We start from the raw sequence: 122,007 nt of genomic DNA on the forward strand, positions 1-122,007 counted from the left end.
TGTGACAGTAGTTTTAGGGCTACAACTAGTGACTTGACAATTCTGTGCCTTAGCTCCCCCCACGAGAAGTGGCGTCACCGTCTGTCCCCGTACAAAGTTGTCACAACAGTACTGACTCTATTCCCTAGGCTGTACTTTCTAAATTTCTGTGACTTGTTTATTTGAGAACCAGACGCTTATAGCTGTTACTATTGTTCATCTATGTTGCCCATGTCCTACCCACGGCCCCTCTGTCCATCAGTCAGCAGGATCCATCACATTAACCAGAGAAAGGACATGGGGCAGCCCAGGTGGTTCAGCAGTTTAGCGCCTGCCTTCGGCCCTGGGCGTGATCCTGGAGTCCTGGGATCGAGTCCCACGTCGGGTTCCCTACATGGAGCCGCCTTCTCCCTCTGCCTGTGTCTCTGCCTCTCTCTCTCTCTCTGCCTCTCAAGGATATGTAAATAAAATCTTTTTTTAAAAGAAACACAAGAGAAAGGACAAAAAGCATACGATCCTCTCAAGAGTTGCAGAAAAAGCATTTGACAAAATACAACATCAAAAGCATAGTGGGTTTTGAGGAAATGTCTATCAACAGAATAAAGGCCGCTAGGAAGGCCCGCAGCTGACGTCATCCTCAAGGGTGAAAACCTGAAATCGTCTCCCCTGAGCAGGAACAAGCCAAGGAGGTCCCCTCTCAGCGCTGGAAGTCCTAATGTAGTCAACAGACAGGAAACAGCAAAGGTTCCACACCTGGAAGGGGGACGTCACACTGTCCCTATTTGCTGAAGAAGCGGTACTAGAAACAGGAAACCCGAGAGCCTCCACCAAAACCTGTTAGAACTAAGGAGTGAGTTCAGTAAAGTCACGGAACACAAACTGACCCTACAGAGCTCAGTAGCCTTGCTGTGTCCCGACAATGAGCACTCAGGAAGGAAATGAAGGACGTGACTCCCTTCTCAGGAGCATCACAGAGAATAAATAATGAGATGGAACCAAAGGAGCACAAGACTTGTGCACTGAGCCATACCAGGCTCTGAGAGGCCGTCCTGGGCTCGTGGGGTGGGAGCCTCATCTTGTGAAAATGTCCGCAGTTCCTGAAGCCACCCTCAGTTTCAATGTCATTCCTATCAAAATCATGGTGGCAGATCTTAGAAATAGGGAAAAAAACTCATAACATCCATCCGCCCCCACAAATGACCCCGGACAGCAAATCAGTATTGGAGAAGCAAGACAGAGCGGGACGTAGCACTTTCCTATTTCAAACGATGTCACAGAGACACAGAATAAAGCAGCGTGGTTCTCAGGCCCACGGCTGGCTCTGTCGGTTAAGCATCCGACTCCTGACCTCACCTCCAGTCCTGATCTCGGGGTCGTGAGTTCTAGCCTTGGGCTGGGCCATGGACGAGACGTGGCGCCTAGTTAAACAAACCAGACCCACGGGGGGTGGTCCTGGCATAAGCTGAAGGAGCAGAACAGAGAGTCCAGAAGGAAATATGCTCTGATACAACTGATTTTTTTTAACTTAATTTAATTTAAACCCAATTAATTAACATATAGTGTATTATAGTTTCAGAGGAAGAATTCAGGGATTCACCAGTTGGAGATAACAGCAGTGCTCGTGACATCACGTGCCCTCCTTCATGCCAGTCCCCTGTTATCCCCTCTCCCACCCCTCCCCTCCAGCGACCCTCAGTTTGTTTCCTATGATTAAGAGTCTGTATTTCCTGCATCTGTTTTCATCTTATTTGTTTTTCCTTCCCTTCACAGATGTTCATCTGCTTTGCTTCTTTAATTCCACCTATGAATGACACCACACGGTCATTCTCTTTCCCGACTGACTTATTACACTTAACATGATCCCTCTGGTTCTATCCACGTCACTGCAAATGGCAAGATTTCCTTCTCTTTGAGAGCTGAGTAACATTCCTCTCTCGATGACCATCATCTATCTCCCATCCTCTTTATCCATCATCTGCCCGAGGGCACCGAGGATCCTCCCACAGTGTGGCTACCGTGGACCCGGCTGCTGTGGACATTGGGTTGCATGTGTCCCGAGTCTCACTGCATCTGTATCTTCGGAGTGAGCTCCAGGCCGTGCACCTGCCGGTCGCAGGGCGGCTCTATTTGTAACTTCCTGAGGAGCCTCCACACTATTTCCAGGGCGGCTGCACCAGCCCGCGGTCCCGCCCACAGTGGAAGAGGGTTGAGTGAGTTTTGCAGGACGTGGTAAAAGTCTGGTCCACATTTCATTTCGCGTCCTGTGGGCTCCAATTCCTTGTCTTTAAGAATTTCTGGGGAAGCCAGGTGTTGGGCTCCGTTTCAGTGAGACGTTTCTGAAGCTCACAGGCCTCAGCTGGAGCCTGGAAGGAGGCAGGTGCGGCCCAGGGCTCGGGGACTCTGCCTCCTGCAAGGCCTCCTGCAGCGTCTGAGCAACCCGCAGGGGGCGCCCGAGCCCAGGCCCCGCCCAGGGGGCGCGCATGCGCAGTAGGCCACGTCCGCCTGCACTAACAGGAGCCCGTCTGTGCTGGGGAGGCCTGAGGAGGACGTGGGGCCGTGTCCACGCTGACAGGAGCCCCGGTCTCCTCAGGACCCGCAGTGAGGCTTCAGGAAGATGTGGGCCCTCATCCACACTGACAGGAGCCCCTGGGCCGCCTCAGGACCCGCGGGGAGGCTTCAGGAAGATGTGGCGCCGCGTCCACTCTGGCAGGAGCTCCCGGGCCCCTCAGGACATAAGTTGAGGCTTCTGGAAGCTGGAGGCCACATCCACGGTGACAGGAGCCCCGGCCTCCTCAGAACCCGTGGTGACGCTTCGGGAGGATGTGGGACCATGTCCACACAACAGGACGCTGACCTCCTCAGGAACCCCGGTGTAGACTTCAGGAAATATGTGGATGCATCCATGCGGACAGAAGACCCCAGCCTTGTCAGAGCCTGTGGTGAGCCTAAGAAAGATGTGGGAACCGCATCCACACTGACAGGAGTCTCCGGCCTCCTCAGGACCCACTGTGAAGGTTTGGGAATATTTGGGGCCACGTCCATGCTGACAGGAGCCCCCAGCTTCCTCAGGTCTTATGGTGAGGCTTGAGGAAAATGTGGGGCCATGTCAACACTGACAGGACCCCCGTCCTCCTCAGGATCTGCACTTTGGCTTCAGGACATATGGGGCTGCGTCTATGCTGACAGGAGCCCACAGCTTCCTCAGGACCCGCGGTGAGTTTTTGGGGGGACGTGGGGCCATGTCCAGGCTGACAGGAGCCCCCGGCCTCCTGAGGACCTGCTAGAGGCTTCCAGAGGATGTGAGGCATAGTCCACAGTGACAGGAGCCCCCGTCGTACTCAGGACCTGCTGACTATGACTCAGGAACGCATGGGGCCACGTCCGCACTCACAGGAGCCCGGCTTCCTCAGGACCCCCTGGAGGACTCTGGAGGCGCCGTTGGGGGCCACATCCACATCAGAAGGGACTACTCAGAACCAAAGGGTAAGTGAATGGGTAGAATGAATGGTAGGGTCAGGGGAAGGGAGGCAGTTGGTGGTTAGGGTTAGGTTAGATGTTAGGGGTTTGTGATGATGCTTATGGTTACAGATTAGAGGTTAGGGTGAAGGATAAGGGTAAGGGTCAGTGGTTAGGAGTTAGTATGGGGGTTAGGGATTAGGGTTAAGGACAGGATATAGAGTTAGGGTTAGGATTTAGGCTTTAGGGATTAGGGCTGGAGGTTAGGAGTTGGGGTTAGGGTTATGGTTAGAGTAAGGTTTGGGCTTAGGTTTGCAGTTAGGGTTAGGGGTTAGGGTATGAATTAGGGTTAGGGGTTAGGGTTAGGGTTAAAGTTAGGGCTAGGTTTAGGGTTAGGGCGAGGGTTAGGGTTAGGATTGGGGTTAGGGCTAGGGTTATGGTTAGTGTTTGGTTAGGGGTTAGGGTTAGGGTCAGGTCAGGGTCAGGATATGGTTTTGGAAAAGGGTAAGAGATAGGGTTAGGGAGTGGGTTAGGGGTTAGTTTTAGGGTACGGGTTAGGGTACACTTTGGGGTATGAGATAGGGTTAGTATTAGAGGGTTAGGGTTAGGGTACAGGTTAAGGTTAGGAATAGGATTTGAGTACATTTAGTTAAGGTTAGGGTTAGGGTTAGGATTAGATTTAAGGTAGTGGTCAGGGTTAAGGGTTTAGGTTTAGGAGTTAGGGTGAGGGTTGGCAGGAAGGTTCAGTGAATGTGTTTCGGTCTTGGGGTTTGTGTTTGGTTTTCGATTAGTGATAGGTCTTGTTTAAGGGTTAGGTTAACATTAAGCTTAAGTGTAGGGTTAGGGTTATGTCTGTGTATGGTTAGAGTTTGGGTCTTGGCATGTGCCTGCACTGGGACTCCTAGCATCTTGGGCCGTTTAGTTTTATGCACTCTATTAAGGTTTTGGGTTGAAAGATAGCCTGACTCCACCAAGTCAGTGGCCTCCCCAGATAATCAAAATCCAGGTTTCTGCTGGGGTGAGAATAGACATGGCAGCCTTCTCCTGAGCCGAGCTAAGGAGGGGATTTGTGGCTCTAAATACTCTTTATTTGGATTTTCAGTTGCCTTTCTGATTTTATCTCTTGTGCACACGTTTCATCAATACTACCAATTATTATTTTAAAGTTTCACTTGAATTCCTGTTTGTAAACAGAGTATGATATAGTTTCAGGTTTACCACATAGTGATTCTACCCTTGGATACAACGCCTGGTACTGGTCACAGGTGCCCTCCACTATCCCCATCCCCTGATTCCCCGTCCTCCCCACCTTCCTCTGGTATTTATTAGTTTATTCTCTGTGGTTAAGAGTGTGTTTCTTGGTTTGCTTCTCTCATCCCCCCCCCTCCGCCCCTTTGCCAGTTTGTTTGGTTTCTTAAAATTCACATGTGAATGCAATTGTATGGTATTTGGTATCTGTCTTTCTCTGACTGACTGAGTTCATTGAGCATAAGTCCTTTCCACTTCTCCCACGTCATTGTAAATTGCTTCATTTCATCCCCTCTGATGACCAAGGATGTCGCAGTGTGTATATTTACCACATCGTCTCTGCCCATTCATCTGTCGATGGACATCTGGGCTGTATCCACAGTTTGGCTGTTGTTGATAACGCCGCTACAAACACTGGGCTGCGTGTCCCTCTTTGAATCTACTAAATGACTTTTGTATCCTTGGGGTAAATACCTAGCTGTGAAATTTTGGAATCGTAGTGTAGCTCTATTTTTAACTTCTTTTTAAAAAAAAAATTTATGATAGAGAGAGAGAGAGGCAGAGAGAGAAGCAGGTTCCACGCACCAGGAGCCCAACGTGGGATTCGATCCTGGGTCTCCAGGATCGCGCCCTGGGCCAAAGGCAGGCGCCAAACCGCTGTGCCACCCAGGGGTCCCCTATTTTTAACTTCTCGAGTACCCTCTACACTGTTTTACACAGTGGCTGCACCTGTTTGCATGCGCACCAGGAGTGTAAGGGGGCTCCCCCTTCTCCATAGCATCACCAACACCTGTTGTTTCTTGTGTTGTTAATTTTAGCCATTCTGACGACTGTCAGGTGACATCTCATTGTGGTTTTGGTTTGCATTGCCCTTATGATGGGTGACGCTGAGTGTCTTTCCGTGTGTCTGGTGGCCATCTGAATGTCTTGTAAGAGACAAAGTCCATTCATGTCTTCTGCCCATCTGCAGTTGGATAATTTGTGTTTAGGATGCTGAGATTTATATTTGCTTTATGTATTTTGGATACTACCTCTTTATTGGTTGTGTTGCTTACAAATATCTCCTCTCATTTTGTATGTTGCCTTTGAGCTTTGGTTGTTTCCTTCACTTTGCGGAAGCTTTTTAATTTGATGAAGTCCCAAGAGTATTTTTGCTTTTGTTTCCCTCACCTCAGAGGCATATCTAGAAAGAAGACCCAATGGCCAATGTCAAAGACGTTGCTGCCTATCTTTTCTTCTTTTTATGGTTTCAGGTCTCACATTTAGGTCTTTCATCCATTTTGAATTTATTTTTTATATATATGGTGTAAGAAAGTGGTCCAGTTTCATTCTGCTGCATGTGGCTGCCTGGTTTTCCCAACACCATTTGTTCTTATCCTGGGGTCAGCGTGAGGGTTTGTTGAAGAGACTGTCTTTGTGCCATTGGATATTCCTTCCTGCCTTGTTGTCGATTAATGGATCATAGAGTTACAGGTTTGTATCTTGTTTCGGCTTTCCATTCTGTTCTATTGATCTAAGTGTCTCCTGTTGGGAGATTTTTGATTGCTGATTCAATTTCTTTGCTAGTTATCTGTCTATTCAAGTTTATTATTTCTTCCTTTTTCATTTTTGCTATGTTATATATTTCTAGGAATTGATCTATTTCTACCAGGTTCTAGGTTGCTGGCATATAATTTTTCATAATGTTCTCTTATAAATGTTTGTATTTCTCTACTGTTGGTTGTTATTTCTCTTTTCTCATTTGTGATTTTATTTGGGTCCTTTCTCATCTTTTCATCTTTTCTGTTTTTTAAAGATTTTATTTAAGTATTCATGAAAGATACAGAGAGGCAGAGGTATCGGCAGAGGGAGAAAGAGGCTCCATGCGGGGAGCCTGAGTGGGACTTGATCCCCCAGGACCCTGGGATCATAACCTGAGCCAAAGCAGATGCTCAACCACTGAGGCACACAGGTGCCTTGCTGATACAATTCCTTTGCTAGTTATGGGTCTGCACACATTTTCTATTTCTTCCTATTTCAGTTTTGCTCGTTTGCACATTTCTAGGGATTTGTCCATTTCTTCGAGGTGTCCCAGCTTGTTAGTGTATAATCTTTCATAGTATTCCCTTATAACTCAATAAGAATAGAAAAGAATAAAATAGAAGAGAAAAGAATAGAATAGAAGAGAAGAGAAAAGAATAGAATAGAAGAGAAAAGAATAGAAGAGAATATAAAAATAGAATAGAATAGAAAAGAGAAGAATAGAACAGAATAGAAAAGAATAGATTAGAGGGATCCCTGGGAGGCACAGCGGTTTAGCCCCTGCCTTTGGCCCGGGGCCCAATCCTGGAGACCTGGGATCGAATCCCACATTGGGCTCCCGGAGCGTGGAGCCTGCTTCTCCCTCTGCCTGTGTCTCTGCCTTTCTCTCTCTCTCTCTCTCTATGTGACTATCATAAATAAATAAAAAAATTAAAAAAAAGAAAAGATGAGATTAGAAGAATAGAATAGAAAAGCATAGAATATAATAGAATAGAATACAATAGAATAGAAAAGAATAGAACAGAAGAGAAAAGAATAGAATAGAAAAGAATAGAATAGAATATAAAAGAATAGAATAGAATAGAGAAGAATAGAACAGAATATAAAAGAATAGAATAGAGAAGAATAGAATAGAATAGAATAGAACAGAATAGAAGAATAGAACAGAAAAGCATAGAATACAATAGAATAGAACAGAAAAGAATACAATAGAATAGAATAGAACAGAATAGAAAAGAATAGATTAGAATGAAAAGAAAAGAATAGAATAGAAAAGCATAGAATAGAATAGAATAGAATAGAATAGAATAGAATAGAATAGAAATAGTTAGAACAAATTATTTTAAGATTTGTGTGGAATCAGAAAAGACCCCGAATAGCCAGGGGAATTTTAAAAAAGAAAACCATAGCTGGGGGCATCACAATGCCAGATTTCAGGTAGTACTACAAAGCTGTTGGCAACAAGACAGTGTGGTACTGGCACAAAAACAGACACATAGATCAATGGAACAGAATAGAGAACCCAGAAGTGGACCCTGAACTTTATGGTCAACTAATATTCGATAAAGGAGGAAAGACTATCCATTGGTAGAAAGACAGTCCCTTCAATAAATGGTGCTGGGAAAATAGGACATCCACATGCAGAAGAATGAAACTAGACCACTCTGTTTCACCATACACAAAGATAAATTCAAAATGGATGAAAGATCTAAATGTGAGACAAGATTCCATCAAAATCCTAGAGGAGAACACAGGCAACACCCTTTTTGAACTTGGGCACAGTAACTTCTTGCAAGATACATCCACGAAGGCAAAAGAAAAAAAAAAGCCAAAATGAACTATTGGGACTTCATCAAGATAAGAAGCTTTTCCACAGCAAAGGATACAGTCAACAAAACTAAAAGACAACCTACAGAGTGGGAGAATATATTTGCAAATGACGTTATCAGATAAAGGGCTAGTTTCCACGATCTATAAAGAACTTCTTAAAGTCAACACCAAAGAAACAAACAATCCAATCATGAAATGGGCAAAACACATGAAGAGCAATCTCACAGAGGAAGACATAGACATGGCCAACACACACATGAGAAAATGCTCTGCATCACTTGCCATCAGGGAAATACAAATCAAAACCACGATGAGATATCACCTCACACCAGTGAGAATGGGGAAAATTAACAAGGCAGGAAACCACTAATGTTGGAGAGGATGCGGAGAAAAAGGAACCCTCTTACACTGTTGGTGGGAATGTGAACTGGTGCAGCCACTCTGGAAAACTGTGTGGAGGTTCCTCAAAGAGTTAAAAATAGACCTGCCCTACGACCCAGCAAGTGCACTGTTGGGGATTTACCCGAAAGATTCAGATGCAATGAAAAATTGTTATTGATATGGAGGGAAGTCCTGCTGCCCAAAATAAAATATTGGCATAAAAGGTACACAGACTACAGGTGATGTTGAGAAGAAGGCCTAGGAGTGGGATATAAGTGGGGTAGATAACAATGAAACCAAAGGGCTAACAGGAGTGACTGTTTTAACAGAAACATCTTGCATGGGGAAGTTTCTGTTTATAAGATGCCAGGAAGTCCAATGATCAAGACAAAGCAAGGGGTCTTAAGTGTGAGAAGCTGAGTATAACTAAGGCTGCTGGTGGCAGTGTCAGTGAGCAGACCATGTACTGTTCTGTATTTTAGCAAGGTTTCTTTAAGGAAGCCTCCACTGTTTCTCTCTAGGGCCTGCAGCCTGAGGCTGCTAGAAGGGGTGGGGAGGAGGTGGTGGGGAGTTTTCAAGAGCCCAGCATTCTGTACTTTGAGAAGTGAAGTAAGTGCCTTGGCTGCTATCAGTAATGTCTAGAACTCTGAAGGGGGTAAGTGTCTTGTTGCTGCCTGGTGTTATGTCTACAATGCTAACGTGCCTAGAAGGATAGATAAGTAATATTCCCTTCTAAGTGTCCCAGCTACTGGCTGCCCGAAACTCATTGAAGTGGCTGATGGGCGCAACCTGCTTGTATGAGAAGCCTGCGGCCACAGAAGTTGCTGCCAGTGCTCGTGCTCGGGGCGAGGAATGCAAGGGTGCCGGGGGCCAAATCAGTGGGGGGTCAGGGGCTTCCTTGCTCCCGACCAAGGCGGCCTGGAGAGAGGAAGCGCGAATCTGCTCGGGGTTGCATTGTGGATGCCAATCTCAGTGTTCTCAATTTGGTTATTGTGAAAAAATGGGAGAAGGATACTCCTGGACTCACTGATACTACTGTGCCTCGTCGCCTGGGGCCCAAAAGAGCCAGCAGAATCCCAAAGCTTTCTAATCTGTCAAAAGAAGACGATGCCCACCAGTATGCTGCTGGAAAGCCCCTAAACAAAGAAGGTAAGAAACCTAGAACCAAAGCACCCAAGATTCAGCGTCTTGTTACTCCACGTGTCCTCCAACACAAACGTCGGCGTATTGCTTTGAAGAAACAGCGTACTAAGAAAAATAAGGAAGAGGCTGCAGAATATGCTAAACTTTTGGCCAAGAGAATGAAGGAGGCCAAAGAAAAACGCCAGGAACAGATTGCCAAGAGACAGAGGCTGTCCTCCCTGAGAGCTTCTACCTCTAAGTCTGAGTCCAGTCAAAAATGAGATTTTCTAAGAGTGACAAAATAAATAAGATCAGACACCCCTCCCAAAAAAAAAAAAAAAAGAAAATGAGAGACTCCTAACTCTGGGAAACGAACTAGGCAGGGTGGAAGGGGAAGTGGGCGGGGGGGGGGGGAGTGACTGGGTGACGGACACTGAGGTGGGCACTTGATGGGATGAGCACTGGGTGTTATTCTACATGTTGGCAAATTGAACACCAATAAAAACTAAATTTATAAAAAAATCCAGATTTTAATCATGTGCCTCAGATGTATATATTTTTGTCATGTCCTACTATTGATTTTATAGCTAAAAAATTCCACCATGATTTTGTTTTATTTTTACAGAGTTTATTTATTTATTTATTTATTTATTTATTTATTTATTTGAGAGAGACACAGAGAGAGCATGAGCAAGGGGAAGAGCAGAGTGAGAGAAGCAAGCAGATTCCCTGCTTATCAGGGAGCCAGATGCAGGACTTGATCATGACTTAACCAACTGAGCTACCATGATTTTAGTTTTAACTTTTTCTTTCTTTCTCTTTCTTTCTTTCTTTCTTTCTTTCTTTCTTTCTTTCTTTCTTTCTTTCTTTCTTTCTTTCTTTCTATATAGAGTGCACAAGCCAGCACGAGTGGGAGGAGGGCTGAAGAAGAGAGAAACTGACTCCTCACAGCAGGGAGCCCTACGTGGGGCTTGATCCCAGGACCCCAGGATCAAGACCTGAGTCAAAGGCATGCACTTAACTGACTGAGTCACCCAGGCACCCTTTAACTCTTTCTTAATAGGTCTACCAATTTTTATTTTGTTAATTTTTGAGGCCCACTTAGTTGTTAGGTGCACAAAAATTATTAAAGTCTATAGTTACTTATTATATTTACCCTCCTCTCAGTCGAGAGAGGACTCGACTTACCCTTTACCTCCCAGTAAAGGGAATGTAGAGTTTCATATTTCTTGATTAGTAGAACATTTTTGTTTTATATTTTCATGCTCTATGTTCTGTTAAAACCCCATAGTATATGACTATTACTGATTTTGCAGATGTTCCATTAAATATGTAAATAATTTTAAAATTAATTAACACACACATACATTGGTAATACTCCCTCAACTTTATTTAAAAATTTTCACTGAAAAAAAATAAAATAAAAATTTTCACTGATGAGATATATAATAAAGTTTGGAAAATTCTTTCCTAGGGACCTACTGCATATCTCCCCTCCCATAGCAAGCCAGTGTTTGCAAAGAGGCCTATTTTCTTCTCGGGGAGGAGTATCCTTTAGCTTCATTTTTAAAATGTGTTTCTGAGCCTGTTTTCTCAGAATAAGTGCAAGGAAGGTCCTAAGAGCAATAATTTGGCTACTGATTCAGAAACATTGGTCTTGGGTCATTTCTGAGCCCTGGCAAAGGAAGGTATCATCTGCAGCTCCCTCATTTCTTTCTTTTTTTTTTTTTTTAGCTCCCTCATTTCTATACACTGACTGGTTATCTGAGAAGCGGCCTCAGGAACCCACCAGCCCAAGGAAAATACAAGCTTATCAGGTCTCTTAGAATCCCCTAAAAAGAGAGAGCAGGGAGTGTATGGTCTGGAAAGTCCTATGTGGTTACATGAAAAGAGCTCAGACTTGCAGCAAAATATGGTGGCAGCTCTGTAGAAATAGTCACAGGATTACATTTCCAGAGAAAACTATTCTTGACTCATTCTTTTCTCTCTGTCCTCCAACAATCCTAAAACATAGCTATCCAAGGACAAAATTCTGTTGCATAGTCAACATGTAAATCACGTAGCAGAAGGCTTAGGGAGAGTTGAGGCTGGAAGCTTCCCTCTTGTGCTATGGTTCATGTTTCCCCTCTGGGATCTAAGGTTCTGAAGCTTTAGGTCATGTAAGAGGCTTCTGAGCTCTCTATTCAATGAAAAGGGATATTTTCTTTAAAGACCCTTCTATGACAGACTCAGGGGATCAATTCTGGGAAAAAAACAAGTAACCCTCAGGGAAATTTGTAATCAGAATTCACTAATTTGATCAGGATATAGTTGTCTTGGCCACAAATTGTAGGCAGGAAAATTTGTCAAAAATCTCCAGAGAAAATGACAGAACACTTACCCAAGACCTTGCTCCTTTTTTTAAAATAATACATTTATTTTTTATTGGTGTTCAATTTGCCAACATACAAAATAACACCCAGTGCTCATCCCGTCAAGTGCCCCCCTCAGTGCCCGTCACCCATTCACACCCACCCACCGCCCTCCTCCCCTTCCACCACCCCTACCTAGTTCGTTTCCCAGAGTTAGGAGTCTTTATGTTCTGTCTCCCTTTCTGATATTTCCCACACATTTCTTCTCCCTTCCCTTATATTCCCTTTCACTATTATTTATATTCCCCAAATGAATGAGAACATATACTGTTTGTCCTTCTCCGATTGACTTACTTCACTCAGCATAATACCCTCCAGTTCCAACCACATTGAAGCAAATGGTGGGTATTTGTCGTTTCTAATGGCTGAGTAATATTCCATTGTATACATAAACCACATCTTCTTTATCTATTCATCTTTCGATGGACACCGGGGCTCCTTCCACAGTTTGGCTATTGTGGACATTGCTGCTAGAAACATCAGGGTGCAGGTGTCCCGGCGTTTCACTGCATCTGTATCTTTGGGGTAAATCCCCAACAGTGCAATTGCTGGGTCGTAGGTCAGCTCTATTTTTAACTCTTTGAGGAACCTCCACACGGTTTTCCAGAGTGGCTGTTCACATTCCCACCAACAGTGTAAGAGGGTTCCCTTTTCTCCGCATCCTCTCCAACATTTGTGGTTTCCTGCCTTGTTAATTTTCCCCATTTTCACTGGTGTGAGGTGGTATCTCATTGTGGTTTTGATTTGTATTTCCCTGTTGGCAAGTGATGCAGAGCATTGTCCCTTGAGAGACTCCTAATTCTGGTAAACAAACAAGGGGTAGTGGAAGGGAAGTGGGCATGGGGGATGGGGTGACTGGGTGATGGGCACTGAGGGGGGCACTTGATGGGATGAGTACTGGGTGTTATATTATATGTTAGCAAATTGAACTTCAATTAAAAATAGTTTTTAAATAATAAAAATAAAATAAAATAGTGCTTATGTCAGTGAAGAGTTGGTTACTTACTGATCAGATACGGGTCATCCCTGGGCTGACAAGTAAATTCACTGAAGTAGCAGCGCCAGAAATTTCCAGAAGTTTCACTGAGGTAGCAGTGCCTTGAATTTTGCAGGATGCAATGGCCTACACCTGGTTGGACAGTTTGGATTTCCTTGCAGGAAGATGTTATCAATATGATGTCAATATGGTTTGGAATAAGTGGGACATGGTTAAGATCTATAAAGGTATGGGCATTGTCAACGCTCCCCAAATACCCCATGGAAAGGTGAGTGACTATGTATCATCATTCCCTCAAAGGTGAAGAACTATTCACAGAGTAGAATATATGAGCCACATCTATAACAGTAAAGTATTTTCAGTTGCTGACTCCTATTAATTTCAGTAAAATTAGGTATACAGATCTTAATGGAGGCTATTAACATTATGGTAATTCACTGTGAAGTGAGCACCAGCCAAACTAGATTATTAAAGGGAGAGATAATAGGAGCAATCAGTAGGCCAGGCATACCAATCCTCAGGGATCTTGCGCCATTGCTTTCAGCTTCATAAACCTCATGTCTGTGACAGGTTCTCTCATGGAACCTGTTATTATGGTCTCTCTGGACCTTCTCTCCTCAGCCATATGTTTACAACTTGTTCTCAAAGTTGTCAACAACTTCGTGTGAAGGTTTTAAACTGAAGTCCACAGGGCATGTTTAGCTTCTTCAGGAAATTGATCCCCATGTGTCTGTTCTCAAAAGAGCAGATAAAACCCGTGTCACTCTGCCTAACACAGAAGCTACAGAGAAGCCCAAACCCTACCTCCTAAGAACTTCAAAATTATCTCCCCCAGAACAAAAAGATCAAGGAATTTTCCATCTATCAAAGTCTACTTTTCTAGTTCTATCATTGCTGGGGTGAGGGTTAGTAGTTCCTTTGTTTCTTTTTTATTATATATGTAAAGGATGGGCCTCTCAGGAACTATGATTTATTTGTTTATTTGTTTTTTTTTAAATTATATATGGGAAGGATGGGCCTCTCTGAAACTATGATTTGATTCTGATTTGGATTCATAGAATGGAAGGTAACATGCTTCCTAGGTAAGACCCACTGACTTGGGTACTTTCATCAAGAGTACAATGTTTATATGTGGAATCTAAGAAACACACAAAACAAAAGAGAAACAGACTCAATGATACAAGAATGAGCTGATGGCTACCAGTGAGGGGAGACATTCGGAGGAATGAAGCAAAATAGGTGAAGGGGATTAATAGGTACAAATTTCAGTTGCAAAATAAGTCACAGAGATATAGTTAATGTACAGCACAGGTGACAATCAATAACGCTGATTTACTTTTATGGTGGCAGATAGTAACTAGACCTAGTGTGGTGAACATTTCATAATGCATAAAAATATAAAACCATTAAGTTGCACACCTGAAACTAATGTAATACTGTATGTCAATTATAATTCAATTGCTTAAAGTAAATAAATAAATAGCCGCTATGGCTAGTGACTCCAGGAACATAAAAGAAGAGAGAAGGTTAGAATGTGGATGGGAAGCCAATAACACGTTAAATTTTAAATAAATAAATAGCCGCTATGGCTAGTGACTCCAGGAACATAAAAGAAGAGAGAAGGTTAGAATGTGGATGGGAAGCCAATAACACATTAAATTTTATACTACTTAGGGACTATCATGTCACACCTCACCTTTGATTTACCTCTTAGGAACAACAAGGGAAATATCCCACTGCAGTCATTCAGATTGTTGAGGGTGCAAGCATAGCATGTTTCTAAAGTCACTGATGTTATTATTCTATAAATGTGGATCATGAAGTCAATCAATCATGAAAATCGGGATGAAAATGCAGTACTTGCCAAAGACCTCAGGTTAGTACAAACAAGAAGGGGAGGGCTATCGGCAAATCCAAGTCAAAGCTTAATATCACCTAGTGCCTCCAACAGCTGTATGGAATAATGGGGAGATTGACAAGAACAAATCTGAAAACATTATTTTTTCTAACCTATATGCATGCGATTTAGAAGGGCTTTTTATATTGTCTTTGCCTCTGAATCAGAAAAATAAAAATGCATGTAGGATACCACCAGCAAATTTTTCGTCCTTGGGGATTACCAATTTATCTTCAAAGGATTCTTCTTGTCAGAAACATGAATGTTCCTCTTCCTGGTTTCTATACATGACGAATAGAAAACAGGAAAGTTTGAGGCATGATAAACTGTCATCCTTAGTTTGCCATCGAGAACTATTTAAGACTTTGAGCAAAATCCACTCCAAGGTGCTGCCTGTGGATAGCTCAGGATCTCTATTCTCAGAGATATATCCCAAATCTACCCACAGGAATTCGAACATGGCAGAGAAACATATAAGAAAATGCCAATTAATACAATTTATTGACACCAGAGCTTTGTGGGTGTAGTCAAAAATTCTCACAATATAATACGAGGTAGTACTGACCCAAAGATCTTAAAGGCTTATTACAAATTTATGCTTCTAAAGAAATAGAGGCTGCGGGAAAAAAATCACTTATACATCAAAACCTTCAACCATATCCTTGTTAGGAATATCTTATCGGTTGTTGAAACAAGGAAGTCAGAGACTTGGGCAATAACGGAGATGAGGATCTCTGTCAGACAGCCAGAGAAACGTCAAATAGTACAGGGAAGGGGGAAGGGCATAGGGAGAGGAGAGGAAAGTATGGAAAACCCAATCTGATATAAATAGTTCTACCAAGAGCACAAGTATGATATATTAATAGAGTCAGAGCAAAGTGACTTAAATGTGGGGATTTAATAAACATTTTGGGAGTAAAGGATAGGTTCAAAATGTTATTCTTCTGGAAAAAAATTGAGTAATTATTCTGTAATAGTCTGTTAGGTGTCTAGGAATATATCAACTTGAGGATTAAAAAGACTTTAGAAATTAGGTCATTCACATAGAAGATATTGGGCTTCCATGGAGCCAAGTCCAATGCAATGTGATGCTGGTTTGGGTCAACTGAAGAGAGAGTAAGATATGATGTGACTCATTAGAATCAGCTTTGTCTCTCCTACCCTGAGAAACTTGAGTTTTCATCACTCACCTCTTTCCTTTAGATCTCCTACACATCAACAATGAAAAACAGGACGTTTACTGAGTTTATTCTGTTGGGCTTCACAAATCAACCTGAGGTCCAAGTCGTGATATGCATCTTTTTGTTCCTCATCTATGTGATAAGTGTCCTGGGAAATTTGACGATTATCATTCTCACTCTAGTAGATCCTCACCTCCAGACCCCCATGTATTTCTTCCTCCGGAATTTCTCCTTCTTAGAAGTTTCCTTCACATCCATTTTTATTCCCAGATTTCTGACCAGTGTGACAACAGGAAATAAAGTCATCAGTTTTGCTGGATGCTTTATTCAATATTTTTTTGCTATATTTCTTGGGGCAACAGAATTTTACCTCTTGGCTTCTATGTCCTATGACCGCTATGTTGCCATATGCAAACCCTTGCATTACCTGACCATTATGAGCAATAGGGTCTGCATACAACTCGTGTTCTGCTCGTGGCTGGGAGGATTCCTAGCTATCTTACCCCCAATCATCCTGATGAGCCAGGTGGATTTCTGTGCCTCCAATATTCTGAATCACTATTTCTGTGACTATGGGCCTCTATTGGAGATTGCCTGCTCAGACACAAGCCTCCTAGAAATGATTATCCTTTTTGTGGCATCTGTGACTCTAGTGGTTACACTGCTGCTGGTGACATTTTCTTATACATACATTATCAGGACCATTTTGAGGATCCCTTCTGCCCAGCAAAGGAAAAAGGCTTTTTCCACTTGTTCCTCCCACATGATTGTTGTCTCCCTCTCTTATTGCAGCTGCATGTTTATGTACATTAATCCCTCTGCAAAAGAAGAAGGTACTTTCAACAAAGGAATGGCTGTACTCATTACCTCAATTACTCCCTTGTTAAACCCCTTCATTTATACTCTAAGAAATCAGCAAGTGAAGCAAGCATTCAAGGACACCATCAAAAAGATTGTGAAGCTTTAAAAGACAGAATACATTTCCATGAAAAATATATTTCACTTACTAAATGTGTATTGAGTGCCTACTATGTTTCAAATGGTGAACTGACCTTTGATGATAAATATAAGGATGACATATGTACTAATTTCAAGGAATCTGCATGATAGAAGAGTGCATAAACTGTAAATTTATGTAATAAGTTTACAAAAAATAAAATGACATGGTAAGTGCTATTAGAGTGGAAAATGAGAATTCATAAAAAAGAACAGTTGGAGAGAATTAACTATTTTCCAGAAATTACTTGAAATTCAGAAAGCAAGACATATTGCTTATTTAGAAGAGTGGAATGATAAGAATTTAGAGTGAGAAAGAGAGGCCATCATGAAGGTATTATTTAATTACAAACTACAGAGTTAGTTGATACTGGTGAGTCAAGAGAAGTTTTTAAGAAAGAAAGTTATATTATCAGCATTATTTTGAAGGAAATCGAGCAATGACATAGTTCTTCCTCATAGAGTCCTGAAGACTATGACTCCATCAAAGTGTCACTAATTTTGATCTCATCCCCTTTGTCATTCTTCATCTTTCAACTGTAGCCATTAAAACTTCCAACCTTCCCTAAAGGGAAAAAAAGGATATATATTTGTTCCACTTTTCTCTGAATGAGGTGAAAACCCCCAAGATTTTGTCAACTTACACGTCCATTTTCCAGAAGTTTTGGTTGGAAAAGACTTCAAGAGTCAAGGTTAAAAGCCTCTCACTTCTAGACAGGATCTATTGTTTCTTTTCCTGGCTGATATGTTTTTAAGTTAATGGCTGAGATCTCCCACTCTCTCTTCTCTAGTAGTTTCTAGCGTTTTTTTCCCTATTGTAATTTTATTTTCACCTGCTTCCTTACTTTTGTTAGATATTAGAAAGGAAAAATTCTGTGATATGATTCCATTCTCTTAACTCTTCCCCCAATTTTTGGTTTCAGTTATGACATAAGCCATGGATGTCTATTTCATAAATGATAATGAACATAAAGTAGTAATATGGTTTATATTTAGAATGTATGACTCTTAGCAATCAAAGAAGAATAGACTACCCTAACCAAGAACTCTACACATGGATTTGAGGTAACAACTACTTGAATATAACTGATGGTGATAGGACCTCAACTTCAAAGGAGCTAAGAATATATTTGGAAATCTGAGGACTTCCACATAGTTTAGTAATATCTTAATGCATTGTAGAATTCTGGTTACTGTTTGAAGTACAAGTGGAACATCACCTAGTGTGTACACATGCTTTCTATGTGGTAATATTGTTGAGTGTAATGATGCTTCTTGGGCGTTAAAAAACAAGCTGTAATGGATTGGTTATAAGAGAAAACTTCCAGAAGCATGGAAAATATTGAAGGGTACCTGGTATCTTGAATAAAAGCTGAGTCTTTGGAATATTGAATTTCTAGGGATCCCTGGGTGGTGCAGCGGTTTGGCGCCTGCCTTTGGCCCAGGGCGCGATCCTGGAGACCCGGGATCGAATCCCACGTCAGGCTCCCTTTGCATGGAGCCTGCTTCTCCCTCTGCCTGTGTCTCTACCTCTCTCTCTCTCTGTGTGACTATCATAAATAAATAAATAAATAAATAAATAAATAAATAAATAAATAAATAGAAAATAAGGTGGAATATTGAATTTCTAAATGTATAAATTGGTAGGCTTTATTCCTCCTGTCACCAGTAGACAAGCTTTCATGTAAAGCTGTTGCTATTTTGAATAACTGGTTTCCTTGGTGTCTAGAGATTAGTGACAACTATTAATTTATTACAAATTGTTGGGGAGCATCATCAAAAGACATAATCCCACTGATTGACCTGTGAGCTGGACCCAATGATCACAGGCTCCTCATTCCTTTCCCTATCCTAGTAATGTAGGTTCCACTTGTCTTTCCCAGTCCCAGCGGTACTCCAAGGACATAGCCTCGAGATAAAGGTGTGTTGACAACACCTGCACAGTATATGTGACCAAACCCGGTTAGGGTCTCTATAAACTTTAAGATGCACCAGGTGTGTGCAGGGATCCACTTGTCTTGCTGCCACCCAAGACAAGCCTCACATGTAATTGCTTACTAAACCTGCTACCTCCCAACCTGGAGTGGCTTGCCTCTCTTTCTTCAGGTTCTCCCTACCCTCTGAGTGTGGGGTTCAGTTTCAGATTTCACCCGAGAAGCTCCCAAGAGGGTTATGAATGAACACACACTCACTGAGCTATCGCCTGATACAGAAATGTTTTAAAGAGCCACATTTCCATCATCAGGTTCACTCAAATCCACATTTCTACCAAAGTCTATGATGAAGTGGAACACAATGCCATATAGTAGTCAAAAATATAGGCTTTAGTTTCAATCCTAGATTCTCAATCTTCTTCATGAGTTGCCTTGGGATTGTTACTTGACCTCTCTAAGGCTTACTTTTCTGAAACTCTAACATGTGGATAATAATTTTGTCTATCACATATGATAGTTTTGAGCATTAGATGAGATCATAGTGTAAAGCATTTTTAAAAGCCAATACTTAAGTGCTTAATGAGTGATACACATTATAACAGTATTATATGGTGAACAATATCCTTCTCAAAAAACTGGGGCTTAGTACCACCCGGCAATTGCACTGCTGGGGATTGACCTCAAAGATACAGATGAAATGAAACACTGGGACACCTGAACCCCAATGTTTATAGCAGCAATGTTCACAATAGCCAAACTGTGGAAAGAGCCTCGGTGCCCATCGACAGACGAATGGATAAAGCAGCCGTGGTCTATGTATACAATGGAATATTCCTCAGCCATTAGAAACGACAATACCCACCATTTGCTTCGACATGGATGGAACTGGAGGGTATTATGCTGAGTGAAGTAAGTCAATCGGAGAAGGACAAACAGTGTATGTTCTCATTTATTTGGGGAATATAAATAATTGTGAAAGGGAATATAAGGGAAGGGAGAAGAAATGTGTGGGAAATATCAGAAAGGGAGACAGAACATAGAGACTCCTAACTCTGGGAAATGAACTAGGGGTGGTGGAAGGGGAGGAGGGTGGGGGGTGGGAGTGAATGGGTGATGGGCACTGAGGGGGGCACTTGAGGGGATGAGCACTGGGGGTTATTTTGTATGTTGGCAAATTGAACACCAATAAAAATAAACTTATTATATATAAAAAAAGAAACGACAAATACCCACCACTTGTTTCGACATGGATGGAACTGGAGGGTATTATGCTGAGTGAAGTAAGTCACTTGGAGAAGGACAAACATTATATGGTCTCATTCATTTGGGGAATATAAAAAATAGTAAAAGGGAATAAAGGGGAAAGGAGAGAAAAATGAGTGGGAAATATCAGTGAGGGAGACAGAATATGATAGAATCCTAACTCTGGGAAAAGAACAAGGGGTAGTGGAAGCGGAGGTGGGAGGGGGTTTGGGGTGACTGGGTGACGGGCACTGAGGGGGCACTTGGCGAGATGAGCACAGGGTATTATGCTATATGTTGGCAAATTGAAATCCAACAAAAAATATACAAAAAAGGAAAAAAGAAACTGGGGCTTAACTAGTAAGAATAGATATTAAAGTGGTTGGTTTAATATAATAGGAGTATAAACATATTGGCCATTCTACATGGAATCCCTCTGCAGCAAGGCCAGCTTATTTACATCTCTCTTCTGTCCAGTTGCCTCCATCAATAGCCACAAGGAAGAAGGTCTTATCCCCACTTCAGACAAAGCCAATCAGAACATTTGTCAGGAGATTATTAGAACTGACTACATCAACTCCATGTGCCCTGGATATCTCTAAGTATGCTGCGATAAGGGAGGAAGGTACTTGGGGTAAGTCAAAGTTTAAGAACACTAAGTAGGGCTTCACTCAGCCTTCATAATATAAGCATTTAGAAATTAATTTTTTTGGGGGGGGCACCTGGGTGGCTCAGTTGGTTAAGTGTCTGCCTTTGGCTCAGATCATGATCCCAGGGTCCTGGATCGAGGGCCACATCAGGCTCCTTGCTCAGCGAGGAGTCTGCTTCTCCCTCTGACCCTCCTCCTGATCATGCTCTCTTTCTCACTCAAATAAATAATAAATAGTTTGATCAGCAGCAGCAGCTCCTCCTCCCCAGTGACCCCCACCCCGTGGGTCCCTCCCTGGCTGTGGGAGAGACCGAGGTAGAGGGAGGGGAGGACACAGCACCACGCCGGCCGCACTGGGACCTTCGCCTCGTCCTGCTGGCTCCTCACCCTCCAGGAGAAACATGGCAGATACTCTCAGTGATACCTTGAAGAAGTTGAAGATAACAGCTGTTGACAGAACTGAAGATAGTTTAGAAGGATGCTTGGATTGTCTGCTTCAAGCCCTGGCTCAAAATAATATGGAAACGAGTGAAAAAAATCCAAGGAAGTGGAATACTTCAGCTGTTTGTAAGTCTGTTGATTCCACAGTCTTCCTGCACAGCCAAAGTAGCTAACGTCATAGCAGAAGTAGCCAAAAATGAATGTATGTGTATTCCATGTATGGATACTGGATTGACTTCACCATTGGTGCAGCTGCTAAATAGCAAAGACCAGGAAGTGCTACTTCAAATGGGCAGGGCTCTGGGAAGCATATGTTACGATAGCCATGAGGGCAGAAGTGCAGTTGATCAAGCAGGTGGTGCACAGATTGTAATTGACCATTTAAGGTCACTGTGCAGTATAACAGATCCCACCAATGAAAAGCTCTTGACTGTCTTTTGTGGTATGCTGATGAACTACAGCAATGAGAATGATTCCCTTCAAGCTCAGCTTATCAATATGGGTGTTATACCTACCCCAGTGAAATTACTGGGCATCCATTGCCAAAATGCAGCTCGTACAGAAATGTGTCTTGTTGCATTTGGTAACTTAGCAGAACTTGAGTCAAGTAAAGAACAGTTTGCCAGTACGAACATTGCTGAAGAGCTAGTAAAACTCTTTAAGAAACAAATAGAACATGATAAAAGGGAAATGATTTTGGAAGTTCTTGCTCCACTGGCAGAAAAATGATGCTATTAAACTACAGCTGGTTGAAGCAGGCCTGGTAGAGTGTCTACTAGAGATTGTTCAGCAGAAAGTGGATAGTGACAAAGGGCATGATATTGCTGAGCTCAAAACCGCTTCAGATCTAATGGTTTTTCTACTTCTTGGAGATGAATCCATGCAGAAATTATTTGAAGTAGGAAAAGGTTTTAGTTTTGTTGACTGTATCCTTTGCTGTGCAAAACCTTCTTATTTGATGAAGTCCCAATAGTTCATTTTGGCTTTTGTTTCTTTTGCCTTCGTGAATGTATCTTGCGAGAAGTTACTGTGGCTTAGTTCAAAAAAGGTGTTGCCTGTGTTCTCCTTTAGGATTTTGATGGAATCTTGTCTCACATTTAGATCTCTCATCCATTTTGAGTTTATCTTTGTGTATGGTGTAAGAGAGTGGTCTAGTTTCATTCTTCTGCATGTGGATGTCCAATTTTCCCAGCACCATTTATTGAAGAGACTGTCTTTCTTCCAATGGATAGTCTTTCCTCCTTTATCGAATATTAGTTGACCATACAGTCAGGGTCCACTTCTGGGTTCTCTATTCTGTTCCATTGACCTATGTGTCTGTTTTTGTGCCAGTACCACACTGTCTTGATGACCACAGCTTTGTAGTACAACCTGAAATCTGGCATTGTGATGCCCCCAGCTATGGTTTTCTTTTTTAAAATTCCCCTGGCTATTCGGGGTCTTTTCTGATTCCACACAAATCTTAAAATAATTTGTTCTAACTCTCTGAAGAAAGTCCATGGTATTTTGATAAGGATTGCATTAAACGTGTATATTGCCCTGGGTAACATTGACATTTTCACAATATTAATTCTGCCAATCCATGAGCATGGAATATTTTTCCATCTCTTTGTGTCTTCCTCAATTTCTTTCAGAAGTGTTCTATAGTTTTTAGGGTATAGATCCTTTACCTCTTTGGTGAGGTTTATTCCTAGGTATCTTATGCTTTTGGGTGCAATTGTAAAGGGGATTGACTCCTTAATTTCTCTTTCTTCAGTCTCCTTGTTAGTGTATAGAAATGCCACTGATTTCCGGGCATTGATTTTGTATCCTGCCACGCTACCAAATTGCTGTATGAGTTCTAGCAATCTTGGGGTGGAGACTTTTGGGTTTTCTAGGTAGAGTATCATGTCATCGGCGAAGAGGGAAAGTTTGACTTCTTCTTTGTCAATTTGAATGCCTTTAATGTCTTTTTGTTGTCTGATTGCTGAGGCTAGGACTTCCAGTACTATGTTGAATAGCAGTAGTGAGAGTGGACATCCCTGTCTTGTTCCTGATCTTAGGGGAAAGGCTCCCAGTGCTTCCCCATTGAGAATGATATTTGCTGTGGGCTTTTCGTAGGTGGCTTTTAAGATGTCGAGGAAAGTTCCCTCTATCCCTACACTCTGAAGAGTTTTGATCAGGGATGGCTGCTGTATTTTGTCAAATGCTTTCTCTGCATCTAATGAGAGGATCCTATGGTTCTTGGTTTTTCTCTTGCTGATATGATGAATCACATTGATTGTTTTACGAGTGTTGAACCAGCGTTGTGTCCCGGGGATAAATCCTACTTGGTCATGGTGAATAATTTTCTTAATGTGCTGTTGGATCCTATTGGCTAGTATCTTGTTGAGAATTTTTGCATCCATGTTCATCAGGGATATTGGTCTGTAATTCTCCTTTTTGCTGGGGTCTTTGTCTGGTTTTGGAATTAAGGTGATGCTGGCCTCATAGAACAAATTTGGAAGTACTCCATCTCTTTCTATCTTTCCAAACAGCTTTAGGAGAATAGGTATGGTTTCTTCTTTAAACGTTTGATAGAATTCCCCTGGGAAGCCATCTGGCCCTGGACTCTTGTGTCTTGGGAGGTTTTTGATGACTGCTTCAATTTCCTCCCTGGTTATCGGCCTGTTCAGGTTTTCTATTTCTTCCTGTTCCAGTTTTGGTAGTTTGTGGCTATCCAGAAATGCGTCCATTTCTTCTAGATTGCCTAATTTATTGGCGTATAGCTGTTCATAATATGTTTTTAAAATCGTTTGTATTTCCTTGGTGTTGGTAGTGATCTCTCCTTTCTCATTCATGATTTTATTAATTTGAGTCTTGTCTCTTCTTTTTAATAAGGTTCCTAATGGTTTATCTATCTTATTAATTCTTTCAAAGAACCAACTCCTGATTCTGTTGATCTGTTCCACAGTTCTGGTCTCGATTTCATTTCTGCTCGAATTTTAATTAACTCTCTTCTTCTGCTGGGCGTAGGGTCCATCTGCTGTTTTTTCTCTAGCTTCTTTATGTGTAAGGTTAGCTTTTGTATTTGAGTTCTTTCCAGTTTTTGAACGGATGCTTGTATTGCGATGTATTTCCCCCTTAGGACTGCTTTTGCTGCATCCCAAAGACTTGAACAGTTGTATCTTCATTCTCATTAGTTTCCATGAATCTTTTTAATGCTTCCTTAATTTCCCGGTTGACCCTTTTATCTTTTAGCAGGATGGTCCTTCACCTCCACGTGTTTGAGGTCCTTCAAAACTTCTTGTTGTGATTTAGTTCTAATTTCAAGGCATTATGGTCTGAGAATATGCCGGGGACGTTCCAATCTTTTGGTATCGGTTCAGACGCGATTTGTGACCCAGTATGTGGTCTATTCTGGAGAAAGTTCCATGTGCACTTGAGAAGAATGTGTATTCAGTTGAGTTTGGATGTAAAGTTCTGTAGATATCTGTGAAAACCATCTGGTCCAGTGTATCATTTAAAGCTCTCGTTTCTTTGGAGATGTTGTGCTTAGAAGACCTATCGAGGGGAGAAAGAGCTAGATTGAAGTCACCAAGTATAAGCGTATTATTATCTAAGTATTTCTTCACTTTGGTTATTAATTGGTTTAAATATTTGGCAGCTCCCACATTCGGGGCATATATATTGAGGATTCGTAAGTCCTCTAGTTGGATAGATCCTTTAAGTATGAGATAGTGTCCCTCTTCATCTCTCACTACAGTCGTCGGGATAAATTTTAGTTTATCTGATATAAGGATGGCTACCCCTGCTTTCTTTTGAGGACCGTTTGAATGGTAAATGGTTCTCCAACCTTTTGTTTTCAGGCTGTAGGTGTCCTTCTGTCTAAAATGAGTCTCTTGTAGACAGCAAATAGATGGGTCCTGTTTTTTTATCCAGTCTGAAACCCTGCGCCTTCTGATGGGGTCATTAAGCCCGTTCACGTTCAGAGTTACTATTGAGAGATATGAGTTTAGTGTCATCATGATATCTATTCAGTCCTTGTTTTTGTGAATTGTTCCACTGAACTTCTTCTTAAAGGGGAATTTTAAGAGTCCCCCTTAAAATTTCTTGCAGGGCTGGTTTGGAGGTCACATATTCTTTCAGTTCCTGCCTGTCGTGGAAGCTCTTTATCTCTCCTTCCATTCTGAATGAGAGCCTTGCTGGATAAAGTATTCTTGGTTGCATGTTCTTCTCATTTAGGACCCTGAATATATCCTGCCAGCCCTTTCTGGCCTGCCAGGTCTCTGTGGAGAGGTCTGCTGTTACCCTAATACTCCTCCCCATAAAAGTCAGGGATTTCTTGTCTGTTGCCGCTTTAAGGATCTTCTCTTTATCTTTGGAATTTGCAAGCTCAACTATTAGATGTCGAGGTGTTGAACGGTTTTTATTGATTTTAGGGGGGGGGATCTCTCTATTTCCTGGATCAGAATGCCTGTTTCCCTTCCCAGATTAGGAAAGTTTTCAGCTAGGATTTGTTCAAATACATATTCTGGCCCTCTGTCCCTTTCGGCGCCCTCGGGAACCCCAATTAAACGTAGGTTTTTCTTCCTCAGGCCGGCGTTTATTTCCCTTAATCTAACCTCATGGTCTTTTAATTGTCTGTCTCTTTTATCCTCAGTTTCCCTCTTTGCCATCAACTTGTCTTCTATGTCACTCACTCGTTCTTCCACCTCGTTAACCCTCGTCGTTAGGACTTCTAGTTTGGATTGCATCTCATTCAGTTGATTTTTAATTTCTGCCTGATTGGATCTATATTCTGCAGTCATGAAGTCTCTTGAGTCCTTTATGCTTTTTTCTAGAGCCACCAGTAGCTGTATAATAGTGCTTCTGAATTGGCTTTCTGACATTGAATTGTAATCCAGATTTTGTAACTCTGTGAGAGAGAGGACTGTTTCTGATTCTTTCTTTTGAGGTGAGGTTTTCCTTCTAGTCATTTTGCTCAGTGCAGAGTGGCCAAAACAAGTTGTATTGGGAAAAGGAGATAAAGAGAGAGAAAGAAGGAAAGAAAAGAGAATAAGAAAAAAGAAAAAATGAAGAGAAAGAAAAAAGAGAAGAAAAAGTGAAAGAAAAAGAAAGAAAGGAAAAAAAAAGGGTGGGGGAAGCAAACAGAAATCAAAAAGAAAAAAAAATCATGGGGAAGTATCTTCTGATTCTGTATACTTTAAGTCCCTTGACTTCCGCTGGAATTTGTCTTGCTGGTCTTCTGGGGGAGGGGCCTGTTGTGCTTATTTTCAGGTGTTAGCACTTGGGGGAGCTGCTCTGCCCCCTGCCTGCTGCAGGGTTCAGTGGAGGCCGCTGGAGGAACAACCGCAGTGGCGGGGCCAGCTCTGCAGCCCTGGATTCAGCTCCCGCAGTAACTACAGAGCTCTCTGTCTGCAGGGCTTGAAGGCTCCGGGGCGGGGCTGCTGATCTGCTCAGCTGGGGGCAATAGCGTCCTTGCTGTCCTGGGCCCTCCCGGCCTCTGCCTATCCCGGGGAGAGGCCGGATCCTGGGCTGTCTCCCGGGCGCCCAGTGCTCCGCGGCCTTCACTGTTGGATTCACGCTCCCGGCCACGCAGCCCCCTCCGCGGAGCCGCTGCCCGAGCCCCTCCGAGCTTCTCCCAGAGCCGCGCAGTCCCCTCTGCACGGAGCCTCTTCCTCTGCTGGAGCCACCTCTGAGCTGCTCCCGGACTCGCACCCCCTCCGCGCAGAGCCGCCGCCTGAGCCCCTCCGAGCTGCTCCCAGGTCCCGCCGTTCGCGCTGCAGCCCTTAGGGAGCTCGGCGCACTCTCCTGGGTGCGCAGGTGTCTGTTAGTGTCTCAGGGAGCCTGAGGGCGTCCCCGACCCTCCTGGTTCCTGCTCCAACTCCCTGCGACCGCCTTTCTGCCCAGGAAGATTGGTGCAGCTCCTGCTCCTCCGGGACGGGGCTCTCCTGTCCTGGGGACACTCGCCCCGGCCTTAGCCTGGCTCCTCGCTGGGCCCCTCCCCCTTGGATGCCTTTTGTTCTTTATTTCTTTTTTCCCGTGTTCCTACCTTGATAGAAGTGTGAACTCTTCTCACTGTAGCATTCCAGCTGTTCTCTTTAAATCTCAGGCCAAATTTGTAGATTTTCAGGATGATTTGAAGGTTGTCTAGGTAATTTGGTGGGGACAGGTGACTTGGGGACCCTAATCATCCGCCATCTTGCCCCTTCTCCTCCCCTTCTATTTTGAAGGACAACCTCAGAGTAGGGAGTCTTGGAGGTGGGAAATAAGTGATTACGGCTCAGTTTTAGCTTTAGGGGATTGTCCTTGTTCGGTTGGCTTTTCCGTTCTGGAACAAAGTCCTTGAGAACAGCGTGTGGGTCAACTGGCCGGACGTGGGTGTAGTGGACCCAGGGAGTAATCCTGTCGACCTTCAGAGCGGTGGGAGTGGTCAGGATCACGGTGTAAGGTCCCTTCCAGTGAGGTTGAAGCATCCGGTGTTGGTATCTATGCACGTATACCCAGTCACCTGGCCGATATCGATGGGGGTCCGGGGGTGGCCCAGTCTCATAGAGGGCCCTCAGCTTAGGCCACACCTGCTCATGGGTTATGGAGAGACTGTTCTTAAACCTTAGGGTTTCTTCACTGTTGGTAACTAAAAATCCCCTGGTCCAAATTTACCATGTCTCTGAAGGCCTTAACTGAAGAAATGAAATTCACACTCCCATTATTTTTTCAAGGAGTTTATGGGGATCTCCAACTTCAATTTAAGGTTCCCAGGTTCAAAATCCAAGAACTGGGCAATTGCTAACTTTTTATACAACTCAAAGAAACCCCGTTTACATACAATAATCATCCCTTATGTACATACCGACACTTTATACTTCACAAACATTGATAGGCAGAGGAGGAAACTGAGGCGCAGACAAATTACAGAGTGATTTGCCTAAGGTCACTCAGCCAGCTGGTGGCTAGGCCCAGAAGCAAACCCAGCTTTTCCGATTCTGGGGCTTGTCTCCCCATCCTGGAGTTGCCGCCAGTGCTCCCACCCCTCAGTAAGGGGGCATAAGGAGAAAAAGGCAAAGTAGAAAGCCCACCACCAACCATCCCCTGGCGCCCTCTTGCTCCCCCAACTGGGTCTGGGCTCGAGTGGCCAGGAGTGCATTGAGGTACTGCAGCCGCGTGACCTTGATGAGCTGCAGGTCGGAGAGGGCCCTCATGGTGTAGTCAGGACAGTATGCAGACAAGCAAGCACCATCGGCTGGCTCTGGCTGCAGGTCATGGTGGATGGACTGGAGCGAGGACACTGGGGACTGGTGAACCGAGGACGGCGCTGTCAGGGTGGACACTCCGTAGCAGGTGAAGGTTCCGTTCTCGAACTTCAGGCCCTCTTTCCCAATCTCCACCTCAAACCTGCCCTGCAGGATGAGAATGAAATAATCCACTGGCTGGCCGCACTGGTACAGGTAATGGTGTGCAGCCAGACGGTTGCTCTCGTGAAACCTCACTTCTGGTTGACGCTGGGATGCTTCAGCAGGTGCAGCAGGACCTTCTTGGAGATTCGCAGGGGGCTGAATACATCCACCTCTCGAGACGGGAAGTGCTGGGTGGCCAAGAGCAGCTGAGGTGAGATTTTTCACTTTATATTCATCGTCAGACACCTTGAACAAGGAGAATTCCTCTTTTTGCAGGAGAGGAGCACTCAGAGGAGCAGGCTTCTTCCTGATGGTGGCATTTTGGTAGTCCTCAGACTCATCCAGGATCTCAGACTTGATGATCTCCTCAATGACGTCCTCCAGGGTGATGAGGCCCAGCACCTCGTAGAAAGGGTCACCTTCACCCTTGTTGTTCACCTTCTCCACGATGGCCAGGTGAGACTTCCCTCGTTTGAACTCCTCCAGGACGGCGTCCAGCTTGGTGTCGTTGAAGACGAAGTGGAGCGGATGGTTGTAAAAGCAGGTGATGGTGCTGAGCGGCGTGCAGTCTTCGGGATCCACGAAGGTCAAGTCCTTGAGGTACAGCATGTCCACGATGTTGGAGCGCTCCTCCTCGTGCACCGGGATGTGCTTGTGGCCACTCTGTATGATGCTGGCCAGGACGCCGAAGTCCAGCATGAAGCAGTCCTCGAGCGGCGTGAGCACATCCTCCATGGTCCGACAGCGCAGCACGCCCTTGCTGAGGTCACTGTAGGGGCCGCTGCCGCCGCGGGCCAACTCCAACATGCACTCCTGCAGCCGCCCGGGCCGCGCTGCCTTCTCCAGCAGCTGGCCCGCGGGCAGTGCCACCGGCAGGGTCAGCAGCATGGTCAGGCGGCTGAGGAGCAGCGCGGGTGGGGCCAGCGCCAGCACCCAGCGCCCGCTCACGGCAGCTGGCAGCACCTTGCCCACGAGGAACACGAGCCCCGTGCTGCCCAGCACAGAGGGCACGGCGCGCTGCCCGGCCATGCAGTACAGCAGCACCGCCAGCGCCGCCTGCGCCAGGCTGGCCAGCAGCAACAACACGCCCAGGGCGCGGCCGACCCAGGGCCACACGGGCTCCAGGCACCGCCTTCCCAGGCGTCCCGGCCAGCAGGCCCTCGGGGCAGCCCACCCCCTCGGGGGCCACCCAGGACCAGGAGCTGTTGGCCACGCCTGAGCCGAAGAGGCGCACTCCCACCCCACGTCCTTGTCTCCGTCTTCCTCCAGACTGATGCCCAGTACCCACGGGCCCCACGCAGCCTCCCTGGCGGCGATGCCCTGGCACAGCACTGGCGAGCAACCAGCCTAGACGAGCCGCCGCCGCCATCGCCTGCTGTCCCCTCTCCTTATGTAGACAGTTATGGCAGTTAAAGACACAGTAATACAGACAAGCGCGCAAAACGGGTAACAAGAACACAATAACACAGACAAACATTCCAGTGCGACTGCGGAGACGAAACAGAAGGTAACCGGAAGGGCTGGCAGCCGACCCTCCTTACAGATGAGGACCCTGTCCTCCTTACAGATGAGGACCCTTGTCCTCCTTATGGATGAGGACCTCAGTCCTCCAGGCAGGGGCAAGGGACATCTCCTCAAGACCCCTGGTCGATGGCCCGCCAGCGCGTCCACCTAAGCCCATGCAGACCCAATATATATTGGAATTCCTACAGGTAAAGTACAGTTTAGAGCTCTCAGAGAATATGCGCACAAAAGGTGGAAAAAGTTAAGTGCACTCACCACGCGTGAAACACTCCGGATAGGGTCCTGGAGGTCTCTCCGATCCCGGACGAGCCCCCAAATGTACCCAAGATTGTGAATCCGAGAAACCACCAAGAAGCCGACACCTATGCAAACACACGAGGGTTTATTTACAAGCTCAAGCTTGGGTCCAAGTATACCCGACACAGCGGAGCAGGGACTTGGACCCCCAGACTAAAAGGCATAGCAGCTTTATAGGGACCAGTGGCCAATGGGATACGCAGAAAGTTGCAGTCACGTCGGTCCACACACAGGTGGCTGATTGAATTACATTTTACCCTAAAGTATCCATTTGAACTGGCCTATCACTGAGCCAATTTCCGATTAGGGTGTGCCCTGGGCTTGACTAGGGTGGGGCAGTGCCCTAAGCAATAAGCAGGTCATGTGGGTGTGATACAGGAGGTGGCAGGTGTAGAGTTAGTCCTGCACTGCTTGTCTAGGGGTAGGGGATTTTTGTTAAATTTCCTGGGTCCCACATTAGGGATTTCTTGTCTCTTGCTGCTTTAAGGATCTTCTCTTTATCTTTGGAATTTACTAGCTTCACTATTAAATGTCGAGGTGTTGAATGGTTTTTATTGATTTTAGGGGGGGGTCTCTCTATTTCCTGGATCTGAATGCCTGTTTCCCTTCCCAGATTAGGAAAGTTTTCAGCTAGGATTTGTTCAAATACATATTCTGGACCTCTGTCGCTTTCGGCGCCCTGGGAAACCCCAATTAAATGTAGGTTTTTCTTCCTCAGGCTGTCACTTATTTCTCTTAATCTATTCTCATGGTCTTTTAATTGTTTGTCTCTTTTTTCCTCAGTTTCCCTCTTTGCCATCAACTCGTCTTCCATGTACTCACTTGTTCATCCACCTCGTTAACCCTCGTCATTAGCACTTGTAGTTTCAATTGCATCTCATTCAATTGATTTTTAATTTCTGCCTGATTAGATCTAAATTCTGCAGTCATGAAGTCTCTTGAGTCCTTTATGCTTTTTTCTAGAGCCACCAGTAGCTTTATAATAGTGCTTCTGAATTGGCTTTCTGACATTGAATTGCAATCTAAACTTTGTAACTCTGTTGGAGAGGGGACTGTTTCTGATTCTTTTGAGGTGAGGTTTTCCTTCTAGTCATTTTGCTCAGTGCAGAGTGGCCAAAAACAAGTCGTATTGGGAAACGGAGAAAAAGAGACAGAAGGAAAGAAAAGAGAAAAAGAAAAAAGGAAGAAAAAAGGAAGAAAAAAGGAAAAAAGAGAAGAAAAAGAGAAAGAAAAAGAAAGAAAGGTGGAAAAAAGGGTGGAGGAAGTGATCAGAAACCAAAAAGAAAAAAAAAAAGAAAAAAAACACGGGGGAGTATCTTCTGATACTGTATACTTTAAGTCTCTTGACTTCCCCTGGAACTTGTCCGTCTAGCTGGTCTTCTGGGAGAGGGGCCTGTTGTGCTGATTTTCAGGTGTTAGCACTTGGGGGAGCTGCTCTGCCCCCTGCCTGGTGCAGGGCTCAGTGGGGGTTGTTTACCCCGTGAGGCCACAGGAGGAACAACCCCAGTGGTTGCTGCAGCTCTGGAAACCTGGATTCAGCTCCCACAGGAACTACTCCGTCTGCAGGGGCCTGGAGGCTCCGGGGTGGGGCCGCTGATCTGCTCAGCTCGGGTCAGGAGCGCCCTTGCTGTCCTGGGCCCTCCCGGCCTCTGCCTGTCCCGGGGAGAGGCCGGATCCTGGGCTGTGTCCCGGCGCCCTGTGCTCCCGGTCTGCGCTGTTGGATTCGCGCTCCTGGCCACGCAGCCCCCTCCGCAGAGCCGCCGCCTGCACCCCTCCGAGCTGCTCCGGGTCCCGCCGTGCGCGCTGCAGCCCTTAGGGAGCTCGGCACACTCTCCTGGGCGTGCAGGTGTCTGTTAGTGTCCCAGGGCATCCCCGCCCTCCTGAGGTCCTGCTCTAACTCCCTGCGGGTGCCTTTTCACCCGGGAAGATTGGTGCAGCTCCTGCTTCTCTGGGATGGGGCTCTCCTGTCCTGGGGGCACTCGCCCTGGTCTTAGCCCGGCTCCTCGGGGGATCCTCCCCCTTGGAGGCCTTTTGTTTCTTTATTTCTTTTTCCCCCTCTTCCTACCTTGATAGAAGCATGAACTCTTCTCACTGTAGCATTCCAGCTGGTCTCTCTTTAAATCTCAGGCCAAATTCGTAGATTTCAGGATGATTTGAAGGTTATCTAGGTAATTTGGTGGAGACAGGTGATTTGAGGACCCTACTCTTCTGCCATCTTGCCCCTCCTCCCCTGATTTGGGGACCCTACTCTTCAGCCATCTTGCCCTTCCTTCCAGATTTGCACTTCTTTGATGATGAGTGATGTTATGTTGAGTATCTTCTCATGTGTCTGTTGGCCACCTATATGTCTTTGAGGAAATGTCTGTTCAGGTCCTCTGCCCATTTTTTATCAGATCATTTGTTTTGTTTTGTTTTGTTTGTTGTATAAGTTCTGTATATATATTTTGGATATTAATCCCTTATCAGATATGTCATTTACCAATATCTTCTCCCAGTCATTGGATTGCCTATTCATTTTGTTGATGATTTCCTTTGCTGTGCAAAATCTTTTAATTATGCTGTAGTCCCAGGAGTTCATTTCTGCTTTTGTTTCCCCTGCCTGAGGAGACAGGTCAATAACTATATTGCTGAGGTGAAGAATATATTATTATCCCCATTTTACAAATGAGGAAACCAAGGCTCAGAGTAAGAGACCTTTTTTTTAACAAACACTATTTTATTATTTAAAAATACACAATGATCATAAGGGTACATGTCAAAAATTACAAAAGAAAAATGTACAGGAATAAGTGGAGACAAATGTATTAAAAGATAACAAGGTACCCATTCATATAGAGTCCACTGAGAATAAAACAGTTCTTGTTAGTTAGATAAGGCCACAAAAGACAGAGTGCTATGTAGAAAATGCCAGTTACCTAGAAATATTCCTTAAGAAAATGCTAGAAAAAAAAAAAAAAGAAAATGCTAGAAATGTATTGGTACTCTATTTAAACATGTCCTGATATATTATAGATTTCTATTCTATTCTTTCTATTCTATTCTATTCTATTCTATTCTATTCTATTCTATTCTATTCTTTTCTAATCTATTCTATTCTTTTCTATTCTATTTTATTCTTTTCTATTCTTTTCTTTTTTAATAAAATAATTTTTATTGGTGTTCAATTTACCAACATACAGAATAACACCCAGTGCTCATCCCGTCAAGTGTCCCCCTCAGTGACCATCACCCACTCACCCCCACCCCCCACCCTCCTCCCCTTCCACCACCCCTAGTTAGTTTCCCGAGTTAGGAGTCTTTATGTTCTGTCTCCCTTTCTGATATTTCCCACACATTTCTTCTCCCTTCCCCTATACTCCCTTTCACCATTATTTACATTCCCCAAATGAATGAGAACATGCACTGTTTGTCCTTCTATGATTGACTTACTTCACTCAGCATAATACCCTCCAGTTCCATCCACATTGAAGCAAATGGTGGGTATTTGTCATTTGTAATGGCTGAGTAATATTCCATTGTATACATAAACCACATCTTCTTTATCCATTCATCTTTTGATGGACACCGAGGCTCTTTCCACAGTTTGGCTATTGTGGACATTGCTGCTAGAAACATCGGGGTGCAGGTGTCCCGGCATTTCATTGCATCTGAATCTTTCGGGTAAATCCCCAACAGTGCACATGCTGGGTCGTAGGGCAGGTCTATTTTTAACTCTTTGAGGAACCTCCACACAGTTTTCCAGAGTGGCTGCACCAGTTCACATTCCCACCAACAGTGTAAGAGGGTTCCTTTTTCTCCGCATCCTCTCCAACATTAGTGGTTTCCTGCCTTGTTAATTTTCCCCATTCTCACTGGTGTGAGGTGGTATCTCATCGTGGTTTTGATTTGTATTTCCCTGATGGCAAGTGATGCAGAGCATTTTCTCATGTGTGTGTTGGCCATGTCTATGTCTTCCTCTGTGAGATTGCTCTTCATGTGTTTTGCCCATTTCATGATTGGATTGTTTGTTTCTTTGGTGTTGACTTTAAGAAGTTCTTTATAGATCGTGGAAACTAGCCCTTTATCTGATAACGTCATTTGCAAATATATTCTCCCACTCTGTAGGTTGTCTTTTAGTTTTGTTGACTGTATTCTTTGCTGTGGAAAAGCTTCTTATCTTGATGAAGTCCCAATAGTTCATTTTGGCTTTTTTTTTCTTTTGCCTTCGTGGATGTATCTTGCAAGAAGTTACTGTGGCCGAGTTCAAAAAGGGTGTTGCCTGTGTTCTCCTCTAGGATTTTTTTGGAATCTTGTCTCACATTTAGATCTTTCATCCATTTTGAATTTATCTTTGTGTATGGTGAAACAGAGTGGTCTAGTTTCATTCTTCTGCATGTGGATGTCCTATTTTCCCAGCACCATTTATTGAAGGGACTGTCTTTCTACCAATGGATAGTCTTTCCTCCTTTATCGAATATTAGTTGACCATAAAGTTCAGGGTCCACTTCTGGGTTCTCTATTCTGTTCCATTGATCTATGTGTCTGTTTTTGTGCCAGTACCACACTGTCTTGTTGACCACAGCTTTGTAGTACTACCTGAAATCTGGCATTGTGATGCCCCCAGCTATGGTTTTCTTTTTTAAAATTCCCCTGGCTATTCGGGGTCTTTTCTGATTCCACACAAATCTTAAAATAATTTGTTCTAACTATTTCTATTCTATTCTATTCTATTCTATTCTATTCTATGCTTTTCTATTCTATTCTTTTCTTTTCATTCTAATCTATTCTTTTCTATTCTGTTCTATTCTATTCTATTGTATTCTTTTCTGTTCTATTCTATTGTATTCTATGCTTTTCTGTTCTATTCTTCTATTCTGTTCTATTCTATTCTATTCTATTCTTCTCTATTCTATTCTTTTATATTCTGTTCTATTCTTCTCTATTCTATTCTATTCTTTTATATTCTATTCTATTCTTTTCTATTCTATTCTTTTCTCTTCTGTTCTATTCTTTTCTATTCTATTGTATTCTATTCTATTATATTCTATGCTTTTCTATTCTATTCTATTCTTTTCTTTGCTATTCTAATCTCATCTTTTCTTTTTTTTAATTTTTTTATTTATTTATGATAGTCACATAGAGAGAGAGAGAGAGAGAAAGGCAGAGACACAGGCAGAGGGAGAAGCAGGCTCCACGCTCCGGGAGCCCAATGTGGGATTCGATCCCAGGTCTCCAGGATTGGGCCCCGGGCCAAAGGCAGGGGCTAAACCGCTGTGCCTCCCAGGGATCCCTCTAATCTATTCTTTTCTATTCTGTTCTATTCTTCTCTTTTCTATTCTATTCTATTTTTATATTCTCTTCTATTCTTTTCTCTTCTATTCTATTCTTTTCTCTTCTCTTCTATTCTATTCTTTTCTCTTCTATTTTATTCTTTTCTATTCTTATTGAGTTATAAGGGAATACTATGAAAGATTATACACTAACAAGCTGGGACACCTCGAAGAAATGGACAAATCCCTAGAAATGTGCAAACGAGCAAAACTGAAATAGGAAGAAATAGAAAATGTGTGCAGACCCATAACTAGCAAAGGAATTGTATCAGCAAGGCACCTGTGTGCCTCAGTGGTTGAGCATCTGCTTTGGCTCAGGTTATGATCCCAGGGTCCTGGGGGATCAAGTCCCACTCAGGCTCCCCGCATGGAGCCTCTTTCTCCCTCTGCCGATACCTCTGCCTCTCTGTATCTTTCATGAATACTTAAATAAAATCTTTAAAAAACAGAAAAGATGAAAAGATGAGAAAGGACCCAAATAAAATCACAAATGAGAAAAGAGAAATAACAACCAACAGTAGAGAAATACAAACATTTATAAGAGAACATTATGAAAAATTATATGCCAGCAACCTAGAACCTGGTAGAAATAGATCAATTCCTAGAAATATATAACATAGCAAAAATGAAAAAGGAAGAAATAATAAACTTGAATAGACAGATAACTAGCAAAGAAATTGAATCAGCAATCAAAAATCTCCCAACAGGAGACACTTAGATCAATAGAACAGAATGGAAAGCCGAAACAAGATACAAACCTGTAACTCTATGATCCATTAATCGACAACAAGGCAGGAAGGAATATCCAATGGCACAAAGACAGTCTCTTCAACAAACCCTCACGCTGACCCCAGGATAAGAACAAATGGTGTTGGGAAAACCAGGCAGCCACATGCAGCAGAATGAAACTGGACCACTTTCTTACACCATATATATAAAAAATAAATTCAAAATGGATGAAAGACCTAAATGTGAGACCTGAAACCATAAAAAGAAGAAAAGATAGGCAGCAACGTCTTTGACATTGGCCATTGGGTCTTCTTTCTAGATATGCCTCTGAGGTGAGGGAAACAAAAGCAAAAATACTCTTGGGACTTCATCAAATTAAAAAGCTTCCGCAAAGTGAAGGAAACAACCAAAGCTCAAAGGCAACATACAAAATGAGAGGAGATATTTGTAAGCAACACAACCAATAAAGAGGTAGTATCCAAAATACATAAAGCAAATATAAATCTCAGCATCCTAAACACAAATTATCCAACTGCAGATGGGCAGAAGACATGAATGGACTTTGTCTCTTACAAGACATTCAGATGGCCACCAGACACACGGAAAGACACTCAGCGTCACCCATCATAAGGGCAATGCAAACCAAAACCACAATGAGATGTCACCTGACAGTCGTCAGAATGGCTAAAATTAACAACACAAGAAACAACAGGTGTTGGTGATGCTATGGAGAAGGGGGAGCCCCCTTACACTCCTGGTGCGCATGCAAACAGGTGCAGCCACTGTGTAAAACAGTGTAGAGGGTACTCGAGAAGTTAAAAATAGGGGACCCCTGGGTGGCACAGCGGTTTGGCGCCTGCCTTTGGCCCAGGGCGCGATCCTGGAGACCCAGGATCGAATCCCACGTTGGGCTCCTGGTGCGTGGAACCTGCTTCTCTCTCTGCCTCTCTCTCTCTCTATCATAAATTTTTTTTTTAAAAAGAAGTTAAAAATAGAGCTACACTACGATTCCAAAATTTCACAGCTAGGTATTTACCCCAAGGATACAAAAGTCATTTAGTAGATTCAAAGAGGGACACGCAGCCCAGTGTTTGTAGCGGCGTTATCAACAACAGCCAAACTGTGGATACAGCCCAGATGTCCATCGACAGATGAATGGGCAGAGACGATGTGGTAAATATACACACTGCGACATCCTTGGTCATCAGAGGGGATGAAATGAAGCAATTTACAATGACGTGGGAGAAGTGGAAAGGACTTATGCTCAATGAACTCAGTCAGTCAGAGAAAGACAGATACCAAATACCATACAATTGCATTCACATGTGAATTTTAAGAAACCAAACAAACTGGCAAAGGGGCGGAGGGGGGGGGATGAGAGAAGCAAACCAAGAAACACACTCTTAACCACAGAGAATAAACTAATAAATACCAGAGGAAGGTGGGGAGGACGGGGAATCAGGGGATGGGGATAGTGGAGGGCACCTGTGACCAGTACCAGGCGTTGTATCCAAGGGTAGAATCACTATGTGGTAAACCTGAAACTATATCATACTCTGTTTACAAACAGGAATTCAAGTGAAACTTTAAAATAATAATTGGTAGTATTGATGAAACGTGTGCACAAGAGATAAAATCAGAAAGGCAACTGAAAATCCAAATAAAGAGTATTTAGAGCCACAAATCCCCTCCTTAGCTCGGCTCAGGAGAAGGCTGCCATGTCTATTCTCACCCCAGCAGAAACCTGGATTTTGATTATCTGGGGAGGCCACTGACTTGGTGGAGTCAGGCTATCTTTCAACCCAAAACCTTAATAGAGTGCATAAAACTAAACGGCCCAAGATGCTAGGAGTCCCAGTGCAGGCACATGCCAAGACCCAAACTCTAACCATACACAGACATAACCCTAACCCTACACTTAAGCTTAATGTTAACCTAACCCTTAAACAAGACCTATCACTAATCGAAAACCAAACACAAACCCCAAGACCGAAACACATTCACTGAACCTTCCTGCCAACCCTCACCCTAACTCCTAAACCTAAACCCTTAACCCTGACCACTACCTTAAATCTAATCCTAACCCTAACCCTAACCTTAACTTAATGTACTCAAATCCTATTCCTAACCTTAACCTGTACCCTAACCCTAACCCTCTAATACTAACCCTATCTCATACCCCAAAGTGTACCCTAACCCGTACCCTAAAACTAACCCCTAACCCACTCCCTAACCCTATCTCTTACCCTTTTCCAAAACCATATCCTGACCCTGACCTGACCCTAACCCTAACCCCTAACCAAACACTAACCATAACCCTAGCCCTAACCCCAATCCTAACCCTAACCCTCGCCCTAACCCTAAACCTAGCCCTAACTTTAACCCTAACCCTAACCCCTAACCCTAATTCATACCCTAACCCCTAACCCTAACTGCAAACCTAAGCCCAAACCTTACTCTAACCATAACCCTAACCCCAACTCCTAACCTCCAGCCCTAATCCCTAAAGCCTAAATCCTAACCCTAACTCTATATCCTGTCCTTAACCCTAATCCCTAACCCCCATACTAACTCCTAACCACTGACCCTTACCCTTATCCTTCACCCTAACCTCTAATCTGTAACCATAAGCATCATCACAAACCCCTAACATCTAACCTAACCCTAACCACCAACTGCCTCCCTTCCCCTGACCCTACCATTCATTCTACCCATTCACTTACCCTTTGGTTCTGAGTAGTCCCTTCTGATGTGGATGTGGCCCCCAACGGCGCCTCCAGAGTCCTCCAGGGGGTCCTGAGGAAGCCGGGCTCCTGTGAGTGCGGACGTGGCCCCATGCGTTCCTGAGTCATAGTCAGCAGGTCCTGAGTACGACGGGGGCTCCTGTCACTGTGGACTATGCCTCACATCCTCTGGAAGCCTCTAGCAGGTCCTCAGGAGGCCGGGGGCTCCTGTCAGCCTGGACATGGCCCCACGTCCCCCCAAAAACTCACCGCGGGTCCTGAGGAAGCTGTGGGCTCCTGTCAGCATAGACGCAGCCCCATATGTCCTGAAGCCAAAGTGCAGATCCTGAGGAGGACGGGAGTCCTGTCAGTGTTGACATGGCCCCACATTTTCCTCAAGCCTCACCATAAGACCTGAGGAAGCTGGGGGCTCCTGTCAGCATGGACGTGGCCCCAAATATTCCCAAACCTTCACAGTGGGTCCTGAGGAGGCCGGAGACTCCTGTCAGTGTGGATGCGGTTCCCACATCTTTCTTAGGCTCACCACAGGCTCTGACAAGGCTGGGGTCTTCTGTCCGCATGGATGCATCCACATATTTCCTGAAGTCTACACCGGGGTTCCTGAGGAGGTCAGCGTCCTGTTGTGTGGACATGGTCCCACATCCTCCCGAAGCGTCACCACGGGTTCTGAGGAGGCCGGGGCTCCTGTCACCGTGGATGTGGCCTCCAGCTTCCAGAAGCCTCAACTTATGTCCTGAGGGGCCCGGGAGCTCCTGCCAGAGTGGACGCGGCGCCACATCTTCCTGAAGCCTCCCCGCGGGTCCTGAGGCGGCCCAGGGGCTCCTGTCAGTGTGGATGAGGGCCCACATCTTCCTGAAGCCTCACTGCGGGTCCTGAGGAGACCGGGGCTCCTGTCAGCGTGGACACGGCCCCACGTCCTCCTCAGGCCTCCCCAGCACAGGCGGGCTCCTGTTAGTGCAGGCGGACGTGGCCTACTGCGCATGCGCGCCCCCTGGGCGGGGCCTGGGCTCGGGCGCCCCCTGCGGGATGCTCAGACGCTGCAGGAGGCCTTGCAGGAGGCAGAGTCCCTGAGCCCCGGGCCGCACCTGCCTCCTTCCAGGCTCCAGCTGAGGCCTGTGAGCTTCAGAAACGTCTCACTGAAACGGAGCCCAACACCTGGCTTCCCCAGAAATTCTTAAAGACAAGGAATTGGAGCCCACAGGACGCGAAATGAAATGTGGACCAGACTTTTACCACGTCCTGCAAAACTCACTCAACCCTCTTCCACTGTGGGCGGGACCGCGGGCTGGTGCAGCCGCCCTGGAAATAGTGTGGAGGCTCCTCAGGAAGTTACAAATAGAGCCGCCCTGCGACCGGCAGGTGCACGGCCTGGAGCTCACTCCGAAGATACAGATGCAGTGAGACTCGGGACACATGCAACCCAATGTCCACAGCAGCCGGGTCCACGGTAGCCACACTGTGGGAGGATCCTCGGTGCCCTCGGGCAGATGATGGATAAAGAGGATGGGAGATAGATGATGGTCATCGAGAGAGGAATGTTACTCAGCTCTCAAAGAGAAGGAAATCTTGCCATTTGCAGTGACGTGGATAGAACCAGAGGGATCATGTTAAGTGTAATAAGTCAGTCGGGAAAGAGAATGACCGTGTGGTGTCATTCATAGGTGGAATTAAAGAAGCAAAGCAGATGAACATCTGTGAAGGGAAGGAAAAACAAATAAGATGAAAACAGATGCAGGAAATACAGACTCTTAATCATAGGAAACAAACTGAGGGTCGCTGGAGGGGAGGGGTGGGAGAGGGGATAACAGGGGACTGGCATGAAGGAGGGCACGTGATGTCACGAGCACTGCTGTTATCTCCAACTGGTGAATCCCTGAATTCTTCCTCTGAAACTATAATACACTATATGTTAATTAATTGGGTTTAAATTAAATTAAGTTAAAAAAAATCAGTTGTATCAGAGCATATTTCCTTCTGGACTCTCTGTTCTGCTCCTTCAGCTTATGCCAGGACCACCCCCCGTGGGTCTGGTTTGTTTAACTAGGCGCCACGTCTCGTCCATGGCCCAGCCCAAGGCTAGAACTCACGACCCCGAGATCAGGACTGGAGGTGAGGTCAGGAGTCGGATGCTTAACCGACAGAGCCAGCCGTGGGCCTGAGAACCACGCTGCTTTATTCTGTGTCTCTGTGACATCGTTTGAAATAGGAAAGTGCTACGTCCCGCTCTGTCTTGCTTCTCCAATACTGATTTGCTGTCCGGGGTCATTTGTGGGGGCGGATGGATGTTATGAGTTTTTTTCCCTATTTCTAAGATCTGCCACCATGATTTTGATAGGAATGACATTGAAACTGAGGGTGGCTTCAGGAACTGCGGACATTTTCACAAGATGAGGCTCCCACCCCACGAGCCCAGGACGGCCTCTCAGAGCCTGGTATGGCTCAGTGCACAAGTCTTGTGCTCCTTTGGTTCCATCTCATTATTTATTCTCTGTGATGCTCCTGAGAAGGGAGTCACGTCCTTCATTTCCTTCCTGAGTGCTCATTGTCGGGACACAGCAAGGCTACTGAGCTCTGTAGGGTCAGTTTGTGTTCCGTGACTTTACTGAACTCACTCCTTAGTTCTAACAGGTTTTGGTGGAGGCTCTCGGGTTTCCTGTTTCTAGTACCGCATCTTCAGCAAATAGGGACAGTGTGACGTCCCCCTTCCAGGTGTGGAACCTTTGCTGTTTCCTGTCTGTTGACTACATTAGGACTTCCAGCGCTGAGAGGGGACCTCCTTGGCTTGTTCCTGCTCAGGGGAGACGATTTCAGGTTTTCACCCTTGAGGATGACGTCAGCTGCGGGCCTTCCTAGCGGCCTTTATTCTGTTGATAGACATTCCTCAAAACCCACTATGCTTTTGATGTTGTATTTTGTCAAATGCTTTTTCTGCAACTCTTGAGAGGATCGTATGCTTTTTGTCCTTTCTCTTGTGTTTCTTTTAAAAAAAGATTTTATTTACATATCCTTGAGAGGCAGAGAGAGAGAGAGAGGCAGAGACACAGGCAGAGGGAGAAGGCGGCTCCATGTAGGGAACCCGACGTGGGACTCGATCCCAGGACTCCAGGATCACGCCCAGGGCCGAAGGCAGGCGCTAAACTGCTGAACCACCTGGGCTGCCCCATGTCCTTTCTCTGGTTAATGTGATGGATCCTGCTGACTGATGGACAGAGGGGCCGTGGGTAGGACATGGGCAACATAGATGAACAATAGTAACAGCTATAAGCGTCTGGTTCTCAAATAAACAAGTCACAGAAATTTAGAAAGTACAGCCTAGGGAATAGAGTCAGTACTGTTGTGACAACTTTGTACGGGGACAGACGGTGACGCCACTTCTCGTGGGGGGAGCTAAGGCACAGAATTGTCAAGTCACTAGTTGTAGCCCTAAAACTACTGTCACATTGTGTGTCGACTGTACTTCAATAAATATCAAGGAAAGGGGTTTCTGGTAGGACTCCCGGTGGGTCCGTGAAAGGCATTTACACGGTCGTTACACACACGAAGACACCTCTGCAGAGGAGATAAAGATGCTCACGTGTCTTCATGTTAATTTTTAGAAGATTTACTTGAGAGAGGGTGCAGTGGGGAGGGGCGGAGGGAGAGGGGGAACCTGGAGCGGACTCCTCACCCACCGGAGCCCAAGCCCCACGCGAGGCTCCACGCCACAACCTCGAGATCCTGACCTGAGCCAAACTAAAGAGTCGACATGGAACCGACTGAACCACCCAGGAGCCCCTCAAATGTTCTTAAGTGCAACCCCATGCTGTGAACTCTGGGGCTCGGGGGGATGTCTGTGACCCCCAGTCTGCCTAGAAGGGTGGAAGGCCTGCAGGGCCCGAGGATGGGAACTGAGGATGTGGGAAGGTGTCTGCATCCCCTTCCCACCTGGCGTAGGGACAGGACCCTCCCCCGGGACCCTCAGCCTTCAGGGTGAAGGGCTAAGTGCTGATTGGACCCCGCCTGCCCATAGTCATGATGCGGGACCCCACTGTGGGCGGAACTGTGCCGCTCCCGGGTTCCACTGCTGCCTGGCGCTCACTGTGCATCTGCAGACCTTCGGAAACCCTCGTGCTCCGGATCTGGCTCACAGTGACCCGACTCTCCCGCTCTCCCCAGTAGCTCAGTACTCCCACTCTCCCCAATACCCCAGTACTCCCACTCTCCCCAGTACCCCAGAACTCCCACTCTCCCAAGTTCCCCAACTCTCCCACTCTCCCCAATACCCCAGAACTCCCACTCTCCCCAGTTCCCCAACTCTCCCACCCTCCCCAGTACCCCGGTGCATAAAGAGGAGGCGCTCACACAGCAACAGGTCACAGGTGAGTGGCCGCTGATGCCTGCTCCCCGCGGGCCACTCTGGGGCCTGTGAGTCCAGGTAGGGGCGCTGGCCTCCCGGGCTGGGGTCCAAAACACCCCGACCCCAATGTGATGACTGCGAGCAGCTCCTGCAGCCCTTCCACAGCCCCACAGGGTGAGGGCGGCCCCCTAAGGCCCTGTCCAGGGAAGGAGGCTGCAGTTGGAGTTCGGAAGCTCCCCCAGGACCCCCGCTCCCCTGTAAGCCCCGTGCTGTGCAGGGAGACCCAATTCATGACCTTTCTAGCCCATCCTAGATGCATGGACCCCGACAGGGATGACACCTCCCCGCCCAACCCTGTGGTCAGAGAAGAACGGTCAGGGCCTGCTGGGTCCCCCTGGCCAGTGAACAGGCTTGGTCTTCACACACTGGAACGTGGAGTCCCTCGTGCTCCCCCCAAACCCCCCTCAGGACATTCTCACATCGTTGCCCTCAGGGTGGGGAGTTTGGTCGCACTCTTGCTGGCATCAGGTTTTAATTTTGATGAAGTCCAGTCCGTTGCTTTCTCCCCTTGTTTGTTGTGCTTGTGGAATCTAAGAGAAACCTTCGATCTCCCCCGGGCTGGGAGACATCACCCCGAGCATCAGATCGGCAGTTCCCCGGAGCCTCCTGGGTCCCCCGCCCATGTGCTCCTGATACCGGGGTGGGAGCGCTCTGATCCCAGCATGATGGCGTGTTCTGGGACAGTGGCTGGGAAGGTGGACTGTAGGTGGGCGAGCGACAGACAGGCAGTGAGGGCCCGTGTGTGATGTTCCAGCCCAGCCTGTGCCCCTCAGGGCTATGGGGTTGTCTCCGGCTCCGGTCAGAGGGCGGGGGACCTGCCCTCGGGGAGCACCCTGACGCATGTGTCTTTGGAAGGTTCTCATGCGCCATCATTCTTGGATGTGTTTGGATTCCAGCACCATGCAGGAGGACTCGGAGACCCTGCTGGCCTTGCAAAGGGCCAATATCATGGCCCAGTACCATCAGGTGAGGCCCAGAAGGGACCATAGACACTATACACCCACGAGAGGGGGGACCATACCTGCAAGAGCAGGGGAGGCCCAGGAGAGGATCAGAGCCAAGGATGAGCCAGGTCAGCCCAGACAAGGACCATAGTGACCAGGAACAAGTGAGACCCTAGGGATGGTCCCAGTATCAGTAGCAACTAAGGGTCCATCCTGGATCCTAGTCATTGGTAGCTGAGGAGCCCAGTCACCAGGTACAGTGAGGCCCAGGTGGGGACCACAGTCACCAGGTCCAGATGAAGTTCACAGCTCCCATGTCCAGGTGAGGCCCAGGTGGGGACCGGAGTCACCAGGTCCAGGTGAGATCAAGGTGGAGACCACAGTCGCCAGGTCCACATGAGGCCCAGATGGGGACCAGAGTCACTTGGCCTAGGTGAGGCCCAGTTGGGGACTAGAGTCACCAGGTCTGGCTGAGGCCCAGGTGGGAACCACAGTCACCAGGTCCAAGTGAGGCCCAGGTGGGAACCACCTTGATAGAAATGCGAACTCCAGCTGTTCTCTCTTTAAATCTCAGGCCAATTTCATAGGTTTTCAGGATGATTTGAAAGTTAGCTAGGTAATTTGGTGGGGACAGGTGACTTGGGGACCCTACTCTTCGGCCATCTTGCCCCTCTGACAGGAATATTTTTAGCAGTGAACAGTAAAGTCCGTTTATTAAAATTGTTATTAATTTGTGCAAACAAACTTCTGTCAGCTTAAAGCAACTGTGAATCACACATATCCACACTGGCTAGAAAATTTTGTTAACCTGAGTTTCTAGATCATTTTCATTATGTGAGTGATTTCTTTCCAAAACTAATTCCCAAAGGAAGTAAGGCAATGTGACAAGAGAAACAGTCAAGTAACATGAGAAAAAAGAAACCAACAAAAAAATGCTAAGCATTTTTCTTGGGATCAGAGAAATCCTGATCGTGTGAGGTTTTTTCACCCTGCCCTGAGTAAAACCAATTCCCTGACTCAGATGCTTCAGGAGAGAACTGGGTTTCTGGTCCAGAAATCGTGACTGCCTCTGGCACTTGGTTCCCACAGCTGTGGATGTGGCCTCAGACCAGCTCGGCGGTTTCCAGGCTGCACTTGGAGGAGTTGGAAGGGCTCTGAACATGCACCTTAGGGGCAGCCTGGGATCCATACCCCACAGCTTTTAATTGATAGGTACACCAACTCACATAAAACTTCACTGGAAAGAAGTCAAATTGTGTGTTTTAAGAAGACTTGAAAAAGGGCAGCCTGGAAGGCTCAGCCGTTTAGCACTGCCTTCTTCCCAGGACGTGATCCTGGAGACCCAGGATGGAGTCCCACTTCGGGCTCCCTGCATGGAGCCTGCCTCTCCATCTGCCTGTGTCTCTGCCTCTCTCTCTCTCTCTCATGAATGAATAATTAAAATATACTTTTAAAAGTATATTGCAGGGCAGCCCCGGTGGCTCAGCGATTTAGCGCTGCCTTCAGCCCGGTGTGTGATGCTGGAGACGCAGGATGGAGTCCCATGTCAGGCTCCCCGCATGTCTGTGTCTTTGCCTCTCTCTCTCTCTCTCATAAATAAATAAATAAATAAATAAATAAATAAATAAATAAATATAAAATAAAAAGTATATTGCAGCTACATTGGTAGCTATATTAATAAATGTTTTTACATTTTATGGTGACTGGACCTAGCAACTCTTTACATCAACAGCCATCACTTCTAGTCCTCACAACAGTGTTGTGGGACAGGCGGTATTATTTCCTTTTTACAGATGAAATTGATGACCTCAAGCACATGCGGTTCCTTCCCTTTCTTTTTTTCTGTTCAGAATATACAAGCTATAAGTGAGTAAATTGCAAGAAACCCACTTCCGTGATCAACATCTTTACTTTCCTCAAACGATTTTAATATTTTTCTCAATTCTGAACTCCTTATCTATCTTACTACTCCTTTTCAAATAACTTAGGATATTAAATAAATCTTAAAAAAAAGGGGGGGGGGTAGCCCTGGTGGCCCAGCGGTTTAGCACCGACTGCAGCCCGGGGTGTGATCCTGGAGACCGGGATCGAGTCCCACATCGGGCTTCCTGCATGGAGCCTGCTTCTCCCTCTGCCTGTGTCTCTGCCTCTCTCTCTCTCTCTCTCTGAATGAATAAATAAATAAATCTTTAAAAAAATAACTTAGGATACATTTTCCCAGGACTTGTTCAGAGAACCATTCCCTGGATTAATGTCTCTCCCTAAGTATGAATCAGTGACCTGAAACAGACCCAGCATACACAGATTCTCCTATTTATTCAACACCCATTCATTCCGAAATGACGTCTATACGGCCTTCTATATGGCAGGCACAGAGACAGGCTCCGTCCCCACCGGGTTTCGATCTATGTCCCCAGAGTACTACCTGCAGTCTTTTGAACTTCCTATCAGGATCCTTAGTGCTGATTTCTGAAAGCAAAACAAGCAAGTCCACAGTTCTCCTTCATACTTCCCGGCAGACCCTTGGGTTCTCTCCACAGAGTTGAACTGTTGTGATACTTACTCACTCATTGATTGTGTAGGTAAGTCACAGAGCAGCATTGCCATCCAAAACAAAAAGGAGGAAAAAAGGAGTTTGGAAGTTATTGGGTCTCACAAATCGTGGGGAGGGAATACTGAAACTGTGACAATGTTTCTTAGTGCACCTTTTCTCAGAGCCACATCTCTCCAGATGTGGAGACATAGACGCAGCCCCATATGTCCTGAAGCCAAAGTGCAGGTCCTGAGGAGGACGGGGGTCCTATCAGTGTTGGCGTGGCCCCACATTTTTCTCAAGCCTCACCATAAGACCTGAGGAGGCTGGGGGCTCCTGTCAGCCTGGACACGGCCCCAAATCTTCCCAAACCTTCACAGTGGGTGCTGAGGAGGCCGGAGACTCCTGTCAGTGTGGATGCAGTCCCCACATCCACAGACAAGGCTGGGGTCTTCTGTCCGCATAGACATATCCCCATAATTCCCGAAGTCTACACCGGGTGTCCTGAGGAGGTCAGCGTCCTGTTGTGTGGACGTGGCCCCACGTCCTCCCGAAGCAAAACCGCGGGTTCTGAGGAGGCCGGGGCTCCTGTCACCGTGGATATGGCCCCCATCTTCCAGAAGCCTCAACTTGGGTCTTGAGGGGCCCCGGAGCTCCTGCCAGAGTTGATGTGGGCCACATCTTCCTGAAGCCTCCCTGTGGGTCCTGAGGCGGCACAGGGGCTCCTGTCAGCGTGGATGCGGCCCAATGTCCCCCTGAAGCCTCACCGCGGGTCCTGAGGAGGCTGGGGCTCATCAGCGTGGACACGGCCCCACGTCCTCCTCAGACCTCCCCAGCACAGGTGGGCTCCTGTTAGTGCAGGCGGACGAGGCATACAGCGCATGCGCGCCCCCTGGGTGGGGCCTGGGCTCGGGTGCCCCCTGCGGGACGTTCAGGCACTGCAGGAAGCCATGCAGGAGGCAGAGTCCCCGAGCCCGGGGCCCCACCTGCCTCCTTCCAGGCTCCAGCTGAGGCCTGTGAGCTTCGGAAACGTCTCACTGAAAGGAGCCCAACACCCGGCTTCCCCAGAAATACTTAAGGACAATGAATGGAGCCCCAGGACGCGAAATGAAATGTGGAGCAGACTTTTACCACGTCCTGCAAAACTCACTCAACCCTCTTCCACTGTGGGTGGGACCGCGGGCTGGTGCAACTGCCCTGGAAACAGTGTGGAGGCTCCTCAGGAAGTTACAAATAGAGCCACCCTGTGGTCGGCAGGTGCACGGCCTGGAGCACACTCCGAAGATACAGATGCAGTGAGACTCAGGGACACCTGCACCCCAATATCCATAGCAGCTGGGTCCACAGTAGCCACACTGTGGGAGGATCCTTGGTGCCCTCGGGCAGATGATGGATAAAGAGGATGGGAGATAGATGATGGTCATAGATGATTGATAGATAGATAGATAGATAGATAGATGATAGGAATGTTACTCAGCTCTCAAAGAGAAGGAAATCTTGCCATTTGCAATGACATGGATAGAACTAGATGGATCATGTTAAGTGAAATAAGTCAGTCAGGAAAGAAAATTACCGTATGGTTGCATTCATAGGTGAAATTAAAGAAGCAAAGCAGATGGGCATCTGTGAAGGGAAGGAAAAACAAATAAGATGCAAACAGAGATGGAGGAAAAAAAGACTCAATCACAGGAAACAAACTGAGGGTCGCTGGAGGGGAGGGGAGTGGAGGGACAGGGTAACTGGTAGATGGGCATGAAGGAGGGCACGTGATGTCATGAGCCCTGGTTTTATCTCCAACTGGTGAATCCCTGAATTCTACCTCTGAAAGTATAATACACTATACTCTTAATTAATTGGGTTTAAATTAAATTAAGTTTAAAAAATCAGTTGACGGTATCGGAGTGCATTTTCTTCCAGGCTCTCTATTCTGCTCCTTCAGCTTATGCCAGAACCACACTCCTGTGGGTTTGGTTTGTTTAAGTAGGCTCCATGCCTCGTCCACAGTTCAGCACAGGGCTAGAATTCATGACCCCGAGATCAAGACCAAGGGTGAAGTCAGGAGTCGGATGCTTAACCAACGGAGCCAGCCGGGGGCCCGAGAAGCACACTGCTTTATCCTGTGTCTCTGTGACATCGTTTGAAATAGGAGAGTGCTGCGTCCTGCTCTGTCCCGCTTCTCCTATACTGATTTGCTGTCCAGGGTCATTTGTGGGGGCGGACGAATGTTATGAGTGCTTTTTCTATTTGGAAAATCGGCCACCATGATTTTGATAGGAATGACATTGGAACTGCGGGTGGCTTCTGGAACTGTGGACATTTTAACAAGATGAAGGCTCCAACCCCACGAGCCCAGGATGTCCCCTCAAAGTCTTGTAATTTTCAGTGTACAAATCTTGCACTCTCTTGGTTCAGTCTAATTATTTTGTTCTTTTGGATGCTCCTGATAAGGGAGTCGTGTCCTTAATTTCCTTTCTGAGTGCTCATTGTCGGGACACAGCAAGGCTACTGATCTCTGTTCATTTGTTGTCCCACAACTTTACTGAATTTACTCATTAGTTCTGACAGTTTTTGGTGGAGTCTCTCGGGTTTCCTGTTTCTAATGCCACATCTTCAGCAAATAGGGACAGTTTGATGTCCCCCTTACAGGTGTGGAACCTTTTCTGTTTCCTGTCTGTTGACTACGGTAGGACTTCCAGTGCTGAGAGGGGACTTCCTTGGCTTGTTCCTGCTCTTAGGGGAGATGATTTCAAGATTTCACCCGTGAGGATGATGACAGCTGCGGGCCTTCCTACATGGCCTTTATTCTGCTGATATACGTTTCCTCAAAACCCACAATGCCAAAAAAAAAAAATTTTAAAAACCCGCTATTCTTTTTATGTTGTATTTTGTTAAATGCTTTTTATGCAACACTTGAGAGGATCGTATGCCTTTGTCCTTTCTCTTGTTTTTGTTTTTAAGATTTTATTTATTTACCCATGAGAGACAGAGAGCGAGAGAGCAAGAGAGAGCGAGAGAGATGCAGAGACACAGTCAGAGACATAGAGGGAGAAGCAGGCTCCATGTAGGGAACCCGACGTGTGACTCAATCCTAGGAATCCAGGATCACGCCCTGGGCCAAAGGCAGGCGCTAAACCGCTGAGCCCCCCCCCCCCCGGGCTGCCCCATGTCCTTTCTCTTGTTAATGTGATGGATCATGGTGACTGATAGCCAGAGGGGAAGCCGGTGGGAGATGGGCAAAATAGACGAAGCATATTAAGAGCTATAAGCATCTGGTTCTCAAATAAATAATTCACAGATATTTAGAAAGTACAGCCTAGGCAATAGAGTCAGTACTATTGTGACAACTTTGTATGGGGACAGATGGTGATGACACTTCTCGTGGGGAGATCTGAGTATGCACAGAATTATCAAATCACTAGGTCGTAGCCCTGAAACTACTGTAACATTGTGTGTTGACTGTACTTCAATAATATCAAAGAAAAGGGGTTTCTGATGGGACTCACGGTGGGTCAATGAAAGGCATTAAAATGGTCATTACACATATGAAGGCACCTCTGAAGAGGGGATAAAGATGCTCACATGTCTTGATGTGAATTTTCAGAAGATTTACTTGAGAGAGGGTGCAGTGGGGAGGGGTGGAGGGAGAGGGGGAATCTGGAGCAGACTCCTCACATACCAGTCACCAGGTCTGGGTGAGGACCACGTGAGGACCACAGTCAGCAGGTACAGGTGAGCCCCATGTGGGACCCAGAGCCACCAGGACCAGATGAGGCTCAGGTGGGGACCAAAAAGACCAGGTCCAGGTTGAGGCCCAGGTGGAGCCCAGAGGCACCAGGTCCAGGTGAGGCCCAGGTGGCAACCAGATTCACCAGGTCCAGATGAATCCCAGGTGGGGACCAGATTCACCAACTCCAGGTAAGGCCCAGGTGGGGACCAAAGTCACAAGGTCTGGGTGAGGCCCAGGTGGGGACACAGTCTCCAGGTCCAGGTAAGGCAAAACTGAGGACAAGAGTCAACAGGTCCAGCTGAGGCACAAGAGGACACCAGAGTCACCAGGTACAGATGAGGCCGAGATAAGGATCAGAGTCACCAGGTCCAGGTGAGGCCTAGAAAGAGACCACAGGACCCAGGTCCAGGTGAGCCCCATGTGGGAACCAGAGCCACCAGGTCCATTTGAGCCCAGGTGGGGACCACAGTCACCAGGTCCAGGTGAAGCCCAGGTGGGGGCCAGATTCACCAAGACCAGGTGAGGCCCAGGTGATGACCAGTCACCAGGTCTGGGTAAGGAACAGGTAAGGACCAGATTCGCCAGGTCCGGGTCAGGCCCCGGTGGGGACCAGAGTCACCAGGTCCAGGTGAGACCCAGGTGGCAACCACACTCAGCAGGTCCAGGTGAGGCCAAGCTGAGGACCAGTGTCCCCAGGGCCAGGTGAGGCCCAGATGGGGACCAGAGTCACCATGTCCAGGTGAGGCCAGAAGGACACCACAGGTACCAGCTCCAGGTGAGGTTCATGTGCAAACCAGAGTCACCCGGTCCAGGTGAGGCCCAGGAGGGGACAAGAATCCCCTGGTCCAGGTGAGGCCCAGGTGGGGACCGGAGTCACCAGGTACAGATGAGCCTAGAAGGAAACGAGAGACACAAGGTCCAGGTGAGGTCCATGTGGGAACCAGAGTCACCAGGTACATGTGAGGCCAGGTGAGGACCAAAGTTAACAGATCCAGGTGTGTCCCAGGTGGGGAACAGAGAAACCCTGTCCTGATGATGCCTAGATAGGTACCAGAGACACCAGGTCCAGGTAAGGCCCAGGTGGGGACCAGTTACCAGATCCAGGTGAGGCCAAGCTGAGGACCAGAGTCACCAGGTCCCGGTAAGACACAGGTGAGGCCCAGGTGGGGATCAGAGTCATCAGGTCCAGGTGAGGCCCAGGTGGGGACCACAGTCACCAGGTCCAGGTGGGGACCAGAGTCACTGGGGCCAGGTGAGGCACAGATGGTGACCAGAGTCACCAGGTCTGGGTGAGGACCAGGTAAGGACCAGGTTCACCAGGTCCAAGTGAGGCCCACGTGGGGACCTAAGTCACCAGGTATGGGTGAGGCTCCGGTGGGGACCAGAATCACCAGGTCCAGGTGAGGTGCAGGTGGCAACCACAATCACCAGGTCCAGGTGAGGCCCTGGTGGGGACCAGAGTCACCAGGTACATGAGAAGCTAGAAACACTACAGCCACCAGGTCCACATGAGGTCCATGTGGGAACGAGAGTCACCAGTTACAGGTGAGGCCCAGGTGGGCCCAGACTCACCAGGTCCCGGTGAGACCCAGGTGGGAACCAGTGTCACCATGTCCAGGTGTGGCCCAGGTGAAGACCAGAGTTAACAGGTCCAGGTGGGTCCCTGTTACAGAACAGTGTAACACCAGGTCCAGGTGAGGCCCAGGTGGGGCCATAGTCACCAGGTACAGAAGAGGCCAAAGTGAGGACCAGAGTTACGAGGTCCAGGTGAGTCCCAGTGGGGAATAGAGTAACCATGTCCTGATGAGGCCGAGGTAGGGACCAGAGTCACCAGGTCCAGATGAGGCCAGGTGGGGAGCATATTCACTAGGTCCAGGTGAGGCCCAGTTGAGGACCAGAGTCACCAGGTCTGGTTGAGGCCCAGAGGGATACCAGAATCACCTGGTCCAGGTGACATCCAGATGGGGACCAGAGTCACCAGGTCAGGGTGAGGCCCAGAGGGGTTCCAGGGTCATCATGTCCAGGTGAGGCTCAGGTGTGGAACAGAGTAACCAGGTCCCAATGATGCCTAGGTGAGGACCAGAGTCACCAGGTCTGGGTGAGGCCCAGATAGGATCAGAGTCACCAGTTCCAGGTGAGGCCAAGAAGGAGACCACAGCAATCAGGTCCAGGTGAGGCCCAGGTGGGGACTAAAGTCACCAGGACTGGGTGAGGCCCAGATGAGGACCAGATTCACCAGGTCCAGGTGAGGCCCAGGTGGTGACCAGAGTCACCCGGTCCAGGTGAGGACCAGGTAAGGACCAGATTCACCAGGTCCAAGTGAGGCCCACGTGGGGACCTGAGTCACCAGGTACGGGTGAGGCCCAGGTGGTAACCACACTCACCAGGTCCAGGTGAGGCCAACCTGCAGGCCAGAGTCACCAGATCCAGGTGAGGCCCTGGTGGGGACCGGAGTCACCAGGTAAATGTGAGGCTAGAAGGACACCAGAGTCACCAGGTCCAGGTGTGGTTCATGTGGGAATGAGAGTCACCAGGTCCAGATTGAGGCCCAGGTGGGGCCCAGTCATCAGGGCCAGGTGAGGCCAAGTGTGGATCAAAGTTATCAGGTACAGGTGAGTCCCAGGTGGGGAACAGAGTAACCATGTCCCAATGATGCCCAGGTGGGACCAGAGTCACAAGGTCCAGACGAAGCCCAAGTGGGGAGCAGATTCACCAGGTCCAGTTGAGGCCTAGCTGAGGCCCAGAGTCCCCACCTCCGGGTGAGGCCCAGAGGGGGACCAGAGTCAGCCGGTCCAGGTGACATCCACGTGGGGACCAGAGTCACCACATCAGGGTGAGGCCCAGAGGGGGACTAGAGTCACTAGGCCCCGATGTCGAACTGAGTAACCAGGTCCCATGTTGCCCATGTGAGGACCAGATTCACCAGGTCCAGGTGAGGTCCATGTGGGAACCAGTCACCTGGTCCAGGTGAGGCCCAGGTGGGACCACAGTCACCAGGTCAGGGTGAGGTCCAGAGGGAGACCAGAGTCACCAGGTCCAGGTGAGTCCCAGGTATAGAAGAGAGTAACCAGGTCCCAATGATGCCCAGGTAAGGACCAGAGTCACCAGGTCCAGGTGAGGCCCAAATGTGGATCAGAGTCACGAGTTCCAGGTGAGGACAAGAAGGAGACCACAGGAACCAGGTCCAGGAGAGCCCCATATGGGAGCCGGAGACCCAGATCCAGGTGAGGCCCAGGTGCGGACTACGGTCACGAGGTCCAGGTGAGGCCCAGGTGGCAACAAGATTCACCAAGCCCAAGTGAGACCCAGGTGATGACCAGAATCACCAGGTCTGTGTGAGGATCAGGTAAGGACCAGATTCACCAGGTCCAAGTGAAGCCCAGGTGGGGACCAGAGTCACCAGGTTAGGGTGAGGCCCAGAGGAGGACCAGAGTCCCTTGCCAGGTCACGACCAGGGGGACCAGAGTAACCAGTTAAGGGTGAGGCCCATAGTGGGACCAGAGGTCCCCGGTCAAAGTGAGGCCCAGGTGTGGAATAGAGTATCCAGGTCCCAATGATGCCTAGGCGAGGACCAGAGTCACTAGGGTCATGCGAGGCCCAGATGGGGATCAGAGTCACCAGGTCCCGGTGAGGCATAGAAGGAGACCACAGTCACCAGGATCAGGTGAGCCCCATGTGGGAACCAGAGCCACTCTATCCAGCTGAGTCCCAGGTCCATGTGAGGCCCACGTGAGGACCAGATTCATCAGGTTGAGTTGAGGCATAGCTGGGGACAAGAGTCACCAGGTCTGGGTGAGGCCTAGGTGGGGACGAGATTCACCAGGTCTGAGTTAGGTCAAAGTGGGGACGAGAGTCACCAGGTCCAGGTGAGGCCAAACTGAGGACCAGAGTCACCAGATCCAGGTGAGGCCCAGGTGAGGACCAGAGTCACCAGGTCCAGATGAGGCCCAGGTGAGGACCAGAGTTACCAGGTACACGTGAGGCCCAGGTCGGGACCAGAGGCAACAGGTCCGTGTGAGGCTGGCTGGGGACCATGGTCACCAGATCTATGTGAGGCCCAGGTGTGGAACACAGTAACCAGGTCCAGGTGAGTCCCACGTGGTGACAACAGTCACCACGTCCAGGTGAGGCCCAGGTGGGGACTAGAATCACCAGGTACAGGGGAGGCCCTTGAAAGAACCAGAGTCAACAGTTCGAGGTGAGGCGCAGGTGGCAACCAGAGTCAGCAGGTCCAAATCAGGCCAAAGTGGGGTTCACAGTCACCAGGTCAGGGTGAGACCCAGAGGGGGACCAGAGTCACCTGGTTCAGGTGAGGCCCAGTTGTGGAACACAGTAACCGGGTCCCAATTATACCCAGTTGAGGACCAGAGTCAACAGGGCCAGGTGAGGCCCAGATGGGGATCAGAGTCACCAGGTCCAAGTGAGGCCCAGGTGGGTACCACAGTCACCAGATCCAGGTGAAACCAAGCTGAGGACCAGAGTCACCAAATCAAGGTGAGGCCTGGGGTGGGGGGGACTGGAGTCACCAGGTACAGGTGAGGGTAGAAGAACAGCAGCGACAGCAGGTCCAGGTGAGATTCATGTGGGAACCAGAGTCACCAGGTCCAGGTGAGGCCCAGGTGAGGACCAAAGTTAAATGTTCCAGAGTCTCACTTGGGAAATAGAGTAACCATATCCCGATGATGCCCAGGTGGGTACAAGAGTCACCAGGTTCAGGTGAGGCGCACATGAGGACCAGAGTCACCAGGGAGGGCCAGTTCATACCCAGGAGGGGACCAGATTCACCAGGTCCAGGTGAGGCCCAGGTGGAACAGAGTCACCTGGTCTGGGTGAGGCCCAGGTAGGGACTAATGTCATAAGACCAGTTGAGGCCCAGGTGGGAACACAGTCACCTGGTCCAAGTGAGGCCAAGCTAAGTACCAGAGGCACCAGGTCCAGCTGAGGCCCAGTTGGGGACTGGAGTGACCAAGTATAGGTTAGGATAGAAGGACACCACAGTCATAAGAATGCAGCTAGTTGAAAGCTGGCTTCTAGGGATGCTTCCTTGTGAGAGCTGAGCTCAGGGCAGGACCCTCCTGCATCCTGACTGCCTGTAGACATAGCTCCTATCATCCTTAAGTGAGGTGCTGGAAGAGGTTGTGTGAAAAGCATGTGGAAGTGTTAGGCCTGTACTCACATGTATCTGAGTCCAATACAGCGATTTCCAACAGCCTTGTTCAATTAGAGTGTAGCTACGTTCTAACTCCCATAAATGAGTGGCAAGCAGACATCTGCCCCAAGGCAAACGCACTTCTGAGAGTTGAGCTTATAGCCGGTACCTGCCACATCCTGAATGCATGTCTTCGCTCCTAAGAGGCCTAGGTTCGATGCGTGACAGAAGTAGTGTGAGAGGTAAGTGGAAGGTGAAGACCCACAAGACTACTGTCTCTAAGCTCAATCCAGCGATTTTCGAGGAATTCCTGTCATTATCGGCGCTACATACTAACTTCCATACGTGAGAAGCGAGTGGAATGCAGTGTCCAAGGGAACTTCCTTCTGAGAGGTGAGCTCACACACAGTTCCTCACAGTTCTACACTGCTTGCAGATGAAGTTTCGAACATCCTCACTAGAGATGTTTGTCAGAAGCTCGTGCGATGCAAGTGGAAAATTGCAGGCTTGGAAGGTGTGTCTCCAGGTGCAGTAGTGCGGTATTCATGGAACCTCCTGACTGAGATTGCCGCTCTCTTCTCACTACAATACGAACGCAGCCAGATGAAAGCTGGCTTCTAGGCATGCTTCCTCGTGAGTGCTGAGCTCAGGGCAGGGCCCTCCCGCATCCTGACTGTCTGTAGACATAACTCCTAACATCCTTATGTAACATGCCGGAAGAGGTTGTGTGAAAAACATGTGGAAGTGTCAGGCCTGTACTCACGTGTATCTGCGTTCAATGCAACGATTGCCAATGGCTTTGTTCAATTAGAGTAGTCCTAGGTTCTGACTTCTGTAAATGAGTTTCTAGCAGACATCAACCTCCAAGATATACACACTTCTGAGAGTTGAGCTTTTGGCCAGTGGCTCCCCCATCCTGACTGCCTGTACGGTTGTCTTCCACAGGATTTCATTCAATGCGGGACACAAGTTTTGTGAAAGGCAAGTGTCTCTTAGCTCAGTCCATCGACTTCTGAGGAATTCCTTCCTCCCGTAGATTGGAGCTACATACTAACTTCCATATGTGAGAACGTAGTTGAAAGCAGTCTCTCTGGGGAACATCCTTCTGAGAGTTGAGCTCACATGCGGTCCCTCTCAGTTCCACACTGACTGCAGATGGAATTTTTTTTAATAATAAATTATTTTTTGTTGTTCAATTTGCCAACATACAGAATAACACCCAGTGCTCATCCCATCAAGTGCCCCCCTGAGTGCCCATCACCCATTCACCCCCACCCCCGCCCTCCTCTCCTTCCACCACCCCTAGTTCGTTTCCCAGAGTTACAGTCTTTACATTCTGTCTCCCTTTCTGATATTTCCTAACCATTTCTTCTCCCTTCCTTTCTATTCCCTTTCACTATTATTTATATTCTCCAAACGAATGAGAACATATAATGTTTCTCCTTCTCCAATTGACTCATTTCACTCAGCATAATACCCTCCAGTTCCATCCACGTTGAAGCAAATGGTGGGTATTTGTCATTTGTAATGACTGAGTAATATTCTACTGTATACATAAACCACATCTTCTTTATCCATTCATCTTTCAATGGACACTGAGGCTTTTTTCCACAATTTGGCTATTGTGGATATTGCTGCTACAAACATCGGGGTGCAGGTATCTCGGCATTTCATTGCATCTGTATCTTTGGGGTAAATCCCCAACAGTGCAATTGCTGTGTCGTAGGGCAGGTCCAATTTTAACTCCTTGAGGAACCTCCACACAGTTTTCGAGTGTCTGCACCAGTTCACATTCCCACCAACAGTGCAGGAGGGTTCCCTTTTCACCGCATCCTCTCCAACATTTGTGGTTTCTTGCCTTGTTAATTTTCCCCATTCTCACTGGTGTGAGGTGGTATCTCATTGTGGTTTGGATTTGTATTTCCCTGATGGCAAGTGATGCAGAGCATTTTCTCATGTGTGTGTTGGCCATGACTATGTCTTCCTCTGTGAGATTTCTCTTCATGTCTTTTGCCCATTTCATGATTGAATTGTTTGTTTCTTTGGTGTTGAGTTTAATAAGTTCTTTACAGATCTGGGAAACTAGCCCTTTATCTGATATGTCATTTGCAAATATCTTCTCCCATTCTGTAGGTAGTCTTTTAGTTTTGTTGACTGTATCCTTTGCTGTTCCAAAGCTTCTTATCTTGATGAAGTCCCAATACTTCATTTTTGCTTTTGTTTCTTTTGCCTTCGTGGATGTATCTTGCAAGAAGTTACTGTGCCCAAGTTCAAAAAGGGTGTTGCCTGTGTTCTCCTCTAGGATTTTGATGGACTCTTGTCTCACATTTAGATCTTTCATCCATTTTGAGTTTATCTTTGTGTTTGGTGAAACAGAGTGGTCTAGTTTCATTCTTCTGCATGTGGATGTCCAATTTTCCCAGCAGCATTTATTGAAGAGGCTGTCTTTCTTCCAGTGGATAGTCTTTCCTCCTTTATCAAATATTAGTTGACCATAAAGTTCAGATTCCACTTCTGGGTTCTCTATTCTGTTCCATTGATCTATGTGTCTGTTTTTGTGCCAGTACCACACTGTCTTGATAACCACAGCTTTGTAGTACAACCTGAAATCTGGCATTGTGAGGCCCCAGCTATGGTTTTCTTTTTTAAAATTCCCCTGGCTATTCGGGGTCTTTTCTGATTCCACACAATTCTTAAAATAATTTGTTCTAACTCTCTGAAGAACATCCATGGTATTTTGATAGGGATTGCATTAAACATGCACATTGCCCTGGGTAACATTGACATTTTCACAATATTAATTCTGCCAATCCATGAGCATGGAATATTTTTCCATCTCTTTGTGTCTTCCTCAATTTCTTTCATAAGTGTTTTATAGTTTTTAGGGTATAGATCCTTTACCTCTTTGGTTAGGCTTATTCCTAGGTATCTAATGCTTTTGGGTGCAATTGTAAATGGGATTGACTCTTTAATTTCTGTTTCTTCAGTCTCAGTGTATAGAAATGCCACTAATTTTTGGGCATTGATTTTGTATCCTGCCACGCTGCCAAATTGTTGTATGAGTTCTAGCAATCTTGGGGCAGAGGCTTTTGGGTTTTCTACGTCAAGTATCATGTCATCGGCAAAGAGGGAGAGTTTTGTTGTGCCCAAGATTGCGAATCCGAGAAACCACCGAGAAGCCGACACCGATGCAAACACACGAGGGTTTATTTACAAGCTCGAGCTTGGGTCCAAGTGTACCCGACACAGCGGAGCAGGGACTTGGACCCCGAGACTAACAGGCGTAGCAGCTTTATAGGGGCCAGTGGCCCATGGGATACACAGAAAGATGCACAGTCATGTCGGTCCACACGCAGGTGGCCGATTGAATTACACCTTACCCTGTAGTATCCACTTGAGCTGGCCTATTACTTTGGTCAGAATCGGTGCGCAGTTTTGGCGGGCACAAAGCAGGGTTACAATTTTATGAGCCGATTTCCGATTAGGGTGTGCCCAGAGCTTGACTAGGGTGGGGCATGCCTTAAGCAATAAGCAGGTTATGTGGGGGGTCATACAGGAGGTGGCAGGTGTAGCACAAAATGGAATCAGTCCTGCTCTGCTTGTCCAGGGGTAGGGGATTTTTGTTAAATTTCCTGTGTCCCACACAGTCGTACCTTTATATGAAAGTATAAAAGCAGAAAGAGTAACCCAAAATTGTGTATTTCACAAAAGCCTATCTAAACGAGTTATGTTCAATGGTGTCTGTCTTGATGCAACAATCTCTAGGAAGACCTTTTTCATACCTAGCTCCACCACCAATAAGCATGTGAATTGGACACTCCAATCCTCCGAACTCTCAGTGTCTTTCCTGTGCCTCAGAAGAGAGGACCAGAGCTGATGATCCCTCAGTTCCCTCTCAGACCTAAAATGCTGCTGTGGGGTCCTAAACACTCTATACTGAGCACAAAAAGATGGGGGATCTTATATATACTCAAATGCTAAAATATAAAACTAACTCTGAGCATAGATCCTGAGTATTTTAGGGTTCTTTCCTATGGCGATAGAAAATCCCCAAATCTATATCCCTTTTTATCACAAGCGGTGGGTATATGGGTCCAAGCCACTAGAAATAATAAATATGTGTATCAGAACAACCATCTGCCCTCATGCTCGCTGCTTTTCAAAGCAAAGCCCTCAAAGAACTCCATTATTATTTTCTGAGTGTACCGATTAACATGCAGAATCCTAAGCTGCCCCTTCCTTTAACTTAAAAAAATTAAAATGTTGGCTGGCCATATTAACAAGCTCTCCAGGTTATTCTTTTGCACACTAACATTTGAGAACCACTGGCTAGGCACCAAGGAGAATTGATTTACCTTAAAATAGCAAAATTTGAGATCCTATGTCCTTTCCTATTTTCAGATCATAATAAATAAAGAAATGAAACAATGAAGAGAGAGGGAAGGAGGCAAAGATAGGGACGGGGAGAGAAACAATGTGCCAATCAAAAATGAGATTTACATAAAGTTTGTCTTTTAAAAATTTATGAACAGACAGAAGACTCCATACTGATGGAAATATGTTAAAGGGACACAGGTGTCAACTGAAAGAGCTCCCGTGGCCAGAGAGGAGACAATATAAGCAACAAAATAAGTAGTGCTGGATTATAACCCAAAGCGTAAAAAATAAATATCCATGAATCTATACTAATATTAAAAATTGTGAAAGAAAGAGAGGGGCACCTGGGTGGCTCAGTCAGTTAAGCTTCTGCCTTAGGCTCAGATCATGATCCAGGTCCCAAGGCAGGCTCCCTGTTCAGCAGGAAACCTGCTTCTCCCTCTCCCTCTGCCCCTCTCGCTCATGCTTTTTCTCTCCTGTCTCTCTCAAATAAATAAATAACATCTTTGAAAAAGAAACAAACAAACCCAGAAGGAAGAGAAATCTCCCATGTAGAAGAATTTCAAACAATTTGTGCAGACATTCCACCCTCAAGTTGATGAGCATAGCTTCCCACTCTTATGTGTGGAATACACATAGTAACTTCCTTCTACAAAATATATTAAGAAAAAGTTAAAATAAAATAATAAATAATAATAATAATAATAATAATAATAAAGAATCACTTTACTATGGAGAAAGCTGACAAACACTACCTCAGCAAGATGATCAAATCATACCAAGACTGATAAATCATGTTGATAGTATCTAACCTTTATATGATATAATAAAAATGGCAGTATATCTCTGTATATCATCCACAATCACAGTTCAATCATGAGATAAACAACAGACATGTCCCAACTGAGGAAAATTGTACAAAATACTCTACTTCTCAAAGTGTTCCAGTTTAACAACAACAAGGAAAGGCTGAAAAATTGTCACAATCCAGAGGAGCCTAAGAAAACATGAGGACAAATGGAATGTGATATGAGGGATGGTAACTCAGCAAAAACTAAGGAATTTCTGAATAATGTATGGTCTTTGGTTAATGCAAATATTTTAATATTTATTCATTAGCTAATATTTGTACCATACTAATATAAGATATCAATAATTGGAGAAATTGAGTGCGAGTGCATGAGAATTCTCTGTACTATCTTCTCAATTTCCCTATAAATCTTTGCTTTTTTTTCTAATAAATAAGATTTATTTGAAAATTGACTTAAATGAATCAGGCTCCAAGTGTGAAGACATTTTAAGAATAGTTTAATTAATTTTGCCTTATTCTTCACGAGTTCCTTCGTAGGGAACAAAATAAGAATTTTATATCAGAAGGAAAGAAAAACACTAATGAACACGTATAATGCCTCCTCAACCTGAAAAGCAGGAAAGGATAATAAATAGCAAAAATCAGAACATAAAGACTCCTAACTCTGGGAAACGAACTAGGGGTGATGGAAGCAGAGGAAAGCGGGGGGTGGGGTGAATGGGTGACGGGCACTGAGGGGGGCACTTGACGAGATGAGCAATGGGTGTTATTCTGTATGTTGATAAATTGAACACCAATAAAAAATAAATTTCTTAAAAAAACAGTCTCTTCAATAAATGGTGCTGGGAATATTGGACATCCACATGCAGAAGAATGAAACTAGACCACTCTCTTCCACCATACACAAAGATAAACTCAAAATGGATGAAAGATCTAAATGTGAGACAAGAGTCCATCAAAATCCTAGAGGAGAACACAGGCAACACCCTTTTGAACTCGGCCACAGTAACTTCTTGCAAGATACATCCACGAAGGCAAAAGAAACAAAAGCAAAAATGAAGTATTGGGACTTCATCAAGATAAGAAGCTTTGGAACAGCAAAGGATACAGTCAACAAAACTAAAAGACAACCTACAGAATGGGAGAAGATATTTGCAAATGACATATCAGATAAAGGGCTAGTTTCCCAGATCTGTAAAGAACTTATTAAACTCAACACCAAAGAAACAAACAATTCAATCATGAAATGGGCAAAAGACATGAAGAGAAATCTCACAGAGGAAGACATAGACATGGCCAACACACACATGAGAAAATGCTCTGCATCACTTGCCATCAGGGAAATACAAATTAAAACCACGATGAGATCCCACCTCACACTAGTGAGAATGGGGAAAATTAACAAGGCAGGAAACAACAAATGTTGGAGAGGATGCGGAGAAAAGGGAACCCTCCTGCACTGTTGATGGGAATGTGAACTGATGCAGCCACTCTGGAAAACTGTATGGAGGTTCCTAAAAGAGTTAAAAATAGACCTGCCCTACGACCCAGCAATTGCACTGTTGGGGATTTACCCCAAATATTCACATGCAATGAAACGCCGGGACACCTGCACCCCGATGTTTATAACAGCAATGTCCACAATAGCCAAATTGTGGAAGGAGCCCTGGTGTCCATCGAAAGATGAATGGATAAAGAAGATGTGGTTTATGTATAGAATGGAATATTCCTCTGCCATTAGAAACGACAAATATCCACCATTTGCTTCAACGTGGATGGAACTGGAGGGTGTTATGCTGAGTGAAGTAAGTCAATTGGAGAAGGACAAACATTATATGTTCTCGTTCATTTGGGGAATATAAATAATAGTGAAAGGGAATATAAGGGAAGAGAGAAGAAATGTGTGGGAAGTATCAGAAAGGGAGACAGAACATAAAGACTGCTAACTCTGGGAAACGAACTAGGTGTGGTGGAAGGGGAGGAGGGCGGAGGGTGGGGGTGAATGGGTGACGGGCGCTGAGAGGGGCACTTGACAGGATGAGCACTGGGTGTTATTCTGTATGTTGGAAAATTGAACACCAATAAAAAATAAATTTATTTAAAAAAGTAAATTTAAAATTAATTAAAAAAACCCACAATGAGATACCACCTCACACCAGTGAGAATGGGGAAAATTAACAAGGCAGTAAACCACAAATGTTGGAGAGGATGTGGAAATAAGGGAACCCTCTTACACTGGTGGTGGGCACGTGAAATGGTGCAGCCACTCTGGAAAACTGTGTGGAGGTTCCTCAAAGAGTTCAGAGTAAATCTGCCCTACGACCCAGCAATTGCACTATTGGGATTTTACCCCAAAGATACAGATGCAATGAAACGCTGGGACACCTGCACCCTGATGTTTCTAGCAGCAATGTCCACAATAGCCAAACTGTGGAAGAAGCCTCGGTGTCCATTGAAAGATGAATGGACAATGAAGGTGTGGTACATACATATATACAATGGAACATTAGTGAGCACTGGGTGTTATTCTGTATGTTGGCAAATTGAACACCAATAAAAAATAAATTTATTATAAAAAAAAAGAAACGACAAATACCCACCATTTGCTTCAATGTGGATGGAACTGGAGGGTATTATGCTGAGTGAAATAAGTCAATCAGAGAAGGACAAACATTATATGGTCTCATTCATTTGGGGAATATAAAAAATAGTGAAAGGGAATAAAGGGGATAGGAAAGGAAATGATTGAAAATATCAGTGAGGGTGACAGAACATGAGAGACTCCTAACTCTGGATAATGAACAAGGAGTGGTATAAAGGGAGGTGGGTGGGGGGTGGGCGTGACAGGGTGGCAGGTACTGAGGGTGCACTTAATGGGATGAGCACTGGGTGTTATTCTATATGTTTCCAAATTGAACACCAATAATAATATATTAATTAATTAATTAAAAAAATAAATAAAGTTATATTTTGCAGTGTTAAAAAAAGAAAGTTTGGAATTTCATAAATGAAAATATGTCTTCTATGGAGAGCAATTATTCTGTATGCTCAACCAGGTATGTTCTAAATAATATCATGTTTAATCTTCCCAACTATATGGCAACTTAGGCTTTATCTCTTTCTTACAAATGTGCAATTGATACTTTGAAAGATCAAGGAATTTGCCTGAGGTCTTGAGGTGTAACAACCTATGTGATAACTTGATTTGAAAACCACAACAGAGAGACAAAAACTTGCCTTTATTTCATGCATATTTAAAACTGTGAGAACTGGCAAATATTTATAGCTTTTACTTAAGACATGCACAATTTTATTGGTGTTTTACGCTCACATTATATAATTTGGGCATGGTTATATTATTATAGTATAGTCAGAGAGGGTACTAATTACTAATATTATACTTGGCATATATATTGGAACTTTTATCAATCAAAGCAGGAAACGCTTCAGCAGTCACTGTTGGTGAGCAAAGAGTGAGAAGACAAAATAGTATAAAGTATTAGCAGTACTATTGAACCAAAAATTCTTATTTGAAGGAAGATTAAATATATGGAGTAATGAATGGACTTAGCACTATATAGAGAATTTTCAACTTTTTAAAAATGGCATAGATTAAATATGCACTCAGTAGCAATGTGCTTTAGGAACTAGATGTTAAGTTATTCATCTCTGAAAAATAATGTCAAGGGAAACAAACTTTACCTAGTGTGGTTATTTGCTAGCTTTTTTTTCCTGTCTCTTTAGACACCGTCCCCTAAGCTTCCTTTTCAAATTCATTACTAATGTGTATGATGTTTTCTATTCCTTGGTGTTCTGTGTGTAGTCCTGTTCTGGCAATTTTTATTCACTGAATTATTCCCTGTGAGCCAGCAGCAAAGAGAATAGATAAAACATGTGGCTCATGCTACATTTTATTTGTGCAGAAACCATACCACATTGTTTAAAACACCTTCTGATATTTTTTCTTCTTCATATAATTGCTCCTTTCTCATGCTCTGTACACAAAGAAATATATTCCCTCTAGATAAAATGGAAATTTTAAGGAAAAAAACCTTAACATAGAAAGAAAAGGGGTTCACTGAGAGGAATTATGTCCAGAATGCTGGTTTCCCTGCATTACAACAGTAGCAACTGCTCTTATGTTTTCTATTCCAGCCATTCTATTTGTTAGTGATCCTGTATGAAAATTAGAGGTAAGTCAGAAATATAGGAGGCAATGGAGTCTCCCAAACCTTATCATTTCATTGCTTATCAGCTCAATTTTTAATTAGATTAAATAGGGTATATTGGAGTTCTATTTTGCCACTGAATATAGATAGTAGTACATTTTGTTTTATAACATCATTTTTTTCATTCTCTGTTAAGTGAAAAGCAGGAAATTTCCATTTCTGTGCCTGTGTTTCTAACTGAATATAGGCTAGGTAGTACTTTCTTTTAGAGAATAGACTAACTGTAGGTAATTCCTGGCTACATTGAACAGTTATTACTTATATGAATATATCTAAGGTACAAAACCAAACTGACTCCAGTGCTTCATTTGGGAATAAAGACAAAGTTCCATGGTTGTGTCATAAAGACTGAATGAGATAGAATATACAAATCTTTAGTATGTCATTGGGAAAAATATTGCTTTTGCTTAATCACAGTAACCATGAATATTCTGCCCCAAATTGGAAATCAGTTCACACTAAATGAAAATAATGTAAAAAACCAGCTCTTCGGAAAGCATAGTAAGTGCCACATGGTTTGTATAGCACTTTCATTTATACCATTTCAATTAATTCCCAAATGCCCTTGAATTTCACATCCATGGTAAACAGAGAAGACTGATACTTAAGAAAATTAAGGACCATTCAAAGTCACAAATCTACTAAGTGGCCCATTTGTATTTTTAACCCATATTTCTCTAACCACAGGGCCTATATACTTTCTGTGATAGTAATCTACCTTAAAGTGTCATAAATAAGAAACTGACACTGTTTTGACAGCATCATCTTATATTCAGGTATGTGTTTTACTTTTTTTCTTTAATTACAAATGACTAAATAAAGAACTGAAACTTGGAGGGTAGGAATTGATAATTGCCATAAACTGCTAGAGATACAATCCTTCCACCCACTCAGTGGGTTCTCTAGAGGAGTCTTTGCTTCACTCAGGAAAAGAGAAGCTGCTAAAGAAAACCTATGTCATGGCCCAAAGTTCAGAAAGATAGAGCAGTTCCAAGTAAATTTAGAGTAATTATGAAGCCAAACTAGATTTTACCCGCAATACTGAATTAAAAAAAAACTTTCCTTCCCTCTAATGTATTATCCTAAACCCTGAACAACTATTTAAAGTAAAAATGAGTGGGAAAATCAGAAAGGGAGACAGAACATGAGAGAACCCTAACACTGGGAAACAAACTAGGGGTGGTGGAAGGGGAGGTGGGCGGGGGGTGGGGGTGAGTGGGTGCCGGGCACTGAGGGGGACACTTGATGGGATGAGCACTGGGTGTTATTCTGTATGTTGGTAAATTGAACACCTATAAAAATAATTTTATTAGAAAAAAAGAAAAAGAATTATTCAATTCGAATCAAATCGGATAGGAAAGAATCAAATCGAATCGAATATAAAAGAATCAATCGAATCGCATCGAACAGAAAAGAATGGAATCGAATCGAATAGAAAAGAATCGAATTGAATCAAATAGAAGAGAATCGAATCGAATCAAATTGAATAGAATAGAATCCAATCGAATTTAATCGAATTGAATCGAATAGAAAAGAATCGAATCAAATCGAAAAGAATCGAATCGATCGAATTGAAAAGAATCAAATCGAATCGAAAAGAATTGAATCGAATAAAAAAATCGAATCGAATCGAATCTAAAAGAATCTAATTGAATCGAATCTAAAAGAATCAAATCGAATCTAAAAGAATCGAATCGAATCGAAACAAAAAGAATCGAATCGAATCAATTCGAATCGAAAAGAATTGAATCGAATCAAATAGAAAATAATCAAATCGAATAAAAAAATATCGAATAGAATCGCACCGAATCAAAAGAATCCAATCGAATGGAAGTGAAAAGACTCGAATCGAAATATTTGAATCAAATCGAATCTAATCAAAAAGAATCGAATCGAATATTATCAAAAAGAAACTAATCGAAAACTATCGAATCGAAACAAAAAAATCGTATCGAATCGAAAAAAATTGAATTGAATCAATCAAAATGAATCGAAAAGAATCGAATTGAATAAAAAAGAATCAAATCGAATTGAATCGAAAATAATCAAAACAAATCAAATAAAAAGAATCGAATAGGCAAGATGGCGGAAGAGTCGGGTCCCCAAATCACCTGTCTCCACCAAACTACCTAGAAAACCTTCAAATTATCCTGAAAATCTATGAATTCGGCCTGAGATTTAAAGAGAGACCAGCTGGAATGCTACAGTGAGAAGAGTTCGCGCTTCTATCAAGGTAGGAAGACGGGGAAAAAGAAGTAAAGAAACAAAGGCCTCCAAGGGGGAGGGGCCCCGCGAGGAGCCGGGCTGAGGCCGGGGCGAGTGTCCCCAGGACAGGAGAGCCCCGTCCCGGAGGAGCAGGAGCTGCACCGACCTTCCCGGGCGGAAAGGGGCTCGCAGGGAGGTGGAGCAGGACCCAGGAGGGCGGGGAGGCCCGCGGGTTCCCTGAGACAGTAACAGAGCAACTGCGCGCCCAGGAGAGTGCGCCGAGCTCCCTAAGGGCTGCAGCGCGCACGGCGGGACCCGGAGCAGCTCGGAGGGGCTCGGGCGGCGGCTCCGCGGAGGGGGCTGCGCGGCCCCGGGAGCAGCTTGGAGGGGCTCGGGCAGAGGAAGAGGCTCCGTGCGGAGGGGGCTGCGCGGTTCCAGGAGCAGCTCGGAGGGGCTTGGGCGGCAGCTCCGCGGAGGGGGCTGCGCGGCCCGGGAGCGCGAATCCACCAGCGCAGGCTCCGGAGCACAGGGCGCCGGGACACAGCCCAGGATCCGGCCTCCCCCGGGACAGGCAGAGGCCGGGAGGGCCCAGGACAGCAAGGACGCTCCTGCCCCAGCTGAGCACATCAGCGGCCCCGCCCCGGAGCCTCCAGGCCCTGCAGACGGAGTTCCTGCCGGAGCTGAATCCAGGTTTCCAGAGCTGCCCCGCCACTGGGGCTGTTCCTCCTGCGGCCTCACGGGGTAAACAACCCCCACTGAGCCCTGCACCAGGCAGGGGCACAGCAGCTCCCCCAACTGCTAACACCTGAAAATCAGCACAACAGGCCCCTCCCCCAGAACACCAGCTAGACGGACAACTTCCAGGAGAAGCCAAGGGACTTAAAGTACACAGAATCAGAAGATACTCCCCGGTGGTTCTTTTTTTGTTTGTTTTTGTTTTGTTTTGCTTTTTGATTTGTTTCCTTCCCCCACCCCCCTTTTTTTTCTCCTTTCTTTTTCTTTCTCTTTTTCTTCTTTTTTTTTTTCGTTTTTTTTTTTTCTTTTTCTTCCCTTTTTTTTTCTCTTTCTCTTTTCTTTCCTTCTTTCTCTCCTCTCTTTTTCTCTTTTTCCCAATACAACTTGCTTTTGGCCACTCTGCACTGAGCAAAATGACTAGAAGGAAAACCTCACCTCAAAAGAAAGAATCAGAAACAGTCCTCTCTCCCACAGAGTTACAAAATCTGGATTACAATTCAATGTCAGAAAGCCAATTCAGAAGCACTATTATACAGCTACTGGTGGCTCTAGAAAAAAGTATAAAGGACTCAAGAGACTTCATGACTGCAGAATTTAGAGCTAATCAGGCAGAAATTAAAAATCAATTGAATGAGATGCAATCCAAACTAGAAGTCCTAACGACGAGGGTTAACGAGGTGGAAGAACGAGTGAGTGACCTAGAAGACAAGTTGATAGCAAAGAGGGAAACTGAGGAAAAAAGAGACAAACAATTAAAAGACCATGAAGATAGATTAAGGGAAATAAACGACAGCCTGAGGAAGAAAAACCTACGTTTAATTGGGGTTCCCGAGGGCGCCGAAAGGGACAGAGGGCCAGAATATGTATTTGAACAAATTCTAGCTGAAAACTTTCCTAATCTGGGAAGGGAAACAGGCATTCAGATCCAGGAAATAGAGAGATCCCCCCCTAAAATCAATAAAAACCGTTCAACACCTCGACATTTAATTGTGAAGCTTGCAAATTCCAAAGATAAGGAGAAGATCCTTAAAGCAGCAAGAGACAAGAAATCCCTGACTTTTATGGGGAGGAGTATTAGGGTAACAGCAGACCTCTCCACAGAGACCTGGCAGGCCAGAAAGGGCTGGCAGGATATATTCAGGGTCCTAAATGAGAAGAACATGCAACCAAGAATACTTTATCCAGCAAGGCTCTCATTCAAAATGGAAGGAGAGATAAAGAGCTTCCAAGACAGGCAGCAACTAAAAGAATATGTGACCTCCAAACCAGCTCTGCAAGAAATTTTAAGGGGGCCTCTTAAAATTCCCCTTTAAGAAGAAGTTCAGTGGAACAGTCCACAAAAACAAAGACTGAATAGATATCATGATGACACTAAACTCATATCTCTCAATAGTAACTCTGAATGTGAACGGGCTTAATGACCCCATCAAAAGGCGCAGGGTTTCAGACTGGATAAAAAAGCAGGACCCATCTATTTGCTGTCTACAAGAGACTCATTTTAGACAGAAGGACACCTACAGCCTGAAAATAAAAGGTTGGAGAACCATTTACCATTCGAATGGTCCTCAAAAGAAAGCAGGGGTAGCCATCCTTATATCAGATAAACTAAAATTTACCCCAAAGACTGTAGTGAGAGATGAAGAGGGACACTATATCATACTTAAAGGATCTATTCAACAAGAGGACTTAACAATCCTCAATATATATGCTCCGAATGTGGGAGCTGCCAAATATATAAATCAATTATTAACCAAAGTGAAGAAATACTTAGATAATAATACACTTATACTTGGTGACTTCAATCTAGCTCTTTCTATACTTGATAGGTCTTCTAAGCAAAACATCTCCAAAGAAACGAGAGCTTTAAATGATACACTGGACCAGATGGATTTCACAGATATCTACAGAACTTTACATCCAAACTCAACTGAATACACATTCTTCTCAAGCGCACATGGAACTTTCTCCAGAATAGACCACATATTGGGTCACAAATCGGGTCTGAACCGATACCAAAAGATTGGGATTGTCCCCTGCATATTCTCGGACCATAATGCCTTGAAATTAGAACTAAATCACAACAAGAAGTTTGGAAGGACCTCAAACACATGGAGGTTAAGGACCATCCTGCTAAAAGATAAAAGGGTCAACCAGGAAATTAAGGAAGAATTAAAAAGATTCATGGAAACTAATGAGAATGAAGATACAACCGTTCAAAATCTTTGGGATGCAGCAAAAGCAGTCCTAAGGGGGAAATACATCGCAATACAAGCATCCATTCAAAAACTGGAAAGAACTCAAATACAAAAGCTAACCTTACACATAAAGGAGCTAGAGAAAAAACAGCAAATAGATCCTACACCCAGGAGAAGAAGGGAGATAATAAAGATTCGAGCAGAACTCAACGAAATCGAGACCAGAAGAACTGTGGAACAGATCAACAGAACCAGGAGTTGGTTCTTTGAAAGAATTAATAAGATAGATAAACCATTAGCCAGCCTTATTAAAAAGAAGAGAGAGAAGACTCAAATTAATAAAATCATGAATGAGAAAGGAGAGATCACTACCAACACCAAGGAAATACAAACGATTTTAAAAACATATTATGAACAGCTATACGCCAATAAATTAGGCAATCTAGAAGAAATGGACGCATTCCTGGAAAGCCACAAACTACCAAAACTGGAACAGGAAGAAATAGAAAACCTGAACAGGCCAATAACCAGGGAGGAAATTGAAGCAGTCATCAAAAACCTCCCAAGACACAAGAGTCCAGGGCCAGATGGCTTCCCAGGAGAATTTTATCAAACGTTTAAAGAAGAAATCATACCTATTCTCCTAAAGCTGTTTGGAAAGATAGAAAGAGATGGAGTACTTCCAAATTCGTTCTATGAAGCCAGCATCACCTTAATTCCAAAGCCAGACAAAGACCCCGCCAAAAAGGAGAATTACAGACCAATATCCCTGATGAACATGGATGCAAAAATTCTCAACAAGATACTGGCCAATAGGATCCAACAGTACATTAAGAAAATTATTCACCATGACCAAGTAGGATTTATCCCTGGGACACAAGGCTGGTTCAACACCCGTAAAACAATCAATGTGATTCATCATATCAGCAAGAGAAAAACCAAGAACCATATGATCCTCTCATTGGATGCAGAGAAAGCATTTGACAAAATACAGCATCCATTCCTGATCAAAACTCTTCAGAGTGTAGGGATAGAGGGAACATTCCTCGACATCTTAAAAGCCATCTATGAAAAGCCCACAGCAAATATCATTCTCAATGGGGAAGCACTGGGAGCCTTTCCCCTAAGATCAGGAACAAGACAGGGATGTCCACTCTCACCACTGCTATTCAACATAGTACTGGAAGTCCTAGCCTCAGCAATCAGACAACAAAAAGACATTAAAGGCATTCAAATTGGCAAAGAAGAAGTCAAACTCTCTCTCTTCGCCGATGACATGATACTCTACATAGAAAACCCAAAAGTCTCCACCCCAAGATTGCTAGAACTCATACAGCAATTCGGTAGCGTGGCAGGATACAAAATCAATGCCCAGAAGTCAGTGGCATTTCTATACACTAACAATGAGACTGAAGAAAGAGAAATTAAGGAGTCAATCCCATTTACAATTGCACCCAAAAGCATAAGATACCTAGGAATAAACCTCACCAAAGATGTAAAGGATCTATACCCTCAAAACTATAGAACACTTCTGAAAGAAATTGAGGAAGACACAAAGAGATGGAAAAATATTCCATGCTCATGGATTGGTAGAATTAATATTGTGAAAATGTCAATGTTACCCAGGGCAATATACACGTTTAATGCAATCCCTATCAAAATACCATGGACTTTCTTCAGAGAGTTAGAACAAATTATTTTAAGATTTGTGTGGAATCAGAAAAGACCCCGAATAGCCAGGGAAATTTTAAAAAAGAAAACCATATCTGGGGGCATCACAATGCCAGATTTCAGGTTGTACTACAAAGCTGTGGTCATCAAGACAGTGTGGTACTGGCACAAAAACAGACGCATAGATCAGTGGAACAGAATAGAGAATCCAGAAGTGGACCCTGAACTTTATGGGCAACTAATATTCGATAAAGGAGGAAAGACTATCCATTGGAAGAAAGACAGTCTCTTCAATAAATGGTGCTGGGAAAATTGGACATCCACATGCAGAAGAATGAAACTAGACCACTCCCTTTCACCATACACAAAGATAAACTCAAAATGGATGAAAGATCTAAATGTGAGGCAAGATTCCATCAAAATCCTAGAGAAGAACACAGGCAACACCCTTTTTGAACTCGGCCATAGTAACTTCTTGCAAGATACATCCACAAAGGCAAAAGAAACAAAAGCAAAAATGAACTATTGGGACTTCATCAAGATAAGAAGCTTTTGCACAGCAAAGGATACAGTCAACAAAACTCAAAGACAACCTACAGAATGGGAGAAGATATTTGCAAATGACATATCAGATAAAGGGCTAGTTTCCAAGATCTATAAAGAACTTATTAAACTCAACACCAAAGAAACAAACAATCCAATCATGAAATGGGCAAAAGACATGAACAGAAATCTCACAGAGGAAGACATAGACATGGCCAACATGCATATGAGAAAATGCTCTGCATCACTTGCCATCAGGGAAATACAAATCAAAACTACAATGAGATACCACCTCACACCAGTGAGAATGGGGAAAATTAACAAGGCAGGAAACAACAAATGTTGGAGAGGATGCAGAGAAAAGGGAACCCTCCTACACTGTTGGTGGGAATGTGAACTGGTGCAGCCACTCTGGAAAACTGTGTGGAGGTTCCTCAAACAGTTAAAAATATACCTGCCCTACGACCCAGCAATTGCACTGTTGGGGATTTACCCCAAAGATACAAATGCAATGAAACGCCGGGACACCTGCACCCCGATGTTTCTAGCAGCAATGGCCACGATAGCCAAACTGTGGAAGGAGCCTCGGTGTCCAACGAAAGATGAATGGATAAAGAAGATGTGGTTTATGTATACAATGGAATATTACTCAGCTATTAGAAATGACAAATACCCACCATTTGCTTCAACGTGGATGGAACTGGAGGGTATTATGCTGAGTGAAGTAAGTCAGTCGGAGAAGGACAAACATTATATGTTCTCATTCATTTGGGGAATATAAATAATAGTGAAAGGGAAAACAAGGGAAGGGAGAAGAAATGTGTGGCAAATATCAGAAAGGGAGACAGAACGTAAAGACTGCTAACTCTGGGAAACGAACTAGGGGTGGTAGAAGGGGAGGAGGGCGGGGGGTGGGAGTGAATGGGTGACGGGCACTGGGTGTTATTCTGTATGTTAGTAAATTGAACACCAATAAAAAAAAATGTCAAAATGCAAAAAAAAAAAAAAAAAAAAAAAAAGATTTTTAAAGTTAAAAACCCTTTTTAAAGCCCTGTGGTCTCAGTGGCTTGACACAGCACGTATTAATTTTTCATCTAAGCTTCATGCCAATGCAGATGTGCAGAGGGTTCTGCTCATCATAATCATGCAGGGACTCTGGCTGGTGGTGCAGCGGCCATCTCGAGTGCTGTAAGTCACCTTGCTAGAGGGAAAGCCATAGCTCTGGAGGATATGGCTCTGGTAGTTAAATGCCCTGGCCTAGAAGTGACACCTGTCATTTCTGCTTACAACTCATTGGCCAGGACTAGTCACATGGCTCCATTCGACTGCAAAGGGGTGGGGCATTTCTACCATGTGCCCCAAAGGCAGACATCCAGAAATATTTGGCAAACAGGGCAAATGACCAACTCAGTTGCTATCAGGTTTTAAATTTTTTTTAATATAAAGAATAGAATAGTAGAAGAAGTCAACTGGAACAAAATAGGAAATAGAGGGAATCGCAAAGCTTTTAAATTATGGTGAGGCTCAAGAAGTATTTGTGGAATGACGAAAATTCTTTCTGAATACAGATTGTAGCCACAAAAAAAAAAAAAAAAGAATCGAATAGAGAAAAATCGAAACGAATCGAAAAGAATTGAATCGAATCGAATCGAATCGAATCGAAAATAATCGAATCGAAAAGAACTGAATCGAAGAGTTTCGAATGGAATTGAATCGAATAGAAAAAATCGAATCGAGTCTAATAGAAAAGAATAGAGTCGAATGGACTTGAAAAGAATCGAATCATATCTAATCGAATCAAAAGGAATCAAATCTAATTGAAAGAATCAAATTGAAAAGAATCCAATCGAATAGAATCGAATCAAATCGAAAATAATCGAAACGAATAGAATCTAGTTGTATCGAAAAGAATCGAATGTAATTGAATGGAAAAGAATCGAATCGACGAGAATCGAAAAGAATCGAATGGAATCAAAACGAAAAGAATTGAATGGAATTTAATCGAAAGAATCAAATCGAATCGAAGAAAATCAAATCGAATCTATTCGAACTGAAATGAATCGAACCGAATGGTATCGAATCCAATCAAAAAGAATCGAATCGAATCGAAAAGAATTGAATCCTTTCGAATTGAAAAGAATCTAATCGAATCGAATGGAATCGAAAAGAATTGAAACAAATCGAATCAGAAAGAATCAAACTGAATTGAAAAAAATCAAATCGTATCAAAAAGAATCAAATTGAATCGAATCTAACAGAATCGAATCGAATCAAAAAGAATCGAATCAAATCAAATTTAAAAGAATCAAATTGAATCGATTCGAATAGAAAAGAATGGAATCGAATCGAATCGAAAAGAATCTAATCAAATTGAATCGATCGAAAAAAATCAAATCGAATCGCACCGAATCAAAAGAATCCAATCGAAAGGAAGCGAAAAGAATCGAATCGAATCAAATCGAATCGATTCGAAAAGAATCGAATCTAATTGAATCGATTCTAAAAGAAAGGAATTCGAATCGAAAAGACTCAAATCGAAAGATTCGAATCAAATCGAATCGAAACAAAAAGAATCGAATAGAATTGAAAAGAAAAGAATCAAAAACTATCGAATCAAAATGAAAAAAATCGTATCAAATTGAAAAAAATTGAATCAAATCGAATTGAATCAAATCGAAAAGAATCGAATCAAATCAAAAAGGATCGAATGAAATCTAATCGAATTGAAAAGAATCGAATCGCATCGAAAAGAATCAAATCAAATTGAATCGAAAATAATCAAATCAGGGATCCCTGGGTGGCGCAGCGGTTTGGCGCCTGCCTTTGGCCCAGGGCGCGATCCTGGAGACCCGGGATCGAATCCCACGTCGGGCTCCCGGTGCATGGAGCCTGCTTCTCCCTCTGCCTGTGTCTCTGCCTCATTCTCTCTCTCTCTCTGTGACTATCACAAATAAATAAAAATTTAAAAAAAAAAAAAAAAAGAAAATAATCAAATCAAATCAAATAAAAAGAATCTAATAGAAAAAATCGAAAAGAATCAAATCAAAAAGAAATGAATCGAATCGAAAAGAATTGAATCGAATCAAATCGAATTGAAAAGAATTGAATTGAAGAGTTTCGAATCAAATCGAATCGAATCAAGAAGAATCGAATCGAATCTAAAAGAATCGAATTGAATCGAAAAGAATCGAATCGAATCAAAACAAATCGAAAAGAATCAAATCGAAAGGAATCGAAACGAAGCGAAAAGATTCTAATCAAATCGAAAAGAATCGAATCGAAATGAATTGAATCGAAAAGAATCGAAGTGAATCGAAAAGAATCGAATCGAATCAAAAAGGATCGAATGAAATCGAATCGAATTGAAAAGAATCGAATTGCATCGAAAAGAATCAAATCAAATTGAATCGAAAATAATCGAATCAAATCAAATAAAAAGAATCGAATAGAAAAAATCGAAAAGAATCAAATCAAAAAGAAATGAATCAAATCGAAAAGAATCGAATCTAATCAAATCGAATCGAAAAGAATTGAAGAGTTTCGAATCAAATCGAATCGAATCGAGAAGAATCGAATCGAATCAAAACAAATCGAAAAGAATCAAATCGAAAGGAATCGAATCGAAGCGAAAAGATTCTAATCAAATCGAAAAGAATCGAATCGAATCAAAACAAATCGAAAAGAATCAAATCGAAAGGAATCGAATCGAAGCGAAAAGATTCTAATCAAATCGAAAAGAATCGAATCGAAACGAATTGAATCGAAAAGAATCGAAGTGAATCGAAAAGAATCGAATCGAAACGAATTGAATCGAAATGAATCGAAGCGAATCGAATCGAAAGAATCCAACCGAAATGAATCGAATCGAATCGAGAAGAAAGGAATCAAATTGAATTGAATCGAAAAGAATCGAATGGAACCGAATAGAAAAGAATCTAATTGAATCCGAAAGAATCGAATCGAAAAGAATTGAATCGAAAAGAATCGAGTCGAAAAGAATCAAATGGAATCGAAAAGTGTCGGTCAAAAAGAATCGAATCGATTCGAAAAAGCACGATTCTAATCAAATCGAATGAAAATAATCGAATCGAATCGAAACGAATTGAAAAAAATAGAAAATAATCGAATTGAATTGAAAAGAAACGAATCGAATCGAAAAGAATCAAATCAAATCAAATCGAATAGAAGAGAATCGAATTGAATTGAATTGAATTGAAAAGAATCGAATCGAATTGAAAAGAATCTAATCGAATCGAAAATGATTGAGGGATCCCTGGGTGGCGCAGCGGTTTGGCGCCTGCTTTTGGCCCAGGGCGCGATCCGGGAGACCTGGGATCGAATCCCACATCAGGCTCCCGGTGCATGGAGCCTGCTTCTCCCTCTGCCTGTGTCTCTGCCTCTCTCTCTCTGTGTGACTATCACAAATAAATAAAAATTAAAAAAATGAAAATGATTGAATCGAATCGAAAAGAATCGAACCGAAAGAAACTAATTGAATCGAAAAGAATTGAATCGAAAAGAATCGAATCGAAAAGAATCAAATCGAATCGAACAGTGTCGATCGAAAAGAATCGAATCGATTCGAAAAAGCACGATTCTAATCGAATTGAATGAAAATAATCGAATCGAATTTAAATGAATTGAAAAACATCGAAAAGGATTGAATCGAATTGAAAAGAATCGAATCGAATCGAAAAGAATCGAATCAAATCAAATCGAATACAAAAGAATCGAATCTAATCGAAAAGAATCGAATCGAATCAAAAAGAATTCAATCAAATAGAATCGAATCAAATCGAATAGAATTGAACAGAATCATATAGAAAACAATCGAATTGAAGCGAATGAAAAGAATCGTATTGAATCGAATCGAAAATAATTGAATCAAATCGAATCGAATTGAAAAGAATCGAAAAGAATCGAATCAAATTAAAAAGAATCATCGATTCGAAAAGAATCGAATCGAATCAAATCGAATCAAAAAGAATCAAATCGAATTGAATCGAAAGGAATCAAATCGAATCGACAAGTATGAAATCAAAAAGAATCTAATCGAATCGAATCAAAAGGATCGAATTGAATAAAGTAGAATCGAATAGAAAAGAATTGAATCGAATTGAAAAAATCGAATCGAATCGAAAAGAATTGAATCAAGAAGAATCGAATCGAATTGAAAAGAATCGAATCGAATCGAAAAGAATCGTATCGAGAAGAATCGAATAAACGAACCAAAAAGAATCGCATCGAAAAGAATCGAATCGAATCGAAACGAATTGAATCGAATCGAATCGAAACGAATCGAATTGATAGGAATCGAATCGAATCGAAGCGAAACAAATCGAATCCAAATGAATCGAATTGAAAAGAGTCAATCAAAAAGAATCGAATCGATTCAAAATAAACGAATCAATTCGATTGAATAGAATCAAAAATAATTGAATTGAATCGAATTGAAAAGAATCGAAAAGAATCTAATCGAATTGAATAGATAGAAAAGAATCGAAAAGAATCGAATCGAATCAAATCAAATCAAATCGAATAGGAAAGAATCGAATTGAATCAAGTAGAATCAAATCAAAAAGAATCGAATCGAGTTGAAAAAATTGAATCGAATTTAATCGAAAAGAATTGAATCAAAAATAATCGAATCGAATCGAAAGGAATCGAACCAAATCAAATAGAAAAGAATCGATTCGAATCGAATCAAAAATAATCGAATTGAGTCGAATAAAAAAATCGAATCAAAACGAATCGAATCGAAAGAATCGAATCAAAAAGAATTGAAACGAATAGAATCAAGTCGAATCGAAAAGAATCGAATGTAATCGAATGGAAAAGAATCGAATCAAAGAGAATTGAAAAGAATCGAATGGAATTGAAACAAAGAGAATAGAATCGTATTGATCGAAAAGAATCCAATCGAATTGAAAAAATCGATTTGAATCGAATCGAATTGAAATGAATCGAACCGAATGGAATCAAATCAAATAAAAAAGAATCCAATTGAATCAAATCGAAAAATATCGAATCGAATCGATTCGAATAGAAAAGAATCAAATCGAATAAAATCGAAAAGAATCGAATTGAAAAGATCTAATCGAATAGATTCAAATCAAATCGAATCGAATCGAAAAGAATCGAATCAAATTGAAAATAATCGAATCGAATCAAATCAAATCTAAAATAATCAAATCGAAAATAATTGATTCGAATAGATTCGAATTTAATCGAATCGAATTGAATTGAATCGAAAAGAATCGAATTGAATCAAGTAGAATCGAATCAAAAAGAGTCTAATCATGTTGAAAAAATCGAATCGAATCAAAAAGAATTGAATCAAAAAGAATCGAATTGAATTGAAAAGAATCGACCTGAGTCATATAGAAAATAATCGAATCGAATTGAATAGAAAAGAATGGAATGGAATAGAATCGAATCTAAAATAATCGAATCTAATCGAATTGAATTTAAAGAATCGAAAAGAATCGAATCTAATCGAATCGAATTTAAAGAATCGAAAAGAATCGAATCTAATCGAAAAGAATCGAATCAAATCGAAAAGAATTGAATCGAATCCAAATGAAATGAATCGAATTGAATCAAGTAGAATCAAATCAAAGAATCAAATCGAGTTAAAAAAATCGAATCGAATCGAATCCAAAGAATTAAATAAAAAAGAATCGAATCTGATCAAAAACTTTCGAATTGAATAAAAAAACGAATCGAAAAGAATCGAATCGAATCGAAAAGAATCAAATCGACCAATCGAAAAGAATCGAATCGAAAAGAATCGAATCGAAAAGAACCAAATCAAATCAAAAAGAATTGAATGGAAAGGAATAGAATTGAATCGAATTGAAACGAATCAAATCCAAATGAATCGAATCGAAGAGTAGATCGAAAAGAATCAAATCGATTAGAAAAAACGAATCGAATCGAATTGAATCGAATAGAAAATAATCGAATCGAATCGAATTGAAAAGAATCGAAAAGTATTGAATCGAATTGAAAAGAATCGAATTGAATCGAAAAGAATCGATCAAATCAAATCGAATCGGAAAGAATCGATCCAAGTGAATCGAAAAGAATCGAATCGAATTGAAAAGAATCAAATTGAAATGAATCGAATCGAATCAAAAAGAATCGAATTGAATCAAGTAGAATCGAATCAAAAAGAATCAACTCGAGTTGAAAAAATCAAATTGAATCGAAAAGAATTGAATCAAAAAGAATCGAATATGATCAAAATGAATCGAATTGAATCGAAAAGAATCGAATCAAAAAGAATCTAATCGAATGGAAAAAAATTGAATCAAATTAAAAAGAATCGAATTGAAAAGAATCAAATTGACGAATCAAAAAGAATTGAATTGAAAAGTATCGAATCGAATCGTAAAGAATCAAATCGAATCGAAAGAATCGAATCGAATGGAATCGAATGGAAATGAATTGAATCCAAATGAATCGAATCGAAGAGTTGATCGAAAAGAATCGAATCGATACGAAAAAAAGAATTGAATCCAATTGAATCGCATCAAAAATAATCAAATCGAATCGAGTTGATTCGAAAAGAATTGAATCTAATTGATTCGAAAAGAATTGAATCGAATCGAAAATAATCAAATTGAATTGAATTGATTCGAAAAGAATAGAATCGAATAGAAAAAAATCGAATTGAATCAAATCGAATAGAAAAAAATCGAATTGAATTGAATCAAAAAGAATCGAATCGAATCGAATCGAAAAGAATCTAATCGAATCGAATAAAAAAGAATCGAATTGAATCAAGTAGAATCGAATCGAAATGAATCGATTTGATTTGAAAATATCGACTCGAATTGAAAAGAATTGAATAAAAAAGAATCGAATCAAATAGAAAAGAATCGAACCAAATCAAATAGAAAAGAATCTAATCGAATTGAATGAAAAGAATCGAATCAAATCGAATCAAAAATAATCAAATCGAAATGAATTGAATCAAGTCAAAAGAATCGAATCAAAAAGAATTGAAACGAATAGAATCAAGTCAAATAAAAAAGAATCGAATGTAATCGAATGGAGAGAATCGAATCGAACAGAATCGGAAAGAATCGAATGGAATCGAAACAAAAAGAATAGAATCGTATTGATCGGAAAGAAACTAATCGAATCGAAAAAATTGATTTCAATTGAATCGAATTGAAATGAATCGAACAGAATTGAATCGAATCCAATCGAAAAGAATCAAATCGAATCGATTCGAATCAAAAAGAATCGAATCGATAAAATCGAAAAGAATCGAATTGAAAAGAATCGAAACAAATCGAATCAAAGAAATTGAATTGAATCGAAAAGAATTGAATCGAATCGAATCGAATCGAAAAGAACCGAATCGAATCAAATCGAAAAGAATCAAATTGAAAATAATCTAATCGAATAGATTCAAATAGAATCAATCGACTCGAAAAGAATTGAATCGAATTGAAAAGAATCGAATCGAATAGAATCGAATGGAAAACAATCGTATCGAAAAGAATTGAATTGAATAGATTCGAATTGAATCGAATCGAATGAAAAGAGTCAAATTGAATTGAAAAGAATAGAATAGAAAAGAATTGAATTGAATCGAAAAGAATCGAATCGAATCAAAAAGAATCAAATTGAAAAGGATCAAATCGAGAAATCGAAAAGAATCGAATCGAATCGAAACGAATCGAATCGAATCGAATCCAAATGAATCGAATCGAAAAGACTCGATCAAAAAGAATGAATCGATTCGAAAAAAACGAGTCGAATCGAATCGAAAATAATTGAATCGAATCGAAATGAAATGAGGTAAATCGAAAAGAATCGAATCGAAAAGAATCGAATTGAGTTGAATCACAAAGAATCGAATAGAATTGACAAGAATCGAATCGAAAAGAATCGAATTGAATCAAGTAGAATCGAATCGAAAAGAATCGAATCGAGTTGAAAAAATCATATCGAATCAAATCGAAAAGAATTGAATCAAAAAGAATCGACTCGAATCGAACTGAATCATATAGAAAAGAATTGAATCGAATCGAAAAGAATCGAATCGAATCAAATCGAAAAGAATCGAATCGAAACGAATCGAATCCAAGTGAATCGAATCGAAAAGAGTCGATCAAAAACTATCGAATCGATTCGAAAAAGAACAAATCGAATCAAATTGAAAATAATCGAATCGAAACAAATCGATTCATTCTTTTCGATCAAGTCTTTCCGATTCGATTCATTTGGATTCGATTCGATTCTTTTCTATTCGATTCTTTTCGATTCGATTCGATTCGGTTCTTTTCGATTCAATTCGATTCTTTTTGATTCTTTTCGATTCGATTTGATTCAATTCTTTTCTATATGATTCGGTTCGATTCTTCTTGATTCTATTCGATTCTTTTTGATTAAATTCTTTTCGATTCGATTCGATTTTTTCAACACGATTAGATTCTTTTCGATCGATTCTACTTGATACAATGCGATTCTTTTTGTCGATTCGATTTGATTCTTTTTGATTCTTGTCGATTCAATTCGATTCTTTTCGATTCAATTCAATTCGATTCTTTTCTATTCGATTTGATTCGATTCGATTCTTTTCAATTCGATTTGATTCTTTTCAATTCGATTCGATTCTTTTCAATTTACATCAATTCATTTCGATTTGTTTCTATTATTTTCGATTCGATTCGATTCAATTAGTTTTTTTCGAATCAGTTCGATTCTTTTTGATCGACTCTTCGATATGATTCATTTGGATTCGATTCCTTTCGATTCAATTTGATTCCTTTCGATTCGATTATTTTCAATTCGATTCGATTCTTTTTTATTCAATTCTTTGCATTTCGTTGATTCGATCATTTTCAACTCGATTCTTTTCTTTTTTTTTTAATTTTTTATTCATTTATGATAGTCACAGAGAGAGAGCGAGCGAGAGAGAGAGAGAGGCAGAGAGAGAAGCAGGCTCCATGCACCGGGAGCCTGATGTGGGATTCGATCCCGGATCTCCAGGATCGCGCCCTGGGCCAAAGGCAGGCGCCAAACCGCTGCGCCACCCAGGGATCCCTGACTCGATTCTTTTCGATGCGATTCGATTCTTTTCGATTAAATTCGATTCTTTTCAATTCGATTCTTTCGGTTCAATTCGATTATTTTTGATTCGATTCGATTCCTTTCCATTCGATTCGATTCTTGTCGATTCGATTCGATTCTGTTCGATTCAATTCAATTCGATTCTTTTCGATTCGATTAGATTCTTGTCGATTCGATTCAATTCTGTTCTATTCAATTCAATTCGATTCTTTTCGATTTGATTAGATTCGATTAGATTCTTTTCGATTCGATTCGATTCTTTTCAATTCGATTCGATTCTTTTCAATTCAATTCGATTCTTTTCTATTCGATTAGATTCGATTAGATTCTTTTCGATTCGATTCGTTTCGTTTCGTTTCGATTATTTTCGATTCAATTCTATTCTTTTCGATTCGATTCGAGTATATTCGATTCGATTCGATTCTTTTCTATTCGATTCTTTTCTATTTGATTCGATTCACTTCGATTCTTTTCAATTCAATTCGATTCCTTTCGATTCGATGCGATTCTTTTTGCTTCGTTTCTACTCGATTCTATTTTATTCTTTTTGTTTCAATTCGATATGATTCGATTCGATTCGATTCTTTTCGTTCTAGTCTTTTCTATTCGATTCGATTTGAATCTTTTCGATTTGATTCGATACTTCTTGATTTGATTCTTTTCAATTCAATTAGATTCGATATGATTCTTTTCGATTCGATTCGATTCGATTTCGATTTGATACAACTGTATTCTTTTCGATTCAATTCGATTCGATTTGATTCGATTTTTTTCGATTCCATTAGATTCGATTCTTTTCGAATCGATTCTTTTATTTTTTTTAAAGGTTTTATTTTATTTTATTTTATTTTTTATTTATGATAGTCACAGAGAGAGAGAGAGAGGCAGAGACACAGGCAGAGGGAGAAGCAGGCTCCATGCACCGGGAGCCTGACGTGGGATTCGATCCCGGGTCTCCAGGATCGCGCCCTGGGCCAAAGGCAGGCGCCAAACCGCTGCGCCACCCAGGGATCCCTCGATTCGATTCTTTTCAATGTGGTTTGATTCTATTCGATTCCTTGCGATTCGATTCGATACGATTCTTTTCATTCTACTCCTTTTGATCCGATTCGATTCGTTTCGATTCTTTTCGTTTCGATTCGATTCTTTTCTATTCGATTCGAGTCGATTCAATTCGTTTTGTTTCTATTCTTTTCCATGCGATTCGATTCTATTTGATTCTTTTCAATTCGATTCGATTAGATTCTTCTATGCGATTCTATTCTATTTGATTCGATTGGATTCTTTTCAGTTTGATTCGAATCGATTCTTTTCGATTCTATTCAATTCGATTTTTTCTATTCTATTCGATTCAATTTGATTCTAATCTTTTCTATTCGTTTCGATTTGATTCTCTTCAATTCTACTCGATTCGATTTGATACTTTAATATTCGATTCGATTCGATTCTTTTCTATTCGATTCGATTTGATTCGATTCGATTCTTTTCTACTTGATTCGATTCGATTCTTTTATATTAGATTCGATTCGTTCGGATTCTTTTCTATTCAATTCGTTTCGATTCGTTTCGATTTGATTCAATTTGATTCTTTTCAATTCTTCTCGATTCAATTCGATTCTTTTCTATTCAATTCGATTCGATTCGATTTGATTCTTTTCTATTTGATTGGATTCGATTCTTTTCTCTTTGATTCAATTCGATTCTTTTCTATTCGATTCGGTTCAATTCAAATCGAATCGTTTCTTTTCTAATCTAATTGATTCGCTTAGATCGATTCTTTTCTATTCGATTCGATTCGAATCTATTTGATTCTTATCTATTCTATTAGAATTGATTCGCTTCTTTTCTATTCAATTCGATTCTTTTCTAGTCTTTGTGATTCTATTCTATTCGAATCTTTTTGATTCGATTCGATTCGAATCTTTTCTATTCTAATCTTTTCTTTTCAATTCAATTCAATTTGATTCGATTCTTTTCTATTCTATTCGATTTGATTCAATTCAATTGGTTCAATTCTTTTCTATTCTATTCGATTGGATTCAATTCTTTTCTATTCTATTTGATTCGATTCAATTTGATTTTTTGTATTCGATTCAATTCGATCCTTTCGATTCTTTTCTATTTGATTCTTTTATATTCGATTCGATTCGATTCTCTTCCATTCGATTCGATCTTTTCTAGTCTAATCGATTCAATTCGATTCGATTCTTTTCTACTCGATTCAATTTGATTCTCTTTGATTCTGTTCGATTCGATTCTATTCGAATCTTTATTTCGATTAGATTAAATTCAATTTGATTCTTTTCTACTCGATTCAATTCGATTCGATTCTTTTCTATTTGATCGATTCGATTCTTTTCTTTTTGAGTCGATTCTATTCGAATCTTTTCTATTAGATTCTATTCGATTCTCTTCTTTCGATACGATTCGATTCTTTTCTACTCGATTCTATTCGATTCTTTTGTATTCAATTTGATTCAATTCGAATCGAATCGTTTCTTTTAAAATCTATTCGATTCGATTTGATTCGATTCTTTTCTATTCGATTCATTTCGATTCGATTCGAATCCTTTCTATTCAAATGTTTTCTATTTGATTCAATTTGATTCAATTGTTTTCTATTCTATTCTATTAGATTCGAATCCATTCTATTCGTTTCTTTTATATTCTATTCGGTTTCATTCAATTCTTTCCTATTCGATTCGATTTGATTCGATTCTTTTCTATTCTATCCTATTCTATTTGATTCGATTCTTTTTTATTCGATTCGATTCGAATCGTTTCTTTTCTAATCTAATCGATTTGATTCGATTCGATTATTTTCTTTGTTTAATTTTTATTTATTTATGATAGTCACACAGAGAGAGAGAGAGGCAGAGACACAGGCAGAGGGAGAAGCAGGCTCCATGCACCGGGAGCCCAACTTGGGATTCGATCCCGGGTCTCCAGGATCACGCCCTGGGCAAAGGCAGTCGCCAAACCGCTGCGCCAAGCAGGGATCCCCAATTCGATTATATTCTATTCGATTCGATTTGGTTCGATTCTTTTCTATTCGTATGGATTCAATTCTAATCGAATCGTTTCTTTTCTAATTTAATCAATTCAATTCTATTCGATTCTTTTCTATTCAATTTGATTCGATTCTTATCTATTTGATTCAATTCGAATCGATTCTTTTCTATTCGATTCTATATTTGATTTGATTGGATTCTTATCAATTCGATTCGATTCTTTTCTATTCTTTTCGATTCGATTCGATTCTTTTCTATTCGATTCGATTCTATTCTTTTCTATTCTATTCGAATCTTTTCTATTTGTTTTGATTCGATTCGATTCTTTTCAATTCTACTCGATTCGATTCGATTCTTTAATATTCGATTCAATTCTTCTCTATTCGGTTCGATTCGATTCTTTTCTATTCAATTTGATTCGATTCCATTCTTTTCAATTCTACTCGATTCTATTCGATTCTTTAATATTCTATTCTATTCGATTCGATGGTATTCGATTCGATTCTTTTCTATTCGATTCGATTCGATTCAATTCTTTTCTATTCGATTCAATTCGATTTGATTCGATTCTTTTCTATTCGATTTGATTCTATTCGATTCGATTCTTTTCTCTTCGAGGCGATTCGATTGTTTTCTGTTCTATTCTATTTGATTCGATTCCATTCGATTCTTTTCTACTCGATTCGATTCGATTCTTTTATATTAGATTCAATTCATTAGGATTCTTTTCTATTCGATTCGATTCAATTGTATTCAATACTTTGCTATTCTATTTGATTCGATTCGAATCAATTCTATTCTTTTCTAATCTATCCTATTCGATTCAATTATTTTCTTTTCGATTCGATTCGATTTGATTCTATTCCATTCGATTGTTTCTATTCGATTCGATTCGATTCTTCTCTATTCGATTCGATTCAATTGGATTCTTTGCTATTCGATTCGATTTGATTCGATTGTATTTTATTCTTTGCTATTCTATTCTATTTGATTCGAATTGATTCTATTCGAATCTTTTCTATTTGATTCGATTCAATTCTTTTCTATTCGATTCGATTCCATTCTATTCAATTTGATTCTTTTCTATTCGATTCGATTCGACTTGATTTGATTCCATTCGATTATTTTTATTTGATTCGATTCGATCAATTCAATTCTTTCTATTGATTCTATTCGATTCTTTTCTATTCAATTCGATTCTTTTATATTCGTCGATTCTATTTTCTATTCGATTCGAATTGATTCGGTTTTTTTATATTCTAATCGATTCTTCTATTTGATTCGATTCAATTCGATTCGAATCATTTCTTTTCTAGTCTAATTGATTCGATTCAATTCATTTCTTTTCTATTCATTTTGATTCAATTCGATTCTTTTCTATTTGATTCGATTCGATTCAATTCTTTTATATTCGATTCGATTCGATTCGAATCTTTTCTATTCGATTCAATTTGATTCTTTTCTATTCGTTTCTATTCGATTTGATTCGATTCTTTTCGATTCGATTTGATTCGATTCTTTTCTTTTTTTTTAATTTTTTTTAATTTATTTTTTATTGGTGTTCAATTTACTAACATACAGAATAACCCCCAGTGCCCGTCACCCATTCACTCCCACCCCCCGCCCTCCTTCCCCTTCTACCACCCCTAGTTCGTTTCCCAGAGTTAGCAGTCTTTACGTTCTGTCTCCCTTTCTGATATTTCCCACACATTTCTTCCCCCTTCCCTTATATTCCCTTTCACTATTATTTATATTCCCCAAATGAATGAGAACATATAATGTTTGTCCTTCTCCGACTGGCTTACTTCACTCAGCATAATACCCTCCAGTTGCATCCACATTGAAGCAAATGGTGGGTATTTGTCATTTCTAATAGCTGAGTAATATTCCATTGTATACATAAACCACATCTTCTTTATCCATTCATCTTTCGTTGGACACCGAGGCTTCTTCCACAGTTTGGCTATCGTGGCCATTGCTGCTATAAACATCGGGGTGCAGGTGTCCCGGCGTTTCATTGCATCTGTATCTTTGGGGTAAATCCCCAACAGTGCAATTGCTGGGTCGTAGGGCAGGTATATTTTTAACTGTTTGAGGAACCTCCACACAGTTTTCCAGAGTGGCTGCACCAGTTCACATTCCTACCAACAGTGTAAGAGGGTTCCCTTTTATCCACATCCTCTCCAACATTTGTTGTTTCCTGCCTTGTTAATTTTCCCCATTCTCACTGGTGTGAGGTGGTATCTCATTGTGGTTTTGATTTGTATTTCCCTGATGGCAAGTGATGCAGAGCATTTTCTCATGTGCATGTTGGCCATGTCTATGTCTTCCTCTGTGAGATTTCTGTTCATGTCTTTTGCCCATTTCATGATTGGATTGTTTGTTTCTTTGGTGTTGAGTTTAAGAAGTTCTTTATAGATCTTGGAAACTAGCCCTTTATCTGATAACGTCATTTGCAAATATCTTCTCCCATTCTGTAGGTTGTCTTTATGTTTTGTTGACTGTATCCTTTGCTGTGCAAAAGCTTCTTATCTTGATGAAGTCCCAATAGTTCATTTTTGCTTTTCTTTCTTTTGCCTTCGTGGATGTATCTTGCAAGAAGTTACTATGGCCGAGTTCAAAAAGGGTGTTGCCTGTGTTCTTCTCTAGGATTTTGATGGAATCTTGTCTCACATTTAGATCTTTCATCCATTTTGAGTTTATCGTTGTGTCTGGTGAAAGAGAGTGGTCTAGTTTCATTCTTCTGCATGTGGATGTCCAATTTTCCCAGCACCATTTATTGAAGAGACTGTCTTTCTTCCAATGGATAGTCTTTCCTCCTTTATCGAATATTAGTTGACCATAAAGTTCAGGGTCCACTTCTGGATTCTCTATTCTGTTCCACTGATCTATGTGTCTGTTTTTGTGCCAGTACCACACTGTCTTGATGACCACAGCTTTGTAGTACAACCTGAAATCTGGCATTGTGATGCCACCAGATATGGTTTTCTTTTTTAAAATTCCCCTGGCTATTCGGGGTCTTTTCTGATTCCACACAAATCTTAAAATAATTTGTTCTAACTCTCTGAAGAAACTCCATGCTATTTTGATAGGGATTGCATTAAACGTGTATATTGCCCTGGGTAACATTGACATTTTCACAATATTAATTCTGCCAATCCATGAGCATGGAATATTTTTCCATCTCTTTGTGTCTTCCTCAATTTCTTTCAGAAGTGTTCTATAGTTTTGAGGGTATAGATCCTTTACATCTTTGGTTAGGTTTATTCCTAGGTATCTTATGCTTTGGGGTGCAATTGTAAATGGGATTGACTCCTTAATTTCTCTTTCTTCAGTCTCATTGTTAGTGTATAGAAATGCCACTGACTTCTGGGCATTGATTTTGTATCCTGCCACGCTACCGAATTGCTGTATGAGTTCTAGCAATCTTGAGGTGGAGACTTTTGGGTTTTCTATGTAGAGTATCATGTCAACGGCGAAGAGGGAGAGTTTGACTTCTTCTTTGCCAATTTGAATGCCTTTAATGTCTTTTTGTTGTCTGATTGCTGAGGCTAGGACTTCCGGTACTATGTTGAACAGCAGTGGTGAGAGTGGACATCCCTGTCTTGTTCCTGATCTTAGGGGAAAGGCTCCCAGTGCTTCCCCATTGAGAATGATATTTGCTGTGGGCTTTTCATAGATGGCTTTTAAGATGTCGAGGAATGTTCCCTCTATCCCTACACTCTGAAGAGTTTTGATCAGGAATGGATGCTGTATTTTGTCAAATGCTTTCTCTGCATCCAATGAGAGGATCATATGGTTCTTGGTTTTTCTCTTGCTGATATGATGAATCACATTGATTGTTATACGGGTGTTGAACCAGCCTTGTGTCCCAGGGATAAATCCTACTTGGTCATGGTGAATAATTTTCTTAATGTACTGTTGGATCCTATTGGCCAGTATCTTGTTGAGAATTTTTGCATCCATGTTCATCAGGGATATTGGTCTGTAATTCTCCTTTTTGGTGGGGTCTTTGTCTGGTTTTGGAATTAAGGTGATGCTGGCCTCATAGAACGAATTTGGAAGTACTCCATCTCTTTCTATCTTTCCAAACAGCTTTAGGAGAATAGGTAAGGTTTCTTCTTTAAACGTTTGATAAAATTCCCCTGGGAAGCCATCTGGCCCTGGACTCTTGTGTCTTGGGAGGTTTTTGATGACTGCTTCAATTTCCTCCCTGGTTATTGGCCTGTTCAGGTTTTCTATTTCTTCCTGTTCCAGTTTTGGTAGTTTGTGGCTTTCCAGGAATGCGTCCATTTCTTCTAGATTGCCTAATTTATTGGCGTATAGCTGTTCATAATATGTTTTTAAAATCGTTTGTATTTCCTTGGTGTTGGTAGTGATCTCTCCTTTCTCATTCATGATTTTATTAATTTGAGTCTTCTCTCTCTTCTTTTTAATAAGGCTGGCTAATGGTTTATCTATCTTGTTAATTCTTTCAAAGAACCAACTCCTGGTTTTGTTGATCTGTTCCACAGTTCTTCTGGTCTCGATTTCGTTGAGTTCTGCTCGAATCTTTATTAATTCCCTTCTTCTCTTGGGTGTAGGATCTATTTGCTGTTTTTTCTCTAGCTCCTTTATGTGTAAGGTTAGCTTTTGTATTTGAGTTCTTTCCAGTTTTTGAATGGATGCTTGTATTGCGATGTATTTCCCCCTTAGGACTGCTTTTGCTGCATCCCAAAGACTTGAACGGTTGTATCTTCATTCTCATTAGTTTCCATGAATCTTTTTAATTCTTCCTTAATTTCCTGGTTGACCCTTTTATCTTTTAGCAGGATGGTCCTTAACCTCCACGTGTTTGAGGTCCTTCCAAACTTCTTGTTGTGATTTAGTTCTAATTTCAAGGCATTATGGTCTGAGAATATGCAGGGGACAATCCCAATCTTTTGGTATCGGTTCAGACCCGATTTGTGACCCAATACGTGGTCTATTCTGGAGAAAGTTCCATGTGCGCTTGAGAAGAATGTGTATTCAGTTGAGTTTGGATGTAAAGTTCTGTAGATATCTGTGAAATCCATCTGGTCCAGTGTATCATTTAAAGCTCTCGTTTCTTTGGAGATGTTGTGCTTAGAAGACCTATCGAGTATAGAAAGAGCTAGATTGAAGTCACCAAGTATAAGTGTATTATTATCTAAGTATTTCTTCACTTTGGTTAATAATTGATTGATATATTTGGCAGCTCCCACATTCGGGGCATATATATTGAGGATTGTTAAGTCCTCTTGTTCAATAGATCCTTTAAGTATGAGATAGTGTCCCTCTTCATCTCTCACTACAGTCTTTGGGGTAAATTTTAGTTTATCTGATATAAGGATGGCTACCCCTGCTTTCTTTTGAGGACCATTCGAATGGTAAATGGTTCTCCAACCTTTTATTTTCAGGCTGTAGGTGTCCTTCTGTCTAAAATGAGTCTCTTGTAGACAGCAAATAGATGGGTCCTGCTTTTTTATCCAGTCTGAAACCCTGCGCCTTTTGATGGGGTCATTAAGCCCGTTCACGTTCAGAGTTACTATTGAGAGATATGAGTTTAGTGTCATCATGATATCTATTCAGTCCTTGTTTTTGTGGACTGTTCCACTGAACTTCTTCTTAAAGGGGAATTTTAAGAGTCCCCCTTAAAATTTCTTGCAGAGCTGGTTTGGAGGTCACATATTCTTTCAGTTGCTGCCTGTCTTGGAAGCTCTTTATCTCTCCTTCCATTTTGAATGAGAGCCTTGCTGGATAAAGTATTCTTGGTTGCATGTTCTTCTCATTTAGGACCCTGAATATATCCTGCCAGCCCTTTCTGGCCTGCCAGGTCTCTGTGGAGAGGTATGCTGTTACCCTAATACCCCTCCCCATAAAAGTCAGGGATTTCTTGTCTCTTGCTGCTTTAAGGATCTTCTCTTTATCTTTGGAATTTGCAAGCTTCACTATTAAATGTCGAGGTGTTGAACGGTTTTTATTGATTTTAGGGGGGGGATCTCTCTATTTCCTGGATCTGAATGCCTGTTTCCCTTCCCAGATTAGGAAAGTTTTCAGCTAGAATTTGTTCAAATACATATTCTGGCCCTCTGTCCCTTTCGGCGCCCTCGGGAACACCAATTAAACGTAGGTTTTTCTTTCTCAGGCTGTCGTTTATTTCCCTTAATCTATCCTCATGGTCTTTTAATTGTTTGTCTCTTTTTTCCTCAGTTTCCCTCTTTGCTATCAACTTGTCTTCTATGTCACTCACTCGTTCTTCCACCTCGTTAACCCTCGTCGTTAGGACTTCTAGTTTGGATTGCATCTCATTCAATTGATTTTTAATTTCTGCCTGATTAGCTCTAAATTCTGCAGTCATGAAGTCTCTTGAGTCCTTTATACTTTTTTCTAGAGCCACCAGTAGCTGTATAATAGTGCTTCTGAATTGGCTTTCTGACATTGAATTGTAATCCAGATTTTGTAACTCTGTGGGAGAGAGGACTGTTTCTGATTCTTTCTTTTGAGGTGAGGTTTTCCTTCTAGTCATTTTGCTCAGTGCAGAGTGGCCAAAAGCAAGTTGTATTGGGAAAAAGAGAAAAAGAGAGGAGAGAAAGAAGGAAAGAAAAGAGAAAGAAAAAAAAGGGAAGAAAAAAAAAACGAAAAAAAAAGAAGAAAAAGAGAAAGAAAAAGAAAGGAGAAAAAAAAGGAGGTGGGGGAAGGAAACAAATCAAAAAGCAAAACAAAAAAAAAAAAAAAAAAAAAGAACCACCGGGGAGTATCTTCTGATTCTGTGTACTTTAAGTCCCTTGGCTTCTCCTGGAAGTTGTCAGTCTAGCTGGTGTTCTGGGGGAGTGGCCTGTTGTGCTGATTTTCAGGTGTTAGCAGTTCGGGGAGCTGCTGTGCCCCTGCCTGGTGCAGGGCTCAGTGGGGGTTGTTTACCCCGTGAGGCCGCAGGAGGAACAGCCCCAGTGGCGGGGCCAGCTCTGTCTGCAGGGCCTGGAGGCTCCCGGGCGGGGCCGCTGATCTGCTCAGCTCGGGGCAGGAGCGTCCTTGGTGTCCTGGTCCCTCCCGGCCTCTGCCTGTCCCGGGGGAGGCCGGATCCTGGGCTGTGTCCCGGCGCCCTGTGCTCCGGAGCCTGCACTGCTGGATTCGCGCTCCCGGGCTGCGCAACCCCCTCGGTGGAGCCGCCGCCCGAGTCCCTCCGAGCTGCTCCTGGAACCGCGCAGCCCCCTCCGCACGGAGCCTCTTCCTCTGCCCGAGCCCCTCCGAGCTGCTCCCGGGACCGCGCAGCCCCCTCCGCGGAGCCGCCGCCCGAGCCCCTCCTGGCTGCTCCGGGTCCCGCCAGGTCCCGCCGTGCACGCTGCAGCCCTTAGGGAGCTCGGCACACTCTCCTGGGCGCGCAGTTGCTCTGTTACTGTCCCAGGGAACCCGAGGGCATCCTCGCCCTCCTGGGTCCTGCTCCAAGTCCCCACGAGCCCCTTTCCGCCCGGGAAGGTCGGTGCAGCTCCTGCTTCTCTGGGACGGGGCTCTCCTGTCCTGGGGACACTCGCCCCGGCCTCAGCCCGGCTCCTCGCGGGGCCCCTCCCCCTTGGAGGCCTTTGTTTCTTTACTTCTTTTTCCCCGTCTTCCTACCTTGATAGAAGTGCGAACTCTTCTCACTGTTGCATTCCAGGTGTTCTCTCTTTAATTCTCAGGCCGAATTCATAGATTTTCAGGATGATTGGAAGGTTTTCTAGGTAATTTGGTGGAGACAGGTGATTTGGAGACCCTACTCTTCCGCCATCTTGCTCCTCCCCCCCGATTCGATTCTTTTCTATTCTTTTCGATTCGATTTGATTCTTTTCTATTCGACTTGATTCGATTCTTTTCTATTCTATTCGATTTAATTTGATTCGAATCTTTTCTATTTGTTTGCTTCGATTCGATTCTTTTCAATTATACTCAATTCGATTCGATTCTTTAATATTCTATTTGATTCGTTTTTTTCTATTCGATTTATTTCTATTTGATTCGATTCAATTCTTTTCTATTCGATCGATTCAATTCTTTTCAATTCTACTCCATTCTATTTAATTCTTTAATACTCTATTCGATTCGATTCGATCCTTTTCTATTCGATTCGATTGTATTCAATTCTATTCGAATCTTTTCTATTCGATTCGATTCCATTCCATTCTTTTCTATTCAATTCAATTCGATTCGATTCTTTTCTATTCGATTCCATTCGATTAAGTTCTATTCATTTCTATTCTATTCTATTCTATTAGATTTGATTCGATTCTTTTCTACTCAATTCGATTCGATTCTTTTCTATTCCATTGATTCGATTCTTTTCTATTTCATTCGATTCAATTCGAATCTTTTCTATTCGAATCTTTTCTATTCGATTCTATTCAATTCGATTCGATTCTTTTCTATTCTATTCTATTCTATTCTATTCGATTCAATTCGATTGGATTTGATTATTTTCTTTTTTTCTCATTAAACTTTTGTTTTAATGGGTCTCAAAATTCTGTGACAGATTTTTGGTCAAGTTGTTTCCATTAAAAAGTACTGATTTTAAAAACTAATAACTTAAAACTGCCACACACGCACACAAAAAAAAAAAACACAAATGGTCCACAAAACATTCTCCTTTCCTTCTGATGGTTTTATGATGCATTGTTATCATTAACCAGTCTTTTACTATTAAACTTAAATGGCCAATTGACACAAACAGTTCTGAGACCGTTCACCACTGATTAAGACTGGGGTGGCAGGTATTGGGGATAATATTCATTTAGCCTTCTGAGCTTTCTGGGCAGACTTGGTGACTTTGCCAGCTCCAGCTGCCTTCTTGTCCACTGCTTTGATGACACCCACAGCAACCGTCTGTCTCATGTCACGAACAGCAAAACGGCCCAGAGGAGGATAGTCAGAGAAGCTCTCAACACACATAGGTTTGCCAGGAACCATATCAACAATGGCAGCATACCCAGATTTCAAGAACTTGGGACCATCTTCCAGCTTCTTTCCAGAACGATGATCTATCTTTTCCTTCAGCTCAGCAAACTTGCAAGCAATGTGAGCTGTGTGACAATCCAGCACAGGTGCATATCCAGCACTGATTTGGCCTGGATGGTTCAGGATAATCACCTGAGCTGTGGAGCCAGCTGCTTCCATTGGTGGTTCATTTTTGCTGTCACCAGCCATGTTGCCACGACGAACATCTTTGACAGATACGTTCTTGACATTGAAGCCCACATTGTCCCCAGGAAGAGCCTCACTCAAAGCTTCATGGTGCATTTCAACAGACTTTACTTCAGTTGAAACATTGACTGGAGCAAAGGTGACCACCATACCAGGCTTAAGAACACCAGTCTCCACTCGACCCACTGGGACAGTACCAATACCACCAATTTTGTAGACGTCTTGGAGAGGCAGACGCAAGGGCTTATCAGTTGGACGAGTTGGTGGCAGAATGCAATCCAGGGCTTCAAGCAGTGTGGTTCCGCTGGCATTCCCATCTTTACGGGTGAGTTTCCATCCCTTGAAGCAAGGCATGTTAGCACTTGGCTCCAGCATGTTGTCACCATTCCAACCAGAAATTGGCACAAATGCTACTGTGTCGGGGTTGTAGCCAATTTTCTTAATGTAGGTGCTGACTTCTTTAACGATTTCCTCGTATCTCTTCTGGCTGTAGGGTGGTTCAGTGGAATCCATTTTGTTAACACCAACAATTAGTTGTTTTACACCCAGTGTGTAAGCCAGAAGGGCATGCTCACGGGTCTGCCCATTCTTGGAGATACCTGCTTCAAATTCGCCAACACCAGCAGCAACAATCAAGACAGCACAGTCAGCCTTAGATGTGCCTGTAATCATGTTTTTGATAAAGTCTCTGTGTCCTGGGGCATCAATGATGGTCACATAATACTTGCTGGTCTCGAATTTCCACAGGGAGATATCAATGGTGATACCACATTCACGTTCAGCTTTCAGTTTATCCAAGACCCAGGCATACTTGAAGGAGCCTTTTCCCATCTCAGCAGCCTCCTTCTCAAATTTTTTGATAGTTCTTTTGTCGATCCCACCACATTTGTAGATCAGATGGCCAGTAGTGGTAGACTTGCCCGAATCTACGTGTCCAATGACGACAATGTTGATGTGAGTCTTCTCCTTTCCCATTTTGGTTTAGGTTTAGCGGTGGTTTTCACGACACCTGTGTTCTGGCGGCAAACCCGTTGCGAAAAAGCGGATTCGATTATTTTCTATTCTATTCGATTCGAATCGATTCAATTCGATTCTTTTCGATTCAATTCGATTCGATTCTTTTCTATTCGATTCGATTTGATTCCTGTCTATTCGATTCGTTTCAATTCTCTTCTATTCGATTATTTTCGTTTCAATTCGATTCTTTTCTTTTCGATTTGATTCGATTCTTTTCTATTTGATTCAATTCGATTCAAATCTTTTCTATTTGAATCTTTTCTATTCGATTCGATTCGATTTGATTGGATTCTTTTCTATTCCTTTCTATTCAATTCGATTGGATTCGTTTATTTTCTATTCTATTCGATTTGATTCCATTCTTTCCTTTTCGATTCGATTTGAATCTTTTCTAATCTAATCGATTCATTTCGATTCTTTTCTATTCGATTCGATTCTTATCTATTCGATTCGATTCGATTTTTTTCTATTCGATTCTATTCGATTGGATTCTTTTCGATTCGATTTGATTCGATTCTTTTCTATTCGTTTCAATTCGATTCGATTCGATTGATTTGATTCTTTCCTATTCTATTCCATTCTTTTTTTATTCTATTCCATTCTTTTTTTTATTCTATTCCATTCTATTCGATTCAAATGGATTCATTTATTTTCTATTCTATTCTATTCAATTAGATTCTTTTCTATTCTGTTCTATTCGATTCAATTCAATTCTTTCCTTTTCGATTCGATTAGATTCTTTTCTATTATATTCTATTCGATTCGATTCATTTCTATTCGATTCGATTTGATTTGAAGCTTTTCTATTCAATTCGATTCAATTCGATCGAATCGTTTCTTTTCTTATCTAATCGATTCGTTTCGATTTTTTCTCATCGATTCGATTCGATTCTTTTCTATTTGATTCGATTCAATTCAAATCGAATCGTTTCTCTTCTAATCTAATCGATTCGATTCGATTCGATTTTCTATTCGATTCGATTCTTGTCTATTCGATTTGATTACTTTCTTTACGATTCTATTCTATTCGATTCTATTGGATTCTTTTCGATTCGATTCAATTCAATTCTTTTCTATTCGATTCGATTCGATTCCATTCTTTTCTATTCTATTCGATTCAATTCAATTCTAATCTTTTCTATTCATTTCGATTCGATTGGATTCGATTCTTTTCACTTCTACTCAATTCGATTCGATTCTTTAATATTCTATTCTATTCGATTCTTTTCTATTCGATTCCATTCTATTCGATTCGATTCGATTCTTTTCTATTCAATTCTTTTCTATACGATTCATTTCGATTCGAACTTTTCTATTTGATTCAATTCGATTTGATTCGATTGTATTCAATTCTTTGCTATTCTCTTTGATTCAATTTGATTCGATTCGATCGAATCTTTTCTATTTGTTTCGATTTAAATCGATTCGATTCTTTTCTATTTTATTTGATTCTATTTGATTCTTTTCTTTTCGATTCGATTCAATTTGATTCTATTCCATTCGATTCTTTTCTATTCGATTCTTTTCTACTTGATTTGATTTGATTCGATTCGATTCTTTTCTATTTGATTCGATTCGATTCTTCTCTATTCGATTAGATTCGATTGGATTCTTTTCTATTCAATTCGATTCTATTGTATTTTATTCTTTGCTATTCTAATCTATTCTATTAGATTCTATTCTATTCGATTATTTTCTATTTCATTCGATTCGATTCTTCTTATTCTATTCGATTCGATTTGATTCTTTTGTTTCGATTCGATTCGATTTGATTCGATTCAATTCGATTCTTTCTATTCGATTCAATTCTTTTCTATTCTATTCTATTCGATTCGATTATTTTCTATTCTATTCTAATCGATTCGATTCGATTATTTTCTATTCTATTCTAATCGATTCGATTCGATTATTTTCTATTCTATTCGATTCGATGCAATTCGATTCGATTCAATTCTTTTCTTTTGATTCGATTCAATTCGATTCAATTTTTTTCTATTCTGTTCGATTCTATTCTATTCTATTCGATTCAAAGCAATTTGATTCTTTTCTATTCTAATCTATTAGACTCGATTCGATTATTTTCTATTCTATTCGAATCAATTCGTTTCTTTTATATTCTATTCGATTCAATTCAATGAGATTTGTTTCAATTTTTTCTATTTGATTCGATTCGATTGGATTCGAATCTTTTCTATTTGATTCCATTCGATTCGTTTCTTTTCCATTCTATTCAATTCCATTCGTCTCGATTCGATTCTTTTCTATTCGATTCAATTCGAATCATTCTTTTCTATTCGATTCGATTCGATTCTTTTCAATTCGATTCTATTCGATTCGATTCTTTTCGATTCGATTTGATTGGATTTTTTTCTATTCAATTCGATTCAATTCGATTCTTTTCTATTCGATTCAATTCGATTCAGTTCAATTCTTTTCTATTCTATTCTATTCTATTATTGTCTATTCTACACAATTCGATGCAATTTGATTCAAATTGATTCTTTTCTATTCTATTCTATTGGATTCTTTTCTACTTAATTAGTTTCGATTCGATTCTTTTCTATTCGATCCATTCGATTCTTTTCTATTTCATTCGATTCAATTCGATTCTAATCTTTTCTATTCGAATCTTTTCTATTTGATTTGATTCGATTTGATTCGCTTCTTTTCTATTCTATTCGATTCGATTCGATTGGATTCGATTCTTTTCTATTCGATTCGATTCGATTCGAATCGATTCTATTCTATTCGATTCATTTGATTCGATTTGAATCTTTTCTATTCGAATCTTTTCTATTCGATTCGATTCAATTTGATTCGAATCTTTTCTCTTCTCTTCTATTCGATTCGATTCAATTCGATTGTATTCTATTCTATTCGATTTGATTTGATTCGATTCTTTTCTATTCGATTCAATACGATTCTTTTCTATTCGATTCGATTCCATTCTTTTCTCTTCGATGTGATTTGATCAATTCTTTTATATTCGATTCAATTCGATTCTTTCCTATTCGATTTGATTCAATTCGAATCGAATCATTCCTTTTTTTAAATAAAATAATTTTTATTGGTGTTCAATTTACCAACATACAGAATAACACCCAGTGCTCATCCCATCAAGTGTCCCACTCACCCCCACCCCCTGCCCACCTCCCCTTCCACCACCCCTAGTTTGTTTCCCAGTGTTAGGGTTCTCTCATGTTCTGTCTCCTTTTCTGATATTTTCCACTCATTTTTACTTTAAATAGTTGTTCAGGGTTTAGGATAATACATTAGAGGGAAGGAAAGTTTTTTTTTAATTCAGTATTGCGGGTAAAATCTAGTTTGGCTTCATAATTACTCTAAATTTACTTGGAACTGCTCAATCTTTCTGAACTTTGGGCCATGACATAGGTTTTCTTTAGCAGCTTCTCTTTTCCTGAGTGAAGCAAAGACTCCTCTAGAGAACCCACTGAGTGGGTGGAAGGATTGTATCTCTAGCAGTTTATGGCAATTATCAATTCCTACCCTCCAAGTTTCAGTTCTTTATTTAGTCATTTGTAATTAAAGAAAAAAAGTAAAACACATACCTGAATATAAGATGATGCTATCAAAACAGTATCAGTTTCTTATTTATGACACTTTAAGGTAGATTACTATCACAGAAAGTATATAGGCCCTGTGGTTAGAGAAATATGGGTTAAAAATACAAATGGGCCACTTAGTAGATTTGTGACTTTGAATGGTCCTTAATTTTCTTAAGTATCAGTCTTCTCTGTTTACCATGGATGTGAAATTCAAGGGCATTTGGGAATTAATTGAAATGGTATAAATGAAAGTGCTATATAAACCATGTGGCACTTACTATGCTTTCCGAAGAGCTGGTTTTTTACATTATTTTCATTTAGTGTGAACTGATTTCCAATTTGGGGCAGAATATTCATGGTTACTGTGATTAAGCAAAAGCAATATTTTTCCCAATGACATACTAAAGATTTGTATATTCTATCTCATTCAGTCTTTATGACACAACCATGGAACTTTGTCTTTATTCCCAAATGAAGCACTGGAGTCAGTTTGGTTTTGTACCTTAGATATATTCATATAAGTAATAACTGTTCAATGTAGCCAGGAATTACCTACAGTTAGTCTATTCTCTAAAAGAAAGTACTACCTAGCCTATATTCAGTTAGAAACACAGGCACAGAAATGGAAATTTCCTGCTTTTCACTTAACAGAGAATGAAAAAAATGATGTTATAAAACAAAATGTACTACTATCTATATTCAGTGGCAAAATAGAACTCCAATATACCCTATTTAATCTAATTAAAAATTGAGCTGATAAGCAATGAAATGATAAGGTTTGGGAGACTCCATTGCCTCCTATATTTCTGACTTACCTCTAATTTTCATACAGGATCACTAACAAATAGAATGGCTGGAACAGAAAACATAAGAGCAGTTGCTACTGTTGTAATGCAGGGAAACCAGCATTCTGGACATAATTCCTCTCAGTGAACCCCTTTTCTTTCTATGTTAAGGTTTTTTTCCTTAAAATTTCCATTTTATCTAGAGGGAATATATTTCTTTGTGTACAGAGCATGAGAAAGGAGCAATTATATGAAGAAGAAAAAATATCAGAAGGTGTTTTAAACAATGTGGTATGGTTTCTGCACAAATAAAATGTAGCATGAGCCACATGTTTTATCTATTCTCTTTGCTGCTGGCTCACAGGGAATAATTCAGTGAATAAAAATTGCCAGAACAGGACTACACACAGAACACCAAGGAATAGAAAACATCATACACATTAGTAATGAATTTGAAAAGGAAGCTTAGGGGACGGTGTCTAAAGAGACAGGAAAAAAAAGCTAGCAAATAACCACACTAGGTAAAGTTTGTTTCCCTTGACATTATTTTTCAGAGATGAATAACTTAACATCTAGTTCCTAAAGCACATTGCTACTGAGTGCATATTTAATCTATGCCATTTTTAAAAAGTTGAAAATTCTCTATATAGTGCTAAGTCCATTCATTACTCCATATATTTAATCTTCCTTCAAATAAGAATTTTTGGTTCAATAGTACTGCTAATACTTTATACTATTTTGTCTTCTCACTCTTTGCTCACCAACAGTGACTGCTGAAGCGTTTCCTGCTTTGATTGATAAAAGTTCCAATATATATGCCAAGTATAATATTAGTAATTAGTACCCTCTCTGACTATACTATAATAATATAACCATGCCCAAATTATATAATGTGAGCGTAAAACACCAATAAAATTGTGCATGTCTTAAGTAAAAGCTATAAATATTTGCCAGTTCTCACAGTTTTAAATATGCATGAAATAAAGGCAAGTTTTTGTCTCTCTGTTGTGGTTTTCAAATCAAGTTATCACATAGGTTGTTACACCTCAAGACCTCAGGCAAATTCCTTGATCTTTCAAAGTATCAATTGCACATTTGTAAGAAAGAGATAAAGCCTAAGTTGCCATATAGTTGGGAAGATTAAACATGATATTATTTAGAACATACCTGGTTGAGCATACAGAATAATTGCTCTCCATAGAAGACATATTTTCATTTATGAAATTCCAAACTTTCTTTTTTTAACACTGCAAAATATAACTTTATTTATTTTTTTAATTAATTAATTAATATATTATTATTGGTGTTCAATTTGGAAACATATAGAATAACACCCAGTGCTCATCCCATTAAGTGCACCCTCAGTACCTGCCACCCTGTCACGCCCACCCCCCACCCACCTCCCTTTATACCACTCCTTGTTCATTATCCAGAGTTAGGAGTCTCTCATGTTCTGTCACCCTCACTGATATTTTCAATCATTTCCTTTCCTATCCCCTTTATTCCCTTTCACTATTTTTTATATTCCCCAAATGAATGAGACCATATAATGTTTGTCCTTCTCTGATTGACTTATTTCACTCAGCATAATACCCTCCAGTTCCATCCACATTGAAGCAAATGGTGGGTATTTGTCGTTTCTTTTTTTTTATAATAAATTTATTTTTTATTGGTGTTCAATTTGCCAACATACAGAATAACACCCAGTGCTCACTAATGTTCCATTGTATATATGTATGTACCACACCTTCATTGTCCATTCATCTTTCAATGGACACCGAGGCTTCTTCCACAGTTTGGCTATTGTGGACATTGCTGCTAGAAACATCAGGGTGCAGGTGTCCCAGCGTTTCATTGCATCTGTATCTTTGGGGTAAAATCCCAATAGTGCAATTGCTGGGTCGTAGGGCAGATTTACTCTGAACTCTTTGAGGAACCTCCACACAGTTTTCCAGAGTGGCTGCACCATTTCACGTGCCCACCACCAGTGTAAGAGGGTTCCCTTATTTCCACATCCTCTCCAACATTTGTGGTTTACTGCCTTGTTAATTTTCCCCATTCTCACTGGTGTGAGGTGGTATCTCATTGTGGGTTTTTTTAATTAATTTTAAATTTACTTTTTTAAATAAATTTATTTTTTATTGGTGTTCAATTTTCCAACATACAGAATAACACCCAGTGCTCATCCTGTCAAGTGCCCCTCTCAGCGCCCGTCACCCATTCACCCCCACCCTCCGCCCTCCTCCCCTTCCACCACACCTAGTTCGTTTCCCAGAGTTAGCAGTCTTTATATTCTGTCTCCCTTTCTGATACTTCCCACACATTTCTTCTCTCTTCCCTTATATTCCCTTTCACTATTATTTATATTCCCCAAATGAACGAGAACATATAATGTTTGTCCTTCTCCAATTGACTTACTTCACTCAGCATAACACCCTCCAGTTCCATCCACGTTGAAGCAAATGGTGGATATTTGTCGTTTCTAATGGCAGAGGAATATTCCATTCTATACATAAACCACATCTTCTTTATCCATTCATCTTTCGATGGACACCAGGGCTCCTTCCACAATTTGGCTATTGTGGACATAGCTGTTATAAACATCGGGGTGCAGGTGTCCCGGCGTTTCATTGCATGTGAATCTTTGGGGTAAATCCCCAACAGTGCAATTGCTGGGTCGTAGGGCAGGTCTATTTTTAACTCTTTTAGGAACCTCCACACAGTTTTCCAGAGTGGCTGTACCAGTTCACATTCCCACCAACAGTGTAAGAGGGTTCCCTTTTCTCCGCATCCTCTCCAACATTTGTTGTTTCCTGCCTTGTTAATTTGCCCCATTCTCACTGGTGTGAGGTGGTAACTCATTGAGGTTTTGATTTCTATTTCCCTGATAGCAAGTGATGCAGAGCATTTTCTCATGTGTGTGTTGGCCATGTCTATGTCTTCCTCTGTGAGATTTCTCTTCATGTCTTTTGCCCATTTCATGATTGGATTGTTTGTTTCTTTGGTGTTGAGTTTAAGAAGTTCTTTATAGATCTTGGAAACTAGCCCTTTAACTGATATGTCATTTGCAAATATCTTCTCCCATTCTGTAGGCTGTCTATTAGTTTTGTTGACTGTATCCTTTGCTGTGCAAAAGCTTCTTATCTTGATGAAGTCCCAATAGTTCATTTTTGCTTTTGTTTCTTTTGCCTTCGTCGATGTATCTTGCAAGAAGTTACTATGGCCGAGTTCAAAAAGGGTGTTGCCTGTGTTCTTCTCTAGGATTTTGATGGAATCTTGTCTCACATTTAGATCTTTCATCTATTTTGAGTTTATCGTTGTGTATGGTGAAAGAGAGTGGTCTAGTTTCATTCTTCTGCATGTGGATGTCCAATTTTCCCAGCACCATTTATTGAAGAGGCTGTCTTTCTTCCAATGGAGAGTCTTTCCTCCTTTATCGAATATTAGTTGACCATAAAGTTCAGGGTCCACTTCTGGGTTCTCTATTCTGTTCCATTGATCTATGTGTCTGTTTTTGTGCCAGTACCACACTGTCTTGATGACCACAGCTTTGTAGTACAACCTGAAATCTGGCATTGTGATGCCCCCAGATATGGTTTTCTTTTTTAAAATTCCCCTGGCCATTCGGGGTCTTTTCTGATTCTACACAAATCTTAAAATAATTTGTTCTAACTCTCTGAAGAAACTCCATGCTATTTTGATAGGGATTACATTAAACGTGTATATTGCCCTGGGTAACATTGACATTTTCACAATATTAATTCTGCCAATCCATGAGCATGGAATATTTTTCCATCTCTTTGTGTCTTCCTCAATTTCTTTCAGAAGTGTTCTATAGTTTTGAGAGTATAGATCCTTTACATCTTTGGTTAGGTTTATTCCTAGGTATCTTATGCTTTTGGGTGCAATTGTAAATGGGATTGACTCCTTAATTTCTCTTTCTTCAGTCTCATTGTTAGTGTATAGAAATGCCACTGACTTCTGGGCATTGATTTTGTATCCTGCCACGCTACCGAATTGCTGTATGAGTTCTAGCAATCTTGAGGTGGAGACTTTTGGGTTTTCTATGTAGAGTATCATGTCATCGGCGAAGAGGGAGAGTTTGACTTCTTCTTTGCCAATTTGAATGCCTTTAATGTCTTTTTGTTGTCTGATTGCTGAGGCTAGGACTGCTTTTATACTTTCATATAAAGGTACGACTGTGTGGGACCCAGGAAATTTAACAAAAATCCCCTACCCCTGGACAAGCAGAGCAGGACTTATTCCATTTTGTGCTACACCTGCCACCTCCTGTATGACCCCCCACATAACCTGCTTATTGCTTAAGGCGCTGCCCCACCCTAGTCAAGCTCTGGGCACACCCTAATCGGAAATCGGCTCATAACAATGTAACCCTGCTTTGTGCCCGCCAAAACTGCGCACCGATTCTGACCAAAGTAATAGGCCAGCTCAAGTGGATACTACAGGGTAAGGTGTAATTCAATCGGCCACCTGCATGTGGACCAACATGACTGTGCATCTTTCTGTGTATCCCATGGGCCACTGGCCCCTATAAAGCTGCTACGCCTCTTAGTTGGGGTCCAAATCCCTGCTCCGCTGTGTCGGGTACACTTGGACCCAAGCTCGAGCTTGTAAATAAACCTTCGTGTGTTTGCATCGGTGTCAGCTCCTCGGTGGTTTCTCGGATTTGCAATCTTGGGCACAACAAAACTCTCCCTCTTCGTCGATGACATGATACTTGACATAGAAAACCCAAAAGCCTCTGTCCCAAGATTGCTAGAACTCATACAACAATTTGGCAGTGTGGCAGGATACAAAACCAATGCCAAGAAATCAGTGGCATTTCTATACACTGAGACTGAAGAAAGAGAAATTAAGGAGTCAATCCCATTTACAATTGCACCCAAAAGCATTAGATACCTAGGAATAAGCCTAACCAAAGAGGTAAAGGATCTATACCCTAAAAACTATAGAACACTTATGAAAGAAATTGAGGAAGACACAAAGAGATGGAAAAATATTCCATGCTCATGGATTGGCAGAATTAATATTGTGAAAATGTCAATGTTACCCAGGGCAATGTGCATGTTTAATGCAATCCCTATCAAAATACCATGGACTTTCTTCAGAGAGTTAGAACACATTATTTTAAGAATTGTGCGGAATCAGAAAAGACCCCGAATAGCCAGGGGAATTTTAAAAAAGAAAACCATATCTGGGGGCATCACAATGCCAGATTTCAGGTTGTACTACAAAGCTGTGGTCATCAAGACAGTGTGGTACTGGCACAAAAACAGACACATAGATCAATGAAACAGAATAGAGAACCCAGAGGTGGATCCTGAACTTTATGGTCAACTAATATTCGATAAAGGAGGAAAGACTATCCACTGGAAGAAAGACAGCCTCTTCAATAAATGGTGCTGGGAAAATTAGACATCCACATGCAGAAGAATGAAACTAGACCACTCTCTTTCACCATACACAAAGATAAACTCAAAATGGATAAAAAATGGATAAAAGATCTAAATGTGAGACAAGAGTCCATCAAAATCCTAGAGGAGAACACAGGCAACACCCTTTTTGAAGGGTGTTTATGTATACAATGGAATATTACTCAGCCATTAGAAATGACAAATACCCACCATTTGCTTCAACATGGATGGAACTGGAGGGTATTATGCTGAGTGAAGTAAGTCAATCGGAGAAGGACAAACAGTATATGTTCTCATTCATTTGGGTAATATAAATAATAGTGAAAGGGAATATAAGGGAAGGGAGAAGAAATGTGTGGGAAATATCAGGACGAGAGACAGAACATAAAGTCTCCTAACACTGGGAAACGAACTAGGGGTGGTGGAAGGGGAGGAGGGCGGGGGGTGGAGGTGGATGTGTGACGGGCACTGAGGGGTACACTTGACGGGATGAGCACTGGGTGTTATTCTGTATGTTGGTTAATTGAATACCAATAAAAAATTAATTTATTTAAAAAAAAGAACCAATTCGTGGTTTTGTTGATCTGTTCCACAGTTCTTCTGGTCTTTATTTCATTGAGTTCTGCTCGAATCTTAATTAACTCTCTTTTTCTGCTGGGTGTAGGATCTATCTGCTGTTTTTTCTCTAGCTCCTTTATGTTCAAGGTTAGCTTTTGTATTTGAGTTCTTTCCAGTTTTTGGATCGAGGCTTGTATTGCGGTGTATTTCACTCTCAGGACTGCTCTTGCTGTATCCCAAAGATTTTGAACGGTTGTATCTTCATTCTCATTAGTTTCCGAGAATTTTTTTAATTCCTCCTTAATTTCCTAGTTGACCCTTTCATCTTCTAGCAATATGGTCTTAACATCCACGTGTTTGAAATCCTTCCAAAGTTCTTGTGATTTAGTTCTAATTTCAAGTTATTATGGTCTGAAAATATGCAGGGGACGATTTAATCTTTTGGTACCAGTTCAGACCCGATTTGTGACCCAGTATGTGGTCTATTCTGGAGAAAGTTCCATGTGCACTTGAGAAGAATGTGTATTCAGTTGAGTTTGGATGTAAAGTTCTGTAGATATCTGTGAAATCCATCTGGTCCAGTGTATCATTTAAAGCTCTCGTTTCTTTGGAGATGTTGTGCTTAGAAGACCTACCGAGTGTAGACAACACTAGATTGAAGTCACCAAGTATAAGTGTATTATTATCTAAGTATTTCTTCACTTTGGTTATTAATTGATTGATATGTTTAGCAGCTCCCACATTCGGGGCATATATACTGATGATTGTTAAGTCCTCTTGTTGGATAGATCCTTTAAGTACGATATAGTGTCCCTCTTCATCTCTCACTGCATGACTGCGATGTTTAGATACAACCTCTAGAAAGGCCAAATCCTGTACTTCCTTTTGTAGAGATTCAGATCCCATGAGAGCACAAATAAGGACCGTGGAATTATATTTGATTTCCGGAGCACTTCTTTCATCTTCCAGCAGTCTGTGTGAATTCTGTACAAGTTTAGCACTTTCTAGATCTTTCTCAGCAGTGCTCAACTCTAAAGCTGCTATTAGTGCCAAAGCAACAAGGGCTTCATTCTGCATTACTACATGTTCACTAGTTGCCATGGTAACAGGATGCTTGGTGCCACCACTCTGTACAATGGTTTTAATTACATCTTTTGATTTATTGTGATGAATGAGGGCAGACAGCAGTCTGTTGGACTCCCCCATCACACCAGCATGATCTTTGGCTTTGCACCATTCTACCAAACGCTCCACTAATTTAACATTCTTTCCCAGTTGTTCAGCAGCTTCTGCTTGTGCATCTATTAACATTCTTAAGGTTCCCAAAAGTTTGAACTGAATTGGAGGCATTTCAGACTTAAGGAATTTCAAAACTGCCTCTGTGACTCCAGCTGATAACATCTTTGCTTTTTTTACAACTGGAATGGCGAGATTTCTGAGGTCATTAATGCTGCATGCTGTACAGTTACATTCCCATCTTCTACATGTCTGTCCAGTAAATCCATAAGTTTTTCTACAATTCCATTGTCTACCATGTGGATACAGTTTCCACCGTTTCTGGCAAAATTTGCAATTGCCAATGCTCCAGCAAGCTGTAGCTGGTGGTTATTTAATGGAATCCAGGACAGCACCCTTTGAAACACATTACCTTTTCCTTCTTCAAATAATTTCTGCATGGATTCAAATCCAAGAAGTAGAAAAACCATTAGATCTGAAGCGGTTTTGAGCTCAGCAATATCATGCCCTTTGTCACTATCCACTTTCTGCTGAACAATCTGTAGTAGACACTCTACCAGGCCTGCTTCAACCAGATGTAGTTTAATAGCATCATTTTCTGCCAGTAGAGAAAGAACTTCCAAAATAATTTCCTTTTTATCATGTTCTATTTGTTTCTTAAAGAGTTTTACTAGCTCTTCAGCAACGTTCGTACTGGCAAACTGTTCTTTACTTGACTCAAGTTCTGCTAAGTTACCAAATGCAACAAGACACATTTCTGTATGAGCTGCATTTTGGCAATGGATGCCCAGTAATTTCACTGCGGTAGGTATAACACCCATATTGATAAGCTGAGCTTGAAGGGAATCTTTCTCATTGCTGTAGTTCATCAGCATACCACAAAAGACAGTCAAGAGCTTTTCATTGGTGGGATCTGTTATACTGCATAGTGACCTTAAATGGTCAATTACAATCTGTGCACCACCTGCTTGATCAACTGCACTTCTGCCCTCATGGCTATCGTAACATATGCTTCCCAGAGCCCTGCCCATTTGAAGTAGCACTTCCTGGTCTTTGCTATTTAGCAGCTGCACCAATGGTGAAGTCAATCCAGTATCCATACATGGAATACGCATACATTCATTTTTGGCTACTTCTGCTATGACATTAGCTACTTTGGCTGTGCAGGAAGACTGTGGAATCAACAGACTTACAAACAGCTGAAGTATTCCACTTCCTTGGATTTTTTTCACTCGTTTCCATATTATTTTGAGCCAGGGCTTGAAGCAGACAATCCAAGCATCCTTCTAAACTATCTTCGGTTCTGTCAACAGCTGTTATCTTCAACTTCTTCAAGGTATCACTGAGAGTATCTGCCATGTTTCTCCTGGAGGGTGAGGAGCCAGCAGGACGAGGCGAAGGTCCCCAGTGTGGCCAGCATGGCTTTGTGTCCTCCCTCTACCTCGGTCTCTCCCACAGCCAGGGAGGGACCCACGGGGGGGGCGGCCACCGGGGAGGAGGAGCTGCTGCTGCTGATCAAACATTTTATTATTTATTTGAGTGAGAGAGAGAGAGCATCATCAGGAGGAGGGTCAGAGGGAGAAGCAGACTCCTCGCTGAGCAAGGAGCCTGATGTGGCCCTCGATCCAGGACCCTGGGATCATTATCTGAGCCAAAGGCAGACACTTAACCAACTGAGCCACCCAGGTGCCCCCCCAAAAAAATTAATTTCTAAATGCTTATATTATGAAGGCTAAGTGAAGCCCTACTTAGTGTTCTTAAACTTTGACTTACCCCAAGTACCTTCCTCCCTTATCGCAGCATACTTAGAGATATCCAGGGCACATGGAGTTGATGTAGTCAGTTCTAATAATCTCCTGACAAATGTTCTGATTGGCTTTGTCTGAAGTGGGGATAAGACCTTCTTCCTTGTGGCTATTGATGGAGGCAACTGGACAGAAGAGAGATGTAAATAAGCTGGCCTTGCTGCAGAGGGATTCCATGTAGAATGGCCAATATGTTTATAGTCCTATTATATTAAACCAACCACTTTAATATCTATTCTTACTAGTTAAGCCCCAGTTTCTTTTTTCCTTTTTTGTATAAATGCAAAAGAAACAAAAGCAAAAATGAAATATTGGGACTTCATCAAGATAAGAAGCTTTTGCACAGCAAAGGATACAGTCAACAAAACTAAAAGACAACCTACAGAATGGGAGAAGATATTTGCAAATGACATATCAGATAAAGGGCTAGTTTCCAAGATCTATAAAGAACTTATTAAACTCAACACCAAAGAAACAAACAATCCAATCATGAAATGGGCAAAAGACATGAACAGAAATTTCACAGAGGAAGACATAGACATGGCCAACATGCACATGAGAAAATGCTCTGCATCACTTGCCATCAGGGAAACACAAATCAAAACCATGATGAGATACCACCTCACACCAGTGAGAATGGGGAAAATTAACAAGGCAGGAAACAACAAATGTTGGAGAGGATGCGGAGAAAAGAGAACCCTCTTACACTGTTGGAGGGAATGTGAATTGGTGCAGCCACTCTGGGAAACTGTATGGAGGTTCCTCAAAGAGTTAAAAATAGACCTGCCCTACGACGCAGCAATTGCACTGTTGGGGATTTACCCCAAAGATTCAGATGCAGTGAAACGCCGGGACACCTGCACCCCGATGTTTCTAGCAGCAATGTCCACAATAGCCAAACTGTGGAAGCAGCCTCGGTGTCCATCGAAAGATGAATGGATAAAGAAGATGTGGTTTATGTATACAATGGAATATTACTCAGCCATTAGAAGCGACAAATACCCACCATTTGCTTCAACGTGGATGGTACTGGAGGGTATTATGCTGAGTGAAGTAAGTCAATCAGAGAAGGACAAACCGTGTATGTTCTCATTCATTTGTAGAATATAAAAATTAGTGAAAGGGAATAGAGGGAAAGGAGAGAAAATGAGTGAAAATATCAGTGAGGGTGACAAAACATGAGAGACACCTAACTCTGGGAAATGAACAAGGGGTAGTGGAATGGGAAGTGGGCAAGGTGTTGGGGTGACTGGGTGATGGGCAATGAGGGGGGCACTTTGCGGGATGAGCACCTGGTGTCATGCTATATGTTGGCATATTAAACTCCAAAAAATTTTTTTAATAAAAATTTAAAAATAAAATAAAATTTCCTAGAAACCAAAAAAAAAGAGAATTCCACTGATTAATAGTGAAAGGTAATAAAGCGTAAAGGAGAGAAAATGAGTGGGAAGTATCAGTGAGGGTGACAGAACATGAGAGACACCTAACTCTGGGAAATGAACAGGGGGTAGTGGAAGGGGAGGTCGGCGAGGAGTTGGGGTGACTGGGTTACGGGCACTGAGGGGGGCACTTGATGCGATGAGCATGGAATGATATGCTATATTTTGGCAAATCAAACTCCATTTTAGAAAATAAACAAAGAAAATAAAATAGGGCAGCCTGATTGGCTCTGCGGTGTAGCGCTGCCTTCAGCCCAGGGCGTGATCCTGGAGACTCAGGATCGAGTCCCGCATCAGAGTTCCTGCATGGTGCCTGCTTCTCCCTCTGCCTGTATATCTGCCTCTGTGTGTGTGTGTGTGTGTGTGTCATGAATAAATAAGTAAAATCTTTTAAAAAATAAAATAAAATAGTAAAATTGGCAAAGGCCTAAAACCAAACCAAACAAAACAAAAAATAAAAATAAAAATAAAAAACAAAAAAAAAAGAATTCCACAGATTTCTCTAGAGAAAAGTCCACCTTCTACTCAGTAATACAATATGCCTGAGAGCCTCAAAGAACCATGATCAAGGTAAGGAAATATTCAAGTGGCTTCCACTTATTTTTTAGATTTTCGGCATGGCCCTCGGACAATACTTAACTTCTGTGAGGTTTACCTTTCTTATCAAAACCTGGTACAATAAGACTCATAGTATTTCATTTCTTGTCAGAACCATCCCAGTAATCATAGGTAAATATCACATGCCAGGGATCAGTATGAGAAAGGGATCTGAACACCTAAATAGACATTTTTCCAAACAAAATGCACAGAAGGTCAACAATACATGAAAAGATTCCAACATCACTAATCATCACGTAAATGCAAATCAAAACCACAATGATACGTCACCTCGCATCTCTTAGGATATCTGTTATCAAAAAGACAAGGGATAACAAGTGCTGATAAGGATGTAGAGAAAAGAGAACTCTTGTGTACAAGAAATACAAACTGGCACAGCCACTATGGAAAACACCCAAACATGCCTGTGTCTCTGCCTCTCACGCATGCTCTGTGTCTCGCATGAATAAGTAAATAAAATCTTTTTTAAAAAAAGAAAAAGAAAAGAAATATTATTCAGCCTCAAAAAAGCAGGAAGTCTTGCAATTTTCAATAGCATAGAAGAATCTGGATGTCATTATACTAAGTTAAATATGCCAGACAGAGAAAGACAAATAACTGTATGATATCTTTCATATATAGAATCTAAATAAAAAATTAAACTTGCAGAAACAGAGAGTAGAATGGTGGATACCATGGGCCAGAGGGTGAGAGAAATGGGGAAAGACTGGTAAGAGTACAAACTTTCTTTTATAAGATGAATAAAGTCTGAGGATCTAATGTATAGCATAGTGATTGTAGTTGCTAATACTGTATTATATAATTGAAATTTCCTAGGAGAATAGAACTTAAATGTTCTCACCAAAAAAAAGATGGTAATATGTGAAGTGATGGATGTGCAAATTAACTGCATGGGGGGAATTCTTTCACAATGTATATATTTATCAAGTCATCACATCATATACTTTAAATATATTACAATTATATTGGTAAATTATACTCCCGTAAAGCTGACAGGAAGGAAAGAAGTCTGAGTAAAAATAAGCAAGACACAAACTGTCAAAGGAGCCCCAGTGTCCATCGAAAGATGAATGGATAAAGAAGATGTGGTCCATGTATACAATGGAATATTCCTCAGCCATTAGAAAATGACAAATACTCACCATTTGCTTCAAGGTGAATGGAACTGGAGGGTATTATGATGAGTGAAGTACGTCAGTTGGAGAAGGACAATCATTATATGGTCTCATTCATTTGGGGAATATAAAAAACAGTGAAAGGGAATAAAGGGAAAGGAGAGAAAATGAGTGGGAAATATCAGAGAGGGAGACAGAACATGAGAGACTCTTAACTCTGGGAAACGAACAAGGAGTAGTGGAAAGGGAGGCGGGAGGGGAGTTAGGGTGACGGGCACTGAGGGAGGCACTTAATGGGATGAGCACTGGGTGTTATGGTATATGTTGGCAAATTGAACTCCAAAAATAAATAAAATAAATAAATAAATAAATAAATAAGGTAAAATTTTTTTAAAAACAAGCAAGACACTCACTCTTTTCAAATAATTTACAATCCAGGTGCAAATGTCAAATTTTTTAAGATTGATTGATTTGAGAGAGAAGCTGCAGTGAGAAGGAAAGAGGGAGAGGGAAAGAGAGTTTGAAGTAGACTCTCACTGAGCACAGAGCCTGACGCAGGGCTCATCTCACAACCCTGAGATCATGACCTGAGCCAAATCCAAGAGCCAGACACTTAATCAACTGTGCACTCAGGTGCCCCTAGATAATTTTTAATAAGGGTTCAATGTAAGTAAACAGTAAGATGGGTGAAAAACACTTCTTATTCCAAAATATGTGCTACATACGTGAGCAATGCTTTAGAAAGTAAATTTTGTTGTGAATACAGATCTGAAAAGACCAGTGCATCTACTGAGAAGGGAAAGGTAAGTGCTAAGAACACAGATGAACAGTCACTGAGATCAGGGTATTTGTGGCCTGGCGGGATGATAGGCACGGTCCCACATCACTGACTCTACAGAGACAGAACCGAGGTGCAAACCATGTGTTAGCGGTGCTGGGAGAGGGTAGTTATTTCAACCTAGGGCTTACAGGAAAGGCCTCATAGAAGAGGTCACACTTAGGCTGGATCTTGAAGGATGAATAGGTGTTTGCCAATTTTAAAGAGAACTGGGGGAACAGCAGAGAATTCTCTGTAGCCTTTCTCAGAGGAAACAAAAAGAAAGCTAAAAGAAAAGAGGAAGGGAAGAAGAAGGAAAGGACAGGGAAAAGTCACTGACATTCAAGAATTCCTCAAAGATTCTGAAAGAGATGACTTTTCTGATGAGGGAAGAGTCTCTGGAAGCTTCTGCTCTGCTTCCCTGAATGCATAGGGAGAGAGTGAATAGGTAAAGGAATGATGGAGGTTCTGAGAAATTTCCCCCTTCCTCATCCTAATTTCTGATCCTCCTATCTGCCCAGGCTTGCACATTTCTGGAAAGGGCTGATGTCCACAATGGCCAATCAAACCATAGTGACTGAGTTCTTCCTCTAAGGCCTGACAGACACCAAAGAGCTTCAGGAGGCAGTTTTTCTGCTCCTGCTGCTTGCCTTCCTTGTGACCATCTCTGGAAACCTGCTTGTCATCAGCTTGACCTTACTGGACACCTGCCTGCAAACCCCTATGTACTTCTTCCTCCAGAATCTGTCCTACCTAGAAATGGAATATTACTCAACCATTAGAAACAACAAATACCCACCATTTGTTTTGACATGGAGGGACCTTGAGGGTATTATGCTGAGTGAAATAAGTCAATTGAAAAAGGACAAACATTATGGTCTCATTCATTTGGGGAATACAAAAATTAGTGAAGGGGAATAAAGGGAAAGGAGTGAAAATATCAGTGAGGGTGACAAAACATGAGAGACACCTAACTCTGGGAAATGCACATGGGGTAGTGGAAGGGGAAGTGGGTGGGGGGTTGGGGTGACCGGGTGATGGGCACTGATGGGGGCACTTGGCAGGATGAGCACTGGGTGTTATGCTATATGTTGGAAAATAGAACTCCAATTTAAAAAAATTTTTTAATAAATTTGGTTGCAGACCGTCATCATGCCCAAGATGTTGCTCAGCATTGCCACAGGGACCAAGACCATTAGTTTTGCTGGTTGCATCACTTAGGACTTTTTCCACGTCTTCCTGGAGGCTACAGAGTTCCTCCTCCTCACACCCAAGGCCTGTGACCACTACATTGCCATCTGCCAGCCTCTCTGCTACCTCAGTGTCATGAGCAACAGAGTCTGCACACGGCTCATCCTCACCTGCTGGCTGGCAGGATTCTCCTTCATCATCGTGCCTGTCATCCTGACCAGTCATCTTCCATTATGCAACACCCACATCAACCACTTCTTCTGTAACTATATGCCTCTAATGGAAGTAGTGTGTAGCAGGCCACAAGTGTTAGAGGTGGTGGCTTTTACCCTGGCCATTGAGGCGCTGGTCAGCACTGTATTGCTGATCACCATATCTTATGTCCAGATCATCCAGACCATTGTAAGGATCCCCTCTGTCCAGGAGAGAAGGAAAGCTTTCTCTACCTCTTCTTCCCATATCATTGTGATCACCAGGTGCTATGACAGCTGCTTCTTCATGTATGTCAAGCCCTCTCTAGGCAAGGGGGTTGATTTCAACAAAGGAGTGTCTGTAATCAATACAATTATTGCCCCCCTCTTGAATCCCTTCATCTATACTCTCAGGAACCAACAAGTTAAGGAAGTAGTGAAAAACCTGATCAGGAAAATGGCTTGGATTCAAAATAAATGACAGCCGTAGTACAAGGTACTTTCCAGGGAAACACAGCTCTCCTCTCCAGGGTTCAAGAATTCTACAAAACTATTTGCAAGGTTAAGCTTTCATGAATAGTCCTCTTCAAAATCCTTAAAGCTTTTCCGGCTTCTACCCACTCCCTGGTCCCAAAGCCACTCCCATATTTTAGATACTTGTTATAGTTAGCACCCCACTTCCAGGTACCAAAATATGTATTGATTACCGACTGCCACTTAATGAGTTACCCACAAAACCTGGTGGCTTAAAACAAGGAACAATCATTACCTCATAGTTCTAGTGGGACATAATCTGGGTGATTAGCTGGATAACTCAGGCTAAAGGTGACTAGTGAGGTTGTAGTCAAGCTATCAACCAGGGCTGTGGCCTCATCTGAAGGCATGATTGAGAGCATGTGCTTCCAAGTTCACTCAGTTGGTTGTTAGTAGGAATAATCCTGAGACCAAAATCAACACTCCTTGATACCAGGGAATAAGGGAAAGAAAAAGGAGAGGAAGTCAAGACTGGGGCAAGAGTCTAAACAGGGACCACTCAAAAACACAGCAGTGTCTAAATGCTCCTCTGTATGGAGAGGCAGCTCGGAAACTCCAGGAAGACAGGCTATTAAAGGAGACATTAAGGATAATTTTGAGTTGCACACACCATCACAGACTTCCTTGGACTCCAGCTACATCCTCATATGCACCACTGATAGACTTCCAGCACTTAGGCTTTGCTCACTCTCCCGACCTTTGCCTACTCATGCCAAGTCCACCACATTCACCTCAGTGTCAGCCTCTTCTTCCTCTGCTTCCAAGATAGCATGATCCAGAAGAAACATGAAGCCCACAGACTTGGCCTATTATGGCTCCATGCCTCTCCCTTCAAACCTGGCCCTCACAGCTGCCCATAAATCCATTTCTTCACCTCTGAAATCCCTGACAAGCATCCTTGTGAGATAATATTCTGTCTTGAATCATTTGGTCCCTGCCCTTTCCCACTATTTTTCTTTTTGGTGAGCTTATCAGTTACTTTTCAGAAGAGGAGGAAGATGTGCAGCCTAAACTCAGAAACAACCTCTACCTTCATCTCAGCATATCTCTGGACCTGTATCTGCTTCCTCATCCTTGTCCCTCTCTGAGGGGAGGAATTATCTCTGGATCTCTGTTACCTCAAAAGATGCAACACAGGGCACGAGGTGTTAAAAAGAACACAAATTCCCAAGCTAAGCAGACTTGTATTTAGATCCTACTTCTCGTGCTTTCTAGTTAGGTGGCTTTGAGCAAGATACTTTGTCTCTCTGAGCCTTGGTTTCCTCTTCTAAAAAATAATTTTCAATAGAAAACATTTGATGCTTCCAGCTCACTTCCTACTCCCTGCCCCCAAACCCCTCAGAGCTGGTCCTTCACCCCAGAAGTGAGTCCCTATTGCCTTTGTACACTTGCTTCTGCCATGCTGCTTCTTAAAGTAATAGAGATGCAGAAATATCTCTTTTGAGAAGGGTTGGTTCCCCAAACTAGCTCCAAATCATTCCAATTTATATTTGTGGTAGCACCATCCTTTCGCTTTTGGGGCTGGACATCTCGAAGTTATCACTGACTCTTACCTGCAATCTGTCACCCATCTCTGCTGTCTCTTCCCTCAAAATGGTTCTCAGATTCTCTCTATTCCTATATTTCAACACTCTGCACATAGGCCACATGTCAAATACGACTATTGGAGACTGCAAGGTGTGATCTCACATCCTTTGCTTCCCTACAGCCACTCTTTGGTAGTACCCTCCTACACTAACTCTGGGTTTGGCCATGTGGCTTGCTTCAGACATTGTGACAGTAGCAAACATATTGCAAGCAGAAATACAAAAAGCCCTTGAAAACCTCTGACTGCCATGTGAATAAGCCTGGGCTATCTTCTAGATGATAAAAGACCCAAGACCTCCTTGCCACCATCTCCCTTGTTGGTAATAATCACACACACACACACACACACACACACACCCTGCCCAGGTGGGCAGCAGCCAACTGGGGATGCATGAATGAGCCCATCAAAGACCAAAAGAAGAGCCACCCAAAGGAGCCCAGCCCAAGTTGTCAACCCACAGAATCATGAACTAAGTAAATGTGGTTATTTTAAGCCACTAAGTATTTGGTTTATTATTCAACAAAAATTGAACAGTACACCAACCAAAAGTAAGTATATATGGTAAACATATGCTGTCTCCTGGTTAAGGATCCAAGATTAGGAAGTGAGTTCAGTTGGCTTGGTCAGGTCTGGAAAGAGAACTTCATCTCTTCTCATCATAGTTGCAAGCTAGAGAAAGTCACCAGGAAATAGGCCCTAACCAGAAAATATAATGATGCAAAATTATTTTTCCTCTGGGGCATTCCATGTCCTCCTCACAGGTAATCTGGTCCCTAAAGTAAGACTCAAATGAGGATGTTGCCCAGTAGACTTTGAAAGTCTTATCCCAAGGAGCCTGATTTGAGCATTCTCAGTGTGAAGTGAGGTTTTTAAAGTTTCCCAGAAAGCTTAGAAACCATGTGGAACCTCAAAGTCCCCACATTCTTCTCAAGAGCATTTCTGAGACATCCTTTTCCAGGAATTCTGTCCCCAGAGAAAATAATTCTCACATGAAGGCCATGGTCTAGAAGAGAGAGACCCAGAGCTACCTAAGGTGTGTCTTTTTCTCAGAAACTGCGGGAAACAATCTGAAGGAGGATATGCTGGCCGATTCACCCACTTGTCAGACTGAAAGAGTCTTAATTGAATGTATCCCTTTCCTTTCTCCACCCAGGAAAGACACAATTATGAGCCAAGTCCAAAGTAGACACACACGCTGTGCGCACACAATGTTCTCATCTCACACCAGCACACTGTATTAGCACCTCATACATTCATTCCAACTTCTGCTTAGAAGTTATTAGGATTTGAAGGTAATTCATCTGTGAGCACCTCAACTAGGACTGTGGAATGGGAGAGAGAGTCAAGAGCCAGGACACCACTTAAAACATGTACCGGATCTCATTCATTTGGGGAATATAAAAATACTGAAAGGGAATAAAGGGAAAGTATAAAAAATAAGTGGGAACATGCAGAAGAATGAAACTAGACCACTCTCTTTCACCATACACAAAGATAAACTCAAAATGGATGAAAGATCTAAATGTGAGACAAGATTCCATCAAAATCCTAGAGGAGAACACAGGCAACACCCTTTTTGAACTCGGCCACAGTAACTTCTTGCAAGATACATCCACGAAGGCAAAAGAAACAAAAGCAAAAATGAAATATTGGGACTTCATCAAGATAAGGAGCTTTTGCACAGCAAAGGATACAGTCAACAAAACTAAAAGACAACCTACAGAATGGGAGAAGATATTTGCAAATGACATATCAGATAAAGGGCTAGTTTCCAAGATCTATAAAGAACTTATTAAACTCAACACCAAAGAAACAAACAATCCAATCATGAAATGGGCAAAAGACATGAACAGAAATTTCACAGAGGAAGACATAGACATGGCCAACATGCACATGAGAAAATTCTCTGCATCACTTGCCATCAGGGAAACACAAATCAAAACCACGATGAGATACCACCTCACACCAGTGAGAATGGGGAAAATTAACAAGGCAGGAAACCACTAATGTTGGAGAGGATGCGGAGAAAAAGGAACCCTCTTACACTGTTGGTGGGAATGTGAACTGGTGCAGCCACTCTGGAAAACTGTGTGGAGGTTCCTCAAAGAGTTAAAAATAGACCTGCCCTACGACCCAGCAATTGCACTGTTGGGGATTTACCCCAAAGATGCAGATGCAATGAAACGCCAGGACACCTGAACCCTGATGTTTCTAGCAAATAAAAAATAAATTTATTATTTAAAAAAAAGATGTGGTTTATGTATACAATGGAATATTCCTCAGCTATTAGAAATGACAAATACCCACCATTTGCTTCAACGTGGATGGAACTGGAGGGTATTATGCTGAGTGAAATAAGTCAATCTGAGAAGGACAAACATTATATGTTCTCATTCATTTGGGGAATATAAATAATAGTGAAAGGGAATAGAAGGGAAGGGAGAAGAAATGGGTAGGAAATATCAGAAAGGGAGACAGAACATAAAGACTCACAGCAAAATAGCTCAGAGGAGGAGAGTCAGAGAAGCTCTCAACACACATAGGTTTGCCAGGAACCATATCAACAATGGCAGCATCCCCAGATTTCAAGAACTTGGGACCATCTTCTAGCTTTTTTCCAGAACAACAATCTATCTTCTCCTTCAGCTCAGCAAACTTGCAAGAAATGTGGACCGTGTGACAATCCAGCACAGGTGCATATCCAGCATTGATTTGGCTTGGATGGTTCAGGATAATCACCTGAGCCATGAAGCCAGCTGCTTCCATTGGTGGGTCATTTTTGCTGGCACCAGCCATGTTGCCACAACGAACATCTTTGACAGATACATTCTTGACAATGAAGCCCACATTGTCCCCAGGAAGAGCCTCACTCAAAGCTTTATGGTGCATTTCAACAGACTTTACTTCAGTTGAAACATTGACTGGAGCAAAGGTGACCACCATGCCAGGCTTAAGAACACCAGTCTCCACTCGACCCACCGGGACAGTACCAATACCACCAATTTTGTAGACGTCCTGGGAGAGGCAGACGCAAGGGCTCATCAGTTGGATGAGTTGCTGGCAGAATGCAATCCAGAGCTCCAAGCAGTGTGGTTCCACAGGCACTCCCATCTTTACAGGGGGCTTTCCATCCCTTGAACCAAGACATATTAGCCCTTGGCTCCATCATGTTGTCACCATTCCAGCCAGAAATTGGCACACATGCTACTGTATCAGGGTTGTAGCCAATTTTCTTTCTTTCTTTCTTTCTTTTTTTTTGTAGCCAATTTTCTTAATGTAGGTGCTGACTTCCTTTATGAATCCTTGTATCTCTATCTTTTCTGGCTGTATGGTGGCTCATTGGCTTATCCATTTTGTTAACACTAACAGTTGTTTTACACCCAGTGTGAAAGCCAGAAGGGCATGCTCACGGGTCTGCCCATTCTTGGAGATACCTGCTTCAAATTCACCAACACCAGCAGCAACAATCAGGACAGCACAGTCAGCCTGAGATGTGCTTGTAACCATGTTTTTGATAAAGTTTCTGTGTCCTGGGGCATCAATGATGGTCACATAATACTTGCTGGTCTCGAATTTCCACAGGGAGATAGCAATGGTGATACCACATTCATGTTCAGCTTTCAGTTTATCCAAGACCCAGGCATACTTGAAGGAGCCTTTTCCCATCTCAGCAGCCTCCTTCTCAAATTTTTCTTTTTTTTTAAGATTTTATTTAATATTCCTCCGCCATTAGAAATGACAAATACCCACCATTTGCTTCGACGTGGATGGAACTGGAGGGTGTTATGCTGAGTGAAATAAGTCAATCGGAGAAGGACAAACATTATATGGTCTCATTCATTTGGGGAATATAAAAAATAGTGATAGGGAATAAAGGGGAAAGGAGAAAAATAAGTGGGAAATATCAGAAAGGGGGACAGAACATGAAAGACTACTAACTCTGGGAAACGAACTAGGGGTGGTGGAAGGGGAGGTGGGTGGGGGGTGGGAGTGACTGGGTGGTGGGCACTGAGGTGGGCACTTGACAAGATGAGCACTGGGTGTTATTCTGTGTGTTGACAAATTGAACACCAATAAAAAATAAATTTATAAAAAATATTTTTATTTATTTATTCATGATAGAGACAGAGAGAGAGAGGCAGAGAGTCAGGCAGAGGAAGAAGCAGGCTCCATGCCAGGAGCCCAATGCGGGACTCGATCCCAGGACCCCCATATCACACCCCGGGCCAAAGGCAGGTGCCAAACCACTGAACCACCCAGGGATCCCCTCAATTTTTCGATAGTCCTTTTGTCAATCCCACCACATTTGTAGATGAGATGGCCAGTAGTGGTAGACTTGCCCAAATCTACATGTCCAATGATGACAATGTTGATGTGAGTCTTTTCCTTTCCCATTTTGGTTTAGGTTTAGCTGTGGTTTTCACGACACCTGTGTTCTGGTGACAAACCCATTGACTGTTTTGTGATTTTCATGGGAAGGAACGGGCAAGGCAGGATAAGTAGAATAGATAAGTTTAGGTTTAGACTAGTTTGGATAATTTCAGCCAGCTCTGAGTTTAAGGGCTGTCTCTAGTTGTCTGGTACCTGATCCTAGGATGATTAGGTCCCAGGAATACTTTGGCCCAGAGTCTTAGAACCCAGGAAAGGTGGTGGCTGAAGGCACAGACTCTGGATTGTTGGTTTGCTTATGAAAGGAAGACTTGTAGGTGAGCCATTTGTTATCTCTGGGAATTAGCTGGCCCTGGGAGGGCAGTCTACCCAGAGTCAGTAAGGCTCCAGATGTCAAAATATCAGAATAAAAAGACATACTTAATATACCCAACCAAATCATTGGGGTGTTATAAATCAAGGGAAGGAGTCTGCAGTTTATTCTACCTCAAGTGAGAAGTTACTGAGTTACTGGAGGGTTTAAGAGAGAGGAATATCATCTGACTTACACTTGGAAAAAATTACACCGGCTGCGTGGAGACAAGTTGGAGAACAGGAATGGCCGTGGTGAGGGACAATTTGCTGGACTAAGACCCTAGCTGTGGAGGTGATGAGGTGCTTGGGATTACATTGTGAAGTCAGAATTGACAGGAGT

General features: G+C 42.3%; 3 protein-coding genes and 3 pseudogenes across 3 annotated transcripts; 4 read left to right on the plus strand and 2 right to left on the minus strand.

Annotated features, from left to right (window-relative positions):
• Positions 1–3,082: 3,082 nt before the first annotated feature.
• LOC119876711 lies at positions 3,083–9,857 on the plus strand (annotated as a pseudogene).
• A 6,206-nt stretch (positions 9,858–16,063) lies between these two features.
• Positions 16,064–16,990, plus strand: OR6C4B (olfactory receptor family 6 subfamily C member 4B). The gene has a single exon (NM_001388521.1). It carries the CDS (start codon positions 16,064–16,066, stop codon positions 16,988–16,990), a length of 927 nt encoding a protein of 308 aa, NP_001375450.1.
• Positions 16,991–21,245: 4,255 nt separating this feature from the next.
• On the plus strand, positions 21,246–27,039 carry LOC119876712 (annotated as a pseudogene).
• Positions 27,040–28,280: 1,241 nt separating this feature from the next.
• On the minus strand, positions 28,281–30,012 carry LOC119876713 (metal transporter CNNM3-like). The gene is given in 4 exon segments (XM_038549555.1): positions 28,281–28,741; positions 28,744–28,864; positions 28,866–29,762; positions 29,818–30,012. Coding segments are annotated over 4 exon segments (1,674 nt in total).
• A 14,210-nt stretch (positions 30,013–44,222) lies between these two features.
• On the minus strand, positions 44,223–108,985 carry LOC100685665 (rap1 GTPase-GDP dissociation stimulator 1-like). The gene is given in 4 exon segments (XM_038549557.1): positions 44,223–44,342; positions 107,219–107,832; positions 107,835–108,852; positions 108,854–108,985. Coding segments are annotated over 4 exon segments (1,884 nt in total).
• Positions 114,573–115,283, plus strand: OR6U3P (olfactory receptor family 6 subfamily U member 3, pseudogene; annotated as a pseudogene).

This window comes from Canis lupus, chromosome 10 (assembly GCF_011100685.1).
Source record: "Canis lupus familiaris isolate Mischka breed German Shepherd chromosome 10, alternate assembly UU_Cfam_GSD_1.0, whole genome shotgun sequence".
In the NCBI taxonomy this organism is placed as follows: domain Eukaryota; kingdom Metazoa; phylum Chordata; class Mammalia; order Carnivora; family Canidae; genus Canis; species Canis lupus.

Bases quoted from the DNA above. Each gene is read 5' to 3' on its own strand.
- OR6C4B (NM_001388521.1), top strand. From the start codon at position 16,064: ATGAAAAACAGGACGTTTACTGAGTTTATTCTGTTGGGCTTCACAAAT.